Here is a 121,896-nt window from a genome sequence, read left to right on the forward strand (position 1 = left end):
TGGAAAATTAGGGAATTAAATCAGGGATAGTCATGCAATGGGAAAGAGTACAATAGTTTTAAATGATAGCATAGAGAGTACATTTTTTGATAGGAATGGATGATTTATCTGAATTATTAAATGAAAAGGACAGCTTTTTGAAAACAGGCACTAGGATCCAGTTTATGTTAAATATGTGAAGAGAAGTAAAAGCTTACACATCTTTTTTAACTACTTGCCATCCTCTAGGTGGTGAGCGTATGATTAATCTTTGTGTTTCTCTTTTGACTTATTTGTATCTTTTTTCTTTCAACAGAGTATATGTTACCGTTATATTCTTATGTGCAGAAATATATTTAAAACTCTATTCCTTCTGTATTACGCCTCATAGACTTTGTCTTTTAAGAGAAGAAAGGCACTAGAATATTTATGTATCAGCTTGATATATATACTCTGTGATAATTTTTTTGCAAGAAAAAGAATAAATACTCAACCATTTCATTAAAACCATTAGAAGAATTCAGGAACAGATATGATTCTAGGGTCCATAAATATGTCATCCCATCTCCTGCCTCACAGTAGCCACTGCTAATACATAAGGAAACTCGTCTCTCAATGTCCTGTACTCAGCCTCAGAATCTTTCTCATTTTCCATATGGATGGCTGGGTCACTTTGCAGTATAGCAAAAGTCGAAGTAACATTTTAAATCCACCATACTGTAATAAAAATCAATAAAATAAAATATTTGGGAATAAAAAACACATTCCTATAATAAAAATTTTAAAAATAAGGTTATTATAAAAAATCCTTCTCAGCATCATTCACAAAAGGTTAGCTTCGATTTGTCACAGCAGACAGCAACTATGTAAAATCAGTTACAAAACTGTTGTGTCATATTTTTGCATTTTCCACTGAATTCTGTTATAATGAAGCTATTAAACTAAGAAGCATAGCATTTCATCAGGGAAAGCACATTAATGAAAATATGGGGAGTTCCCATAGTGGCTCAGCAGAAATGAATCTGACTAGTATCCATGAGGCTGCAGGTTTGGTTCCTGGCCTTGCTCAGTGGGTTAAGGATCCAGAGTTGCTGTGAGCTATGGTGTAGGTCACAGACACGGCTCGGGTTGTGGCTGTGGTGTAGGCCGGTGGCTACAGCTCTGATTCGACCCCTAGTCTGGGAACTTCCATATGCTGTGGGTGTGGCCTTAAAAAGCAAAAATAAAAGTCAAAACCCCCAAAATAACAAAAATATGATCAATGCTTCATAATGATTAGAGAAAGGAGTAAAGTCTAATTTTAGCATGATGAAGTTTAAATTAAAATAAATGTTGCAAACACCAAAAATCAAGACTATCTTTGGAGAATACGTCAATTAGGGTACATGGTTTAACAGCGTATACCTAGAAAATTTAGGTATCCTCTCATTTTTATATATACACATACACATCCAGCATGAGGACTGAATATTTTGGCATCTTGAATGATATTTGTACAGTTTCTTAGGAAATTTTAATCCCATGAGTTTTTTTTTTTGTCTTTTTTTGCCATTTCTAGGGCTGCTCCCGCGGCATGTGGAAGTTCCCAGGCTGGGGGTCTAATCAGAGCTGTAGCTGCCAGCCTACACCAGAGCCACAGCAACAGGGGATCTGAGTTGCATCCGCAACCCACACCACAGCTCACAGCAACGCCGGATCCGACCGAGGTCAGGGATCAAACCTGCAACCTCATGGTTCCTAGTTGGATTCGTTAACCACTGAGCCACGATGGGAACTCCAATCCCATGAGGTTTTGTACAGCCTTTTAACTTTCATCAGCCTGGAGTTCAAATACCCATTGTGGCTCAGTGGTAACAAACCCAACCAGCATCCATGAGGATGCAGGTTTGATCCCTGGCCTCACTCAGTGGGCTAAGGATCCGGCAATGCCGTGAGCTGTGGTGTAGTTTCCTGACAAAGCTTGTATATGGCATTGCTGTGGCTGTGGCATAGGCTGGCAGCTGTAACTCTGATTTGACCCCTAGCCTGGGAATTTTTATATACCACAGGGTACCCCACCTCCACCCCACCCCCGCCCCGTGCCCACCCCCCAGGGATTTCAAGGCACAGATCTTTGTGCAGCTAGCCAGGCTTGGGGATCCTTTAGTGATCCAGTGAAGAAAGGCAGAGGCGTTTTGAGAATATCAAAATCTGAACAGGTCGTATTTCCTGAAAGATTTGAAGATTAAAAAAATAAAGTCATGTTGAAGTGATGGAGTTATCTCTATGGATCAGATTCTTCACTTAAAAGGAACATTTAGTCATGAGCAGATGACTGGCTTGTTGATAACAAATTACTTTGAAGTGGCAATGGAGAGTCATTGGCATCAAAATTAATAGTGGGAAATTCCTGCTGAAATCTTTGGAGCCTCCATGCAGTTTGAGAATTAGAACTGTCACCATTATAATGAAAAGTTCCTTGAAAGGTAGCTAGATCCCTCCCTTCCTCATGGAGAAGAAGCAAAATACAGACTATCCGAAAAATCAAAAGAATTTAAAAGTGATAAGTCAAGAATAATCTGTGTTATTGTACACAATCTAGTAATAAACTCTTTAAAAAATTAAACTACCATGGATTTACAATATTGCGTTAGTTTTAGATATACAGCAAAGTAATATATAGGCATATTCTTTTTAAAATTTTTCTTCCATTATAGGTTATTATATAATACTGAATATAGCTCCCTGTGCCATACAGTGAGTCCTTGTCATTTATCTGTTATGTTCACTAGCGTGCATCCATTAATCCCACATTCCTAGTTTACCCCTCCCCTTCTTTCTACTAACAACAAACTTGGTGATCCCAAGAACCCTGAAACTGAAAAGTAAAATGAAAGAAAGAGAAGTTGCATTTAAAAGTGTGTTTACATAATGTGAGTTACTTTTACATGTATAGAAGAGGTTTTGGATATGTCATTGGGAGTACTTTTCCCCCAGAGAACAGCATGACTTCTGTATGTGTTTTTGCTGTTTCCGTTTCTTGTGGATATGTCATAGGGGCATGGGAAGGGAATTAAGAAATGGTTCACATTTTGGCAAACCCAGAATTTCAAAAAATAGTTTTGAATTACATAAAACATCTTCCCCTTGAGCTTTCATCACTGCTTTAACATTTTTTTCTTATATATGTGACAAATGACGTAGTGCTAACAGAGAACAGTCTGTGACACATGCTCATGGAAAACTACAGTGAGACAAAACCAATCCCCTCACCCAGAGTGAAAGTCAAGTTTTTTTGTTTGAAATTTAGCTGAATTACATATAACATAATGTTCAAAAATGACTCCTTGGTCTCTAACTTGATTTTCTAGTGGGCTCCAACCAATGATTGATTTTCTGTTGGTTCCAACCAATTCCTGGGTCCTCAAGACTGGGTCTGGTTTCAGCTGTGCCTGAGTTACAGTGAACAGTCTCAAGGTTAGATGGTCAGATGTGGGGGAAAGTAACTTCTCTCTTTGGATGCCCATTAGGCATTTCCAACAGGATAGAACACTTGCTGCTATTCCTGCTCCCAAGAACCTCCTTCTCCCTCACTCATCCCCATCTGATTAAATTGCACCACCATTCCCTTAGTTATTCAAGACAAAATATTTGGAGTCATTCCTACATATTCTTTTTCTTTCACATTCACTCTCCAATTTATATAAAATAACTTTTTTTTTTAACCTTTAGAATATATTCCCAATGCAGCTACTTCTGACCATCTCCACCAGGTCCACCCTGAAATAAACAATTTCCTCATGACTTTCCTCTCTTCTCTTTGGTTCTCCTTAGAGGGTCAGGGATCCCTCTGAAATCTTAAATACGGGCACACTGTTTTCCCACACAAATCTATCCAATGGTATCCCACTGCTTTTAGAATAACAAGCAAATTCCCTACCAAGGCCAATAGGCCCTCCCTAATTTGCCTCCTGGCCACCTCTGTGGCCGTCCTCACTCCATCTGTTCCAGCATTCTGGCCTCGCTGTCCCTCAGGCATCCCAAGCACATTCTGGTGTCAGGGATGGTGCACTTGCTGTTCTCCCTCTACTTTGGATGCTCTTCCCGCAGACATCTGCAAGGCTTGCTCTAGCCTTCTTCAGATCTCTGCTCAGTGTCTCCACCAGAGATGCATTCCTGTTTACCTTATCCAAAACGGCACCTAGAGACAGTCTTGTCCATTATCCCCCTTTATTTTTCTTTACGATACTTCCATTCCCTCATATTAAATTACTTACATGTTCATTCATTTATTTCTTGTCTAGCTCATCTACTACAGCCCAAGCTTCATGAGGATAGAGACTTTGTTTTGTTGACCGCTCTAGTCTCAGGGCTGTTAATAAATAGTCTCTAGCACAAATTAGATGCACAAAAATATTTGTTGAATGATGGAGTTCCCATCATGGCTCAGTAGTTAAGGAACCCGACTAGTATCCTTGAGGACACAGGTTTGATCACTGACCTTGCTCAGTAGTTTAAGGATCTGGCGTTGCCCTGAGCTGTGGCGCAGGTCGCAGAGGTGGATTGGATCTCTCGTTGCTGTGGCTGTGGTGTAGGCCGCATCTACAGCTCTGATTTGACCCCTAGCCTAGGAACCTCCATATGCTGCGGGTGTGGCCCCCCCCCCCAAAAAAAAAAAGACAAAAAAAAAATAAACCTGTGTTGAATGAATGACATTCTCTGCTTTCTCGTCAGTGAAGAGTCGGGTCCATGTAAATGAGATGTCCTCTTTGGATATTTTCTTTGAATAATAGTAATTTACATCTATGGTCCCTTTACCCTTGACTTTTGCCCTTTGCACATACGTGTGTGTTTGTGTGCATGTGTTTGTGTGCCTGTGTTTGTGTGGGTGCACGCATGTAGGCCTGTGTATGTTTCAAAATTCAAGACCAAGCAAAAATGATTTTGTACATCAGGAAAGAAGTGGCCCTTGCAGCAGTTTAATAAATCAGAATTCCATTTAGAATTCAGTGGGAAAAATTCATTCCATCCCAGAGCAAGGCATAGTGAAGAAAAATTGTTTCTATGTCTGCAAAGAATGTTTCTATTTTTCCATGTCAAGAACAAGCTGGGCCCTTTCTAAACTTTGGGGTGTTATCTATTTGACCTGTGTTAAGTTTTTATAATATTTGCTATCAAGTTAAGGGAAAGAGTGACTTCCTAATTGGCCAAAGTAGTTGAGGAGATTCGAAGACTTTCAGTGGGCTGATGAACCTTGGTCTTAATGTGATTTGGGGACCCTTGAGAAGGCAAATCCTCATTGTTACACATATTGGCTGCAAAGGAGGAACTTTTCAACCTGGCAGCTTTAAAAGTACCCCAGGTTATGTAGCCCAAGAGGGCAGCATAATGGGGACTTTGACAGTAAGAAAACACTTAGAAATTTCAGCCACCGTTTGGCAAGTATGAGCAGTCAGGCCAAAAAAAAAAAAAAAAAAAAAAATAAGCATATGAACAAAATCATTCAATACATGGACGCCAGCAAAGTGGTGGGCTCCAAGGTGGGAAACCAGCTAATGTGAGGTGTGTCTGGAGGAGAGAGAAAGACCAGCATCAGCATGGATGTTATTTCAGATCCGACAGTCCCGTGTCTGGATGACTTCACCACGGGCTTGGATGCTGACACATCACCTGCTTAAGATGTCAAGGCCGGGCAGGAGCACCATGACCTTCATTCATCAGCCTTGTGACGTCATCTCCACATAGTTCAATACCCTTACCTTGTCGGCTTCCAGAAAGATGAGGTTTTATGATGGCACACAGGAAACTTTGGCACAGTCTGCGTCTGCTGATTGCTAGTGCTAGCCCTGAAACAGCCCTGCTGATTTCTTCCCGCCTGTCATTAATGGCCACGCCTCTGCTGTGACTCCACAGAAACGGAGGAAGTGGGAGACCAGAAAGGACTGAAGAGCCTCCAGGTCAAGAGAAACAATGCAGAGTGGAGTTAACTGAACTTGATGCTAATTCCTCTGTCTGCAGAGAAATTAAATCTGAACTGGAGGGTCTCTCAGTAGGTCAGAAAAGGAGTACAAGGTTTTCACATATAAAACCTACTCTAGTTTCTTCGGTCATCGACTCAGATCGGCGTCCAAACTCAAAAAGTCACTTGGCAAGCCTCAAGCTCCATCCCTCAGAAAATAGTGCCTGTTTTCATAAGACTGGTTATAGGAGCTCTTTATTTTTGTTTAAACAATAACCTTGCAGGAATTCAGAACAGAGGTGGCTTCCAATTTTATGTGACCTGCAACCAATACTTTAAAAATCTTTCAGTGATATTTCTTTTGGTTCTTGAAAAGGAGCAATTTATGCTTGAGGCCATCAGTGGCTATTATAGAGAAGCATCATTTTTTTTTTTTTTTGAAAACTGACATCTGACCTGGTCCCTGTAAGAATTTTATGAAGCATCACATGGGTAGTTATCTCATATTTAATGTTAAGACTGAATACTTCTTTATCATGGTGCTTCCCCCTGCCCCACCCCAATGATGGCACTGACTCCCAGTGCCTTGGGTCAGAGAAATATCCTTTGGTTACTCTCTCCTGTCTCTTTAATGGAAATGATGATATCTTCAGGCCTCTTTGTGAACCTTAGAAACATTAGTCCTTGGCTTTCCTAGATCCAATATCTAAATATTCCTCAATATGACTACATGGCCTTGCAATGTAATGAATTTATGGGTCAAAGCTTTTATCTCAGGATCAAGGGGACATCAAGAAACAAGACTTATGGTGTTTATTATGTTCTGGAAAATTCTTTTTACAAAGCCAAACTGCCCTCCTCGCCTCTGTGGAGGGATCATCTGGCCTTCACATACGAGATCATTATTTTCTTTACAACTGCTTGCCCCAAATTGCGGTTCCTTGAAAAGCTTTCTTAAGCCATTGTAGTAGGTGGCTCTGAAACCCGTTTCACATTCTTTCAGCTCACCTCTGATTTCAGCCTCAGCAGTCCTGGAGTGAGTTCAGATCATGTCACACTGACAACAACTTGCCTGGAAGATGCTCTGCTTGTCTTTCTGCACCAAGACCTTCTCAGAGCTGAGGGAGAAGCCTGGACCAGTCTCTTCACCCCCAAGCACAGTTTAAAACTGCAGGGGGTTGAATGCCCCTGGGACACTCCTCAGATTGAGGGATGTGAGCTGGTTGACACAGGCTCCAGCTGCCTCCTTCAGAGGGGAAAATTCTGTAAGACCTCTCCTAGTTTCCCTGGAGGTTCCAGCGACATTGATTCCCCTGTGCCTGCAGAATGATCTCGAAAGTTTTCGTCCCTCCGCCTCCCTGCCCCTCTCTCCTTTCTTGGGATTATCTCACAAATAAATTGTCCAACCTGAGGCTTTGCTCTCAGGGGAATCCAAAGGCAGACGCCAGGAAAGAGATGCTTGATTTGTTTTAAGCAGTCATTGCGGGGATTAAAATTGTTGCTACCTGCCTTTGAAGTTAGGGCTTGTTATTTTTATTTTAAAGCAATCTCTCTAATACCTCAGTATTTGGAGTGTGGGATTAAGCCTATATAGAAACTAAAACTTGTGCTACTATCTAAAGAAAACAAACGTGTAGGCTGATGATCTATTTTACCACCCATTTGATAATCAGATAATAAAACCTTGAGGAAATGCAGAATGCTCTCTGACCTGAGGAACATCTGACTTCTAGATCTGGTCCTCAGGGTTCAACACGGATGAAGTCAAACATCTTTGTGGCTTTAGTGCCCTTACCTTTAAAAGTAACGTATTGAACTAGATGGTCTCTGTGCTTCTCTATCTTAGAGATTTAATAACTCATACTATTAAAAAACCATGGTAAGAACCATGCTTTTTCCTTGAAGCCCAGCTGCCATTAAGACCCACTGCTGTGGAAGGTGGAAAGTTCAGGGCTGTCTGGTTCTTTGTCCCCCACATCCCATCTACCGCCCTCCCACAAAGAGAACCAAATATCACATTCTCCATTAAAATATCTGGGACCTAGGAGGTGCTCAATAAATGCTGTTTCGAAAGGTACTTCTACCATCCTCCAAAAACTTTTCATGGAGTTTCCATCAGAAAGAGAACAGGTTTTGTTTTTTTTGTTTGTGTGTGTGTGTGTGTGTGTGTGTGTGTGTGTGTGTGTGTGTGTGTGTGTGTGTTACTGAAAAACAGGAATCTGGGTCTTTTTTTCAGATGATTTTTATTTTTTCCATTATAGTTGGTTTACAGTGTTTTGTCAGTTTTCCACTGACACTCTGTTGGGTCAGCAAGGTGCATGTTCTGTTGAACTGTGGTAGAAATTGAAAAGGAGTTCAGAAACTTTTATTTTATTTTTATTTTTTTTAATTTTATTTTTGTCATTTTGCTTTTTTTTTGGGCCGCTTCCGCGGCATATGGAGGTTCCCAGGCTAGGGGTCGAATCGGAGCTGTAGCCTCCGGCCTACGCCAGAGCCACGGGGATCCGAGCCTCATCTGCAACCTACACCACAGCTCACGGCAACGCCGGATCGTTAACCCACTGAGCAAGGGCAGGGACCGAACCCACAACCTCATGGTTCCTAGTCGGATTCGTTAACCACTGCGCTACGACGGGAACTCCAAGTTCAGAAACTTTTAAAGGATCATGTTTTGTTACTTTCTTTAACAATGTTTCATATAATATAAATATGGCACTTACTGTATTGCTTCATTTCATAGTTATTTGTTTGTTTTAATTTCCTTATTGTAAGTGCCCTTGAATGCAGACATTATGTTCTATGGTATCTGTACCTTCCACATAAAACACCTGTCATTTTTTTTTTCCGGAAAAAAATAGCAAGACGGAGAGCCTATGCTACATGCAGCAATTAGGACTCCCTAGAATTGTGAGAGTATGAAAAGAATGGCTAGAAAACTAAATTCCAGAGTGATAGTAGTCTCCTGATCAATTGGATTTGAAATACTTTTCTTACCTTAACCTTCTCATTAGCTTGTTCACTGATTGAACACAAAATCAATTGAAGGTGATATTTTTTAAAGTTTTTCAGTGACACATATGAAATGATACATCCATATAAAAAAAGGGCTCTGTGGGCCTGGGTGAGTGTTAGATAAAACTGGGTGGAGAATTTTTGTTATGGTTATAAGCTTTATTGAGATATAATTCACGTCCCATAAAAGTCACCCTTTTAAAGCGTGCAATTCAATGTGTTTTAGTATATTCACAGGGTTATTTCACTACCTATTTTTAGATCTACAAAAAATAAGGAAGAAACCTGATACCTATTAACAGTCACCTTCCCTGCCCCTCCCTTTTCCTAACACCCCAACCGAGTCTTTGACCGTCACTATTCTACTTCCAGTACCTACAGGATTGCTGGTATGGAACATTTCATATAAATGGAACTATGTAATTTGTGACCTTTTGTGCTTATTTGGTGTGAGGTTTTCAAGGTTTCTCCCTGCTGTCGCCTCCATCAGCACTCCTTTCTTTTTTGTTGCCATAGAATCTTCTGTGGTCTACATTCACCACATTCCATGTATCTGTTCATCACTTGGTGACATTTGGATTATTTTCACTTTTTGGCTATTATGGATAATGCTGCCATGACCATTCGCACAAGTTTCTGTCTGAAGATATGTTCTTTCTCTTGAGTGTATACATAGGAGTGGAATTTCCTGCTTGTATGGCAATTCTATGATTAACCTTCTGAGGAACTGTCAAATCGTTTTTCAAAGTGGCCGCATCATTTTTCACTCCCATCAGTAATGCATGAGGACTCACAGTTTCTCTACATCACTGCCAACACTTACCTGCCTTTTTGACTACAGCCATCCTTGTGGACATGAATTGGTATGCCATTGTGGTTTTGATTTACATTTATCTAACGAGCAACAATGTGAAGCATCTTTTCATGAGCTTGTTGACCCATTATCTCTCCCTGGAGAAATGTCTATTCAGGTGTTTTGTCCATTTTTTTTTATATTGGATTATTTATCTTTATATTACTGAATTGCAGGAATTCTTCATATATTCTAGATATAAGCATATGTTTGTTATCAGATACATGATTTGAAAATATTTCCTACTTTTCTGTAGGTTGTTTTTCACATTTTTAAAATGATTTTAATTTTTTCTGTTATAGTTGGTTTACAGTGTTCTGCCAATTTTCTACTATACATCAAAGTTACCCAATCACAGATATATATATATATATATGCATATAAATAAATATATATATATATATTCTTTTTCTCACATCATCCTCTATCATGCTCCATCACAAGTGACTAGATATATTTCCCAGTGCTATACAGCAGGATCTCATTGCTTATCCACTCCAAATGCAATTGTTTGCATTTATTAACCCCAGGATTCCCAGTCCATCCCACTCCTGCCCCCTCCCCCTAGACAACCACAAGTCTGTTCTCCAAGTCTGTAAGTTTCCTTTCTGTGGAAAGTTTCATTTGTGTTTTTTCACATTTTTTGTAGTATCTTTTGAAGCACAAAATTTTATAGTTTTAATATAGTCCAGTATATTTTTTATTGTGTTGCTTGAGCTTTTGGTCTCGTATCTGAAAAATCATTGCCCAAAGTCATGGAGATTTACTGCTACCTTTTCTTCTAAGAGGTTCATAGTTTATATTTAAGTCTGCGATCCATTTTGAGTTAATTTTTGTGTCTGGTGTGGGGTAATATTAGCATGATTGACATCTTCCTTTTGCATGTGGGTATACAGTTGTCCCAGCATCATTTGCTAAAGACTCTTCTCTCCCCCACTGAATGGTCTTGACATCCTCATAAATGATGTGTTGACCATGCAAATGAAGCTATATCTGGGGTCTCAACTCTATTCCATTGATCTATGTCTGCACTTATGAGCATGTCAAATGTCTGATAAATGTAGGTTTCCAGCAAGTTTTGGAATCAGGCAACTATTTAGGATCCTTTCTAATCCCATATGAATTTGAGTATCATCTTTTCCATTTCTGAAAAGATGTCAGCTAGGATTTTGATAGGACTTTGTTGAATCCGTAGACCAGTTTATGGAGTAGTGCCATCTTTTTTTCTTCTTCTTTCATTCTTTCTATGGCCTCACCTGCAGCATATGGAAGTTCCCAGGCCAGGGGTTGAATCAGAGCTTCAGCTGTGGGCCTACATCACCGCCACAGCAATGTTGGATCTGAACCACATCTGCAGCCCACACTGTGGCTTGCAGCAATGCTGGATCCTTAACCCACTGAGCAAGGTGAGGGATCAAACCAACATCCTCATGGATACTATGCTTTTCTTAATCCACTGAGCCACAACAGGAATTCTGAGTAGTGCCCTCTTAACAATAATGTCTTCCAATCCATGACAGGGGATGTCTTTCCATTTATTTAAAAGTTGTCTTTAATTTGTTAAGAATGTTTTGTAGTTTTAAGTTGCTTTTCACTTCTTTTGTTAAATTCATACCTAGATATTTTATTCTTTTGTTCTATTGTAAAAGCAACTGTTTTCTTAATTCCATGTTCAAGTTTTTTATTGACATTGTATAGATATACAATTGATTTTTTGTGTATCGATCTTGAATCTTGCAACCTTGTTGAACTTATTAGGTCTAATAGTTTTTTAAGGAGATTCTTTAGGATTTCCCACTTATAAGATTATCTCATTTTCAAATTAAGATAGCTGCTACTTCCTTTCTGATATGGGTGCCTCCGCCACTCCCTTTTCTTGACTAATTATCTTGGCTAGAACCTTCAGTCAAATGTTGAAGTGGCTAGAATGGACATCCTTGTCCTGGTTTTGATTTCAGGGGGGAAGCATCATTCAGTATTTCAACATAAGCATTCAGTATTTCAACATTAAGTGTGATATTAATTGTGAAATTTTCATAGATGGCCTTTATCAGGTTGAGGAAATTCTCTACCATTCCTAGTTTGTTGAGTTCTTATTACGATAAAGTGTTGGATTTTGCCAAATGCTTTCCACATTTTTTTTTTGTTTTGTTAATATTTCCCGGGTTCTGATGTATGATCCTTTTTATATGTAGTTGGATACAGCTTAATAGTATTTTGCTGAGGATTTTTGTGTCTGTATTCATTGGGTCAGTATTGGTCTGCAGTTTTCTTTTCTTGTGATGTCTCTATCTAATATTGATAATATTAGACAGTAATACTGTCGTCATAGAATGAGTTAGAAATTGATTCTTCCTCTTCTACTTAAAAAAAATTTGTGGAGGAGTTCCCGTCATGGCACAGTGGAAACGAATCCAACTAGGAACCATGAGGTTGCAGGTTTGATCTCTGGCCTCGCTCAGTGGATTAAGGATCTGGTGTTGCCGTGAGCTGTGGTGTAGGTCGCAGACATGGATTGGATCTGGCATTGCTGTGGCTGTGGGGTAGGCTGGTGGCAAAAGCTCCGATTAGACCCCTAGCCTGGGAACCTCCATGTGCTGGGAGTGTGGCCCTAAACGGACAAAAGAAAAAAAAAAATTGTGAAGGATTTGTTTTAATTTTTCTTTGAATATTTGGTAGAATTCACCAGTAAAGCCATCTGGGTCTGGGCTTTTCTTTGTGGAAATATTTTTAGTTACCAGTTTGATATCTTTATTTGTCAGAGAGCTATTCAAACTTTCTATGTCTACTTGAGTCTGGTTCAGTTATTTCTATTTTTCTTGCTAGTTGTCCCTTTCATCTCTTTTATCTAATATATTGCCATACAGATGTTCATAGTATTCCCTTTTAGTCCTTTTTATTTATTTTTTTCTTTTTTTCTTTTTCTTTTTTTTTTTTTTTGGCTTTTTGCCTTTCCTAGGGCCACTCTTGTGGCATGTGGAGGTTCCCAGGCTAGGGGTCGAATCAGAGCTATAGCCGCCAGCCTACACCACAGCCATGGCAACGTGGGATCCGAGCTGCATCTGCAACCTACACCATGTCTCACAGCAACGCCAGATTCTTAACCCGCTGAGCAAGGCCAAGGATCGAACCCACAACCTCATGGTTCCTAGTCGGATTTGTCAACCACTGCGCCACGACGGGAACTCCTCTTTTTTGAGTCTTTACTTTTAACCTATTTGTGTGTAGTGGACAGTTCTTTTTTTAGGATTTCAATATCTGTAAAGTTTATTTTTTAAATGGTCATATACTACAATTCGCCTTTTTCTTTTAGTGTACAGTTCTATGAATTTCAACACAGGTAGTGTAGTTACGTGTAACCATGCCCATAATAGGAGAGAAGAGAATTTCATCACTCACACCCCACCCCCTATTACTTCAGTACCTTTGCACAAACCCAGTCCTTAGCATACAATGATATTCTCCTTAGTGCAGAGTTCTTATTACATTGTCATGGGTTAGGGATTCATACTACCCTATTACCATTATCACTAATTCGACCTTTGTTTTGTTGATTAGCCACTGCTGATAGGCTTTTTTTCCTCTTTTTTTTTTTTTTCCTTCTGAGCTTTGTATTGAGTTATGTAACCACATGAACATGGAGAGTTAAGAGCAGATAGGGGTCATTTTCTGGGCTGCGATATTGATTAGAGTCATGCAAAAATAAAATATTTAGAAGAGGTGACTTGAAACCATGATGAGGCTGAAGCTTGAGTCTTACTTAAGAGCTGATATTTTTTTACTAAAGTTGGGGGAAGTGGGTGACCCTGCTAAGCATTGTTCTATCACCTGCTCTGAACGGTAGCCTAGAAATTCAGGTTTTTGGTGATGGCTGAGCACCAAGGATGAGCCTATAAATAGAAGTCTGCTTGTTATTCTGCCCCTCCTCTTCCTCCACCGTTAGCTCTGGAAAGCAAACAGCGTGTAATAATGACCTTCGTATCATTGTTAATCCTTGTCCTCTCTTTTCAGACAAGAGATTAATTTGAAACTGGACAGAGATCTTTTCCGGGTCTCAGGACTGAGCTGCTTTCCCTTCTTTGCAAAATTCAAAGGACTTTATAGGATTTTTCCCTTCTCAACCCTCCCCCTCTTCCCATCCTGACCTTCACACTTTCCCAACACTAGGGAAAGGCAGGAAGTTTTCCCTGTGGTTTTCCTCTGTGACGACATAATGAGGCAGGTTGATCAATGGGGAAAACCCCACGTGAGAACACGCCCTCTGTGTACATTCCCAATATTTGCTATAAGTAGGGCCATCCCGGGCCCAGGCTGCTATCAAACATCACAGCACTCCCAGGGCACTAGGTACCCAGCACTGAGCACATCTACTCTTGAGCTGAAAATGATGTGCAGTAGCAAGAGTTTGCTCCTGGCTGCTTTGATGTCGGTGCTGCTGCTCTACCTCTGCAGCAAGTCAGAAGGTAAGTGGCCCCTTTCTGCTTGCACAGGAGGAAGGACTATTTTCATTTTCCACTAAGCCTTGAGCCCAGCTGGGGGCCCCGAGGGATGGAAGCCCTTTAGAAAATCTTCAGAGGAAAGGGGTGAAGGTTGTCCTTTCATCTGGTGAGTGAAAGAGGGAAAAGTTACTGCTCCCTGCCAGGCTTTTTTTTCTCTTCTGTCCATCCCAGCAGATTTGGGCAGGGTGATGGGCTCTTGGACCCCCAAGCTCCAGAACAAGGCCAAAGTGCTATTTCTGGGAGGGCTGTGAATTGCGTAACGTCATTATTGAATGGGGTCATCTTGAAATGTAGGAAATGCTCCCGCTGCCCCAACTTTCTCGCTTTCCAACGGAACAGTTTTAGCAGAGTTCAAAACTCATTTTTTAGAGATGGATGATGACAGCTGACTTCTTCAGCCTTGCAAGGCCTTGGGAATGCTTGGAGATGACATTTATCCACTACCTTATAGCAGGTTGTAATTTAAATCAGGGGAGTGTCCAAGAATTGCTTTATTACTGTAAGAGAACATCACTTTAGCAACAGGTGCCTTCCTGAAGACACCTGTCTTGGACTTTTATGAACAAAATAAAAAAAAAAATTCCCATTATCTAAAATTACAGCTTCAAAGTGCTTTAATTGTAATTTTTATTAGCAACTGCTATACATCATTTTCCTTTGTAACTGCTCGTTCTACTCCTCTCAACACCCAGTAGCCAGATAATTGATTAACATCTGACAGTTTATTCAGATCTTAGGAATTTATAAGTTCATGTATAAGGGTTTCTTCAAGGAGAGGTCTCCACATTCTTGAGGAATTATAAACCACTGACAGTTGGTGTTTCTTACTAAAGATATTCTTCTTGTGAGAAGTTGTGTACTTCTAAACTCTATCATGGAACCAAAGTTCCCCAGTACACAAACTTTTTAAAAGAGAACTGGAAACTATGTTAAATCAGGTCTCAAAGACAAGGAGACCATTCCTCTAGATAGTTTCTTTACCATATAAATCCGATTCCAGATGTTCCGCAACTTCAAAGCGTTCCCTAATACCTAGCACAGAATAAGTTCACTCACGTGGGCTTAATATCTTTCATTTCTCTTTAGCAGCAAGCAACTTTGACTGCTGCCTCCGATATACAGACCATATTCTTCACCCCAGATTTATCATGGGCTTCACACAGCAGCTCGCCAATGAAGCTTGTGACATCAATGCAATCATGTAAGTTACTAAGGGATTCTAATTCATTTGTATCAGGAGTGCATGGAAATGGCAGGTAGAGAAAGTTTCGCCTTTTTGGAGTTTCACACAGAAATAACTAATGGGACAAAGACAGTTTTGTTTCAGTTGTATGTATATTCTTTGACGTTCACTTTTGATAGGACTGGAAAAGGGCAAAAGCTTAGTGTGAAAATATGAACAGAGTTGAGGGCAAAATCACTTTTAAAGATAAACTTAGAAGCTACCAAAATACTAGCTCAAGAAAATATGGAAGACAGAAACTTTGAAATGAGTGTCTTCTACCAGAAAGTAGGGGGGCTGTTAAGTAAAAACTCAGAGTGATTATGGGGTCACATATAATATTCTTGATTTATATAGGATGTCATACTTTGGAGTGACATCAGTTATTGATCAGACATACATATTTTATGTGCCACCACCAACGAAATTATATAACAGTTCTGGAACTTTATCTTCCTGTTACTATACAACCATTTGTTAAATTGCAGAGAAAATCAGGGAGAATCACTTTTATTTCTTGCATCAAACTTTATCAGAAGCAATTTTTTTTTTGCATTTTATTTCGCCTCTGAAACAAATGACATGTTTAGAGTGTAGAGCAGCCCATTGGAATAAGAAAATTCCATTGCATTATCTGTGGGGGGAAAAAAGCCATTTAAAGCTCTTGGAATATAAATCAAATTGTCTGATTTTTCAGCTTTTACACAAAGAAAAAGTTAGCCGTGTGTGCAGATCCAAAGAAGATCTGGGTGAAACAAGCCGTGAATATCCTCAGGTAGGAAACTTGCCACTTGCACAACCCATCAGCCTCTCTCCAAATGTCTGGGGCAAAAATGATGTTCAGAGTGCTGGATCGTAGGCTTGCTGGAATGCTTTAGCCTAAGCACTAAGGAGTTGTTTTAAAAGGGAAACTCAAATTGGACCCTGAAAATGATCATTCATTTTTTCCTCTTATAGACCATTTTAATTTTAAAAAAATTTAGTGATTTTTCATATGAGGTATGAGATTCCTCTGTGCATTTGATTCTTGTTGAGGAGATGCCTCCTTTTCATATAATTTACAGGCTACGTGACCTTCATTTTTAAAAGCTAAAACATAAGCAGTTAAAGGGAGATCCAAGGCTCTGATTTACATGGGTGATAATTGGGTGACACTCCATCAAGGGACAGAATCATGTCACACCAGGGTGTCAGACACTGAATGTGAAGACACAGCATAAGTTTCCATATCCTGTTTCTGTCATTAGCTGGATGGGTTATGTTGGGCAAGGCCCAACCTCTCTGAACCCTGATTTCCTCATATGGCCTCATGGCCTCTGAGTGGCTTGGCATCCTGAGATGAGACGGGGAAGTGTGAGGCAATATGTAGGTACCAAAGATATTCTACTTACCAGTTACCATCTCCTTGCTTAATTTTTTTCCTTCCTTTTCTCGTTATAGTCAAAGAGTCAAGAAGATGTAAAAACAGATGCTCCCTGCTATGGAATTGGACACAGCCCAAGAACAAAAAGAACCTCGCTGTGCTGGTGGTTTCACTTACACATTACTGAGACTTCTGAGCTCATCTGATCTGTGCCTCTTTGGACTTGTCCAATTAATGAAGTTGATTCATATTGCATCATAGTTTGCTTTGTTAAGCATCATGTTATACTCTATTTTATGTTATGTTATTTATATGTGTAGTTTTTTTGTGTGTTTTGCTATTTAATACTAGTTTTCTATAAGCTATTTGGTTTAGTATGAGGTATAAAGTTATGTTTGGAGGAATGAGATTATATGGACTCTCTTGCAGGCAGGCTATTAAAACCCCCCAACATTTAACATTCTTTTGTTTATGTAGTTTTGTTTCCTACATCATTGTAATTACTTTGTAAAAGAGAAAAATGATAAGAAGAATAAATACTGAAAATAAAAGAACCAAAGCTTGTTTGTTGATTGAGTTACATAGCATTTATTAAGAGGCATATTAAAATATTTAAAGGAAGTTATCATTGTGGCTCAGAGGGTTAACAACCCAATATAGTGTCGGTGAGGATGTGGGTTCCATCCCTGGCCTTGCTCAGTGGGTTAAGAATCTGGCCTTGCTGCAAGCTGTGGTGTAGGTTGCAGATGTGGCTTGGATCCTGCACTGCTGTGGCTATGACATGGGCCGGCAGCTGCCACCCCGATTTGACCCCTAGCCTGGGAACTTCTGTATGTCACTGGTGCAGCCATAAAAAAGAAAAAAAGAAGATAAAAAAATATTTAAAGGTTTAGTAAATATGAAAAGTTTCTGAAAATCGTATTCCCATTTACTTCTGTCTGTTTTTTCTCTTTATCCCTTATGGTCTTGCATTTCATTATACATGAATTTTAATGGAAAGGTTTTCAGTTTTTTATTTTTAAATTCAAAGTCATTCAAACCAAAAATTAGAAAGATTTTATATCTGAGACACCATTCAATATTTATTGACGAAACTTTTCAAAATAAAGAAGTCTTCCCATATATTTTGTCACCACAAGGACATGACAAATATCTAGAAAATACCTTGAGAAATCACTGTCCATCATTCTATTACCAGCCATGGTCCACCGAAGGGGTGTCTCAGCACAGGATCATTTCTCTATTTCATGACTCCTCTTGAGTCATCTTTAAGCACGTTTCAAAAAGAAAGTGACTCTGCAGAGGGTTTTTTGAAATGATTGCCTCACTCACCGGGGAGGCACAAGAAATGTGTGACACCTAGCAGGAACCCAGGAATAAGACGAAAAGAACTTGAACTAGGGTACTTACCATAAGACTGTCATGCCCTGAAGTTCACAGAGCACTTCGACCTGGCACTCTAGGCAGTTGTTCAAGATTCCAAAGGCCACGAAGGATTGGTAGAGGCAGGCACGCTGATCAAAGGATTCAACACACATCCATAAAGCAGGCGGTGGTGGGTCATCTGGTGTAGAGCCAAAAGCTGTGACTCAGTAGGCTCCGAAGCCACCTCTGAGCTCACGAATAACAACATCGAGTCATCAGGGAAAGTATGCTTAATATCCTGTTTGTTTTTTCATCAAACATGGGTTTAATACCTATGCTGAGACAGGAACCGAGCCAGGTGAAGCTGGAGATACCGAGAGATTAAGCTAGGACTTGGTCCTCACTCCCTGGTAATTAGGGCTGAGCTCTTGTAGGGAGAGGGAGGGGACAACTAGAAAGGCAGAGATTACAACACAGGGTGGTGAGCCCTGGGAAAAAGGACGTCATGGGAGGCTGCAGGGCATTGGCAGTGAGGGTTACCAGAAAAGACTCTTCGGTTGAATCATATTAAACACTCAATATTCAATGCTCTTGGACTGTGAAGATGGCAACTGTATATGGTGCAACCCTCCTTTGAGCGAAAGTTGGAAGGGCCAGAAGGAGACACCCAATTGGAAACGTGGCAGCAGAAGGGTTTGTGGAAATATATGTGGGCATTTTTAGCTGTCACAATGTCTGAAGTTGGGGTATTACGGACATTCTGTGGGCAGGACACAGGGATGCTAAACCTATTGGAATGCACAGAATCCTCTAGCCCAGTGAAGAACTGTCCCACTCAACTGTCAATCATGCCGCCAATTGAGCACCACAGGATGAAGCGCGATGTACACAAGGAGTGCATGTGGGTGGAGCAGTGGCAGATTAAACGAAACTGTTACCTCAATTAACAGTGGTTTGAATTTGAACATGGAAACACTGAGGAACCCTTGATAGAGTCAAAGTAGGAGGAAAGGCACTTGGGATGGAAGATGGATGCAGAGGTAGCAGAGAGAGGTGCGTCCATCTGGTGATGGATGGATAAGAAACAGAGGCATCTCAGTTCAGGCCATGGCAAACTCAGAGGAAGAAGATGTGGAATTCCTGAGGATCACTCTAGACGACCCTCCTGCCCACCACCAGCAGTCAGCCTCTCTTGGAGCAGCACAGACAGAGAGGGCCATTGCCAGGGATAGCAGGTCATTGGACTAACTACTGTTGTGAGACTTTACCAACAGACCTTGCAGAGCCAGGAAAGTAGCACATTTTGTTAGTGCTCTGAAGGTGTCTGAATCTTTTAAGACCCGGAGTGCTAATAACTGTTAGCTGAGTTTCTGGAGATTGAAATTTCCAGGCCAGAATACCCATTTGTTAATCACAATGCAAACATTCCAGTGTCAAGTGCAAGGGCATAAGCATATGGGCAAATCAGAGCATTACCTCCTGAAGTTCAAGTTGGAATCACAAAACTGGATTGTTAAACCCGGGGTCGGAATGCAGTGCAGAGTGTCAGCCGTACAATTTGAAAGTTTACTTCATTGGTCTCACCTCCCTAATTCCCTAATATCACCAAATAGTCAGCCAGTGTTCTAACTTGCAAAAAATGCTATTTCTATTTATTTATTTGTTGTTGTTGATTTGTTTGAATGAAGTGCCATATACGGTCCACACATTGCATTTGTGTGATTTGTTGTTTTTAAATTTTAATCTATGTTTCTTATCACCACTACCACCCTTCTCTTTTTCCTTTGAGATACACATTTTGGAGAAACCAGGAAATTTTTTCTGAGCTTCCCACCTTTTGTGTTTTGTGGGTCACATTCCTGTGATACGTATGTTCTCTGACTTGACCTTGGATTAGGGAGTTTGCTCCCAATTCACAGCTCTTCTTCTTCTTTTGCCTTGTGGATGTATGACCATGTATGATTCTGTGTCATTCAGGATATTAAATATTTTCGTCACTCAGAAGGCTCCCTCATGTCTCTTTCCATCTGTACAGACCCAGGATCACAGCTGTTCTGATCTCTTTCATAATAGATGAGTGTCCCTCTTCTTGATTTTCTATCAGTAAAAGTATAGAGAAAGTACTATTTTAGTGTCTGGCTTCTTTGACTAGCATCTTCTGTTTCTTTTGTTAAGCTTATTTTTAATTATATATGTAATACATGAGTTAATTGCCATTATCCCATTGAACTGGTAGTGAAGAAGCACAGGCCTCCTTTAAACTTCCACTGAGCTCTTGGTAAATCTGCAGGATGGGCTTTACTCTCCAAGCAGCCCTCTCTGTTCATACAATCTTCCTGAGAACATAGATTTCCACCACTAATTTATACTCAGAGTCCAGTGCTTTCTCCTTGGAATTAATCTCCGATCACCTGAGTATTTTGAGCTTCTCAAGCCATGCATTTTCCAAAAGTCTTCTGTGTCAAACTACTAAAGCCTGACTGTAGCCATTGCCCCTCTATGTGAATTTGACCTTATCCTCAGGGATGTTTCCAAGTTGTTCAGTACTTCGCCAGCACGTCCCACTAGCGTCAATTGTCATTAGGAAGTCAGATAAGGTAGGGATGGGATCATGTCTTTTGATTCTGGAAATTAATTCTGTTATGTCACGGTACATGTTACTGGTGATTTTAGGTGTAGTGGATTGGAGAACAAATGGCAGCAGTTTGGCAGAAAAAAAAAAAAAGAGGAAATGAAAGCTAGAAGGAGTTTTTTTTTTTTTAAGATGAAAAAATATTGAAAGAGTCAAGAGAAAAAGAGACAGATGGAAGGAGACAGAGAGAAAGAGAGAGAGAGGGACTGAGAAGAGACCAAAGATATTACAGAGCTGAAGATTCAGAAATGGGGAATCCATGGTGGTTTGATTTCCCTCAAGAGGTGGGAGAAATAGGTTCAAGAACACAAGTCAATTGAGTTAACTCTTCCTTTGGAACAGAAGGCACAGAGGAAAGGGTGAGAGCCAATGGAGACCATGTCACCATGTGGGGTTGTGGAAGTCGATGGAGCTTGCTCTTGGTGATCTTGCTTTTCTCGGTGAAAAACTTGTCTTTTGAGAGTGATGAGAGAATAGGCAGGGTTGGGAATTTGAGAGGAAAGGGAAAGCTCGCAATAGTCAGTGCAGGACCCTGGGATACACTGAAGGATTTTTCCACAGCGTGGGGGCTTCACCGAGGTTGGAGACCATCAATATGCTGTGCTGCCAATTGGCATGTGCCAGGCAGCCCACTGCAGCTTGGCTATAAAAAGAGAGCACCAGTTAGACTAGTTCAAGCCTCAACTCTGCCTCTAGATGCAGTGTAAGAATAAGAGGGCAAGAGGGTCAGTGATGAGGGTAGAGAGAATTTGAAGGGCTAAATCATGGGATGTCAACCAGAGACAAGGAAATGAAGCCTGAAGCTATCTGAGAGATGGGGAGGAAGTGGAGTGGCTTTCAGATAAAAGTACTCAAGGTGGCAAAGAGTAGGAGAGTGGGTGCACTGGAGGGGCTGGGGCAGCCCTAGGAGCACTGTGCAGGTGTGTGACTGTGGCTTAAGAGGAATGGGGACAGCCATGCACATAGGGCTTTTCTGCCCACTTTATATTAGGGAAAGTACAAAAGCAGAGAGAGTTAGACAGGAGCCCCCATCACAGCTTCAACCAACTAATGGCAGACTGGTTACAACTATACCTTCCCCCCACCCCTGACTCACTTCTCCCCACTTACACCCCCTGAATTACTTTGAAGCAATTCCCAGGTATCAAATTATAGTACACAAACACAAATGTACTATAAAAATGTTCATATATATTTTTAACTAGGACTTTTAAAAACACAAGGACAGTTTCACTATCACAAAGATCAACACTAATTCCCTAATATCACCAAATAGTATGCTAATGTTCTAATTTTCCTGTCTCTTTCCAAAAAAAAGTTATTTTTATTTACTGATTTTTTTTTTTGCAGTTGATTTGCTTGAATGAAGCACCACAAAAGGACCACACATTGCATTTGTAGGATTTGTGTCTTTTTAATTTTAATTTATGTTTCTTATCACCACTACCACCCTTCTCTTTTTCCTTTGTGATTTATGTTTTCGGGAAACCAGGAAATTTTTTCTGTTTCCTACCTTCTCGACTTTGTTGGCTGTGTTCTTGTGGTGTCACTTAGCGTGGTCCCTGGACTCCCAGTTAGTAATAGAGGCTGGGCTGGGGCGAGAGACAAGAGCACTTGATAAGTGGCATTGTGTCACATGGTTATAAAGTTGCCTAAAGTGATGTCAGAAACAGGAGTGAAAGAGGAGACAGTGAGCCTCTGGCAAATTCTTCAAGCAAAGTAAAGGTCTAATCAAGACCACCTTCACTGACAGCCAGAAGGAGGGGCGTGGATGATCTAATGACACACATGTACTTCAAAGGATGTGATGGGGGGGTGTGTAGGAATGAAGAATTGCCATCATGAAAGCACAAGAACGCTGGTCTCCACCTGCTTCTGGCCCTGTGGGCATCTTGAGAAGACCATGGAAGAAATGATGTTCTTGCCATAGATTCAAGTTTCAACTGAGGCAAGGAGATAGGGGAGAGAAAGATGGACGGACAGGAAAGAACTGTCAGTGCGGGCCAGAGCGGGACGGCATGGAGATGGGTTGGAGGCACACAACAATATCTGGACGAATGTGCGAGAAACACCAGGAGGGGGTTCGGGGAGTAATCCTGTCATGAATAACATCTAGATTAGAAAGCAGCAAGTGATGGGTTAATATCACTCGTTAAGATCACTAAGTATTATCTCCTTTGAACATGAGGTAGGTATGATTTCTATGCCCATTTTGCAGATGGAGGAACTGAGGGTTAAGAGAGTCAAGGAATTTACCCAAGCTCACACAGTCTTTAGAGATAGGATGGAATTATTTGCAATCAAGTTTATCCCAGGCATCTTGTATAAAGGTGTTTTTGTGTCAATAGAAACATCAGTGCTGTCGTGTCGGATGCCCTTTGATGTTGGTTCTTTGTCATCTTTATAGTCATCCATGTGCTCTGTTGTTTTAGAAGGCTTCAAAGTGTTAGAGCAATGACCGTTTTAGAGGTTCTTTTTTGGTATCAACAGGACAAAATTTGTTTCTTCGAGTAAGCTTCAGTCATGATGTGGTTACCTTCCTCCCCAGCAGTGCCAGACACACATCACAGTTATTTTTTTTTTCCTTGTTAAATCACAGTTTAGTAAATAAAAGCTATATTTTCCACTCACTTATCTGGTCAACTGATATTTATTGAGCACCTGCTGCGTATCAGGCATTGTTCTGGTCACTGAGGATGAGCAGAACAAAGTCCTTGCTTTCATGTGGCTTATAGAAGGAGAGACAGAAAAGAAGCATATAACCAAATAAATGCGTAATGTGAAACAAGCATAATGTCGGGTAAAGCGTAAAGATTAGTGATGGGAGTGGTGGTGGGTGACTTCATATCTGTGGAGAGCCTGTCACAATTTACTTTATTCTCTCAGAAATAACGCTCATGTCTTCCCCTTGGCTGAGGAAGGAATCCAGATAAGGTAAGAAAGACTAATGGGGAGTTCCCATTGTGGCTCAGCGGTAATGAATCTGACTAGTATCCATGAGGATGAGGGTTGGATCCCTGGCCCCACTCAGTGGGTTAAGGATCTGGCATTGCCATGAGCTGTGGTGTAGGTCACAGACATGGCTCAGATCCCGAGTTGCTGTGGCTGTGGTGTAGGCTGGCAGCTGTGGCTCCACTTAGACTGCTAGCCTGAGAACTTCCATATGCTGCAGGTGTGGCCCTAAACAAACAAAAAAAGAAAGAAAAAGAAAGAAAGACTAAGAGATTAAATCTACACAAGAGTGTATTTTCTGAGATGAAATCAGGTCTGTGGAGAACTACTGTATAAGGCCTTAGCTTCCTCTGACTTTCTTGTATGGAAAGGATGGGTCATGAATTAGAATTACAAGAATGTGAGTTATTCTTCATTGAATTGAATTTGTCACTGAGTATCAAGAATCCAGTTGGGGACTAACTTAAGAAACTCAACTATGTTCCCAATTGGCTGATTTATTTAGCACAAAGCAATATTTATACCCATAGACCTTGGTGATTTTTCAAATTTATTTTCTTTCTGTGGTTCTGAATCAACTGAAACAGATAAACAGGACTTATGAATAAGTCGGATACAATGATGTGGCTATAGAAAGTGCTGTCCATGCTCTAGCATGGTGTTACACATTTGCCACTCCTCTGATTATTAGAATTGAGGCTCTTTTCCCCCCTTTTTTATGGCTGCACCTGAAGCATATGGAAGTTCTCAGGCTAGGGGTCGAATTGGAACTGCAGCTGTAGGCTTCTGCCACAGCCAGGGCAACACCCAGATCTGAGCTGCATCTGCGACCTACACCAAAGCTCACGGCAATGATGGATCCTTAACCCACTGAGCGAAGCCAGGGATTGAACCTGCATCCTCATGGATATTATGTCAGGTTCTTAACCCCCGAGCCACAAGGGGAACTCCTAGAATTGAGGTGTTTTTCACAGTTAATGGTTATATCTTTGAAAAGCTAGTATGGGAGTTCCTGTAATGACTCAGCAGAAACGAATCTTACTACATCCATGAGGAGGCAGGTTTGATCCCTGGCCTTGATCAGTGGGTTAAGAATCCGGTGTTGCTGTGAGCTGTGGTGTAGGTCACATATGTGGCTCAGATCTGGTGTTGCTGTGACTGTGGTATAGGCCAGTGGCTACAGCTCTGATTCAATCTCTAGCCTGGGAACCTCCATATGCCGTGGGTGTGGCCCTAAAAATATGAAAAAAAAAAAAGCTAGTACGGAAAATTTTTCTCACTTTTTCTTGTTCTTCCTTCCGCACTGGAATATCATTTTTTTTTTCTTTTTAGGGCCACATCCACATCATATGGAAGTTTCCAGGCTAGGCGTCAAATTGGAGCTGCAGCTGCTGGCCTACACATCCACAGTGACACAGGATCTGGGCTGTGTCTATGACCTACACAACAGCTCACGGCCACACCGGATCCTTAACCCACTGAGTGAGGCCAGGGATTGAACACATGTCCTTATGGATACCAGCTGAGTTGGTAACTGTTGAACCACAATGGGAACTCTGAGTGTCAATGATCTTAACAGGAATATATTCAGTTTAAATTCACCTAAATTCCAGGGGATGAGGAAAGGATTGGATTTAGATTCATTCAGACTCAGGCCAAAATGAGCTCAGTGCTTTAGAGGCTCAAGTCTGAGGAACAAAAGACATTCTGGATTCCTGAGGGATGGACTCTGGAGTGGACCCAGGTAGCCACAGGATCCAAAGGCCAAAGGGCTACCGTGGGCTGAAGTGTGTCACCTGCCCCCCAGATTCCTATGCTGTCCTGATCTCCATCACCTCCAATGTGATTGCATTTGGAGACAGGGTTTTTAAGGAGGTAATGAAGATTAAATGAGGTCATGGGGTGGAGCCTTATCCCATGTGACCGGTGTCCTTATAGAAAGAGGGAATTTGGACACAGACGTGCCCAGAGGAAAAACCATGAGAAGACACCAGAGAATACGGCCACCTATGAATCAGGCCTCAGAAGAAAACCAGCCCTGCTGGCACCTTGGTCTTTGATGCCTGACTCCAGAACTCTGAGAAAATTAGTTTATGCTATTTAAGCCCTTTTTTTTTTTTTCCCAGCACCCCAAGAGAGCAAAGGGAAGTTGATCCTGAGTCATTTGGGATTTATTGCAGGTTCACTTTTATGGAGTTTCCACTGTGGCTCAGTGGGTTAAGAACCCAACATAGCGTCTGTGAGGATGAGACTTCCATCTCTGGCCTCGCTCAGTGGGCTAAGGATCCAGTGTGGCCACAATCTGTGGCTCAGGTTGCAGATGTGGCTCGGATCTGGTGCTGTGGCTGTGGCCTGTGGCATAGACCTGCAGCTGCAGCTTCAATTGGACTCCTAGTCTGGGAACTTCCACATGCCACCGGCACAGCCATTAAAAGAAAATGTAAATTCACTCTTAACCTGGTCCCATAAAATCCACATTTTGGCACAAGATCTCCAGTTCCTTGTGTGAGGTCTTCTGCAGGAGAAGCTTTCTCACATCTGTCTCAACCATGTTACTGGGACAGGACAATATTAATTGAGGGGATAGTGTTGGCAAAACTTAGTGAATGAAGCTCCCAAGTGATCTGTTACCTGGCAGTGACTGATGCACACTTCAAGGATGAAGGTGACACGTGGTTCTTCCCTGAAAGAAGGAAGGTTATCATTGAGTTCCCCCACCTTGCCCCCCAAAAAGGAGAGGCAGGAAGCTCTTTTTTCTATGTTATAGACCGCAGCAGCTTACCCTTGGTTCAAGACAAGCAGGGTAGAAGCTCCAAATAGAAAGGCCAGGTGGCATCTGCCTCCCTTGATAGAGTCTTAGGCTATCACAGTGAATGCCTTGATCTTCTTTCCTCGCCTTGTCCATGGCTCCCTGAATTTGGCACATCCGCTGCAGTTTCATCTGGCGTGGATGCCACTTTCTTAGTTTCCACCCTCAGGGCTCCCGCCCGCCTCTTCCAGCAGCCACCACCCCACACACTCTGCTCTGACCTTGTCTGTGCATGACCAGGCCTGCCTCTCTTCTCTGCATTGCTGCAAAAATTGGCTCATCATCTCTAAATGTGAAACCAACCTGCAAATGAGTCAGCCAAGGTGGCAATGTTAGCTAGGGTAAATGGATGTTTTCTCTTTTGCAAATACAGGGGTAAAATATTGCCTGCCCTCAAGTAAGAGAAACCCTGACAACAAAAACCTGAATTGCTGGTCATCAAGCTCAGGTCAGCTTGGCTCCAAAGCCTTAAAGCCCTCACCCCTGGAGCTGCTGAAGGGAAAGAGACCATCAGATTTTTGGTGGCTTTCCAGGCACCTGTAACCGATCAAAAGAAGGAGCTCCATGAAAACAGAACCCTGTTCACCTGTTGATCCCAGCACTCGACAAAGTGCCTGTCACACTCTAGGTACCCAGGAAATACCTGCTGTTAATGAATGGAGCGTTTGCCTGCTCAACGACATGATAAATGTGTGATTTTCTTTATGGGTTTTGGACAACTGAATTAAGCCATAAGCTTACTTGTCCTTATTGGCAATCACTAATCTAGGAAGCATGGGCCAGTTTCTATGTCAAAAGAGATCCTGATACCCTATTTATCAGATGCAGAATCTATACGAAGTTGTTAACCATGCGCTTACTTCTGAACAGACCCAGATGAGTCTCATGTTTATTGATTTACTCACATAAATTCTCTGCCCTAAAAGTCAGATCAGACTATCTCGGTAATCTTTAACTCGCATTTTTCCATTCAGGTTTCCATTTTTTTGGATAACCTAATGTAGCTGGTACCCCAAAGAGGGATGAGAAATTAAAAGAAATTTAGGTAACAGCTGTGGTCTGCCTGTGTCATCAACAGGAGGCAACACTCAATGTCATGGTCAGAGTCAGAATCTTGGGGCGACTGGGCTTCTGTCTTCAGTTATTTCTCAGGTTCCCAAAGGTGATGTTGGAAGAAACTCTGCCCTTCCACCTTTGCCTTCCAATTTATGTTCATCATCCACATATCCATAATCAATGGCCTCTTTCAAAATCACAGACTTTTGTCATTTTTGTTTTGCGTTGGGTTTGGTTTTGTTTTGTTTGTCGATCTTTAGTCAAGTCTCCTACTGTTTATGTTAGATCTGGATTCACAGAAGGGGTGAGGTTAACAAGCATCTCAAGGTAAGGTCTTAGTGAAGATTAAGGAACGATTAAGTGGGGGCAGTGAACATAAATTGGCATTTATTTGAAAAGAATCCTGAGTGCTGTGTTAAGCACGTTGCTCTTTGCTTAGCCACTGACTGAGTGAAAGACCAAGGTAAGGGCCTCTGGAGTCACTTTTCCTTAATGTCATTACTTGAAAGTTGTACCTCCCACTCAAAGTCCCTGTGTCAAAAAATACCTTTTTTTTTTTTTTTAAACTGAGTTTGGTCTTTATTCAAATTGCACCATTTTCCCACTAATGCTTGTTTCCAATTCCAAGATCAATCCAGGGTATCACATTGCATTTAGCTTTTTGATTTTTTCGACAGAAGTATTTTAATTTTATAGTTTCATGGATTCCTGCTAATCGATATAGCATACTATTTTCATGGATTATAGCATATTAGTTTCATGGACTCCTGCTAATTGATATAGCATATTATTCATTGCAACAATCTAATTCAACTTTTAAACTAAGCTCTTTTCTTTGTCTTTCTTCCTGAGTTTAAAGTAAGGACAGCATTAGAATCTGTTTAGCATTATTAATAAGTAAGCCTTCAAAGCTATCATATTTCCATAGTTACCTATTTTAAAAAATTTTTTTATTGGAGTAGAGTCGACTTACAGTGTTGTGTTAGTTTCAGGTGTACAGTAAAGTAAATCAGTTGTGGTATACATATATCCATTCCTTTTTGGATTCTTTTCCCATAAAGGTTATAATGCAGCATTGAGTAGATTTCCCTGTGCTATATATCACATCTTTGCTACTTATCTATTCTGTATATACAATGTCAATCCCAGCCTCCTAATTCATCCTTCTCCCTCATGTTTCCTCTTTGGAAACCATAAATTTTGGTTTCAAAATCTTTTTTTTTAGGTGTTGGTTTTTTAAAAAATTACTCAGCAAATTTTATCACACTTATAGTTGTACAACAATCATCACATCCCAATTTTATGGCATTACCATCCCAAACCCCAGGAACATCCCCCCACCCCCCGACCTGTCTTATTTGGAAACCATAAGTTTTTCAAAGTCTGTGAGTCAGTATCTGTTCTGCAAAGAAGTTCATTTTATTCTTTTTTAAGATTCCACATGTAAATGATAGCATATGATGTTAGTGTCTGGCTAACTTCACTTAGCATGATAATTTCTAGGTCCATCCATGTTGCTGCAGATGAGATTATTTCTTTTCCTTTAATGGCTGGGTGATATTCCGTTGTGTCTATGTATCACATCTTCTTTATCCACTCCTCTGTTGGTGGACATTTAAGTTGTTTCCATGTCTTGGCTATTGTATATGCTGCATGATTTCAAAATCTCTGAGTCTGTTTCTGTTATGTGAATACGTTCTTCCGAATCATAAAATATCTTTAAGATCGCTCTGTTCTTTCATTTTGCAATTCCATGATTCTGTGAGGTACTGCTTTGAGATTCTGCTTTGTATATCTGGCATGTGCTTTAAACTGAAAAAGATTGTCTTAATGAGCTTAGAGGTATGTTGCATACTATTAAAGCTTAATATACATTCTGTAAGGTAGAATGTGGATTTTTAAGTCTCAGTTTAACTTGGTTGTTGACTTGATTGCATAGTTTTGGAAGAAGTTATTTCATTCTTTCTGTGAAGGTGGCTTGTCTTAATAGAGAATTTCTGCTGGGTTGATAAACTACTGAAGACAATGATGTAATCTGTAGGAGAGGAAGGTTGGGAAATAGCAAAATGTCAGCATTGAGATGCTTGCATCAGATGACAGATTGGGTTTCATGACGATTGGTTTGATTGGGTTTCTACGAGCCTTTATGCCTCAGCAATCCTACGTACCTGTCCATGGACTTCCATACTAGGCAGGTTGCCTCATAATCACTTGGAGAAAAGATATAGCCTAGGCTCCACTGAAAGAGATTCTTATCCTGGAGGTCTGGGGTGGGGTCAAGTAACCTGTTGTGTCCAAAGTGTTTTGATGGTCTAGATTTTGGAATCTAAACTGGAAAAGGGAAGCCCAGAGCTACAGTCTGGGATTAGAAAGACTCATCAAGGAGTTCCCGTCATGCCTCAGTGGTTAACGAATCTGACTAGGAACTATGAGGTTGCAGGTTCGATCCCTGGCCTTGCTCAGGGGGTTAAGGATCCATTGTTGCTGTGGCTGTGGTGTAGGCTGGTGGCAACAGCTCCAATTAGGCCCCTAGTCTGGGAACTTCCACATACCGCAGGAGCGGGCTCTAGGAAAAGCAAAAAGAGAAAGACTCATCAAGAGACCTCAATGACACTGGAGAAGGATGCTGGCAGAGAAATTTTGTGATTTCAGGGCTTTTCCAGATGAAAAAACAAGAAAAAAGTCCTGTAAGGATGACCCTGCTTCATTTCTACCTTCCAAATATTGAATGAGTATGAACCACATTACATCCAGCACCCACGCTGAAAGGAATTTTGCAAAATGTTGCTTTAGCTTCCCAACCTCTCCAATTAGAAGAAGGAAGGCAGAGTGGGGGTTGAGTCAGCCATCTCCGATATCCATCATTCCAGGAGAACACAGGAGCCTTTGGTACAAAGGGCGTTTCTGTAAAGTAGAACCAAGTTTTTTGTCTGACTGTTATGAGGAATACAAATAGGAGTCTGTCAGAAGGCATGCGAACTTAGGATCTGACGGTAAACCCCTGAAGGATGAATCACATGACCTGATCTGTTTGGAAATCTCACTTTGGCTGCAGGGCATAGGCTGGATTAGAGTAGACCCGGACTAGAGGCCAAATACACTTGTGTTACTGTGAATGAAACCAAGTCTTTGTTTGCATATTTAAATAATAAGATTTTACATATATTTTGGTCAATGCTATTTTATTTTTATTTTGTTTTATTAATGTAAAAAATTTTATTTCCAGGAGTTCCCATCGTGGCGCAGCAGAAACAAATCTGACTAGGAACCATGAGGTTGCGGGTTCAATCCCTGGTCTCGCTCAGTGAGTTAAGGATCCAGCATTGCTGTGACTGTGGTGTAGGCTGGCAGTTGTAGCTCCATTTCAACCTCTAACCTGGAAACCTCCATATGCCATGGGGGCCACCCTAAAAAAAAAAAAATTTCCATACCCACATCATGAGGAAGTTCCCAGGCCAGGGATTGAACCATAGCCAAAGCTGCAATCTATGCCTCAGCAGGCAATCTTTGACCTGCTGCTCCCAGCTGGGGATTGAACCCTCACCTTCACAGTGACCTGAGCTGCTGCAATCAGATTCTTAACCCACTGTGCCATGGAAGGAATTTCCATATTGTCTTATTTTGAAATTATACTCTATTATGAATTTTAAAATATTATTGTATTACCATTCATTCTTTATGTTAAAATTTTTACTATTTTTTACTACTTCTGGCTCAGTGGTAATGAACCCTGCCGAGACTAGCTCAGCAGGTGAGGGCTGAAGAATGGGTGCTGTGGAACTTAAGAAAACGTTAACATAAAACAAGACACAGAGACATTTATCTTAATTAAAGGTGGGAGGAGTTTCCGTCGTGGCTCAGCGGTTAAAGAATCTGACTAGGAACCATGAGGTTGTGGGTTCGATCCCTGGCCTCACTCAGCGGGTTAAGGATCTGGTGTTGCCGTGAGCTGTGGTGTAGGTTGCAGACGCGGCTGGGATCCCGCGTTGCTGTGGCTGTGGTGTAGGTCAGTGGTTACAGCTCCGATTGGACCCCTAGCCTGGGAACCTCCATATGCCGCAGGAGTGGCCCCAGAAATGGCAAAAAGACAAAATAAATAAATAAATAAAGGTGGGAACTGGGGGACTCAAGGTCTCTGGAACCAAGAGCACTGCTTCAAGGAACCACACTGCTTTATCTGTGCTCTTTAGGATTACAGTCAAGTGAGGAGGGGGTTGTAGATGCAGGATATAGTTCTTTTTATTACTTTAAAAGGTTCTTTTATTATTTTAAAAGTCGCATAGCTGGGATGGTTAAGCTTTTATTCTGACCTTTAGGCATTTAATAATCATTAGCATTGAGGAAGCCTGGTGTCAGCTATCTATGCATAGCATCTAGAGAATCATCATGGAGCTTCTGCAAACAGCATGCTTATCTGAGGCAGCCAGGCTTTCCTAGGTTTGCACCTTGTTCTCCTTGCTGATGCATATCTTGCTAAGAACCCCTCATAAACCCTTTGGGGCCAAGAAGCTCATCTTCCTCTTACTCTTAAGAAGACCTAAGAGCACTGCCTCAAGGAACCACACTGCGCACTGCACAGGTCTGGCATGCCTAGACCAACGCATTATGTCCTTATTAAGCTGACCCTATGAATAACCTCTGCCTTTAGGTCTTTGTTCTGAAGTTTGAGTCATTTGCCAGCATTGTGACTGTTTTTCAAGCAGGAAGATGGGGTAAAGTAAAGCAGGACAAGATGGAGTTTTTAGCATAGAAAATAGAAACAGAGAGGCTAAGAAGATTATAGAAACGTGTCTCCCGACAGAACCCCCGACTAGTATCCATGAAACCTCAGGTCCATCCCTGGCCTAGCTTGGCGAGTTAGGGATCTGGGGTTGCTGTGAGCTGTGATGTAGGTCACAGATGTGGCTCAGATCCCGAAGGTGCTGTGGCTGAGGAATAAGCCAGCAAGCAGCAGCCCTGATTTGACCCCTAGTCCAGGAACTTCTACATGCAGTGGGAGTGGCCCTAAGAAAAAAAAAAAAAGCTTTCCTTAGCACTTGGCATGATGCACTTCCCCGAAAGTTACTAATCTTCAGGACAAGGACTTAGTGTAACAGACACGGCCGGTGATAGCAAATGTCTCCTTGTCTCTTTCTTTGACTAGTAGTACGAATTTTTACTTATTGAATGTGTCATAATCATTTCCTTTTCGTGGAGCCCATATTATCCTAAAATTTGTGACAAGCCCACTCATCTTTGCGTATTCCTTGCTTTCTGTAACAAGATCTTCCAGGTTTGTCTCGCTCTTTCTCTGCCTCAGACCTGGAATCAGCTATTTCTCCATAGTGATGTTTGGAGGGGCCAGGAGTGTAATAAAAGCCAACATCTGCATTCTAGAAGATACTGATTGTAATTAGGTGTACTGCTTCTAATACCTTCCAGGGAAAAAGAACAAGGAAGTATATTTGTAAACATGTGTGAGTTTCTATTGATTCCAATTAAAATGTAATATTACAGAGTTTTTAACTCAATTCCTTGGGTTTTAGTTTTTCTGTTTGTTTGTTTGTCTTGCTTTTTGGCTTTTTTGTCTTTTCTAGGGCCGCACCCGCAGCATATGGAGGTTCCCAGGCTAGGGGTCTAATCGGAGCGGTAGCTGCTGGCCTACACCACAGCCACAGCAACTCCGGATCTGAGTCACGTCTGCAACCTACACCTATAGCTCACAGCAACACCAGATCCTTAACCCACTGAGCGAGGCCAGGAATCAAACCCACAACCGCACGGTTCTTAGTCGGATTCATTTCTGCTGTGCCACGACGGGAACTCCTGGTTTTAGTTTTGATCCCTCGTCTGTTCACACTCTCCAGAATGTACCATCAGAGCCCCAGTTTAGCACTCTTTCTATTCTCAACGTCCCTGCCCTTTGATCATGTTTTCCCCCTCTTAGTGTTGACATTTTCTTTTTGCAAAAAGCTGTTTATTCCTGACTTTCCAAAAAAATAGCATGGCTGACCAAGTGGGCAAATGTGTCCATTCTGAGCGAAGTTTTAGTCTCTTTTTTTGTCCCATTGACTCATAAATATGATCCACTTGGAAGGATTCATTCATCAACTAGGAAACGATTTGATGAGGTTTGTCGGAACTGATGATTGGAGGGTTGGAAGCCCGGAGAACCTTTCTTCTCTCATATCTCAAACCTGACTTTTTTAGAGTGTTGGGACAACTTATAATCATTTTCTAATTATAGATATTCTCTTTTCCTGTTAACTTTTGAGGAATTTCTTCCTAAAGGGAATAACTTCTCTGATGGGCAGCATGTACTTAATATTCAGTTTGAAAAACCCTTTCAAATACACATTATCTAACAGAGGAAACATTAAAGGTGAAAGAAATTTAAATATGGGAATTAAATCCACTTTGCACAGAGGGCCTAACCAGAAGGCATTGAAAAAAATTACAGCGTGTTTACTCATACACTCAGTTAACATGTGAATTACGGGAAACTTTTGTTTGTAGGTGGGGAAATTTTTATTAGCAATACTTCACTGGCATTAAAAAAAAAATCCTTGAGCATGAGTTTATAAGTGACCGTGCTTTTATGCCTTACAACTTCACTCCATATCACTTTTACTACCACTCGAGTAAATGATCTCCAGAGAAATATAAAGATCCAATGTTAGGTCTGTCCAAAACTTTCCTTTTTTCACATCTTTTAATTGAAAACAATCAATCTGTAAAGACTTGTTAATTTCAAGAAAAATTCACTGGGGGCATCTATTAATATACTGGGTTTAAATTTAAGGTAGGGGGGAGCTCTCTGAGATGGGTAAGGATTCACTATCCTGTTTGCATCCTGCCACCAGAAGTCGTGGGACTCCCCAGACGTCCCTGGTAAGGTCAAGTCCCTTGAATCCAGAACTGCCTTGTGGGGCCGGGCTGGAAAGTCGCCCGCTGAGCTCAGATACGTGGAAACTCAGTGGGCTCTCTCTCCATCCTCATCTTAGGGTTGAAGGCATTGGCAGGTGGTGAAATCCAGCCTCTTTCACTCTGCTCTGTACAAACCTTACCCTATATACCAGCAGTACCAGGGGAGAAAATCTGTTTCAATGTTAGAGGAAAATAAAATTTCAGAGGAGATGTTGTCTACCCACCCTTGAGCACACGTTCTCCTAAGGTAGATATTTGGGAAAATTTCGGACAGAGGAAAAACTTGTAAAAATAAACGTAAGGGAATTTTATGAATTAACAGATGCTTGGGAGCACCTTTTAAGAAACTAGTCACCTGGGTAACTCCAGGCACAAGGTGATAAAAATGCCCATCCCTGCCCATCAGATGGGCCAAGTTTGACAAGACTGTAGAGCAAAAAGAATTCCCGTAGACTGCCAGTGGAAATGTAAATTGCTGCCACTTCTCTGGAAAACAAGCTTGGCATTTTCTACAAAACCTGATCGTAGGCACACACAGTGATTCAACAATTCTTTCCCATTCATACCTTGGAGAAATGCAGGCACACGTGTGCCAAGATTATTGTTCAGGAATATTTTCGGCGGTAGTGTTTAAATAGCTCCAAACTGGATCATCAACTTTAGAAGGGATAATTAAATTGTGGAATATTCCATGCAGTGGAAATCCAGACAGAAGGGAAGAAGAATGAGCAATAATTAAATGCAGGAGTAGCGTGGAATCTTATATAGCCTTGAGTGAAATAAAGAGGACCTGGGGTGATCTGTAGGATCTAGCTACAGATGACCTTGTCTTTATAAAATTCAAAACTAGGAGTTCCCATCGTGGCGCAGTGGTTAACGAATCCGACTAGGAACCATGAGGTTGCGGGTTCGGTCCCTGCCCTTGCTCAGTGGGTTAACGATCCGGCGTTGCCGTGAGCTGTGGTGTAGGTTGCAGACGCGGCTCGGATCCCGCGTTGCTGTGGCTCTGGCGTAGGCGGATGGCTACAGCTCCGATTCGACCCCTAGCCTGGGAACCTCCATATGCCGTGGGAGCAGCCCAAGAAATAGCAACAACAACAACAAAAAAAGACCAAAAAAAAATTCAAAACTAGGAAAAAATTAAATTCTATTGTTTAGGAATGCATACATGGGTGGTAATAACTAAAGAAAAATGAGGACATGATTAGCATAAAGGCAAAGATTATAGTTATTTCCAAGAGAGAGTAAGAAGAATGTGACCCCAAAATAATAGAGTGGAGTTTGGGGGAGCACTAATCTGTGTGGAGGTTCTATGAATTTTTTAAAAATAAGTGCTTAGTACACTACGTATTTGTTTTACACATCCCCCGCCCTTTTTTTTCTGGCCCAGCTCACAGCATGCAGAAGTTCTGGGCCCAGGGATCAAACCTGTGCCCCAGGAGGAACCAGAGCCACAGCAGTGACAACACTGGATCTTTAACCCATGGAGCCACTGGTGAATTCCCTTATGCATTGCCTTCATTTATTATTATAGCTGACTTTTTTCATTTTTAAAAAAAGTTTTATTGGAGTATAGTCGGCTTACAAAGTTGTGACAATTTTTTCTGCACAAGAAAGTAATTCAGTTACACAAGGACACACATACATTCTCTTTCAGCTGACTTTTTTTAAAGGTTAAATTTACAATCCCACATTGCATTTTGATTGATCAGGAGGTTAAATCTCTGGGGTGGTAGAAGCATATACGGCATTTGACCAACCAAGCTGGGAAGGTTGGGCAGGCGGGGGAAGGTGACATCTTGGGTTAGTCTTGGGTGGCACAGTGAGAGTTAAGCAGGGAAAGGGGAAAGCAGACTCTCCCCAGAGTAAGACAGTGGTCTTGGCTGCTGGATGCCTGGTTTGTGTACGAGGGTGTGAGAAACGGACTAGCAAGACCGATCAGAGGACAGAAGATGGCCTGTTCATGTCTAGGAGATTTACTGGAGGTTTTTTTTTTTTTTTTTAAGACAAGGATGTTTTTGTTATGAAGCAAAAACAAGAAGACCTAAAGAAAAGAAGAGGAACCTAAGGAAAACTTAGAAAGAAAAATTGATGTGTAGACACAGGGAGGGAGGCAGGAGGAAGAGAGAAAGGAAAGACATTAATGCTATAAAAACTGAAAATAAAGGAAAGAGCTAGAGTGAGAAAAGGGAAGAATGAATCAAAGGAGATCCTAGAAGCTTGGTTGTTCAGACCTTAGCCCTCTCAGGTGAAAGAAGGGGGAAAATAAAGAGAAGCAAGAAACTAAGTTTTAACAGGAAAAAAAGAAAAGAAAAGGAAAATTGATCAGAAATGTCTAATGGGAATGTGAAAATTAAAAGTGTATAGAGGGAAGAATAAAATGAGGCTTATTTTTATTTTTTTAATTTTTAAATTTGTTTTATTGAAGTGCAGTTGGTTTACAGGGTTGTGATAATTTCTGCTGTACAACAAAGTGATTCAGTCGTACATAAACAGACATCCATTCTCTTTTAAATTCTTTTCCCACGTGGAGTATCATAGAATATTGGGTAGAGTTCTCTGTGCTATACAGCAGTTCCCCGTTAACAAATAATTCCATATACGTCAATGTGCATATGCCAATCCCAAACCCCCAGTCCAAAGAATAAACATGGAAAACCAAGAAGGCCCACATTTCAAAGATCAACCAAACCAAGTACTGGAAAAACTTCTAGAAAAGTAACCAGGATGGTACAAGAGAAAAATCCAGAGTTTCATCATTTAAAGATGGAAAGGGATTGGAGTTCCCGTGGTGGCTCAGTGGTTAATGAGTCAGACTAGGAACCATGAGGTTGCAGGTTCGATCCCCGGCCTCGCTCAGTGGGTTAAGGATCCAGTGTTGCCATGATCTTTGGTGTAGGTTGCAGACACGGCTCGGATCCTGCTTTGCTATGGCTCTGGCGTAGGCTGGTGGCTACACCTTCAATTAGACCCCTAGCCTGGGAACCTCCATATGCCGTGGGAGCGGCCCTAGAAAGAACAAAATAAGTAAATAAATAAATACAAAATAAAGGTGGAAAGGGAAATAATTTGGCAAAAGGAGCAAAAAATATTTGAATGATGATGCTGGTGAAAATATAGAATAAGAAAAAAGGGATGAAAAGTCTTAGATTTTTCTAAATTTCAAGACTCTTTTCATCTTATTTTACCAAAGGCAAAAGAAAAAGGGAACGAGAAGATGAAGAACGCCACAAAGCCATCTATTTTGAGTCACTCCAAGTCATTAAAAGAGGGGAAAACCAGCCATTGCTGGAAGGAATGGGGAACTGGTGAAAGCTGGGAGGAGGATGGGAGAATAAAAGTGGAGGGTGACAAAATCATGAGTTTACTTTTCCTTGGGGGCACGGCACTCCCTCAACTGGAAAGTCAAGTTCCACTCCAGCTAAGGGAGCAGCTTAGGAAGTGACTTCATGAAAATCTTCCTCTGCTCTAGGGTAATTTGAGCCTTTCATGATTTAACTCAGTCTACCACATCTTGACCTAGTTGAAAACTGGGTCAGATCTTTTTTTTTTTTTTTAAACGGAAGCCTAAAAACCATCGTCCCTTAAACAAATTCATATTTTGCACTTATTTCCTATATCCAGTTGCTTTTCTTCCTTTTTGGAGATGCTAACCAAAGCTGCTTTGAGCCCATTCAAGACTCTGGACTCTATCCGAAGAGAACTGGAAAGAAATCGGGAATTTCACAAAATAGTGAGATTTACTCACAGCCCCTCCTCATAGGGCGCTGGGTGTTAAGTGACATCCAGCTCATTTTGGTCTTGACATTCCTCCTTCTCTGAGTGATTACGGAGGTCCAGATGAACTCCCTTTTGCCTCAAAATGGTTTAGAAGGGGTGGCGAAGGAAGACAGGGTGCTGGCAGTTGGGGATGTGAAGAGTGAGTCATAAGAATGCTGCAGAAATAGGTTAGGGGCAGGGATTCCTAGGCAACATTGGGAGGGTTATAAAGACTGGTACTCTGCCTGGTTTAGCGTTTGGAAGCTGATTGGGAAGGGGATAGAGTGATGCTAGAGTGATGCTAGAGTGATGCAAAGGAGATTGTCCTTCATGTAGGGCTTGGGCAGGATGCTGCTTGTTGATGAGCAAACTTTCATCCTGACATGGACCATAAACCCCCCTTGGAGAATGAACACCCATGCTCTTTCCCCGTCTGGTGGGTTGGAATAGGTATGATCCCCAGGAAACACTGTCAGATAAAATGGAGGGGACCCAGGAGTTCTCCTGCGGCACAGCAAGCTAAGGATCCAACATTGTCTCTGTGGCAGCTGGGGTTGCCACTGTGGCTCGGGTTTGATCCCTGGCTCAGGAACTTCCACATGCCATGAGTACAGCCAAAAAGAAAAAAAAAAAAAAATTGGCGCATACCCAGTTAATTTTGAATTTCAGATAAGCAACATAATTTCTAGCATGCAATATTTGGAGAATACTTAGACTAAAGATATTATGTGCCCTTTATCATGTCTGACATTCGGTATTAATGGGATGTCCGTATTTTCATTTGCTAAATCTGGCAGTTGTATCCTCAAGGGAGTCATGGGGGCCACAGGTAGAAAAAGATAGAGTCAAAAGATGGAAAGAGCCTGGGTCTCTGAATCCATTGAATCAAAGCTGGCATGACCACAGCACAAGAAGGCTGTCTAGATTTTAGGACCTCCAACCTCCAAAACTGTAAGAGAAAATATTTGTGTTTTAAGCCAGGAAGGCTGTAATCTGTTATAGGGACTATAGTAAGAGAACAGGTAGTCTAATACTTTGGAATTACTGAACCTCTTTTTATCTCTTTCCCCCCTTTCTCCTCTTTTGTATACCCCATACCCACAAAGAACGCTACAGCTGGAAAAGATATTGGAGGTAATCAAAGTCAAATCGCATGTTTTCAGAGGAGGAAACAGAAGACAGGGTCACCATTTAACTCACTTGTAGAGAACTCTCAGCATTTTCGTATTTTCTCTTACATATCTCTTCCTCATTCTCCTCCTCATCTAATTATGTGCCTCTTTCCATTCTTTCTAATCTTCCTGCTTCCATCCCCCTTCCTTTTCTCCATCAGTTATCTAACCCCATTCATCCATCCATCCATCCATCCATCCATCCATCCTTCTTCTCCCTGCTTTATTCATTATTCCAAAAAACACTTTTCAAATTCACAAACCTTTGCTTCCTCCAAATGTGAAATCATTCTGTCCCTCTTCTAATTATGATGTATCACTAGTTATACATGTATTTGAGTAAAGAAACATCCCTTTAAAGATGTGTTATCTTTTTTAAAGTTTTATTGATGGATAGTTGAGTTAATGCTGTGTCAATTTCTGCTGTACATCAAAGTGATTCAGTTACACATAGACTGAAAAATGCGGTATCTGTAGGTATTGGGTGTTTGTAGGCAAGAAACATCTGCAGCACTTGTTGAGATGCCAGTATTTTGGAGATTCTCATTGTTGTAAATATAAATTTATATATATCTTACATACCTTGTATATTGTTTACACACAGAGAGTCCATGACTTAACAAAGTTTGACTTGATTTTTCAGACTTTACCATGGTGAGAGAATGATATACATTCAGTAGAAGCTGTACTTCAACTTTTGAATTTTGGTCTTTTCCTAGGCTAGCAATATATGGTACAACCCTCTCCTGGGATCTGGGCAGGGGTGGTGAGCCTCAGTCTCCACTCAGCCACGTGACCATGCAGGTAAACAGCCAACACACGTGCAACCTCTCTGGACCCAGACAACCAAGGTGCAGTGTTCACTTTCAGGGCAGTGTTCCATAAACTACATGAGATATTCAACACTTGATTATAAAATAGGCTTTGTGTTAGATGATTTTGATCAACTCTAGGTTAAGATGTTTTGAGCATGTTTAAGGAAGGTGAGGCTAGCTATGACAGGGGTTAGGTGTATTAAATGCATTTTTGGAGTTGCCATCGTGGATCAGTGGTCACAAAACTGACTTGTATCCATGAGGATGCAGGTTTGGTCCCTGGCCTTGCTCTGTGGGTTAAGGATCTGGTGTTGCCCTGAGCTGTGGTGTAGGTCTTAGACATGGCTTGGATCCCATTTGCTGTGGCTGTAATGAGACCCCTAGCCTGGGAATTTCCATATGCCTCATGTGTGGCCATAAAAAGACAAAAAAATAAAATAAAATAAAAGGCATTTTTTTGATTTCTGATGTTTTCAACTCACCATGGGTTTTTTGGGACATAATCCCACCATAACTCAAGAATGACCTATACTTTGAAAAGCACTTTGCGGAGGCTGCCTGTTTCCCACAGGCTCTGTGATTTCACAGATCAGTTTCTTAAAAGGGGTGGGGGATTCACAGTGAAGGGAGGTTGACAAACATAATTACCAATCCTTTATTTTTCAAAGCAAAGCCATTAAAAACAAATGAACAAGCATATACAGCATCATGTCATTAAAGAAAAGATAATATTTTCACACCGTAAATACAAGAAGAACAATTTCAGAATGATGAAATTCATCTTCAGAAGCATAGGAAGTAAAGTTATGTTGATACCCAAATCTTTTTTTTTTTTTTTTAAAGAGAATATATTACAGAATTTAGGTAGCTAAAACTAAATAACAACACAACAGTTTATCTGACTTTATTTGAGTGTAATTTGTTTAATGCAAGCTGTGCCCGTCTATATTTGGTGTGGTGTGAAATGAAGTGGCAACATCCCCCTTCTTCTTGGATTGAATTTTTATCAGTTATTGCTGAAAATCTGTTCTCATGAGCCTATATTGACAGAAATAGGCACAGATTTCTGAAGGCTCTATCACTCAATCTAAAATTCCAGGCTAAATATAAAAAAGGGACCACATGGTTGGTGATTTTCCTGATCGAAAGGAAAGAGCCAGAGGCTCCAGGGCTTCCTCCCTTCCTGGTAGCACTTCCTCCCCCAGGGTCCCCCCCCACCCCCACAGCCAAGTGGGAGCCTCTGGTTCCAGGTGAGAGGAGACTGGACTGGGGAACATGTCACCCCTGACAGATAGCACAACTCAGATTCCTGTTTGGCAGCCAATCTTTCTTCATCACCTTCGGGCAGGTGATGCAAATTTGCCGGCCAGTGGTTTTCCAAAGTACCTGCATAGCTTTAGAAATAGAGATATTTGCTCCCACATCAAATCTATGGGATCAGAGTTTCTGGAAGGGGTGTCTTTGTTAATTTTTTTTTTAATGGCCACACCCATGGCAGAAGGACATTTTTAGGCCAGGGATTGAATGCAAGCTGTGGCATCAGTGGATTCTTTAACCCACTGAGCTGGGCTGGGGATAGAACTCGTGCCTCTGCAGTGACCCTAGATGCTTGGGCGAGATTCTTAACCCACTGCACAACTTTGGGAGGGATGTCTTGATTAAAAAATACATGTATATATATAAAAACACACAAGTGATCTATTCCCTCATTAAGAAACTCGCTACGCATTAGAGGTTCTCACCCATGGATGCCCGTTATACTTGTTTGGAGAGCAACTCCTGGGGTCCACCCCAGACCACTTTTATCAGAATACCTGGCACAGGGGGATAGCCCGGGAACTAGTAGCTTTTAAAATCTTTGCAGATGATTCTAATGTGTAGCCAAGGTTAAGAATTTCAGGGGGAAAAAAATGTTTGTGTCTGTATAATTCTGCATCCATTGCAGGAGGCTGATATTAAGGAATCCTGCTCTTAACACTTTGGAGTCAAAAGTCACTCCTCGGTGAGACTGTATAAATAAATCCTGTGGGCTTTCTTAGGAAGCAGAGCCAGAATAAGTACTGTAACAGTAGCTAAGTCTTCCTGAGCACCGCCTGAGTGCCCAGCCCTACGTATCACTGTATCTTACCAGGACACCAGGCGGTTAGCACTACTTTATCATTTTTTTTTTTCTTTTTTCTTTTTAGGGCTGCACCTGAGGCATACGGAGGCTCCCAGGGTAGGAGTCAAATCAGAGCTGTGCTGCCAGCCTATACCACAGCCACAGCAACTCAGGATCTAAGCCACGTCTACAACCTACCCCACAGCTGAAGGCAACACCAGATCCTTAAACCATTGAGCAAGGCTAGGAATCCAACCCGGATCCTCATGGATGTCAGTTTCTTAACTTGCTGAGCCACAAGGGGAGCTCCTAGAATTGAGGTGTTTTTAACAGTTAATGACTACAAGTTTGAAAGGCTAGCATGGAAAACTTTTTCTTATTCTTGCTTCTTCCTTCCTTTCTCACTTGAGTATCTTTTTTTTTTTTTTTTTTTTTTTTTTTTGCTTTTTAGGGTCGCACCCACGGCATGTGGAAGTTCCCAGGCTAGAGGTCAAACTGGAGCTGCAGCTGCCAGCCTATGCTACAGCCAGAGCGACATGGGATCTGAGCTGTGTCTGTGACCTATGCCACAGCTGATGGCAACACTGAATCCTTAACCCTCTGAGCGAGGCCAGGAATGGAACCCACATCTTCATGGATACTAGCTAGGGTCCACAAGAGGAACTCCTTTTTTAAAAAAAAAAAAATTATTTTTTTTAGTATTTTTATTTTATAGGACAGGGCGTGGAGGTGAGCTCGGTTGCCTGGATTCATGCAGTAGCATCTTGGCACAGCCTGGTTCAGCACTCACCCTCTTTGCTGGAATGCTCTGCACGAGTTTGGCTGGGAGAGGGCTTGGAGGCCGATTGCCAAGGAGGATGGCTAACGCAGAGCCTTGCAACACCTTGGCCGTGGGAGTGAGTCCAGAGAGACCCTTTCAGATGGCAGACGCTGGTGGAAAAGAGGGCTAGGAAACATCCTGGTGGGAAGGAGGACTGGCGAGTGAAGGGAGCCGACGTGGAGCCCAAAGCCAACGTCCTCGTCCCCTTGTACCAACTCCCCAGAGCTTTGTGTCTCAAGAAGGGGAAGAAATGGTTTTGTTTTTTTTTTTAAGTTGTATTGAAGTATAGTTAATTTACAAGGCTGTGATAATATCTGCTGTACAACAAAGTGACCCGGTCATATGTATAAATCTGTTTGTAGTGTGAGGCATGTAACCTGGAAACGGCTCCTCAGCGGTCAGCCCTTCCTGTCCCCATGTGGCCACCTAAAGAAAAGTCCTTTGAGTTGAAGACACAGCCTTAGATTTGTGGTCTGTGGAACAAGGGAGGTAACAGTCCCTTTCCTTTGTACTACCCAGACCACAGCAGGAGGATGAGCCATACTTTGAAAGAAGAAGAGAAAAAGGTTTTCAGAGGGCAGGGTCATCAGGAAGAGGGGACCGGACATGGGTGAGAGGATGCGATGGGATTTCAAGGTGGCCTTTGAAGGACGTGCATGCCAGGGTCTGCGGGGCTGTCCTGTAGCAGATGGAGTCCATCTGCGGTGTCCAGGTTCAAAGACTGAACGGATGGTAGACTCAGGCTGAGAATTTATGCTGTTAGAAGAGAGCTGTCCCTCCCTGCTCCGAGATGTGAATTCGTATCACTGGAAGGAACCACGAGAGATGGAACGAGGCCTGGGGAGGGGAGGAATCGTTTAAAGTCTTTGCAGTTGACATTCTGTGGTTCTCTGACGATTCCCCATCCTCATTCAATTATTGAACGGGGCTTATTGTCTTTGGGCTCGGCACCAGGGATACAGTGGTGAACACACAGACTGGCCCAGCAGAGAGGAAAGAGAAATAAACGGCTTCAATCCTACACTTATGATTGCTTGCTCCCAAAACCTAGAATTGCAACTCTGATTTTTTTTTTTTTGTCTTTTTAGGGCCACACCCGCGGCATATGGGGGTTCCCAGGCTAGGGGTCCAATCGGATCTACAGCTGCTGGCCTGCACCAGAGCCACAGCAACGCTGGATCCAAGCTTCATCTGTGACCTGCACCATAGCTCACAGCAATGCCAGATCCTTAACCCACTGAGCGAGGCCAGGGATCAAACCCACATCCTCAAGGATGCTCGTCATGTTTGTTAACCTCTGAGCTATGACAGCAACTCCCAGATTTTTTTTTTTAATGACTGCACCTGTAGCTTATGGAAGTTCCCAGGCCAGGGATTACATCTCAGCTGCAGCTGCAACACCACCAGATCCTCTAACCCACTGCACTGGGCCAGGATCAAACCTGCACATCTGCATTGACTTGAGCGGCTGCAGTCAGGTTCTTAACCCACTGCCCCACAGCAGGAACTCTGGAATTCAGATTTTTTTTTAAGCACTGTGTTTCCTATTATATTTTAGAGTTACCCTCTCTCTTTCTCTTTCTCTCTCTGCTTTCATTTATATGCCTTATATTTTCCCCTTCCTCTTTATCTACTTTTAATGTCTCCTTTTTCTTCCTCCTTAACTATCTGTCTCAGTTACTTTTTTTCCTCTTTTATCCTCCATTCTTCCCTTTACTTCTTTCCTATCACCCATTAACAAGTGGGTAGAATTAATATCATTTAGGGAACAATAAATACTACACTTATATTGGTATATACCTAAATATCAGTTCATTGTTTTAGTATTCCTGGTCATATTAGGAGAATCAAATGAATGCAATCTGGAAATATTTAAGTATAACACCAAACTTGCATTAGGCTCATGAAATGTTTTAATAAAAGAGAAAAGACACTTCTTCTCTCCTCTAAACCACTTCTCTAAACAACTTCTTCCCTCGCCTAGGGCATGGGAAGCCCTGAGCAGCTTGTAACAGACAATGTATCAGGCATTGTATATTTTGTAACCTGATACTGAATAGCTTTCTTGTTCACTGGATTATCAGATCCCAAACATTTACCAATTAGCCTCAACAAGACAGCCAGTTCCGAAAACTACCTCCACTTTATTGTTTCAAAAGTGGTGGTTTCCACTGTGAAGAAACAGTTTGAATTTTTATTCTTCACCCCTCTATAGGTTCAATTCATGGGTGAATTCTGAGAACAAGCGCTTCAAATAGTTCTGCTTTACCATGAAAGTGAAGGGCAGGTAACAACATATTTTAGGAACTTAAACTCAGAAAATACTAAAAAAAAAAAAAAAGCTGTTCCAGCTCAAAGAAAGAAATCAGGATGATGAGGAATCAGCAGGCTGCACAAAACACAACTCTCCCACCTGTAAACTACTTAACTGACACAGCTGGTTCAAGAGCAAGGTGGTCTAATCTTATCAAGTGATGTTGGCCCTACCTTCTAATGGGGGCTTTTGTCCAGATAACCTTCTATTCCTCATAAAACATCAGATCCTTATTGGAGTGATATTTCCCCTGGCTTCTTGCCCTGTTAGATAATATCATATTTGCTTTTTTTCATCGTTCCTGTAAAGTTGCACATTTCTTAACTCGTTTCTGGGGAAAAGATATGACCAGTCACCAAACCGCTCTGTCAATTGTTAGGGGATGAGGAAGCAACACTTGTGATGTGTGCCAGGTACTCTACTAGGTGCTTTACACTCGTGATCCCTCTTCTTTCTCATGATAGTTTTCCCAGCGAGGGGTTATCACTAGACCCACGGGATGCTGAGAAGGTCAGGAAATTGCCCACAACCTCATTGGATTCCTAGCAGCGTAGGGATTCAAACTCCCATCCTGCTGACTCTGACACCTCTGAATTTCCTATTGTGGCTGAGAATATAGCCCAAACCTGAGTGCGAGCATCTCTTCGCCCATTCCTTTTTTACAGAGAGCTAGGGTGGCAAGGTCATGTGGGAAATCAGAGCTAGAAGGATGCCTGGGAAATGAAAGTCTTGCATTTCTCAGCCTCCAGCTTGCAGAAAGGCCTGATACAACACAAGGGGGTTGGAATGCACTGGCTGGAGCCAACATCCAATTCTTGCCACAGACACCTTTGATTACTGGACATCTGTGGCTTCCCTTTTTCCCTCACAAACTTTGCAACCGCAACAGCAGCAAAAAAGGACACTCATTATTATAATGAAACCATCTCTCATGCAAATGAGAATACATTGAACTTCCCTTCCAAACAAGACACCCCAAGTGTCACCAGTGGCAGCCTTCACCTCTGGGTGTTGGTGTTTACCCCTAGAGTTTAATGAAAGTCTTGTAGAATAGCAGCGAAACATGAGAGAGAAGACAAACATATGACCTAGCATGGACAGAAGAAATGGGTTTGCTACAATAATGATCATTTCTGCAACTGATCATGAGGCTTTGTTTGGTATTTTTTACTTGCATCTGTCTTATTCCATCACCCTTTCTACGTTGCCTTTGCCTTCAGCCAGCTTCTCAGCAGATGAGGGTTCTTCATGCAGGGGGTCACCCAAAGCTTCCCTCCAGAAGAGCATGAATCTTAGCCAGGTCCTTTTTACATTGGTTCTCATGGTTTTCCATTGATTTTCACCACTTGACATGGCATGAAATGGGGCCACCCACAGAGTTTCTTGGTTTGAGGGCTCTTTTCCCATTGTCTGCCTAATTTAACAGGAATTCCATTTTCCCTGAATAACCAAGCTAATCTCCCCAGTAAATGTGGTCACCTTCCTTTTGTACCTGTTTATCCAGGGACCTGAAATGTCCATAGGCCGCCCTTTGCTATGAGAACATGGTTGTGTCTAATGCAATAATTTTGTCCCAGCAACTCAGACTTCTACACCAGCAAAACCTCAGTCGAAAAGATGATAAATAAAACTTGTGTGAGTGAAGTATTAGAAGTGCTGCTCTAATTGGCATTCTTTGGATCCCAGAACAAGGTATTCTAACGATGGCAAAATTAGCACCCAGTATGGTTGCTGGTTCAGGGCAAATAACCACATCAGGAACAAAGACTACAATCTAAGCCAGTATTGCTTTCTACCTGGCCCTGGAATGAACAGCTCTGTAGGCCAGTTGCTTCCAGGTGCTGAGGTTGTGGTAAGAGCTGGGAGCCCCCTGACTCCTTTAATTCTTGAGCATGGACATGGCAGCCCATTTAGTAACAACATGGTTTGGATATGACACATGGTTTGGATATGACACATGGTGTGTGTGTGTGTGTGTGTGTGTGTGTGTGTGTGTGTGTGTGTATTTTTTTTTTTTTTTTGGCCATGCCATGGCATATGGCATTCCCAGGCCAGGAATCAGATCCAAGCTATGGCTGTGACCTATGCTATAGCTGTGGCAACACTGGATTCTTAACCCATTGTGCCAGGCCAGGGATCGAACCTGCTTCCTGGCAATCCAGAGATGCAGGAACTTCAGGAAGATGCATATTTTAGTCTGTTCAGGCTACTATGACAGACTGGGCAGCACAGAAATTTCTTACAGAGCTGGAGGCTGGAAGCCTAAGACTAGGGTGCCAGAATGGCTGACTGAAGGCCCTCTTGCAGCTTTTTGCTGTGTCCTCAGATGAGAGAAGGGGCTGGGGAGCTCTTCTGACTTCTTTTTAAGAGGTATTAATCTCATTCATAAGCGCTCACTCTCGGGACCTTATCACCTCCCTAAGCTCCCACCTCCTGGTACCATCACTCTTGGCATTAGGATTTCAACATAGGAATTTTGAGTGGACACACAGAGTCAACCTATAGAAATGCAGGAGGGGGATTGTGTGGCAGGAGGGAGCTTGGTAGGCAGAGAAGGAAAATTCTTTTCAGCATCAGGGATGTTTCCACTGAGGACAATTTTCTGGCCCCTCCATGATGGAGTGAGTGGCTCCAATATAATCAGCTTTCTGATGAGTGCCAGCTTGGTCCTCAGGGTTTGGTTTAAGAATGGGATACAATGCTGGGTGCCACTGAAGGATAATTAGGACACTCAGCAGTAACAAGAGGCAGGCCGGTCCAGGGGCAACAGAGAGGCCATCCCTTATCTTCATCTCTGCATCTTACAGTCACTTTATTAATGAATCCATGGAGCCAAAAGTGGGGTGTGTGGGGAGCATGTTGACCAGCAGCTCCAGCGCAGGTTGTTTTTCCCTCTTGATCACCGAGAATCTCCACGCTGGTGGGGGTCTTTGGGACCAACTCACATGGTCACTATGGCCCCATTCTAAGATACCTCTCCATCTTCTTCTTCGCTAGACATCCTTGTCACCAAATTACAGAGTTTTTCTTCCAATTCCCTGAATATTTGTCCAAATTATACAGCCACGGCTCATACACTAGGCTGTCTTTCCAACTCTGTGCAAAGTGGACTTTGAGGTGAGCTGTTCTAAGCTCCGTTCCCACGTGCGGCTTTCCATTCTCTGCTGTCCTAAGGGCCATCTGGTTGGGGCTGCAACTTTGCAGAAATCCACTTCCATCTTGGGGGCCATGTTTAAACTGTATTTGATTTTTCCTTCTTCCTCAGCCCACTGCTGGGAGCTGCCTGTCTGACTTTAGGTGTGGGCAGAGGAAGGATGCTGGTGCAGAGTGGCGGACACACAGGGGGTATGAGCTTTGTTCACACAACCAATTTGTGCCTGCAGGATCCGCTGAAGGTGGATCCCAGAAGTGCTACTTCCTCTCGTTGATAGCAGGCTGCTGCTGATGCCTGACTTGATAGCTTGATGAATTAGACAAAACCAGATGGGTACCTCTGTCAATGAGGCCAACTTGTCCTCTGGTGAGGGGTTTATTCTCTACCAGGGTCCTAGAGCAAGGCAAGAAGTATGTTTCAAAAGACTTAACTCATGGAGTTCCCATCATGGTGCAGTGGTTAATGAATCCGACTAGGAACCATGAGGTTGCAGGTTCGATCCCTGGCCTTGCTCAGTGGGTTAAGGATCCAGTGTTGCCGTGAGCTGTAGTGTAGGTTGCAGACGCGGCTCAGATCCTGCGTTGCTGTGGCTCTGGCGTAGGCCGGTGGCTACAGCTCCGATTGGACCCCTAGACTGGGAACCTCCATATGCCGTGGGAGTGGCCCTAGAAAAAGCAAAAAAAGACAAAAAAAAAAAAAAAGACAACTCAAAGAAGAGGGCATGGAGGGGTCTCCTTCAAAACCCAGAGATCTGAGCTCCTCATAGCGCTCTCCACAACATCCTAGCATCATCTGACTGATAAAGCCCATGTGGAAGAACTGAAAACCCTCCTGAAACTGAAAAACTACTCAATCCTGCTGAAGGTTAGCCACCTTAGAGGTCACTCAGTAAATGTGTTGAGGCTTTTAATTCAAACTGTCTTCCTTCCCACCAAGTTCTTTGCTGTTTAGTCGTATGGGGTGCACAATGCAATATTTTATTTTTCTCTGCCTCCTGATATTTCTTCTGCTTTCAGATGGCATGGCCATCACCTATTGGGTGGGAGTCAGGATACATGAAACCTGGGCTCTGAGGATGTCTGCCATCTCCAGAAGGCGCTAGGACACCTACCAGGGGGAAAAGACCTGAATGAGTCAAGTTATCAGCTCTGCGAAAGTGGCCAAGTGAGAGTTTCGGAAACAAAAGGACTTAGCTGATTAAATATGAGAGAAAAGAGAACAGGAAGTCTGGGAAGTCTCCGAGAGGAGCCAGTTAGGGAAAAGGATGCTGTTACGTAGGTGGAGCTGGAGATAGCAACATGGGAATGAAACAGGAGGAAGAGAGAAATAGATCAGAAAGGCAGGAGAAAGCCAAAGAAGCTTCAACAAGGAACGGAGTGTGTGCCAGTGGGGTCACAGAAAGAGCAAGGAGGGAGAAAAGATGTGGAACCCCACCTGTGGCAGATCAGCTAAGACAGGCTCAGCAACATTTTCCTGGAATTACTCACAATTATTGCTACACTGAGATGCTGGGAAGTCCAGGAGATTTAAGTCCTGGGGAAAAGGATAACAACAGCAATGACAGCAATAAAAATAGTAATAGTGCTGTAGATTTCAACAGTTTGTATTTTTCAAAGTTTGTTTGTTTGTTTGTTTTTTCTTTTGATGTGTGTATATTCCCAGGGAAAACAAAGCAAAATAATAGCAGTTTGAGTCTCTTTCTGTTTTAAAATATTACTTTGTAGCCACCATGGTCTTGGAACTTGATAGTCATTCTACAGTGCGTCCTGCAAGGGCCGTGGCTCTTGAGTTGGCACAGACTCATCTCAGGATTGTAGTAAAGCAGTTCCCAATTCATAGTGAAAGTGCTATATTTTTTTTAAGGCAAGAGAAAATAGATTTTAGATTTTTTCCTTAAATAAAATTTTTAGACTAAAAGGCAAGCAAGAAAGAGTTGTTTAAAAAATTTTTTTAAAGACCCTAAGCAGGGAGAAGCCTGCTCAAGCTATCTTATCCTCTCAGAGCCTCAGTTTCTCATCTGTAAAATGGGGATGGTTCTTACTTCATCAAGATTTTGTGAAGATTAAATCAAGTGATAGTTTGGTTGAGGCGCTCAACTCAATGACTGGCACAAAGTAGGCACTTGGTGAATGTTAACTATTATTGTTGCCATTGCTCGCCTATTTGCATATCATTAGCTATGCAAATCACACGTTTTGGTTTTTATAGCTAGGTCATCTATAATTATCAGTATTTTATTATACATTCAAAATTTGATTTTTTCTCTCTCTGATATATTAAACTATGGTTAAGAACATAGCAGTAACTCATAAGCATTAAATGCAATAGAGCAAGTTAAATGCAATAGAAAACAACAACCAAAACTAACCCACCAATTTTGAATATTCTTTTGAAACAAAGAGAACATTTTCAAATTACAAAACCTCAACACGTAAATACAAAATTATAAAAAAAATAAAAGAAATAAGGGTCTGTCTTCTGTATTCTTTTGGTATATCCAGGGAATGTCCCTTGAAGTTTGGTTTCTTGAAACCAGAAAGAAGGCAGGTTCTTGGCACACATCTGAACACTTACTTTTTTATCCGACCCTAGTTCTGGACTTTGAAAGGAAACAAGTGGTGCAGTTCTTCTATGATGTGTGTACACTGCTGCCCCCTACTGCCAATGGCTTACTTAGCAGCTAAATGATCATAACTGGATTGTAGACTCTATCAAAGTGATATTTTATTTTGAATAGATGCTTAGACATTTGCCTGTTATGGTTAGACACACGCATGTATGTGTTCCAGAATTAGGTAATTCAGTTATAGAGGCAGATAAATGAAGCGTGATAATATTTAAAGAATTTAGGTGTCTATACATTTTCAGGGATACACAGTGCACTGCATATATTTACATTGTTAATCGCTACAAGAATCCAAGAGGCAGATATTATTATTACTATTATTATTATCTCCATTGTAAGTAGGAGAAACAGGTTTGAAAAATTACTCTGCTAATAAGTGGCAGAACCTCCATTCAAACTTCAGACTTCTCTGACTCCTATCTGCATCCTTTCCAGGCCAGGAGGTCTCCGTAGTCACCGACAGCATGCAAAATGTGACTCCTGGCAAGTCTATCCCATGTTACTCTATCTCCCAGCTCCCTTTCTTTGCACTGAAAAGGAGCTTGCAAGATAATGCACTACCGTAGAGGATGTTCCAATAGGAAGGTTTTAGAGGGGACAAGGCTTTGTGTGAACACCGTTGTAAAGCTCAGCAGTCTCCTGGGCATGCATGGAGGACTGAGGTGGCTGATGGCAAGCAGTCTGGGCAGCCCACTAAGCCCTGCCAAGGAGGATGGGGGTGGGGAAGAGGGCTCTTGCTCACCTTGGGATCTGCCAGCTATGAGAGTGCCCCCATTAAGCCTGGTCTTGGAGGCCCAGGAGGCGTGAAGAGATGCTTTGTAATCCTCCAGCCCAGAGGGGACACCTTTTCATACTTTGCCCAAAGGCATGGCTTTTGCAGGCAGTGGCACTAACTCACGCCCTGCTGGATGTGTTTTCCTGCCTATAATTCACAAGACTAACAGGGGCCTTTTTACTCAGGCAGGCAGAGGGCCTCAGCAAGCTGATTATACTCAGCACCACTATTACCAGCATATTTAGAAAATGACCCTTTGGAGTTCCCCTTGTGGCTCAGCAGGTTAAGGACCTGGCATAGTCTCTGTGCAGGTGCAGGTTCGATCCTTGGCCTTACTCAGTGGGCTAAGGATCTGGCATTGCCACAAATTGTGGCACAGGCTGCAAATGCGGCTTGGCTCCATGTGGTTGTGGCTGTAGCGTAGGTTGCAGCTGCAGCTGCAATTGAATCCCTAGCCCAAGAACTTCCATATGTACCAGGTGTGACCATAAGAAGAAAAAAAAGAAAAAAGAAAAAAAGAAAATAACCTTTTTTAACCAGGTAAAGAGAAGAAGGATGGAGAGAGTTCATTATGGTGAGATGTGGGTGGGTGAGAGTGGGCTTCTTTGGAGTTTGGGGGGTGGGGTCCAAGAAGAATGAAGAGAGATAGCAAGCTCTCTGAGAGGATACTAGAATCCAACAAGCCTCACAATGGAGCTCGTGTGCATCACAGAAATGGGTGGAAATTGGGTAGAAATGACCTTCCAGTGCAGACTGGAGAGAGCCCTCTAGTTTTTCCTGGTCAGACTGGTGAGTTCAGATATTTGAAAGTTTGCAGGACCCCCTCATCAGGCCTGGAGGTTAACAAAGAGCTAGAGGGCCTCCCGGCCCCCTGGCCTAGAGGAGGCAGCACAGAGGTGATGTGCAGTGGGCAGTCCAGCTGGGATCCCAAGCAGGACAAATGGCTGCATCAGGGTGGCAGGGAGCACCCCGACAAGCAGGGGAGGGGTCATAAATGCAAGTAGGAGCCCAGGACCAAGGATATCCATGACTGACAACTTCAGGCCTTTTCCCCATCAATCCATAAGAAGTGGCTACTGGAGCTCCCCCTGTGGCTTAGTGGTAATGAAACTGACTAGTATCCATGAGGATGCAGGTTCATTTCCTGGCCTCACGCTGTGGGTTAAAGATCTGGCATTGCCATGAGCTGTGGTGTAAGTCACAGATGTGGCTTGGATCCCAGGTTGCTGTGGCTGTGGTGTAGGCCAGCAGCTGAGTTTCGATTCAACCCCTAGTTTGGGGACTTCCATATACCACAAATGTGGTCCTGAAAAGCAAAACAAAACAAAAAAAAGGGGTTCCTGTGTAAGAGCCCATGGGAGCTAAGAATAAACTCTTTTGGAGGAAGAAAAAACAAAGAACAGCTCTGAAGGTAATGCCCTTTTAGATATGAAGTGACTGAAGAATAACTGGGTTCACATGAATTTATGTGGCCAGATGCATTTTCTCCCGAATGGGAGCCTGGGCCAGGAGTTACCTGGTAGGAATAAGTCAGAGTCTGCAATGTGAAACCCACGCCCACCACATACTATTGTATGAAATTGAATTGAGCCTATGGAGAAGGTGATTCTAGCCCAATAAGACTTTAGAACAGATTAAGTAGGAGGCTTATCTGATGGAAAGAATGACAAGAATAAAAGCTCAGGGCATGAATAAGCTAGCTGTGGCATGCTAGAGCTGCACAGAATGAAAGAAAGATTTCCGGATGAGTAACCAAAGGTTAGAAGGACAAATGGCTTGCTTAAAGGTCATTGATGAGAAGGCCGAGGGTGGAAAGTCTGTCTTCCAACTAGCAATCCACGCTTGCTCACTTTTCCACGTTGAATCTCTTGTGCAAACACACGGACAGCGCAAAATCATGAAATCATAGCATCGAGAGGGAAACCAGACCTCACTTATCTTGTTCTGTCCCTCAGCCAGTTCACACTGTGTGCTACCATCATCCTGGAAGCTGGGCAGACTGCCTTGGCGGGAACACTTCCCAGGCTGGGAAATTCTCAGCACTTTTTGAGACATTACTGGACATGCTGGCACACACGTTCTTTATACTGAGATGAAATCTGTCTCAGGTGCATCCAACTCTCTCAGCTCTGCATATGTGCTACTGCCTCTTCCAAATGGAAGGTCCAGATTCCTGAGCATCGTGCATCAATGGAGGCCCTACTGCATCCCAGGCGTGGAGGGTAACATCACACCCATCCCAAATTTCTGTGGTTATGTCCCAGACATTTTCAGGTCCTTTTACATCTTTATGGTTCTTCTCTGGACTGTCTCTAGATCTGCTAAGGTAGAGAACCCTCTCCCCGCTTCTAAATCCTCACCAGCCACTTCTTTGAGAAGACAAATCTATTTGGGTCAACAGAGCATGTAGCTATGTCTTAAGTAATCTAGGGAGTTCCTGCTGTGGGTGAAGAATCTCTCTGCAGAGGCTTGGGTCGACACAGAGTGTAGCTATGTCTTAAGTAATCTAGGGAGTTCCTGCCATGGGTGAAGAATCTCTCTGCAGTGGCTTGGGTCGCTGTGGAGGCACAAGTTTGCTCCCTGGCCTGGGAACTTCCATATGCCAGTAGGTGCAGACATAAAATTAACAAAACAAAACAAAACATAAGCTAGTTTTAATATTTATACTAAGTATACCCATACAAAGGAACATAACTAGTGAGGTACACCTGTTGTTAAGTACCCTACAAAGGATTCCAAATTAAACTAAGTGATTATCAGAGTCATTGTTGATCTAGACTACCAGTTTAAATAGAAACCATATGAAGCCACCCTGTCCCCAGCTTCAAACAAACATAGGATAATCAATGCTTATTGCTATCCCTCTCATCCTTGATACTTGTGGAGTGTTTCTTTTCTTTCTTTTTTTTTATAATTTTTTTATTTTCCCACTGTACAGCAAGGGGGTCAGGTTATCCTTAGATGTATACATTACAATTACATTTTTTCCCCCACCCTTTGTTCTGTTGCAACATGAGTATCTAGACAAAGTTCTCAATGCTATTCAGCAGGATCTCCTTGTAAATCTATTCTAAGTTGTGTCTGATAAGCCCAAGCTCCCGATCCCTCCCACTCCCTCCCCCTCCCATCAGGCAACCACAAGTCTCTTCTCCAAGTCCATGATTTTCTTTTCTGAGATGTTCATTTGTGCTGGATATTAGATTCCAGTTATAAGTGATATCATATGGTATTTGTCTTTGTCTTTCTGGCTCATTTCACTCAGGATGAGATTCTCTAGTTCCATCCATGTTGCTGCAAATGGCATTATGTCATCCTTTTTTATGGCTGAGTAGTATTCCATTGTGTATATATACCACATCTTCCGAATCCAATCATCTGTCGATGGACATTTGGGTTGTTTCCATGTCCTGGCTATTGTGAATAGGGCTGCAATGAACATGCGGGTGCATGTGTCTCTTTTAAGTAGAGTTTTGTCCGGATAGATGCCCAAGAGTGGGATTGCAGGGTCATATGGAAGTTCTATGTATAGATTTCTAAGGTATCTCCAAACTGTTCTCCATAGTGGCTGTACCAGTTTACATTCCCACCAACAGTGCAGGAGGGTTCCCTTTTCTGTGGAGTGTTTCTGACGGAGCCAGACCCAGCGAAAATGACTCTGTGATCATCCGTATCCTTTGGATGAGGAAGCCGAGGCCAGAGGGGTTCTGGATCTTTTCCAAGAGCAGGTAGCTGGTAGACGGTGGGCCGGGCTACCAGGGAGGTAGTCTGCGCTAAGGCATCACAAGTGGCAAAGCTATGTTACTCAGCCTTGCATGTCTTGTCACTAGCCCATTTGTAAATATAATCTATTTTATATTATGTATGTATGGTATGCATTTTATGTGATGTAGTATGAATGTAAATATGATCTCACCTAGAGATGTGCCCCCTCTCCAGCAATGCCATAGTTTCAAACCCATCTGAAGTTTGATTCTTTCCATGAATGAGTGCCCTGAAGAATTTTTTCACAATCAGATCCCTTGGACTTGGAACATGCCTGAAACTCCTAGGTCCTCAATACCTACTGAGAGAATGTTTCAATGAGTGGACCTCGGCCTGGCTAGTGTTCTGGTCCCATTAATGCTTTGAGAGTCCCGTCAATGGGATGCGAAAATAAGCAAGAGGGATGTGCCATCTGTGTGCCTCTGCCCGGAGGGAGCTCCTTGCTGGGGGGCCTGCTGGGGTGGGGCCACTGGTAACTGGGTGGCACACTGACCTTGACGCCCCCTTCTCAACACCCAGTTCTCCTCTATCTTTCTCTCCAGGAGGAAACTACGCTTCTCTCTTTTTTTTAATCTGCTGCTCTCAGCCAGAACCGGAAAGGCTAGTGAATCAGTTTCTCATCGATGTCAAGGCTCCCTCCAAGGGAAGCTGGGTCAGATGGGAATCACCAAGCCTGCAATAACTGGAACCCCTCCTGGTCTTCAGCACTGTTTCCTAATCTTCACCACTCCCTCCATTTCAACGAGTTCCCATCCTCCCTACATGGCTCTTTTTTCCCGTTCCAGGTTTCCCCTACTTCCTTGAACCAAACTTTTACGGGGTTGTCCTTGTGCTTCTTAAAAAAGAACCTCAACCTTGCAGCTTTTGACATCTCTGCCTTGGCTCAAAGAGCCAAGTGCTTCCACCTAAGAGGGGAGAGACTCTGTTGATGTCCAGTCTTCCCACAGCCCGTGCCCACCAAGGGTCAGCATCCCTCCCCTCATTCTTTGCTTGAGAGTCATTTATCTGGATGTCCAAGCACCCTGACTGTCCAATCAGTTTCCAAAGTTCTTATCCCAAGGACCCCTCTGCTCATAAGTGTTCTTTTTTTTTTGACTATGCCCAGGGCATGAACTCTTGCCACGGCAGTGACAATGCCAGATCCTTAACCTGCTGCACCGCCAGGGAACTCCATAAGTGTTCTTACTTGACAGCCCAGAAGCCTTGTCACAAGCGTCCAGTATGTCTCCCCCTCCCACTGTCTAGGAAGGCAGCAGGATTGTATGCAAATCCAGTGGTGATCTGAAGAAAAGACCGCATAGTTCCCGAGCACAGACATATCTCTCTTCTGGCCTTGGCTGGGGTTGGGGTTAAAGCTGTGATTAAACTGACTCACTGTCTGCTCATTTCTGGAAGCTGCTGCATGAATCTCTCAGCCTGAGAAAATGATTGACTTTAAATTGCTCCCCAAATAGAGCCATTCATTGTGAATGATGTGCAGGGGAATTTGCAAAAAATGAAACTCCTCCACTCTCCTGGTGATGGGTGTCCACCCCAGTGTTCAGAGACATGGCAGGACTTTCTTACGCTGCTCCTGTAGAGACCTTCCCAGAAATTGTAGAATACTTTTAATCAGTTCATGGCATTCTGTATTGATTTGATCATGGACTCTCTAGATTGACAATCCCCATTCATATGGATTTGTACTATAAATGTAATATTTGGGAGTTCCTGCTGTGGTGCAGTGGGTTAAGAATCTGCCTGCAGCAGATCTGGTCACTGCAGAGGAGTGGGTTCAATCTGAGACCCAGCCTAGTGGGTTAAGGATCTGGTGTTGCTGCAGCTTCGACTTAGGTCGCACCTTTGACTCAGATTTAATACCAGACCTAGGAACTTCCATATGCCACCAATGGGCCATAAAAAAGAAATAAATAAAAATAAATGTAGGAGTTCCCATCATGGCGCAGCAGAAACAAATCCAACTAGGAACCATGAGGTTGCAGGTTTGATCCCTGGCCTCCCTCAGTGGGTTAGAGATCTTGCGTTGCCGTGAGCTGTGGTATAGTTCACAGACATGGCTCAGACCTGGCATTGCTGTGGCTGTGGTGTAGGCCAGCCACTACAGCTCTGATTAGACCCCTGGCCTGGGAATGTCCATATGCCTTGGATGTGGCCCTAAAAATACAAAAGACAAAATAAATAAATAAATAAATAAATAAATAAATGTAATAGTTGATTCAGATTTTCTTCCTACCTGCCTTCAACAATCAGAAACTAGAAAGTTAGTAGCGTTCATTTTATTCCCTCAAAACAATTCAGTCTTGGGTAGAAGCCATTCTGAACCTCATTTCTCACTGTATGTCCCCGCAGTAACCCAGAAACTGGTTAGAAATGCAAATTCCTACCCTACCCCACAGCACTTACAAAACCAGAAATGCTGATGGTGAAGCCCAACAGTTGGTGTTTGGACCGGCTTTCCTGGTGATGCTGATGAATGATGACGTTTGCAAACCAGTGCACTAGTGTAATAAGTTACATCGGCTTGGCCAAGCCCGAGTGAAATTGGACCCCCTCCACGGCAATCAGGCCTTCTCTGCGTTCCCAACAGTCTCCCCTGATTGCCAGGGGCAGTAAAGTGGTGGCTCAGAAGATTTATTTCTGAATAAGACCCAGAAACAACATGGAACAAAACCTGAATTCTTTGCATACTTGGGCTTCAGAGGCTCACAGTGGACATGAATCTGAGTGGGGAGAAGAGGCCTCCAGGAGGGACAGAGGCATCTCTACAAGTGGGAGAGGGAGAGAATCAGGGGGACAAGGGTGAAGGGAGGAAGGCAGGAGGTAGTCTGGGGGATCCAGATTCATCGTTGATATAATATTAATATAATTTAGTCTAAACCTCAATCCATATTCAAATTTCATCCATTTGTCCCAATCATGTCTTTTATAGCTTTTTATTCTTGGTCTAGGATCCAGGATGGCTCAGTGCGATATATCTATATACATACAGTTTGTTTTTTTTTTAAATGGCTGCGCCCAGGGCATATGGAAGTTCCCAGGCCAGGGGTCGAATCCAGCTGCTGTACCACTGGATCCTTAACCCACAATGCCAGGCCTGGGATCAAACCTGCATCTCTGCAGTGACCCGAGCAGCTACAGTTGGATTCCTAATCCACTGCACCCTGGCAGGAACTCCCACTCAGTGAAGGTAGTTCTATTTCTTTAGTCTAGTCATCTGAAGTAGTTTTTCTGTCTCTCTTTTTAATTTCTTGAACTTGACAGTTATTTTGTATAATTTCTTCAATTTTGGTTTGCTCTGACATTTCCTCATAATTAAGAGGCAGCTAATGCATCATGGGCAGGAATTCCAGAGAACTGCTGTAACCGTTTCAAGTGCATTGTAACAGGAGGTAAGGATGTAAGTTTGTACCCAAATTGGTGATGCTGGCTTGGATCACAGGGTTAAATGATGCCTCCCAGATTGCTCCATAGTCAAGTTATTATTTTTCCTATGGCCTTATTTTTAATCGCATGAGCATAAGCTATAACACAGGTGACCAAAAAAATCTACTAAAGAATCCCTCATTTCTACAGATGCCCTCTTTGCCTCCCTCTACATAAACCCTTTCCAGAATCTTAACCATGAACAGAAAGCTTGAGGTAGAAGGTATCTTAGACTTCATCCTGTTCCCAGCTTCCCAAGAGTCGGATGTTTACTGCTAGTGGACTGAGATTTTTATGTTCTTCCCATTTGTATTAGGTTTCATTGCATCACTTAGCAACAAAGCCTTTCCCATTTCAATAATCTCTGTAGCCTTCTGAGTATATAAAGGTAAAAAGGCTCTAGCTTGGCTAGAAACTGGGTACTAGCCTGGCTTGAAAACTTTAAACAGGAGTTCCCATCGTGGCTCTGTGGTTAATGAATCCGACTAGGAACCATGAGGTTGTGGGTTCGATCCCTGGCCTTGCTCAGTGGGTTAGGGATCCAGTGTTGCTGTGAGCTGTGGTGTAGGTCACAGATGTGGCTTGGATCCCGCATTGCTGTGGCTGTGGCGTAGGCCTGCAGCTATAGCTCCGATTGGACACCTAGCCTGGGAACCTCCATATTCCGCAGGAGTGGCCCTAGAAAAGGCAAAAAGACAAAAAAAAAAAAAAAGAAAAAGAAAAGAAAAAGAAAAAAAATTTAAACGGTTGCCATTTTTCTTTTAAAGAAAGAGAAGGCCTTTGTTTGACAGTATTTGGCAGCAATAGTATAATTCAATAGCATTTTAAAAATTGCATCTATTTTTATACTTACCTGGTGTTCGTCATTGAAAATTATACATTTTAATTTCACAGTATTAACAACAATTTCCTTTTAAATTACATTTAAAAATGTGCAATAGACTACGTGAGTCAATTTAGAGACATGAGAAGAAAATGAAAACTCTTAGGTATGCAGGCCCAAGGCTTGAAAATTACATAGGAATTGCTTAAGTTTGGGAAATTCCAAGGAAGGGCTTTTGGCCAGAATCCTCATAGGAAATTGACAATCTGGCTAGCTGACCTTGATGCAAACTCTTGACCTGGCAGGCAAAGAACTCATGATGACAAGGAATAGATTAGGCCAAAAGAAGGCCTCTCAGAGGTCCTATTGTGGCTCACGTTGTGGCTCACGTTGTGACTCCTTTGTGGCAAGTTACAAAACCAGATAGTATCCATGAGAATGTGGGCTCCATCTCTGGACTCTCTCAGTGGGTTAAGGATCCCTCATTGCCGCAAGATGCAGCATAGGTGGAAGATGCAGCTGGGATGTGGCATTGCCATGGCTGTGTTGTAGACCTGCAGCTGCAGCTCTGATTCCACCTCTAGCCTGGGAACTTGCATATGCAGCAAGGGCGGCCCTAAAAAGAAAAAAAAAAAAAGGGAGAAGGCCTCCAAAGCCCAAACCCAGGGTTGGGAGCACAGGTGAAAACTTCCAGGTATAGGCTTCTGAAACACACTTCCTCTTTATGACTTTGGGTGGTTCTGCACTTTCTTTAATTCTCAGTTGTCTCATCCTTGAGATGGGATGGAAATAAATGGTGCATAACTCATACATTTATTAGGACTGTGAGTGTAGTGTCGAGAGCCCTTAGCGCACTGTAAGGCACAGAGGCAGGAAATATAGGCTATTACATTGAGGTCATTTTTCTTTTGCGGGGACAGGGACAGGGCATGAGGGGCCGGGCATGGTACCCCGGAGGGGGTCTTTTCTCCCATTCCTCTATACTGGAAACCCAGTGGGTGAAAGTGCATGGGGCCCAGGCTGCAGCTGAGACCTGTGGGCGGGGCCGCGCTTCGCCCCTGGTGAGGTCATTTTTACTGAAGGTACGAGGGGACCTCGTCTCACCCACCCCAAACACCAAGGGCTGCAGATTCGGGTGGCAGCGCGCGGGCAGGACTGCTGTACCAGCGCGGCGCCCTGGAGCCCCAGCCCGACCCGGGGAACTCCAAAGCAGAGGCGGGCGGAGGCGAGGGCAGGGCGCGCTCTGCGCCAGCACATCTCCAGGACTCCCTCGCGGGTCCCGGGCAGCCTGAGCTGCAAAGAGAGCCCCAAGCACCAGCGCTCCACGCACCCGTTCCGAAGGAGCTGCGGTGGCTCCCGCGCATGCGCACTGGCGCCTCCTGCTGTTTGGTCGTTTCCAGGGCGACCGAGTCTGCCGGCTGGCGGTCCCCCAGTGAAAAAATGAAACTCAAGAGCCTACTGCTCCGGTATTACCCACCAGGTAAGGGTGGGCCCCCCTCTAACCCCTGGGGCCCTAGGATCCGGCAGCGGGAGGGTCTGGAGATGAGGAGGGGGGGCGGATGCGAGGGAGCGGGGTCCCCAGTAGATGATCCAAGTGGGACGGGAAGCCTGGCGCTTCCCAGCTTGAGCTCCTCACTCCTCCTCACTCGCTGGACTCCGTTTCTCAAAACTTAAAAACATTCTTTGAGGAAGTCTTTAAACTTTTAAATTGCTGGGTTGTAATGCTTTCTGGTTACTTAGGAATTAAGTGGGTGGGGAGGGCGAAATGGTGATTAGTGATGTCTTGGGATATTGGTTTCTGGAAGGGAAGACACTGACAAGGACCATGTTGCTTTTTATTTTAAAAGCACCAGAATGAGCAAGTCAAGCGTGTAGGGTATGGAAAGAAAAATTCATACTCAAAAAAGCTTTGGGGACTATACTCCAGACTGTACATATCAATCAATGGACACATTTATCTTTTACTAATGACCTACTGGGTGTGGAAAGTAACATAATGTCTTTTCTATCAAAGAAATCTTTTTTTTTTTTTTTTTTTTTTTTTTTTTTTGCCTTTTCTAGGGCCACTCCCGTAGCATATGAAGGTTCCCAGGCTAGGGGTCTAATCGGAGCTATATCTGCCGGCCTACACCATGGCCACAGCAATGTGGGATCCGAGTCACATCTGCGACTTACACCACAGCTCACGGCAATGCAGGATCCTTAACCCACTGAGCCAGGCCAGGGATCGAACCCGCAACCTCATTGTTCCTAGTTGGATTCATTAGCCACTGCGCCACGATGGGAACTCCTATCAAAGGAAATCTTGGTTACTCCATTTTGCTTCAGTTTCAGCTGAAATACCTTCCTGTGACCCCCCCCCTTCCCTCTTCTCCCAGTAACAATTTGTTTCAAATTAGCCAACCAAGAAGAATGTGCGCCCTGACCTGACCAATGGGAAAAGGACAGGTACTTCACCTGCGTTAGGGGTAAATAGGGAGGGTCTTCTTTGCGCATCGTTTTTGGAGCACCTGCCCCTTCTGCAGAAGTAAAGAGCCTTGTTGAGATCTCCCCGGGTTCATGGGTCTCATGACACTGATGATTGGAGCCATGACCCAGCATGGGTACACGTTTTGTGCTCCTTAGTATGAGGCTTTTAATAAGTTCCGTTGAGTTAAGGTATTAGGAAGTGAACCCAGAAAATGCTGCAATGCTAGAATGCTATGGTTTTAGAGCAGGACAGCCTTGCCTAATCCTGTTGTTTTATAAGGGAGGACATGGTGACGTTTAGCAAATATGTAAAGTCCGCTGGTCACACAGATTGTCAGGGACAGAAATAGGAGCAGAATTCTTGGCTTTTAATTCAGAATTCACATTAAAAATAGGAATATAAAGTGAAAAGTCTGCAAAACTTGCCACAGGCAGTAGATAACAAAATATATTTGCCCAGTGAAAAGTTTGGACAAGAACATTCATAAAATTTCAAAGGAGGATGAGATCACTTTGGACGAGTTTGATGTGGGATAACTTTGTGAGGCAGGACTTGAAGAGCTACCACTGATTATCTCATTCACAGCCATGCATCCAGCTGCATAGTCAGCATCTTCACGGAGATGTCTAATAAGCACAGATCTCACCATGCCTTTTCTCCAGTCTCATCCAGTGGGGTAGCTTCTTCAGTCTGTGCCCAGTCCACAAATGGTATCCCGACCTGTGTCCACTTTTTCTGGCAGAAACCTGGGTCATTGTTGATTTTTCTCTGTGATCACTCACTCCCTGTTCAGTCTCTCTGGACTCCCATATCCAGTCTATCAATGCATTCCGTCAGCTCTACTTCCAAAGTATCCTGTGAATCCATCACTTTCTCTCCATTTCCTTGGCACAGGTTCGTGATCCAGCACTCCTTCCAGCTATCACCTGTGCCCATGGCTCCATCTCACCCACCACGGCCACAATTTCTACCGTCCCTGGGCTTGTTAACTAGATTCCTGATTTTCCCCTTCACCCTCTACAGTCTGTATGTTGACAACAGCCAGCAGAATCTGGACTACACATCTCCAGTAGTTTCCCACCATGTTCAGAATAAAATCCACCCTCTGCAGGATTTGGCTTAGTCTACTCCACTGACTTCTAGAAACCTACTTATCTACCTTACTACACTTCTTTAAATGTTCTTCTAAGACGTGTTCTTTTTAAGGTCGCACCTGCAGCCAATGTACGTTTCCAGACCTGGGGTCGACTTGGAGCTGAATCTGCAGCCTACACCACAGCTACAGCAATGCTGGATCCTAGCCGAATCTGTGACCTATACCTCAGCTTGCAGCAACGCTGGATCCTTAACCCACTGAGCAAGGCCAGGGAGCAAACCTGCATCCTCCCAGAGTTCTTAACCCACGGAGCCAGGTTAACTGAGGCTCCGACGGAGGGTGTTTCTGGACTTGGCTGTCCTTAGACATGGGCTCCTTTACTTCATTTGGTCTCAGTCAGTGTCATCTCCTCAGAGACTTTGCTTTATCACCATTGAAAGAAGCATTTCCCTTCACTGATTTTACCCTCTGCCATTTCATTTTATTGTCTTTCTTGTATTTAGCATCATCTGAAAGTGTATTTATTGTCTATGTTTTAAATGTTTGCCTCTTTCACATAAAACATAAGATTGCTGAGAAGTGAGCCCTTGTCACTTTGTTGCTGCTATGTCCTCAGCTCCAGAAGACACCCAGGATGTAGGAGGCACTCAGTGTTTACTGAGTGAGTGCATAGGTAAATGCATGCATACGGTGAAAGAGGTCGATCCAGGGGTGGACACTTGTGAATAAATGTTTAAACATCCAATAGATGCTGCTCCTGCTTCCCTGTAAGCGTGCAGCTTTCCCCAAATGGGAAGTGAACATTTGCAATAAGGACACTCACTTTCTCCCTCTTAACATTTCAGTTGAAATAACAGGGACCATTTTGCTGTACAGCAGAGATTATCACAACACTGTAAATCAGCGATACTTCAAAACGACTTTAACAAATGAAAAAAGTAACATGAAAAGGCAGCTTTGGCTGTGCGTGTAGGTAGGCTGGTGCTGGTTCCCATAAGCAGACTGGTACATGAACGCCTTGCTTTCATTCCTTCGCTGTGGAGTGTAGGTTAAGAACACAAGCTCTGGGATAAGAATAATTAGATCTCATCCTATACAAATTTGGGACCTAGGCAGTTTGTTTTGATCTGATAAGCGGTCGGTCAGATGGTTGATAATAGCCCCCAGCTCACAAGACTACTCACTCCATGCCATCGATTCTTCCCTCCTTGAAAGAATGTTGTCCCCTCTGTCTTTTTTTCTCCTTTTTTTTTTTTTGGAAATTCCCAGGTTAGGGGTCGAATCGGAGCTGCAGCTGCCGGTCTACACTGTAGCTCATGGCCATGCCAGATCCTTAACCCCATGAGAGAGACCAGGGATCAAACCTGCATCCTCATGGATACTAGTTGGATTCATTTCCGCTGCCCCACAATGGGAACTCCCTATCTCTTCTACCTTGAACTCACTCCTATCATGTTTTTGCCCTCACTGCTCCACGGAAACTGCTCTTTTCAAGATCCCCAGTGACCACCTCCAGTGTTGCTCAATCCACTGACCATATCATAATTCAGTCCTGGCCCTTTTTTTTCCTTTTCTTTTCTCTCTCTTTTTTTTTAAATAGCTGCACCACAGCATATGGAAGCTCCTGGGCCGGAGACTGAATCAGAGCTGCAGCTGCAACATAAGCCACAGCTGTGGCAATGCTGGATCCTTTAATCCACTGCATTTTCCTGGGATGATTCCTCTCTCTGCAGTGACCTGAGCCGCTGCAGTCAGAGTCTTAACCCACTGTGCCATGGTGGGAATGCCATACTGTCTTATTTTTAAATTATCTTCTACTATTTTAAAATATTATTTTATTCATTACTATTCATTCTTCATGCTAAAATTTTTACTTAAAACATTTCAAACTTCAGTCCATGCCTTTCGTGACCAGGCAGCAGTTTCGACCCATTTAATCACCCTGCCCTCCTGCACCCACTCTGTTTTCCCTTCTTCCTCATTGTCACTCCTTCTCTGTCCATCTTGTCAACTTTCCTCTTCTTTCTGACCTTGGCATTGCAGTGTCCCGAGCTCTGTCCTTGGACTTTTGCTATGCTCATTTGCTAGGCAACCTCATTGATTCTCAAGGCTCAGAAACCATTCTGAGTACCAGCTACCTGCCTGGTTCTTCATTTGCATGTCCAGCCTGCATCTCACATGGGGCCTTTGATGGTCAATGGAAGCTCCATTCTTCCACTTGCTTACGCCAAAACTTTCCTTTTCTCCTCCCTGGCTCATTCCGTATTTGTTCCAGGAACAAACCCGGCCAGCTCACTTTCAGAATATGTACAGAATTAAACTCCCCTCCACAGCCATGGCCACATTTTCTTTATTCCTGGAGCCTCCCTATTTGCCCCACCTCACTGAGGTGACTCTGTTAGAGCATGAATCTGATTATGTCACTCTTCTGCTCCAGCCCTTCAATTGCTTTTCATTTCATTTAAAGTGAAAGGACTGTGATGTCCAAGACCATAGAGCATCTGCCCCCTTTTGCCTCTCTGACTTCCCCCTGCTTCCCCTGCAGCAGCATGTCTCTTCCTGGTGTTCCTTACATGGGCCAGGGGGGCCCTCACTCAGGGTCTCTGCAGTTGCTGGTATTTTGCTGGAACAATTTTCTCCTGGGTATCAGCACTTTTGCATTTTTAGCTCTTTCCTTAAAAGTAAGCTAAGTGAGTAAAGTGAAGCCCCTTTTTTCTAGAATTGCAATGTCTCCTCAAGGTACAACATAGATCCTGCTGTATAGCACTGGTAACTTTGTCTTTTCTTAGCATTATCTCAATTTACCCTACCATAACTTCGGTAGGTTTGTCTTACTTTGTCTTTTCTTAGCATCATCTCAGTTTAACCTACCATAACATTACTTGTTCATCTTGCTTAGTCTCTCCCACTAGAATAAAAGCTTCACAAGGGCAAAGGTCTTGTCAGTTTCATTTACTACAGTATCTCTACCACCTAGAGTAGGGCATCTAGGTGAGTGGAACCCCTAGCCAAGTTGGGTGCATGAGTGAGCACTCAACTCACATATTTGTTAAAGCAATGGATGGGTTTGATGAAATGGTGTGCGTTAAATAGATTGCCTAGGGTTTGTGTTGAACAGTGAATGGGTCAGATAGGCGACCTTCGAGATGCCCTCTGGCTCTAAAGTCCAGGGTGCTAATAGCAAACTTAAGTAAAGATTCAGACTCATGGTGGTGACTGTTGCCTTAATGATTATCTTATAATAAGATCATCTCACGTGGCATGTTAGATACTTAATTTCTGAACTCTAGTTTTTGGTAAGCTGTATGATATGCAAGTTTCCAAGGTACTACTGAATAGCATGTGGGTGTTATAACAACGCTATCGAATAAAAAGTCCCTCACCACCGAATCATTCTTTTGCTACCTTTATCCCTTCTGCCTGCAAAGCAATTACATTTCACCTCCTAATCCTTTCATTTCCACCCTCCTATTTTCTTTTTAAATAACATATGGATCAGGAGCATTCTTTTGTTGGCATCCTATGCATAATTCCTCTCCCAGCCTAAATTCCTGAAGACTAAGGGAATGTAGCAGCAATATGGCCAGTCAAACTTGAGACATTCCCTTTTTTTGGTCTCTGTCACAGTCACTAATTCATAAGCTTGGCACTTTGTGAAGAGTAAGTGTTGAGTACATGCTTTGCAACTGACTCATGTACGACAAGCCTTGTCTTTTATTTATTGCATATAAGCTCCTAGTTCTTTGGCCAGAAGAAGCAACTAAATAAGCATTCATTGAACTGGTTGGTATTCTGAATGCATTGAAGGTTTCTGTTGATTGAATGTAGCCTGGGTAAGGAATACTATTATCTTTTGAAGCTTAACCTTTTAGTACATTGGAGAATTTTGGGAATAGCGGCTTCTTACCCATGTATTCTGGAAATAATAACCTATTATTGCATGATAGTTCACAGCCAGAGGAAGATCAAGAATATTAAGACACTCGAGGAAACAATCACTGAAGAACAACATGTATTCCTGGGAGCAACTTTGTCTATTTTTTGCTTGTTCCCTTCACTGCACACGTCACAGCCTTATGCTCATATCGGAGCTCAGTGAGCATATTGTCTTGATGTTTTGTCACAGTGAAGCAGTCAAAACAAATGTACATGTTTCCACTTTTGCTCTTTATTTTCTAAATCCATTTGTACAGCAACCCAATTAGTTCTCAGTAGTTGACACAAGGACTTTTAACATTTTTTCATCTTATTAAAAATAAGGTAGCTTTGAATAAGGAAAGAAGAATTTTATCAATTTTGTTTGCTAGATTTAAAAATGCATCTATTTAGGACATTAGATTATGCCACGTGGGCTGTCAAGTGCTCATTCTTTCCAACCTTTGTCTGAGTTATGGATTTTGATTATATTACTTGATGTTTATATTACTTATTTAACTCAACTATTTATTGAATGTCTACTTTCCTCAATAATATATGGTGCATGAGCACCCTTGTATATAAAGCCAAATACCTAAAATTCCAGAACAGGAAAGAAACAGTGCTTGATAATAACAATACTTTGAACTGATAGAAACTTGGTATGTTTCAAAGCACTGAAAAAGTACTTGAAAGTATTTGAGTTTTCAAATAACCTCATGGGGATCTTGATCTTCAGGAGTTTATATTCTGATTATGTTTATCCACATCATTTTCCTCCCCTTTTCTTCATTTTTTTCTTTTTTTTAATTATAAAAGTAACATTAACTTATAACCAAAATTTGAAAAATACACATCAAAAGGTACCTAAAATCACACTCAACCCACTAAAGGTGTGATTGTGCCTTGAAAGAACATCCCCCCAACAACATATCTATCAACAGAATAGTATTTGAGAATCCCTGTTTGCTCAACCTTGCTCATATTGTGTACTATTCATCTTTGTAATATTTGCTAATATGATGGGTGAAAATTGTCTCTGTATTTTATTTTGTCTTTCTTATTAATGACATTGGAAACATTTTATTTTGGCCGGTTTACTGATCCTTGTCTTTCTTTGCAAATTTACTATTCATGCCTTTTGTTCCCTTAACATTAAAAAAAATCATTTCTATAGTTTTTTTAAATAGTAAGGTTTTTTAAAAAAATTTTATAATGATTTTTATTTTTTCCATTATAGCTGGTTTGCGGTGTTCTGTCAATTTTCTACTGTATAGCAAAGTGACTCCGTCACACATACATGTATACAGTCTTTTCTCCCACATTATCATGCTCCATCATAAGTGATTAGACATAGTTCCCAGTGCTATACAGCAGGATCTCATTGCTTATCCATTCCAAAGGCAATAGTTTGCATCTATTATCCCCAAATTCCCAGTCCCTCCCACTCTCTCCCCTTCCTTCTTGGCAACCACAAGTCTGTTCTCCATGTTCATGATTTTCCTTTCTGTGGAAAGGTTCATTTGTGCCAGATATTAGATTCCTGATATGATATCATATTACAGTATTTGTCTTTCTCTTTCTGGCTAACATCACTTAGTATGAGAGTCTCTAGTTCCATCCATGTTGCTGCAAATGGCATTATTTTGTTCTTTTTAATGGCTGAGTAGTATTCCATTGTGTATATATATCACATCTTCTTAATCCAATCATCTGTTGATGGACATTTAGGTTGTTTCCATGTCTTGGCTATTGTGAATAGTGCTGCAATGAACACATGGGTGCATGTGTCTTTTTCAAGGACAGTTTTGTCCAGATATTGCCCAAGACTGGGATTGCTGGATCATATGGTAGTTCCATGTATAGTTTTCTAAGGTACCTCCATACTGTTTTCCATAGTGGTGGTACGAGCTTACATTCCCACCAACAGTGCAGGAGGGTTCCCTTTTCTCCACACCCTCTCCACCATTTGTTATTTGTGGACTTGTTAAAGATGGCCATTCTGACTGTTATGAGGTGGTACCTCATAGTAGGTTTTTTACATTTCTTTAATAATCAGGGATGTTGAGCATTTTTTCATGTGCTTGTTGGCCATCTGTATATCTTCTTTGAAGAAATGTCTATTCAGGCCTTTTGCCCATTTTTCAGTTGGGTTGTTGGCTTTTTTGCTGTTGAGTTGTATAAGTTGTTTATATATTTTAGAGATGAAGCCCTTGTCATTTGCATCATTTGAAATTATTTTCTCCCATTCTGTAAGTTGTCTTTTTGTGTTTTTTTTTTTTTATGGTTTCGTTTGTTGTGCAAAAGTAAATAGTAAGTTTTTTAAGCTTTATATTTATAGTTGAATTTTTTTGCTGACTAGCATTTGTCTTTAAATTTGTGGTGTCTTTCACTGTATAGAAGCTTAATATTTATTTCAGACAAATTCATCAATTTTTTTTCTTTTTTAGCCATTGAGTTTCATATCATGCTTAAAGACATAAACATTTCCTATTAAATCATTTTATATTTTATTTTATTTTTAATTCATTAATTAATTTTTTACTCAATGAATTTTATTAATTTATAGTTGTACAGTGATCGTCACAACCCAACTTTATAGAATTTCCATCCCAAAGCCCTAGTCCTTACCCCCTACCCTCATCCTGTCTCTTTTGGAAACCATAAGTTTTTCAAAGTCTGTGAGTCAGTATCTGTTCTGTAAAGAAGTTCATTGTGTCCTTTTTTTAGATTCCACATATAAGTGGTAGTATATGATGTTGGTGTCTCACTGTCTGAATAACTTCACTTAGCATGATAATTTCTAGGTCCATCTGTATTGCTGCAAATGCCATTATTTCTTTCCTTTTAATGCCTGAGTAATACACCATCGTGTATACATAGCACGTCTTCTTTGCGATCATTGTATCTTCCCTGCCAGGTAAGTGTGTGCTGCATCTTTTTATCCACTCCTCTGTCGATGGACATTTAGGTTGTTTCCATGTCTTGGCTATTGTATATAGTGCTGCAATAAACATTGGAGTACATGTATCTTTTCACATCATGATTTTCTCTTAATAGATGCCCAGGAGTGGGATGGCTGGATCAAATGGTAATTCCATTTTTAGTTTTTTGAGGAATCTCCATACTGTTTTCCATAGTGGTTGTACCAATTTACATTCCCGCCAACAGTGTAATAGAGTTCCCTTTTCTCCACACTCTCTCCAGCATTTATTGTTTGTAGACTTTTTGATGATAGTCATTCTGGCTGGTGTAAGGTGGTAATTCATAGTAGTTTTGATTTGCATTTCTCTAATAGGGATGTTGAACATCTTTTTGTGTGTTTTTTGGCCACCTATATGTCTTCTTTGGAGAACTGTCTATTTAGATCTTGTGCCCATTGCTTGTTTTTTTTGGTATTGAGCTGCAGGAAGTGTTCATAAATTTTGGAGACTAATCAATCCCTTGTCAGTTGCTTCATTTGCAAATATTTTCTTCCATTCTGTGGGTTATCTTTTCATTTTGTTTAAGGTTTCCTTGCTGTGCAGAAACTTTTAAGTTTAATTAGGTGTCATTTGTTTATTTTTCTTTTATTGTCTTTATTCTAGAAGGTGGATCTGAGGTGGTTTATGGCAGAGAGTGTCCAGCCTATGTTTTCCTCTAAGAACTTTATAGTATCCTGTCTTCTATTTAGGTCTTTAATCCATTTTGGATTTATTTTTGTGTGTGGTGTTAGGAAGTGTTCTGATTTCATAATATTTTATTTTAAATATTAAAATGCCTAATCAATCTAGAATATATTTTTGTACATTGAGTGGTATAATTCCAATTTTATTAATATTTCCAAAATCCAATTTATCATATCATTATTTATTGAATAATAATCTATTCTTTCCCCCCAATTTGAAATATTACTTCCACTTTATTTTAAAATTTCTGTAGATAGGTGATTCTATTATATTGATGTAATTTTTGTATATCAGAGCCATACTTTATTGTTTTTAGTTTGTTATAATAATTGGTAAATTTTCAAATTCCAAAAATGAAAGTGATTGTAATTACTTTAACTCCATAGAATGATTTGACACTTTCACAATATTGAGTTTTCTCACCCAGAAACGTGTCTCTTCCTTTATCACAATTTTCTTTTATATCCTAGAGTACATGTAGGTCTTAAACATTTTTTGTTAATTTTATTTTAGGTGCTCAATGCAAGTGTAAATGTGATCTTTCCTTAACTTGCATCTTCCCTTGTTTATGTATCTATTTCTTATCTACTTCCAGTCTTAGCTTTTTGTATTCTATTCATCTTTTAAACTCCCTTAAATCCTTTCTAGAATGTGGGGCTTGTAAAATAAAAATATTTTGGAGTTCCCTTGTGGCTCAGTGAGTTAAGGATCTGGCAATTGTCACTACAGTGGCTCTGGTTATTAAAGTGGTGTGGGTTTGATCACTGGCCCAGGAAGTTTCTCATGCCACGGGTGCAGCCAAAAAAATATTTTAACAATGTTACAATATCCATATTTTGCTAAAAAGCCTAGTGTGAAACGAGAAGCCTATTTTCACTCTAAGGAAATAAGAGCAGTATTTGCAGTGGTTGGCTCTCTATCCAGCCTTTCCCCTGTTCTTTGTAAGTTTGCTTCTTAGACTAGAATTTGGTTTCAAGTCTTGGATGTAAAAGAATTACTTCTTGGGAAAGGAAATAAAATAAGACTGTGCCAAACTAGCCTCTTTGTTACAGTTGTTTGCCTGCTGTGCCAGGGTGTTCAGCCAATTTTCCGAGTCATTAAAAGCATTTAGGATGCTTTTTCTGCTCTGAAATGTTACACTTGACTACACGACCACTGCTTGGGTTACCAGCTTGGGTTGTGCCAAATCAATGCAGCAGGACTGTGTTATTTCTGAGTTTGCAGCTTTGTAGCTGGGTGAGTGATGGCGTCAGACACTGAGGAAGAAATTGGAGGAGAAGCAGGGTTGAAGGGAAAGATCTCAAACTTATTTGAGGTGCAGGAGAGCCATCTACCTGCCTGGAACTCAGAGGCAGTCCAGCCTGAAGATGAAACAGCTGGTAATTGTTGACATATTGGTGGCAATTGAAGTCAGGGGTGTAGGTGAACCTACGTGGGGAAAAATGTAAAGTGAGAATTGCGCGACCTGCATCCTAAAGACCATCAGTATTTAAAGATGAGGCAGAAGAGGAGGAACAGGTAAGAGCGAATGAAACGTGACCAAGCAAAAAAAAAAAAAAAGACAGAAATTTCACAGACGCCTGTGGAGGGCAGTGTTTGAGGAAGGAGGAGTTGTTGTTCATGGAGCGGATTATTTCTGAAAGGCCACATGTGGTCAAGGCAGGGAATGCCAACTGCGCTAAGCAGTCTGAGGGCACTTCAGTCATTTACCAGTTAGTTCATGAAGTCAATGAACACTGAACTTTTCCTGTGTATCAAATTTTGGGGTAGACACTAGGGATAAGGCGAAGACATACCCAGGAGCACATGCAGGCTAATGAATCAGATGTCGCTAGGAGAGAAGACAGAAAGATTGTGAAACCAGTGGCAAAGGGGCAGACACCATTGAGGGAGACATGGAAGCCAGAGCGGGGAAGGTATAAGTCTCATCCACTTCTTTTTGTTTGTTTTTGCTGTAGAATTGTATGAATGTTTATTCTCATTCACTCTTTTTTAAAAAAATTATTGCGGGATAGTTGACTTACAATGTTCTCTTTGTTTCAAGTGCACAGCAAAGCCAATCTGTTATACATATAACACATCCATTCTTTCCCCCCATATAGTTTGTTACACACTATTGAATAGATGTCTCTGTGCTATGCAGTAGGTTCTTATTAATTATCTCTCGCTCTCTCTCTCTCTTTTTTTTTTTTTGTTTTTTTGTCTTTTTAGGGCCACACTCACAGCATATGGAAGTTCCCAGGCTAGGGGTCGAATTGGAGCTACAGCTGTTGGCCTGTGCCACAGCCACAGCCATGCAGGATCCGAACCGTGTCTGCGACCTACACAACTCATAACGATGCGGGATCCTTAACCCGCTGAAAGAGAAGCCAGGGATCAGACCTGAGTCCTCACAGGTACCACTCAGGCTCATTACTGCTGAGCTACGATGGGAACTTCCTCAATTATCTATTTTATACAGTAGTATGTGTATGTTAGTCCAGCCTCCTAATTTACCCCCCCCCATGGCTTCCCCTATGTTAACTGTAAGTTTGAGTTCAAAATCTGTGCTTTTTTTCTGTTTTATAAATAAATTCTTTAGTATCAGTTTTATTAGATTTCCCCATATAAGTGATAACGTGTGATTTTTGTCTTTGTCTGACTTCACTTAGTATGGTAATCTCTAGGTCCATCCATGTTGCTGCAAATGGCATTATTTTATTTTTTAAGGATGAGTAGTATTCCACTGTATACATGTATCACATCTTTATTCATTCTTCTGTTGTTGGATGATTAGATTGCTTCCATGTCTTGGTCATTGTAAATAGTGCTGCAGTAAACACTGGGGTGCATGTATCTTTTTGAATTGTGACTTTCTCTGGATAGATGCCCAGGCATAGGATTGCTGGATCATATGATAATTCTATTTTAATTTTTTGAGCAACCTGCATATTGTTCTCCACTGATGATAGATATTGGTAGTGGTATTAACAAATGTGATTTTTTGGCGATATTGTATGATGAAATATGTCTACATTTAGAACTCAGTAAACTAATATTTTTTAAACATTTGATGCATGATTTGTAAATCACATGTGGTAAAAATCCATTGAGAGTGTGAGAGAGACAAATGGATTTTAATGTACCAGGCTATGAAGTGTTCACCAACGTGGTATCAGATTCTGAATTGCAACCAATCTTTATAAAACTACCCTTTGTTGAGGTTTCTGTTTTCTTTTCTTTTTCTTTTTTTTTCTTTTTACGGCCATACCTGCAGCATATGGAACTTCCGGGGCTAAGGGTCAAATCGGAGCTGCAGTTGGGGTCTACACCACAACCACAGAAACACCAAATCTGAGCAACGACTGTGACCTGCACCACAGCTCAAGGCAATGCCAGATCCTTAACCTACTAAGTGAGGCCAGGGCTCAAACCTGCATCCTCACGGATGCTATCTAGGATTCTTAACCCTCTGAGCCATGATGGGAACTCCCCATTTGTTGAGTTTTAATGTAGTATCAAAGAAGAATATAAAAATTACACAAAAATCCAATTAAAATATTCCTCCATTTTTCCAACTGCATATCTGTGTATAGGACCCAGATTTTTTTCTTATATTTGGTCTAAGATAACCTGTGGCAACAGCTTAAATGCAGAAGCAGGAATGAGACTCTAGCTCTTTAGTTAAGCCAGATAGTCTAGAGATTTGCTAAAGTGTAAAACAATGCTACTCTTCTTACATTTTTTGGATGTGGGGATAAATACAGTTATTTCTATAAAATATGCTATTTATGTTCATACCCTATGAATTTATTACTATGTGAAAACAATTTAATAAATATTTTAATAATTTCTCAATTTTAATGTGGAAAATATCAGAAATGCCAAAATTCTCAATAATTTAAAAAGTATAGAGTGGTCTTCAAGCCAAACCTTTTTACTTCTGCTGGTTCATATCCAAGGCGGTGTTACAAAAAGCTCAGTTCATTTTTATTTCAGTCTATCAGGATGCTGTTGTTCAGATGGAATGCAGTCTATTGATTTCTCTGAAGTTCACTGGCTCTGTCCTTTGTCATCTTTGCTGTACTCTTGGGCAAGTTTTTCATTTTGGTTATTGTATTTTTCCATAATTCTCATTTGGTTTGGCTGAACAACATCTCTTTATTTTCTGAGATTTTTCATTTTTTTCCATTGTTTCAAGTGAATTTGTTACTGACTGCTGAAGCATTTTTATGAAACTTTTAAAATCCTCAACAGATTATTCCAGCATCTGATTCATGTCAGTATTGGCATTTTTTGGTTGTCTTTCTCTGGTTCTTGGTGTGATAGGTGATTTTTTATTGTACCCTGAGTATTGGGTTTTATTAAGTGTTTTTTGCACAATTGTTGGTATGACGAGAGAATTTTTGTGTCCTGGAGACTCTCGACCCCATCTATATCTATGCTGTCATGCTGTCACCATGTTTCGGTTCAGCCCACAGGTTCTGCTCTGCTTTTGTGGACTTTGCCTTTAATTTTGTGAGCTTTTGCTGTGTTGCTCTGGTCTGATTTGTTTTTCTGGTGTAAGACTCCTGCTTTGCTTTGCCTTTTAATTTAATGCAATTTTTAAACATTTTATTGAAGTAGAGTTGATTTACAAGGTCATGTTAGTTTCTGCTGTACAGCAAAGTGATTCAGTTGTCTATAAACACACACCCCTTCTTTTTCAGATTCCTTTCCCGTATAGGTTATCACAGACTATTGGGTAGAGTTCCCTGTGCTGTACAGCAGGTTCCTGGTGATCATTCATTTCATATGCCAGGTGTGCATATGCCAATCCCAAGCTCCAGTCCATCTCCCACTTTCCCCTTTGTTAACCATAGTTTTGTTTTCCAAGTCTATGAGTCTGTTTCTGTTTCGTAAATAGTTTCATTTGTATCATTTTTTTTTAGATCCCACATATAAGTGATACCATATGACATTTCTCTTTCTGACTTAGTTAGTGTGATAATATTTAGATCCATCCATGTTGCTGCAAAAGTTATTATTTCATGCTTTTTATGGCTGAGTACTATTCCACTGTATATGTGTACCGCATTCTTTGTCCATTCCTCTTGTGATGGCTATATACCTTGCTTCCGTGTCTTGGATATTGTAAATAGCGCTGCTCTGATTTGCCTTAGCAAGACTTCTGTTCCATCTCTGCTTGTTCACCTGCAGGGTCAGAGGTATGTTCTCAGTGTGCCTGCTCTCACTGTGTGACCTTTGAGGGATGGAAGATGAGACCTGGCTGTGCCACTGGTTGAAAGGCAGGGAGACACTGGTTTGGTACCTCACTGTGGAATGGGGTCTGGGAGGCCCTGGGACTTTGACGCTGCTGTTGCAAGCAGATCAGATGGCCTCCTGGGCCACCTGCTGAGGAGCAGGAGTTGAGGAGGTCTGGGGCTTTGCTGTTTGCAGCTGCTGCAGGCAGATGAGACTGCACGGGCGCCCAGCTTTGCAGTGTGGATGGGGCTTCCACTGATAGGGGGCCTGCCTGCAGGGGTCGCAGTGACCGAGCAGACTTGAGGACTCCCTCCTGGTGCTTGGTTTGACTTGCCCATTCCTGGTCCTTTGGCCACAGAGAACAAGCTTTTCTGTTGCTTTCGCATTTTTGTTATCTATGCTTTTTGGTGGTTCCAGGCTGCAGGTCCTTCTGGTTCCCACTGCTGGGGGGGTAAATGTGAAATAAAGAAAACCCAGGGAACTCCCCATGTTGTCATCGCCCAAATCCTGAGGCCTCTAGCCATCCACCTTCTTCTACCCGACCTTCAATGATTTCAGCAATGTCCACTGAGTGATTTCAGATGTATTTATTTATTTATTTTTTGGCCTGGGCCAAGGGATCAAACCCATGCCCCCGCAGTGACGACACTAGATTCTTAACCTGTTGAGCCACTGGGGAGCTCCACTCTCAAGTATATTTAGTTGTACCGATCAAGGGAAAGTGGGTCTCTACAATCTTCTTTGGGGATGACATCACTGCCTATGTTTGATGCTGAAAAATTAAGAAAATTGAAAAACGACGACGAAAGAAATTATGTCAAAGTAGGTTAACGCTTGGCATAGGCTATCATTGTTTCATAACGTATTTGTTTCCTAGGAATTATGTTGGAATATGAAAAAAGTGGAGAATTAAGGACCAAATCCATAGACTTGCTTGACCTTGATCCCAGGTAAGCTAGCTTCGTGACGCAACATGTGTTTCACATCCCGGGGGGTTACTGGGAAACCCTGACGCAGGATGAGCGTGGATGAGCTCCGTCAACTGCAGACAGCGCTTCGCTGACAAACTGTTCCGTGCGTATCTGTTCCCGTTCATTTCTGAACTTTATTTGAATGTCTTGCTGAAGGAGGAGGAGGTGGAAAAAGGCTCATCGCTCTTTCCTTTTCTTCTTCCCAAACCAACCTTATGTTTAAGAAAGAAACCTTTTGGTTTAGAATAATTGTAGGAAAGTTGGGAAGACAGAGCTCCCATATACCCCATAGACCATTCCCCATTACTGACGTCTTAATTAGGGTGATGCATTTGTCCCATTAGCAAACCAGTATTGATACATTATTAGGAACCAAAGACACTATGTGACTCAATTTTTCTTCATTTTTTCCCCCCAGTTCTCTTTTTCTCTTCCAGTATGCCATCCAGTACCTCATGTAATGTTTAGTCATGTCTCCCTAGGCTCCTCGTGCTGTGACAGAAGTTCCCAGGCCAGGGATCAACTTGAGCCATAGTAGTGACAACAGCAGGTCCTTAACAGCCAGGCTACCAGGGAACTCCTGCCAACTTTCTTTATTTTTGATGACCTTGACATTTTTTGAGGAGTACCAGCTGTTGAATTTTAAGAATATCACTGAGCCTGTTATTTTCTTAGTAGAGAGATGTCTCATAAAGCTGACTGCATCTGCTTGTCCATAGTAGTTGTCATGGAGCAGAGGTGGGGGGGTCAGATATTTGCCTCTGAAGCTTCATGTGTACACAGAAGAAATCCCCTTGTGAATTCATGTGGCGCTAAATTTATTCCCTTTAGGAAATCTTACACAAAACTTTACATAAGAGACAGAGTCAGGAGTTCCCACTGTGGAGCAGTGGGTTAAGAGTCTGACTGCCGTGGCTTGGGTTGCTGGGGATGTGTGGGTTTGATCCCCAGCCTGGGATAGCGGTTTAAAGGATCTGGTGTTGTTGCAGCTGTGGTGTAGGTTGAAGCTGTGGCTTGGATTCAGTCCCCGGCCCAGGAATTTCCACATGCTGTGGGTGCAGCCATTTAAAAAAAGAAAAGAAAAGAAAAGAAAAAACAGGAGTTCCATTTTGGCTCAGCCGGTTAAGAACCTGACTAGTATCCATGAGGTGGCGAGTTCGATGTCTGGCCTCGCTCAGTGGGTTAAGGATCAGGTGTTGCTGCAAGTGCAGCGCAGGTCACAGATGTGGCTGCAGCTCTGATTCAACCCCTAACCTGGGAACTTCCTTATGCTCCCTAAAAGGACAAGAAAAAAAAAAGAGACAGGTTAGACTGATTATGCTTGTTCTAGATCATATCAGAGCCCAAATTCAGCTAAGGTGAAGATATTCTCAATGGGTGAAAAAAAGAATAAAGATACTGCAATAGGCATTTTATTTAGCGTTGCGGCCCAGAGAAATAGGTGATTTTTCGGTGTGACCGTCCTTTGCACGTGCCATGATTTCTGGGAAGGGGGTACAGAAACTCTCAGCAAAAGGACATCTCACAGAACCCAGATGAAAGAGATGAGCTGCTTTCCAGTTTTAAAATGAGCCCGCACAGCCCGATGACTTGTGAGAACTGTGGCCACTCGAGAGGTTTGGAGTTTCAGGGGTAACTGGTCTGAGGGTGAGGACAGGGTTTGACTCAGAGGACAATGGCTTAGGTAGAGTTCAAGTCTTATTTTAGGTGCCTGGCACAGAAAAGGTACCCAATAGGCATTTTTTCAAATCAATTTTTTATACGTTTATATTATGTATGGTTCTGAAGTTATTAAACCTTCAAATTGCATGAAGACTTTGGGGACATCATGTTTTAGGAAAAAAGTCCTAGATTATAGCCCATTATATGTACCTTCATTTATTTATTTATTCATTATTGGAGCATCATTGACAACAAAGTGAGTCAGTTATGCATCTACAGGTATCTGTTCTTTTTTTCCCATATAGGTTATTATAAACTATCAACTAGATTTCCCTGGGGTATGTACTAGGTCCTTGCTGATGATCTGTTTTATGCAGCAGTGTGTACCTTTCAAACTAGTTCTCTTCCAGAACGATAATGTTACAGCCCATAAAAAATTAATGATGATGATGATAATAATAATTCTCTGAATGTTTATTTTTTAGAGGTATTTTCCCCTAAAAATATTAACATATCGAACTTTTCTGAACCTCAGTTTCTTCTTCCTTCCAATAGCTACCATAAAACATTAAATTAGAGGGTTGTTAGAAGATTAAATGAGAGACTATATATAAGGTGGAATAGAGAGTAGGATCAGGACCATTTAATGTATGTTTACTAAAAGAAAGAAGAGACAGGGAAAAATAAATAGAAGAGCTCCCGTTCAGACACAGCATGCACTTGGCCTTCTTGGGTGAGTAACCCAGAATCGTGGCCAACCTTCCTGGCGCGAAGTTTCAGATGTGCAACAAACGGCATTGGAAGGGACCCAAGCAGCTTCCACTCGTGCCACGGTGCTCCCTCGGTATTGATTTCTGGGCTTTTCTCCCTCCAGAAATCTCTTGGTAAAGATGAGGGCGTTCTTGACATTTTATAAATGTTGTGCTTCCCAACGCCCTGCAATTCTTCATGGAGTGAGTGTATGTGCAATTTTCGACGTAGAAAAAAGCAACTTTTGTTTTTGCTTGGTGAATTTCAGCACAGATGTCAACGCCTTAGTAGAAGAGATACAGAAAGCAGAACCTCTAATCACAGCTTCACGGTCAGACCAAGTCAAACTTCTAATACAGAGATTACAGACGAAACTCGGACAGCACAGCAACCACAACTTCTATCTTTTTAAGGTAAGGCATGTGTTAAAAATACGAAGGAATGCTTTCATGAATTCATTGATGTTCTCCTAATCAGAGGTAAAAATACAAAGGCTGTTTTCTCTTTCTCTCAGTGCCTCAGATATTTTCTGAGACTACGTCTTAATAAATATTTGTCAAATGAATGAAATTCAAAAATTTATTTTTTGAGAGGTTCAATAAAGATTTGTAGTAGTATCGTTATAATGATAAATCTAAAGGATAATCATTAAGGTAGTTCTAAGTCATTGAATAATTAATTTTTTTGAGTTAGATAATATTAAAGCCTATTTCACTGTGTATCAATATTTCACATTTTCTGCTTCCATGTGAACTAAATTATACTTCACTAAATTATGTATTGATTTGAGTGCATACTAATTCAGTGTAAATATGCTTATTTTCCTCTCCCTATATATATTTTTTTTGCTTTTTTAGGGCCACACTTGCAGTGGATGGAAGTTCCCAGGTTAGGGGTCAAATGGGAGCTGCAGCTGCCCGCCTACGCCACGGCCATAGCAATGTGGGATCAGAGCTGCATCTGCAACCTACACTGCAGCTCATAGCAGCGCCAGATCCTTAACCCACTGAACAAGGACAGGGCTCAAACCCACATCCTCATGGAAAAAAGTTACTTTTTTCTTTTTTCCAGGTTTGTTGCTACTGAGCCTGAATAGGAACTCCTTCCTTTATGATTTTTTTTGTCTTTTTGCTATTTCTTGGGCCGCTCCCGCGGCATATGGAGGTTCCCAGGCTAGGGGTCGAATCGGAGCTGTAACCACCAGCCTACGCCAGAGCCACAGCAACGCAGGATCGGAGCCGCGTCTGCAACCTACACCACAGCTCACGGCAACGTCGGATCGTTAACCCACTAAGCAAGGGCAGGGATCAAACCCGCAACCTCATGGTTCCTAGTCGGATTCGTTAACCACTGCACCACGACGGGAACTCCCTTTTATGATTTTGATGATTAAATTAAAATACAACAAATTAGTCATTTATTACTTTGAGAACAGCGATTTCCTTTTTTATCTAACATTTAATGCTTTATCCTAGGATTGCTTCATATATTGATTTTCTTTTTTATGACTTAAATATACTTATTTTTTATATACTCAGCGTATTCTGTCTGATACAACATATGCAGGTAATCTTCAGCATTTACCTATTTAGTTTGCGGAAAGAGGATGATTATTCTTGTAATATTTCTTTTTCCAGCAGGTGGCACTATTTCACTTCAAATAGGAGCTCTATAATTCACTTGACCTTGTAATTTATCCTCCTAAGGGAACATTTTTTTTTTTTTTTTTTGTCTTCTCTAGGGCCCCTCCTGCGGCATATGGGGGTTCCCAGGCTAGGGGTCTAATTGGAGCTGTAGCTGCCGGCCTAGACCAGAGCCACGGCAACACGGATCCGAGCCACATCTGCAAACTACACCACAGCTCACGGCAACGCCGGATCGTTAACCCACTGAGCAAGGGCAGGGATCGAACCCGCAACCTCATGGTTCCTAGTCGGATTCGTTAACCACTGCGCCACGACGGGAACTCCCCTAAGGGAACATTTTTGATAGTGAAAAGGGATGCTATTAATAGCTACACTCTGGCAGTAGACATAAGTGGGACTGTCCCAATCTAGCCAACCACTTTATCTATAAACAGATTATCCAATTTAAGTCTATTCATTCAATAAATATTAAACATCTGCTATACTAGACAATGCAGGGGTGGAAAAATAAATAACGTCAAATTCTGACTCTAAAGGAGCTTTAGGAGTTAAAAAGTAATAATATATTGTACATCTGTATTTGAAACATATTTAGTTTGTTTCCTATGTACACTGTTTGTGCATACGTGCAAAACCATGTGCAATAAGTAAAAGAAAATATAAATTTGTGCTATTTGGTATCATGTAGCTGTAATCTGTCTTGGGGTAGATTAGTGGAAAACACTGATCCAGTTACATTTCTGTAATTATTTGTAGCCACCAAATGTGTTACTGGTCTTAATAATAGAAGGTACAATGTGTTTTTATCACTTGTTCAGCTAGTGGATATTGTCCATTTATTATGTATAATTAAGACATGTTTGAATGTCTTCATTGATTTGAAGTTAAGATGAATGAATTAAACAATTTTGTTTGAGTGTAAAATAAATGGTGTTGTCTCTCATCGAAGGTTCTCAGAGCACATATACTGCCACTGACCAACGTTGCACTTAATAAATCGGGCTCCTGGTAAGGTTCTCTATTTATTAAAAGTTTCTTTCTTTCTTCCTTCCTTCCTTCCTTCCTTCCTTCCTTCCTTCCTTCCTTCCTTCCTTCCTTCCTTCCTTTCTCTCTCTCTCTCTCTTTCTTTCTTTCTTTCTTTCTTCCTTCCTTCCTTTCTCTCTCTCTCTTTCTCTCTCTCTCTCTTTCTCTCTCTCTCTCTTTCTCTCTCTCTCTCTTTCTCTCTCTCTCTCTTTCTCTCTCTCTCTCTTTCTCTCTCTCTCTCTTTCTCTCTCTCTCTCTTTCTCTCTCTCTCTATTTCTTTCTTTCTTTCTTTCTTTCTCTCTCTCTCTTTCTCTCTTTCTCTCTTCCTCCCTTCCTTCCTTCCCTCCCTCCCTTCCCTTCTTTCAGAGCTTCACCCAGGGCATATGGCGTATGGAGGTTCCCAGGCTAGAGGCTGAGTAGGAGCTACAGCTGTTGGCCTATGCAGCTGCCACAGCAACGCCATATCCGAGCCGCATCTGCAACCTACACCGCAGCTCATGGCAACCGGATCCTTAACCCACTGAGTAAGGCCAGGGATTGAAGCCTAATCCTTGTGGATCCTGGTCGGATTCATTACCGCTGAGCCACAATGGGAACTCCTAAAATTTTTTATTTTTTTAGAGCTGTTTTAGGTTCACAGCAAAAGTGAGCAGAAGATAGAGAGACTTTCTGTACCCTCTGCCTTGCACCCCACACAGCTTCCCTCCTATGGACACATCCCCCACCGAGACCTACATCTGTTGCAGTTGTTGACTCCATATTGATACATCATATTCACCACAAGTTCATAGTTTACATGAGGGTTCACCCTTGGTTTTGTACATTCTATGGGTTGGCAAACGTATAACAGCATATATCCACTGTTATGGTAAAACCCAGGGCGGTTTTACTGCCCTAAAATCCTCTGTGCTTTGCTTATGTATTTCTGTCTATTTCTACTCTTTATTTTTGATTTTTCATAATCAAGGGATAAATTTTTTAAAAAATAAAAGTTATGTGCATGTAAGTCATGCAGCATGATGATTCCATATACATGTACACAGTGAAATGATCACTGCCGTCAAGCTAGTTGACATACTGTCTCCATACAGTTGCCATTGTGTGTGAGCACCTGGGATCTATTCTCTCAGCATATTTCAAGGATACAATCCAGTGCTGTCAATTACAGTCATTATGCCTGTGGAGTCAATCTCTAGACCTCGTCATCCTACGTAACCATGATGTTTGTACCCTTTGGCCAATGTCTCTCCATTCCTCCCACCTCCCCAGTAGGTCACTACTGTTCTATGCTCTGCTTCTGTGAATTCAACTTTTTCTTTTGCTTTTTTTGGTTTTCTTAGGTTCCACATATAAGTGAGATCATCTGGTATTTGTCCTTCTTTGTCTGGCTTGTTTCTCTTAGCAGAATGTCCTAAAGGTTCAACCACGTGGTAGCAAGTGGTGGTATTTCTTTCTCACGGCCAAATAGCATTTCGTTGTGTGCATATCTATGCACCTTGTTTTCTTCATCCGTCCATCCCTGGACAGTACTCAGGTTGTTTCCATATCTCGACTATAGCCAACAAAGCCAGAATGGACATGGGAGTGCAGGTATCCCTACGAGATCCCGATTTCATTTCCTTTGAATATATACCCGAAATAAGATTGCTGGATCATATGGTAATTCTGTTTTTACTTTCTTTGGCAACCACCATACTGTGTTCTATCACGACTTTACCAACTTACGTTACCAAGAAGCCAGGAGGAAAATGCCTAGAAGAGAACCAAAGATGTGTTGCCCTGTCAACCTTCCTGTTTAGTTGGGTTTAGATATCAGAATTTGTTTCACCTTTTATCATCACTACTTGACGTTAAGACTGGGTTTTTGGGAGTTCCCATTGTGGCTCAGTGGGTTAAGAACCCAACTAGTATCCATGAGGATGCAGGTTTGATCCCTGGCCTCGATCAGTGGGTTAATAATCCAGTGTTGCCATGAGCTGTGGCATAGGTCGCAGATGCGGCTCAGATCTGGTGTTGCTGTGGCTGTGGTGTAGGCCGGCAGCCGCAGCTCTGATTCCACCCCTAGCCTGGGAACCTCCATATGCTGAGGGTGCAGACCAAAAAAAAAAAAAAAAAAAAAAAAGGAAAAAGAAAAAAGACTGTCTTTTCAATGTTGTACCTTTTTTCCTGCGTTTGGGAAATACTTTTCCTAATGGAATATGTAAGGAGTAACCAAGATACTGTTGTTTTTCTTTAAACTATTAGAGGTCAATATACTGATGATTCCTGTAGAGGAAAAGTCATGTAAAGGAGAGTAAATAGTAAGCGCATATTTATTTATTTATTTATTTATTTTTTGTCTTTTTGCCATTTCTTGGGCCGCTCCCACGGCGTATGGAGATTCCCAGGCTAGGGGTCGAATCGGAGCTGTAGCCACTGGCCCACGCCAGAGCCACAACAACGCGGGATCCGAGCCGAGTCTGCAACCTACACCACAGCTCACGGCAACACCGGATCCTTAACCCACTGAGCAAGGGCAGGGATTGAACCCGCAACCTCATGGTTCCTAGTCGGATTCGTTAACTGCTGCTCCACAACGGGAACCCCCATAAACGCATATTTATTGAACCTCTTAGTCATGATCCAGGTCGTGGGCATGGTGGTTGTACTCCAGATGGGAGAAGGACTAGCATGCATGAAAGGAAGGATCCAGATCTTCAGAGACTGGTGGGAAGCGGGGTGTGGCTGGTCGGGGTGTGTTTGGGAGAAGTTGAGGTCCGAGGGGCAGCCAGGGCCGCTGGCCATGTGGACCATGAGCAGAGTCTGAACTTTTGCCTGGATTGCTAGGAAGCCATTTGACGAAGGTTTAAAAAAATTAACTGCAATTTGATTGAGGAAAATAGACAGGTAAGGCTCACACGTGAGCCCAGACCTGTTAGAAGGTGGCTTCACTGGTTTATGCAAGAGATGCAGGCGATAAACTGGTGAGAAGCGGCCATACTAGGGATGTATTCTGAGACTGGGCTGACGGAATTAATAGATGGTATATGGGATGTGAGGGAAAGAGAGGGGTCAAAGATGATGCTAAGATTTTTACGGTTCAACCATGTGGAAGAACGATGCTATTGCTGAGATATATTAGTTTCAGAAAATGTTACTGATTATTAATATTGTTTAATTATATAATTATTTATACTATAAGAATGATTATTGAAAGGATTACTTTTTTTTTTTTTTTGGTCTTTTTAGGGCCACACCTGCAGCATATAGAAGTTCCCAGGCTAAGGGTCGAATTGGAGCCGCAGCTGCCGTCCTACACCACAGCCACAGCAGCATGGGACCCGAGCCAAGTCTGTGACCTACACCACAGCTTGCAGCAATGCCGGATCCTTAACCCACTGAGCAAGGCCAGGGGTCCAACCTGCATCCTCATGGATCCTAGTAGGGTTCGTTCCCACTGAGCCATGATGGGAACTCCAGGATTACTCTTTATTTATTACCTCCTTTTTGGGTGTAGGAAAAAACTGGAAAATTTCTAAGTCAAATTATTTAGATATTGTTCCCAACTCAACTCCTTGTTCTGCAAATGCGATTCCATTGTAAAGAGCAAGATAAATGGAGTTCTGATTTGGCAGGCAAAACCACGAGGTCTTTACTGACCCACTGCTGTTCTCACCTTGTGTTGCATTTCTGTGGCCTGCGTTAGCTTTATCACAGGGAGCTATGATCGGACATGCAAACTCTGGGACATGGCCTCTGGAGAGGAACTTCACACCCTGGAAGGTCACAGGAATGTGGTTTATGCCATAGCATTCAACAATCCTTATGGGTAAGGAGACGTCTGCTCCCTCACTTACTCTTTATGAACCCATTAGTTCAGGTATTCATCGCTCCCTCCATCTACTGGGGAAGCAAAGGGGAGACAGAGAGCTCGCATTTACTCAGCGCTTGACCTCTGCTTTGAAAACTTTACAGATCCCTTCTTCAGTGCTTGAAGGGGCTTTTGGATAGGTATTCCTGTCCTTGCATAAGGTCTGTAAAGTTCACGTATACATCCTAGGATCGCACTGTACGAAAGGGGTGACCAAGCGTTCAAGGTTCCGCAGGGCTCACTCTCTGCCCTTGGGGGTTCTCTGACCGGAAGTTCCTGCCGGTGTTTATAGCGCTGCACGGATGCCGCTGGAGACTGGACATGCATGCATAACAGGGTTTGCTTTGTTGAGAAGTTCCCTGACAGTCTTCTCAGGGAGAAAAAAAGGTGCTGAGTAACATGCTAAGTAACCCTACAAAATATAGTGGAACCATTTTTCAACTAACTTCTAGTTAACCTGTTCCATAGATTAACCAAGGTTCTCTACCCTTCTGAATGACATAGTACTGGGACCCTTGCTGCCTGCATGCCTGGGGCAACTAGGCTTACACACTAGCGTGCTTAACGTCTCTCCCCCCTGGTTAGATTCTTAGCTTACCAAAGTCGTACTTGTCCACAAACCTGCTTATGTGGGCTGTGCTTTCAACTTGTAATTAATTTAATTACAATTGCTTAAACTAATGAGATATGAGTGTGCAAATAAAGCTGCTGTCTCCTATGAAAACATAGATAAGATAAATATCTGAAAAAATGTTACTAAATGGAATTGTAGATGAGGTCATTATAAAAATGAGAGAGAATGCTGTAGAATGTCCCTGCTTTCCTCTGGTAGCAGAGACCACAGCAAACTCTGGGGTGGTCCTGAGAACAGACGCGAGGTCTTCGGGTCCCTCTGGATGACTGCACATTCCACAGCGGGGCTGAGCCCTTGTCCTTGGCTTTGGGATGGCTATTTGGGGCCATAAAACTCCTGACCCTTTTGAACGGTGAGCTTGTACTGTCAATCATGGCCCAACTGCGTGAAATTTTAACGACCTGGTGCAGAAGACAGACAAGGGTCAGGGGTGGAGGAAAAGGGTTTTGTCCCCTGATGAGGGTTGGACAGGCTCCTCTACCCTTGCCCTTGTGTGTTGACAGCAGCCTTGCTCAACAGTAAACATGGGGAACCCCCTTTTTGAAAGGGATTGAAGTCTTTACCATCGCTCCTCTCTAAAGCCCCTAAACCCCCCCTTTTTTAATTTTTAAAGTTTTATTGAGGTATAGTTGATTTACAATGTTGTGATAATTTCTGCTGTGCAACCAAGTGATTCAGTCATACGTGGGCACACATCCATTCTCCTTCTGATTGTTTTCCCACATAGATGAGCGCAGAATGTTGGGTAGAGTTCTCTGTGCTATACAGCAGGGCCCCTTTGGCCACGTATTCCATATACCTCAGTGCGCATATGCCAGTCCCAAACCCTCAATCCATTCCCTGCCCCCACCTGTCCCCTTTGGTAACTGCAGGTTCTTCAAAGTCTGTGAGTCTGTTTCTGTTCTGCCAATAAGTTCATGTGTATCCTTTTTTGGAATAATATAAATATGATTTTCTCAAGGAGACACTCTGGCTAATGTCTCAAAACCTTATCTAGCCATATATTTAACTGGAGTTATATCTTCCATTTGCCTTCTTTCAAATTCAATGTTATCCTTTTCAGTAGATCTACTAACAGAAATTTTCTGCATTTGTACAACTCATATTGCACATTGTTAATTTCCATTTGTTTGTAATTTTCTAAACGATTTTGCCATATTTGTTATGCTCATTAAAAAAGAATTACAATCTTAAACACAATTTACACCTTTAATGTAAAATATTTTAAACATATAAACTGACACTATTCAAAAATTAGAAATTTGTTATCCACAGAGATGTAGGTTTGCTTACTCTTAAAAGTGAGATAAATTTCTGAGTAGATAGAGAGCTTTGTATTACTACAGCTTGTCTTAATTCATTGTATCAAATACTGTGGTTGAATTCATTTTCAAATTCCGTGTATATTTTTTTAAATCTTAGGGACAAAATTGCCACTGGGTCCTTTGATAAGACTTGTAAACTATGGAGTGTAGAAACAGGAAAATGTTACCATACCTTTAGGGGTCATGCAGCAGAAATAGTGAGTATATTTATTTTGTTATGTATATTTTTAATGTTGCCATCTCTTTTGTTTTTGTTTTGTTTTACTTTTTCTTTCTTTTATTTTTTTTTCAATAGACTGTATTTTTTTTAGAGCAGTTTTAGGTAGATAGAAAAACTGGGTGAAAAGAACAAAGATTTCTTACCTACTCCTCCCCTCTTCCCTCTGCAGCATCCCTGGTATCAGCATCCCCACTAGGGTGGTACCTACATTACAAGTGATGAACCTACACTAGCACATCATTCTTTCTTTTTAGGATTCCGTTGTAAAGGTAGTGGTTATAGCTTTATAATTAATTTTAACATCTCTCTGATAATTTTAGTATCTATGTATTATATATGGCAGTATTGACATAATTTACAAACTACTCTAGTTTGATATCTTGCAGATACTGTCAAAGACCCATATCCTGCATTGACTAAGTAGACAAATAACATAAATATATGACTACAATAACCAACCTGACTTTTTCTTTCTCATTGACTTATCTTTTTTTTTTTTTTTTTTCTTTTTACAGCTGCGCCTGTGGCATATAGAAATTCCTGGGCCAGGGTCGAATTGGAGCTGCAGCTGTGGCCTGTTCCATAACCACACTAGATCTGAGCTGCATCTGTGACCTATGCCACAGCTTATGGCAATGCTGAATCCTTAACCCACTGATTGAGGCCAGCAATTGAACTCCCATCCTCACAGAGATAATGTCAGGTCCTTAACCCACTGAACCACAGTAGGAACTCCTTCCTTGACTTGTCTTTAGAGAACTGACTCCGTGAGTGTTGACGGAGTCCTTCAAATAGCTCTTAAAATGACTTTTTTATATCACATAAAATATTTACGCTGATTGATTGTTTTCTGGATATGATTAGTACTCAGATTTGCATGGTTTGATACTCAAAATAGCTTTCACTATTGGGAAGCCCTTGGCCTTGGCCAATTCTGTGTTATATCTTATAACAATTAGTGAGATAATTGGCACCCTATGGAACAGGCAATAGCTTTAAAAATAAACACTCTGCTTATTTTAGGAGTAAAAATGAATTTGTATTCATCCTTCCATTTGATTGTATGTTCACCCAATAGGAGCTCATGCTAAGCTCAAGGTTCTTCGTTAGACACTAGGGATACTGCAGTGAGAAACCGTAACTGACCCTTCAGTGACACACTCTCATAAGCCCTTGTACAGATTAGTTTGGCTGTTCCTCATAACAACCCTAAGGGGTAGGTATTTCCCCATTTTACAGTTGAGGATGCTGAGGCATAAGAGCTTACGTAACTTGCACAAGATCATAAGAAAGACATAATCCTCATTCTCAGAGTGTGCCCATGTTTCTACATTCCCTGTGGCATTTTGAAAAGATTTTCTTTATTTATGGTTCCTAGGAAGACCTTTGTAATATATTTTTTTTTGTAGTCAATAACGTCAATCCAATGAATATTTATTAAGTATTGGACCATGTGAAGCCCTGGCCCATGTGTGTGGGGTGCCAAATAGAATCAGATGTAGTCCATGGCTCCCAGAGATTTTGCTGTAGAGAGAAGAGAGGCATCCATGGATAAGTTTGAAGATGTGCTGTAGGTGGGCTAGAAGTGGGCAGGGGGTTCAGTGAGGGCGGGAGGGAGCTGCCACACCTCCGTGGCCAGGAGAGGCATTCAGGAGACTCTGCAGACAGGTGGCACGTGTGTTCCAGGCAGAGGGAGCTGCCCTGGCAAATGCCCAGAGAAGGTGTGGAACTGTAGTACATGCTCGAGAGCTCAAGTGGCTCTGGGCATCCAGAGCTGCACTTCCCAGCCTTCCCTGCAGGGACAAACATAGAAGGTGCTTGTCTGGATATGCTGAGGGGACAGGGGGGACCCCTGGTGCTGCCCAGCCATCTGCACTAACAGGGTCCATGTCCTGGGACACCTGTAACCCTGCAAAGTCAGATCACAGCCTTTGTGTGACTGAAGTGGGGGAGGCAGGAGAGACCATCCTGTAGGCTGATAGAGGGTCCTGTGTGTTGTGCTAAGGACTTGGGACTCTATCCTGGAGACATTGCCATGCTGCTGAGCCTTGTCAGCTGGGAGGCGGCATGGTCAGCTTTGCTCTGTGAGGACACCACTGTGGCAGTGGGGAAAAGACATGGAACTGGGTAAATTAGAAATATGGGCCAGTGGAGGTGTTCCCGTCATGCCTCAGCAGTAACAAACCTGACTAGTATCTATGAGGATGAGGGTTCAATCCCTGGCCCTACTCAGTGGGTTAGGGATCTGGCATTGCTGTGAGCTCTGATGTAGGTCACAGATGTGGCTCAGATCCCACGTTGCTGTGGCTGTGGCATAGGCCAGCAGCTGAGCTCCCATTCGACCCCTAGCCTGAGACTTCCATATGCTACAGGTGTGGCTCTAAAAAGAAGTTAAAAGTATGGGCCAGTGGGGATCTTGGAGTGCCCCAGCTGAGATGATGAAGGCCAGACGTGAGGCTGGTGGGGAGAATGTGAGAGAGGTTGGGGTTGGTGTTGGGTTAAGACTGGGTTACCAAGTAGATAGATACGTGACATGAAAAAAAGGAAAAAAAAAAAGGTATTTAAGATGATGCCCTGATTTCAGACTTGGGCACCTGGCGGTGCTGTTCACCAAGTCTGTACATAAAAGAGAAGCTGGCTTCTTCATGTGACTCGCATGAATTAGACAGAGTGACACAGTCTCCCTGTGTGATGTCCAAACCAGGGTTTCCCTTCGGCCACGAGGTCTGGGTGAAAGTCACGGATGTGTGATTCACTGGCATCTCCATGGCAACAGAAACCACTGAGCCACTGAAAGTTTCCAAAGGAAAAGATAGAGCATGAGGAAGAGAGTGATGGGATCTTGGGAAGAGGGAAAGGAGAAACTTTTAAAAGATAACAAAAAGAGAGATAAGAAGTAAGAGAAGAAAAGCAGAGCACTGCCACAGCTTTCGAGAGGGAGAAAAATATGGAGAACTCCAGGGAGGTCTCTCTATTGGACGTTTATCCAGAGTGGTTCCAGGAGAGCTGAAGAGTGGGGGATAGGCCAGTGAGGGACAGTAGGCTATTTTCCCAGGGAATTTGGTTGGAAAGGGAAATAGAGAGAGATACAAGAGGGGAACGTGGAGTCAAGGGAGGATTTATTTTATGAGGGAAAGGCTCAAGCGTTGGTGGGTACACTGCCCTGAGGGCTGCAGGGAAGGCATCTTACAAAGGCAAAAGGGTTCCTCTGGAAGGAAAGGAAAGTGAGAGCCAGCAGAGGAAGTTCCCACCTGATGGGTGAGTTTTTTCAGGGACGTGTTAGGAGGCCAAGTTACCTGCTACGGCAGGATGAGGATGGGAGTGGGGGCAAGGATGGAGTGGGGGCAAGGATGGAGCATGGGAGAAGGTCTGAGCCAGAGGCACGTTAACCAAAGTAGGGAGTGATGCTGAGGCCACAGCTGAGGACAGAAGGCACAGATGAGCAGTACCAGTAACCTGCCATGCCATTTTCTTAATCTGCCTTGGCTGACTGGTGAAGTCGAGCAGGCTGACGAACGGCTAAAGTCCCAGATTGATACAAGCTGTTAGGAGTTTTATGAAGGGTGCCATTGAAAGACAGGGTCTAAGGGTGTTGAGGATGCTGGTAGGAGAGATGCTTCCAGATGTCAGTTGAATGGGGATGTTAAACCAAGAGCCAAGAGAGGGTTTACATGCCATGGAAGATATCCTGGGGGTGGGACTTGGTAAGGAAGAGAGAAGGCAGAGTATTAGGAAATGATACCTGGAGATTACTGTGTTGGTAGTGAATCTTCTAGAGAAGGTGGCATCACGGTCAGGGTGTGGCCATGGGAGTCATTATGAAAAGGAGTCCAAGATCGTGGGTCTGGGGGTATTGGATGGATGGCCCCCAAGACGGTCACCTGGGATCAGAACTGAGACGGTGAGCCAATAGGCAGAGCCCTCGGTGATTGACGGGAGTGTGAAGACAGCAACAGAGACAATGCGAGCCAGATGGGAAGAGTCACAAAGGAGCAGGGCTTGGCTTTTGTCTCTGTTCTTCTGTGGTCTGGAAGTGACCAAGGGGAAGCCAGTGCCCCTGCAAGCCTGAGACTGCTGATGTGGGATAACAGCAGCCTCATCTCGGGAAGAGAACACCATAGGACCAGCCTGCAGAGAGACGACTCCTCTCAGCTGGTTATTTTGCTGCATATGTGTACAGAGAACTAGGCTGAATCTGCCAAGGGCGTTGCCCCTTCGAGCTTTTCTATATGAGAATTAACCATTTCTAAAACCTCTCCCATGTCATGTCATTCAGGTGTGTTTATCATTTAATCCTCAAAGCACATTGGTGGCTACCGGAAGCATGGACACAACGGCCAAACTGTGGGATATTCAGAATGGAGAGCAAGTGTGCACTTTAATGGTATGTGCATAAGGTCACCTTCTAGTTTCAGGTTCTCATTAGCTGCTCCTCTGAATAAGCCTCTTTTCTTGTGTTTGTTTTTGTTTGTGTGTTTATTACAAAATGAGCGCTAAGTTAGAAGATGTTTTTGAGCCGTTGGTGTTCAGAGTGCAATGAGAGCGTTCCACTTGGTTTGCTGGCTGTTCCAAAAGACTGAAAGGGACATGCTGGGGAAGCCAGGTGGGCTTTTGATTTTGACCAGCTTCACTCTGTAAGCTGTACCAACTATTGCTTAAAACCTATATGGTCATTGGTCTGGCTAAATGCAAAGTAGGTGGAAGCCAGTACCTTTTGGAAGAGGCAAAACTGGAAACACTTGCCCAAAGATCGATCGATCGATCTTTCTTTCTTTCTTTCTCTCTCTCTCTCTTTTTCTTTTCTTTCTTTCTTTCTTTCTTTCTTTCTTTCTTTCTTTCTTTCTTTCTTTCTTTCTTTCTTTCTTTCTTTCTTTCTTTCTCTCTCTCTCTCTTTTCTTCCTTCCTTTCTTCCTTCCTTCCTTCCTTCTTTCTTTTTTTCTTTCTTTCCTTCGGAGTTGTGGGCTGCAGTTGCAGCATATGGAAGTTCCCAGGCTAGGGGTCAAATCAGAGCTTCAGGTGCCGGCCTATGCCACAGCCACAACAATGCAGGATCAGAGCTGCATCTGCAACTGATGCCAGAGCTTGGGGCAACGACGGATCATTAACCCCAAGGATTTCTTAAAGGGATGACTGTTAACTCTCTTCTCTTCTAACCTCCAGTCTTAGAAGCCTCCTGTGCTACAGAGTCTGAAATACGGGGGGCAAATGGCAGGAGGTGGCAAGGTGGAAGGACACTGCCTGCAGAGTGGGCGCAGGAGCCCCTGTCTGTCACCACCACACATCCGTCCAGCACCTTCCTATGACTGCTGCCCTCCACTTCTTCCCACCCCAGCCCCAACTACCAGATGTAAAGGGCAATGCCCTGTGGCAGTCAGTGGGAACAGCTGGATGGGAAATCATGTTATCCTTTCAAATTATAAATGGATTTAAGAAATAGAGCCCATTTCCTAGGAGAGATTTTCCTAAGAAAGTTAAAAAAAAAATGGAGTGAAAAAAAAAAAGGAAAAGCAGTGCCTTTAACTAAGAGTTTTCTTTCTGAAATGAGAGCATCCAGCTTTATCAGTAGAAATGCGTCTCCTGATTTTCCTCTTCCTCATTTCTGTGAGTCTCTGCCTCTTCACTGGCTCTTCTTTCAGACAAATGCCTGAGAGCCCTGGAAGGCCTATGTCCTGCTTGGCACACCTCTCTGACACCAGGGAATACGCTTTGTGCCCAGGATTTTCATATTCAGCTCCATTTAATTTTTGTCATTTGGAATCAACCAGGAGTTTAACTTAGTTTATTTATTTTTTTGCCTTTTTGTACTTGTTTCTAGGGCCACACCCATGGCATATGGAGGTTCCCAGGCTAGGGGTCGAGTCGGAGCTACAGCTGCCGGCCTATGCCACAGCCACAACAACACAGGATTGGAGCTGCATCTGCAACCCACACCACAGCTCGCAGCACTGCCGGCTCCTTAACCCACCGAATGAGGCCAGGGATCGAACCCGAAACCTTATGGTTCCTAGTCAGATTTTTTTCTGCTGCACCATAATGGGAACCCCAGGAGTTTAATTTTATTTAATTAATTAATTAATTTATTTTTGTCTTTTTGTCTTTTCTAGGGCTGCTCCTGCGGCATATGGAGGTTCCCAAGCTAGGGGTCGAATCCGAGCTGTAGCCACCTCCCTCCCTATGCCAGAGCCACAGCAACTTGGGGTCGGAGCCTCATCTGCAACCTACACCACAGCTCACGGCCATGCTGGATCCTTAACCCACTGAGCAAGGCCAGGGATCAAACCCGCAACCTCAGGGTTCCTAGTCGGATTCGTTAACCACTGAGCTACGACAGGACCTTCGGCCAGGAGTTTAATTTTAAATGCACTTTTGAATTATGAAAAGAAAGTAATCATGTGAATTTGCTAAAATAGTTGGAAAAACGAGGGCTATGTCCAAGCGTGGTCTACTGCCGAGAGGGGCTCCTTCTTCCCATTGTCCCACACATTTTGATTCATCAGCTGCAGACGGTATCCAGGTGGAAGTCAGGCCAAAGGCCAGGCGTTTATTTATCTATTTCATGTTAAAGCATCATAAGAATTTTCCTTATTAAAACATTATCAGTGTTATTCCACAAGTATCCTGTCTTTGCCCATCACCTATTATTAGCCCATAACGCATACGCTCTTCTTAGCATTTCCAAGACTGAAAGAAGCCCTTTGGTTTCCAACTCACGTCCCTTTTCCTTTTTTTTTTAAAATCAATTATCTTGAGTTGAAATGGACTTACTCCAAGTGTATAAGTCTGTCTTTAAGAGTAAAATTACAGGACTGCGCAGCCACCACCAAAACCTGGCTTGAGAACATTCCCACCATCCCCACAGGAAACGTCGTGCCCCTCGTTTGCAGCATCTCCTTTTTCCCTACAGAGATTTGCCCTTTTCAGCATTTTCTTTTTTTCTTTTCTAAAAAAACTTAATTTAATTTTTAAAAATTTTATTGGAATATCGTTGACTCACAAAGTTGACTCTCAGGCATTTGGCAAAGTAAATGAGTTATGTATCTATCCATTCCTTTTCAGGTTCTTTCCCCAAACAGGCTACCATACAGTCCTGGGTAAATTTCCCTGTGTTGTACAGTGGGTCGCCATCACCTGTCTGTTCCACATGTAACGCCGTGTATGCATCAATCCCGACCCCATAATTTATCCCTGCCGTCTAGTTTCCCTTTGGAAAATACAAGTTTGGTTTCGAAATTTTTGCATCTGTATCTGTTTTGTAAGTTCTATCGCATCATTTCTTTTAGACTCCACACATTAGTGATCTCATTTGACATTTGTCTTTCTCTGACTTACTTCACTTAGGATGATAATTTCTAGGTCCATCCATGTTGCTGTGCATGACATTTTTATGGCTGAATAATATTCCATTTTCTTTATCCATTCCTCTGTCAGTGGACATTTTGGGGGCTTCCATGTCTTGGCTATTGTAAAGAGTGCTGCAGTGAACACTGGGGCGCATGTATCTTTTTGAATTATGTCTTTTCTCCAGATATATGTAGCATTTTCTTTTAGATTATTGGGTTATACACTTGTAGAAATTGTTTTATTTACAGGTATGCATGATGGCATCTGCTCTTTTCTAGGGACATTCAGCCGAAATCATCTCCTTGTCCTTCAACACCTCAGGCGACAGAATCATCACAGGGTCTTTTGACCATACGGTTATAGTGTGGGATGCTGGTACTGGAAGGTAGTCTTGATTTTTAAGAATTTTTTTTAAACCTGGATCAGTAAGAAGACAATCTTTGTTATTTATTAGTTTAATGTTAAATCTGTCAGCTGTGCCTTGGCTTCCATTAGGAATAGGACACGTTAGGAGCAAATGAATTCATTCTTTAATGATAGTTCTGATCCACCAGCAATAGAAGTTTCCTTTGAATTCTAAGCAAATAATGCCAAACAGCTATATAAGAGAAGATTGTTAGCACTAGCCTGGTTATATAGCTATTATTTATTCCATGTACTATGTAATCAAATTTCAATGGCTTGTCATTATGGTAGGCATGGATGTCATGAATAAATGAAATCACAGCTAATGGTCCAAATTTAATTTAGTCCAAGAACTTCAATTTCCTTCCTAATTATTTTTGGTTCTAGTTGCTAAGAAGTTAACTAAATTAGCCTATTTATATTGTAAAACTCCACTCTTGGACTTGTCTGCATTTTGATTGAGAGGTTAATTATCAGGGAAACCAATCAAGATGAACGCAATAAGAAATGAGAACCATGCAAGTTCCTTAGAAGATTGAGGGATGGTTTCAGAACGACCAAGGGGTCCGCCCATCTGGTGTAAAAATATTTCCAGAATTTCACATTACCTTTGTTATTCTTTATCGATGCTTTTCTGTGGTATTATTTTAGGTAATGTTGTTATCTGGGATTGTCTAAAATTTAAGTTTATTTTTGTCAAAATGATATTAGACTCTTGGAGCTATGATCAGGCCATCTTTGTTTGGTCATCGGAGACATTTTGCAAAAACTAAAATTCTGACTCTTATATCAATGGGCTTGACATCATTCTTTGTGCATATATCCTGAATGAAGGCATCTTTCACCAGTCTGAACCATTTCCATCCTGTAGGAAGTTGTATACCTTGATTGGGCATTGTGCAGAGATCAGCAGTGCTTTATTCAACTGGGATTGCTCTCTGATATTAACTGGCTCTATGGACAAAACTTGCATGGTGAGCTTAAGAAATATCTTTGCTTTATAATTCTGTGTCTTTATACTGTGTTAGGTATTAATTGCAACATCAACAGATTTTAAAGTTGCTGTAAAATGAAGGTATTAATTTATCAGTAATAATTGGTAACTTAAAGTTCAAGTTTTTGATCCTCACAGTTTGAAGGAATTATTATGTAAAACAGCTTTAATGGATTCAAATGTATTAGAAAGGTATTATTATTATATTTTTTCTTTTTTTTTTGTCTTTTTAGGGCCGCACCTGCGGCATATGGAGGTTCCCAGGCTAGGGGTCCAATTGGAGCTGTAGCCGCTGGCCTACACCTACACCACAGCTCATGGCAACGCCAGATCCTTAACCTACTGAGCGAGGCCAGGGATCGAACCTGCAACGTCATGTTTCCTAGTTGAATTCATTTCCACCGCTCCATGATGGAAACTCCCTATCATTATTTGTTAATCTTTTTAAGGCTGCATCTGCAGCATATGGAAGTTCCCTGACTAGGGGTCAAATCAGAGCTGTAGCTGGAGTCTATGCCACAGCAATGGCAACACTAGATCTGAGCCACAGCTTGCAGCGAAGCCAGATCTTTAACCCACTGATCGAGGCCAGGGATCAAACCCTCATCCTCATGGATACTAGTTGGGTTTGTTACTGCTGAGCCACAACGGGAACTCCCAAAAGATATTTTTAAAGGCACATTATTATTATTATTATTATCATCATCATTTTGCCTTTTTTTTAGGGCCACACCTGCTGCATATGGAGGTTCCCAGGCTAGGGGGTCAAATTGGAGCCGTAGCTGCCATCCTACACCACAGCCACAGCAATGCCGAATCTGAGCTGCGTCTGTGACCCACACCACAGCTCATGGCAACGCTGGATCCTTAACCCACTGGATGAGGCCAGGGATCAAACCCGCCCCCTCATGGATCCTAGTCGGGTTCATTTCCACTGAGTCACAATGGGAACTCCTAAAGGCACATTATTTTTAATGTCCTCTATTCTTTTATCAAACTTTGATTAGCGTGAACCTCAAGAAGTTTCAACACAATGCCTCCCTGCCTTTAAGTTTCAGTTCTTAAGAGCTTATGCTCTGGAATTATTATTAGATATATAGAATGTATACCAAATGTATTATAATCTTAATATACTTTCCATTTTCTAGCAGTATAGTTTTAGATCAAGCTCTTTATCATTTAATGGCCTTCCTATGAAAAGAGGGCACTTCACTTTAAACAGTGAAACATGTGCTTTGAGATTTTTTCCTACTATGATGATAGATTTGTACCACCCATTCTAAATGTCTGCCTTTGATCTTCTCTGTGTCCAAAGTATGCCTTGTTAGATGGTTGGCTGTTGTCTCTGGTCATGAATCAAGGTAAAATGAACTAATGTGAACCTTTGACGCATGATTTTGGCACAGTTATTTGACCAGCCATAAACATGTCATACTTCTGGCCATCTTCGCACTGTAGACAGGAAATCATGCTCTTCATACTTTTCCTTGGTTTTAAATTGCAGCTGTGGGATGCTACAAATGAAAAATGTGTGGCAACATTGACGTGCCATGATGATGAAATACTGGACAGCTGTTTTGATTACACCGGAAAGCTTATTGCAACGGCTTCAGCCGATGGTCGGTAATCTGTACATTTAATTTGTGGAGACATTTATGTTTTGTTTGATAAACACATGTGCTTCTGCATCATGGGTCATCTCCCTGATGACCAGCTGTGCCGGAAAATGCATGTGCCTCATCCCTACGATGTCCATGTATGTCACTACACTCTGTCTGTATCAGATTCCTGATACTGTAGAGTGTCTGCATCACCTCCTTGACAGCCACATATGATGCTAAACTAGAGCTTCCCCATGTCCTTCATAACCCTGTCTATTGGTGCATCTTGGGCCATCTTCCTGATGATCACTTATTACACCGCATGTTGTTCTCATCAGCTAAACTGCCATCAGTGGTGTAAAAACAAATCTTTTTTTTTGTCTTTTGTCTTTTGAGGGCCACACTTGCAGCACATGGAGGTTCCCAGGCTAGGGGTCGAATCAGAACTGCTGCTGCTAGCCTATGCCAGAGCCACAGCAACACCAGATCAAAGATGTGACTGCGACCTACACCACAGCTCACGGCAACGCCGGATCCTTAACCCACCAAGCGAGGCCGGGGATCACACCCGCAACCTCATGGTTCCTAGTCGGATTCGTTTCTGCTGCGCCATGACAGGAACTCCCTGTATTGTCTCCTTTTAACCACCTGTGCTGCTCTAGAAAGTCTGGCAAATCTTCCTGATGAATATATCTAATGCTGTGCCTTCCATCATCTTCTTGATAACCACTTATGAGTCTACACTATGTCTCATCTTACTGATAACCATGGGCTGGTGCTACTCTGTGTGCCTCCATTCTATGAAGTCCAAAAACGATGCTGCAAAGACCTGTGTCATTTCTCTGTTGACCACATATGCCATTATATCACATCTATCTCACCCCCCAGGATCCATGCTACATTATATCTCTTTGAAAGTGATGTGTTGTTCTATGCTGTGTTCTCATCCACTCCTTTAAAGCCATGTTTGATGCTATGCCATTTCTGCATCCTTGACAACTACTTAGACATGGTAACGTCTATGTTATTTCTTTGGTGACAACACATCACACTACACTATGTCCGCTTCATCGCCTGGTCACTGAGTGACTGCATTGTGCACACATCATCTTCCTGATGACCAGGGGGACACCATGCCATTTATATCATCTTCTAGATGACCATACATGATAATAATCACATCATATTTTCTTAAAAACCACGTATGATATTACGGTATACAGATCTTGTGGTCTAGCTGCATCATCTCCTTGATTGCCACCGGTGATATATACTTTGTCTGCATCATCTCCTTAGTAACCACATATGATGCAATAATAGGACTCACCTTGGTGACAGAGATGTATGATGCTGTCCTGTGAATGCATCATCTCATTAAAAACCACATGTAATGCTGTATGATGTCTGTATCATCTCACTGACTACTGTCTGTATTGGAACACTGTATATACATCATGTCCTGGTTGATAATTGAGGATACCAAACCATGGGTCATCCTCATGACAACCACATACTCTTGACAAGCATGTAAGACACTACACAATTTATGCATCATTCCATGACGACATTTTAATACACTATAATAAGCCCATGTCATACCCTTGATAGCCATGTGTGATACTATGCTATATCTGCACCGTCTCCTTGACAACCACATATCATGCTGCACTCCAGCTGCATCATCCCCTTGGCAAGCATATGTGATATTATACTAAGCATATGTCATCTCATGATATCATAGAATCATATGTGATGCTATTTTATGAGTCATCACCTTGACAATAAAATATGATGCTGTACTATGTATCATCTTCCTGAAGACTACAGGTCAATGCTACCACATACCTATATCATTCACTCTGGCAGGACAAAGTGGCATGGTGCAAGATTTCATCATGCTACTCAGAATGGCCTGCAATTTAAAATTTATGAATTATTTATTTCTGAAAATTTCCATTTAATATTTTTGGACTGCAGTTGACTATTGAGTGCAAGTAACTGAAACTGCAGAAAAAAACCACAGATAAAGGGGGACTACTGTAGAGTGCTGGGGTATGTCTCCTTCTTGGTCTTGATAACCATAAGTATGCTGTATTATATAGGTCGATTTCCAGTCACCGTGTTTGATGTCCACATCGTTTCTTTGAACATATCATGTGAGATGCACTGATTATGTCTTTTTCTTATAACCATGCATAATGTTATGTTATTTCAAGATTAATTGCTAGACAATAACCTCTGAATACCTATAGTGTCTGATCTCCTTGGTAACCATGTATAATGCTATCTCTTTTATAACAACATATGATGCTATATATCTATATATCTGCATATTGAATTATCATCTTGATGACAGTTTACAGCCCTACTCATTGCCTATGTCGTGACCCTGTTATTGGGCATGATGCTACAATATAGCTGCCTCATTTCCTCAATAAGTATATGATGCTATACTATGTGTACTTTATCTCCTTCATAACCACCTGTGATGTTATTATAAGTTTGCTCATTTTTGCTGAAACCTCATATGATGCAATTCTCTGCTTCATCTCCTTGATAACCACATAATTCTAAATTATTCACAAATCCTCTCCTTCATAACTATTTATGATAGTATATTGTGGATCCAAGAGGAACATATCTGATGCTCTATTTTATGTGTATTATGTCATTTTCTTGAAATCCATGTATAACGCTATAGTATACACCATCTCTTTACTACCACTTATGATGTTACACTATGTCTGTATCAAGTGTTTGATAACCATCTCTCATACTCAATTGTGTCATGTCCTTTATAACCACACAGTGTTGCACTGTGTTTGCATCACCTCTGCCGAGATCACTTACGTCCCTATACCACGTCAGTATTTTCTTCCTGATGACCACGTGTGGCACTGGATTATGTCTGCCTCATCTCCCTGACGACTATGCATGATGATATGTTGTGTATCCTCCTCCTGGTCTTCCTGACCAGGCATCATACTACCTTAGAGCAGACTCATCACCTAGGGAAAGACCTGTAATGCTGCAGTATGTTTCATCACCTCCTTGAAAGCCACCTTTGATGCACAACCATATCTGTCTATTCTGCCCTATGACCACTTGATGCCAGTGTGTGTTTTGTGGTGCCTTTGGTGACAGTGTCTACCATGTCTCCACCATCTCCTGACCACTGGTAATATTCCACACAACGTATGTATCGTCTCTTTGACTGGGTAGGGTGCTTCACTGTGTATGTATCATCATCTTGCTGACCATGTATGACAGTACTCCATGCCTGCCTAATCTTGTTCTAGACTAAGTATGATGCTACACTCTATGTGTGTCATCCTTTTATGACCGTGTGTGATACTGTCTCTTATCTGTACATATTTAATCAGCATGCATGGTAACGTACATCATACCTCTGATGACCCCATATATTACACTACCTCCTATAGCCCCTTTATGATGCGACACTCTATTTACACGTGTCACTGATGATCACATGTGTTGCTACACCACATCTGTACCATCTCTGGTGATTCCGAATGACACAACAGTGTCTGAGTCATCATGCGGAGCTGTATGCCACTAAACTGTGTCTGTGTACTCTCAAGACATGTTGGATTCTTGACTGTGTTGTGTCATCTCTTCTAAGTGTACACGATGCCACAGATGTACACCTCTGCGTGATCCTACAGTGTCTTTCTCTCTCTGACTTACTTCACTTAGTTTGAGAGTCTATGTTATTGTGAATGGCATCATTTTGTTCTTTTTATGGCTGAGTAGTAATCTTTTTTTTTTTTGCTGTAATTTTCATAATTCTTCATTGACTGGTTGCTGAGTAGTATTCTATTGGGTATATGTACCACATCTTCTTAATCCAATCGTCTGTTGATGGACATTTAGGTTGCTTCCATCTCTTAGTTATTGTGAATAGTGCTGCTCTGAACGCAGGGGTAAATGCATCTTTTTGCATTACAGTTTTGTCCAGGACATATACCCAGGAATGAGATTGCTGGATCATATTGGGTCAACTTTTTGATAACTGAGTATGGAGCTATAAGACATTTCATCTCACTACTTCTCTTTATCACGACGTAGTACACTCAGTTCTGTCAACTATCTGTGATACTACACAGTCTGTCATATACTTGATAATCACATACAGTGCTACACTGTATCTATTTTCTCTTCCTGATAACCACATATAATGCTATACAGCCATCTGCACCGTGTCTTTGAAAACTCTTTATGATGTTATGCTAGAGATCACTTCACCGAGGATGATTTATGATGCTATACTATGTGTCATCTTCTTGACAATTGCCTATGATGATATATTATTTCTGCATTATTTCCCAACTATTTTTGATGTTCCATAATGTCGGTCACATATTTTCTTATCGATATGTGTGATACTAAAATGTTTTTGCCACCTCCTTGACAACCATGTATGATACAACAGTATGTTTTAATTATCCCACTGATAACCATGTATGGCACTGTATTGTATCTGTGTCATCATCATGAAAGCTGAATCTGATACTATACCATGTCCAATCTTCTTCCTGACAACAATGTATGGTTGTATACTCTGCATCATTTTCTTGACAATTAATAAATGAAGTTATACCATATCTACATCATTTTAAAAATAATTATGAGTGCTGCTATGCTATGAATTATCTCGCCTATGGCATTATATGAGGCAAAGCTACATATGCAAAATCCGCTTGACAGGCACATGGGATGCTATATTATCCCTGCATTAACTTTTTCATAACTATGTATGATATTTAAACTATGATTTTTCTCCTTGATAATCCCACATCATGAATGTGTAAGTTCATGCCATCTCCTTGAAAACTGAGTGTCATGCTAAACCATGTCTGTATCCTTTCCTTGACAACCATGTGTAGTGCTACCCTATTTTGCAACATTTCCTAGACAACCGTGCGTGATAATATAGTTTATTTCATGTCCATGATGGCAAGGTATGGTGCTGCAATATATCTGTATCATCTGCTGATGACCACATATGTTGCTACACCGTGTATGTGCCACCTCCTTATAGTTCCCAGACAACTCTACACTATGTCTCCATTGTCTGCTTGATGGCATGTTTGATGCTACCCTACGTCTTTTCATCTCCTTGAGGACCACACATCATGCTATATTACAGCTGCATTATCTCTTTGATATCCTCACACAGTGCACACTCTGTCTATACTAACATTCTGACTGCTGTCTGTGATCCTGCATTACATCTGGATCATCTTATTAATAGTCATGTATCATGCTACGTTATATCTGTCTCATCTCCTTGATTCTAAACTATGTCCATGTCATCTTTTTTTGGGGGGGGGGCGCCGTGCCTGCGGCATATGGAAGTACCCTGGCTAGGGGTTGAATTGGAGCTACAGCTGCCAGTCTACACCACAGCCACAGCAGCTCAGGATCTGAGCCATGTCTGCAGTGTTCACCACAACTTACGGCAACACTGGATCCTTAACCCACTGAGCAAGGCCAGGGATGGAACCCACCTCCTCATGGATACTAATTGGGCTCATTACTGCCAAGCTACAATGGGAACTTCCCACGTCATCTTCTTATCAATAATGTATGACACTACATCATAACGCATGTGTCTAAGTCATCTCTGTGTTGAACGTGTGTGATGCTCTATCTGCATCATCTGATGAGCACATCTGGCCCTAAACCATGTCTGTGCCATCTCCCTCATGGCCACGCATGACGCTATCCTATGTCTTCATTAGCTCTGTGATAACCACATGTGACATATTATATCTGTATCACCCCTTGTGCATGCCTATCATGTTACTCTCTCTGTCACTGACCTGACAACAGCAGTAAGCCTCCGCTCTGTCTATGTCACCTCTCTCTTAATCACATATAATGCTACATAAATGTTTAATTCTCTTAACCACCATATGAGACCTTATCATGCTTGTGTAAATTCCTTAATAGCTATTTAAGAAATTCTGGCAAAGATAGAATGCTTTTTCCAGGAATGACTTGTTCACTTGTTCTTTGACTGTATTTGTTCCTGTGACTAACATATAAATAATTACTTTGTGTTATAATCAGTTGTAGAATTTTGCTAGGGATTCATTTTAATTACACATTCTTTATTGTTTCTTCCCTTTAAAAATTGTATTTGCACGCATATCTTACTCATAAGGACTTTTCAAAGATGATCCTTTGATTTTATATACATGCTCTTTTTATATCCTGGAATATAAACACCCTAAATCTGGAGAATTTTATTCTTTGAAGTAGCTACTTATTTTTTCATCTTCTTACAGATCTCGGCTTTTACAATCATTCCCTAACTATACTTAATCTGCCCTTTTCCTTTTAAATATCACACTCATTTATACAAAAAAATCTATTCATTAAATATATATGGAGGACCGAATTTGTGCCAGGAATTGTTTTAAGAATATAGGATATAACAAAGGACAAAAGACAGGAATCTCTTCCCCTGGGAGCTTACAAAGGGGGGGAGAATGAACTATTATACCATAGGTATGTTTTAGAATATTAGGTTATACAGAATGTTTGACCCTATTCTTTTCCTTGTTTGATAACAGATTACTGCCCCCCAAACCCTTTTTTTCTTTTGTTTTATAAACCTCTTCTCATTCTATGCCCCCCTTAGAAGTCTTGGTGTTTAGAGCAATCTTTTTTATTTATTGTTGTTCTTTGCTCTTCATTCTCTTCTTCAAATCGGGTCTCATGCTATAGAGTTAGCTACCTGTGCAGCTACACATCTCTTTCTCTGTATGTACCACCTTTTTCATCATCGGTGGAGTTACTCTCAAGGCTGAATTTTGGGGGGTGTCTTATTCATATTTCTCTCTTTAGAAAGTTGTAATGTCAAGCTTTATCATTTTTGTGTTGTCAGAAGTTTAAAAACACTTTTGTAAAATTTAAAGTATTAATATATGCTGGATATTTCTATCATATTGAAAAACTCTTAAAAACAAGTAGGTCACTTTTCTTTAAGGCTTTTGAAATGTCCAACTAAAAAGCAGGTTTTATATTTTAATCATAGTAATTCTAAAATAGCATTCTTTGTCTACTTCCTCCCAAAGTTGACATTGTCAGAAAGGTAAGTAAAAAATTTATTAAGATTTTTTCTCCAAAAGAAAAGTAAAATCAAAACCCCTATCCTTGCGAATTTTACCTTGATGTAATGCTATAACTGTGATAAGAAAGCATCCTTCACTTGGCCAGATAAACTAATTTTTTTTTCTGGCAACAATTTCACTCTTTCCGTTTTTCTCCTTCTATGCTTGTTTAACTCCTCTATTCCTTAATTTCAAGGAAATGTATATACTACTTCATCCATCTATCCATCCATCCACCCATCATCCATCCATCTCTCCATCTGTCCATTCATTTATCTATCGTTCTATCCATCCATCCACCCATCATCCATCCTTCTCTTCATCCATCCATTTATCTATCATTTCATCCATCCATCCATCCATCCATCCATCCATCTATCCTCTATCTACTTATTGAGTGTTTATTACAATCTTGGCACTTCTAGGAACTGAAGATACAATGGGAACAAACCATCCTATCAGCCCTTACTGCTGAAAAGGTTTCCTAGTGCTCGAACTTTGTTCATGGAGTACTGTCTCCTGTTCCTTCTCAGGAAGGCCTCTTGGATCTTTTGTAACCTTAGACTCATATTTTCTGAATGATGTTAAGTCTTTCTGTTTATTTCATCATCAACCTCTCAAAACTTTAATTCTCCTTTTTCCCCTTAAATTCTCTTTTTGATTCCTTTCTTCCTCCTCCCCTCTGTCTTGGAACCCCGAATTCCTTCTAATAAGCTCAGGACTAGAGAGAGGCTCCTTTTCACCCTCTTCCTGCAGTGGGACCAGTTTGCATTTATGGTATTCAGTGGCTGGTTCTCACCGCAGGCAAGAAGAAGCCCACACAGATATTCAGATAAGTCAAGGCATGTGGTTCAAAGTTCTGCATTTTAGATATATATATATATATATATATAATCTCCACTCTTCTCACAAAGGAACAGCAAGAGTATTCAGTGCAGCCACAAGAAAATGCATTACCAAGTTGGAAGGCCATGAAGGTGAAATCTCAAAGGTGAGCAGCAATTTATTATTGTTGGTGCAATTTTTTTATTTTCAAAAAAATAGGCAGCAAGCTTGGTGTAAATAGGTCTGTTGGTACCAAGGGTACTAAGGTTTGATTTCTTTCTAGAAATCAGCTACCTAGAGACTTTATTTTTAAATGGGTCTTCAAACTCAGCATAATAAATGAATTCCAAAACCTTTTACAAAGTATAAAGTAGCATTCTCCTCAGCATTCAGCAAAAGATTCAGTCAGCTAAAAATACTTATTAAAGCTATTCAGAAGCTTATGAAGTACTCTTCCTGTTTTAGTAAACACACAATTTTATGCAAAAAACATGCTGTGCAGCAAATACCAAGTGTCCTGGAGATGCGATGCAATTGAGGATATAGTTCCTGGGAATACTAAATGCTTAACACAGATAAAAATGGCATGTTTTGAGACCTGAAACCTGTCTTTTAGGGTTTTATATAAACTCTGCCCCAAATCACAGAGCAGGGGCCACCCAGTTGGTGATCTGAGGTTTGGCTGTGTCCTCAGAAAACTGTCGTGAAGGCTGGACCAGTGCATCTCGCCCAACAGCTCAGCCCACTTCCTCGGGCTCCTAGTCTCATACCTGAGACCCATTTGCTTGTTCCTTGTAAAATATCAGCTTGGTGGTTTCAGGTTTCTGCATGCACCCCTGGGACCCCAGGACCACCCCCTGCTGTGCCCGCTCCCTCCACCCCACCCCCGCTGCCTGCCTCTGCACCTGCTCCTGGTGGCCATTGCCCTCCTGCCCATCAGGGTTGGTCTCTGGGACAATGCAGGGGACATAGTCTCCAAAGGCTGGGAGGCCTTGGGAACTGGCAGGAAGGGGGATGGGTGTGTGGAGGTGGGAGACAGGCTGAGAGAGCCCAAACCATGTTTCTGAGTGTCTGGTGTATCACATTCCACAAGCACACGTTTGTGTGTGTATATGAATGGCAAGAGTTCTCAATCTCTCTATTATCGCATTCTATGCTTATTAATGATTGATATATTCCTTACTAAATTGCCATCCAGGAATGGTATTTCTGTGGGTGCCTAGCTAAGGTACTCATTTATTCCTTCATTTAGTAAATGCTTTTGGAGATCAGCCAAAGGCATTGTGCTGCGCCCTGGTGACACCTTGATAGAAAAAAGCCACGGCCTTGGGACTTGCCCTCATGGAACGTCCAATCACAGGGGAAGGTGCTCAAATCATCAACTTCTGATGACTTAGAAAAGGTTAAAAGCATGATGTTCAGAGGAACTGACGGCTAACAGTTGTCTTTGCTCTTCAGATATCAGGTGGCAAGGCTTGGCACCTGGGGGCTGTCAGAACGTGTTTGTGAAAAGTGCTGTAATTTAAGTAGCAATAGACAAAGTCCTCCCTCATAGGCCCTGACATTCTGTGATGCAGATTGAAGGAGGCCCCCTATGCTTTTGATGACAGAAAGTTGGTTTGCAGAGGCGACGTTGAGCTTTGGGTGTGAGGACACCTGACTTGTGTCTCGCCCACACCAGGGCCCTGGCTCTTTGTTTGCAGGGAGAGCTTGGCGTCAGGAAACTTTGGAAAGAAGCTGCACGGGGACACACATTAGAAGATAAGAGAGCTTTGGGCTTTACCCTTAGAGTTGTGTGTGAGGGGTAGGCCATCAAACTTTACCGTCTACATTTTAATTTTCATGTATTGGTCCCTGTAAGATTTTTCCCACCATGAAGGAGCGGTTCTTCATAAGAGTAAATACCAGAATGGGGAGGTGACAGGTACTTAGGAATGTCCCCTTTTTGCTAATTAAAAATATATTGGGAAGTTATTAAAAATATATTGGGGAGTTCCTGTTGTGGTGCAGTGGAAACGAATCCAACTAGCATCCATGAGGATGGGGTTTGATCCCTAGTCTGGCTCAGTGGCTTAAGGATCCGGTGTTGCTCTGAGCTGTGGTGTAGGTCACAGATGTGGCTCAGGTCTGGTGTTGCTGTGCTGTGATGTAGGCCAGCAGCTACAGCTCCAATTCCACCCCTAGCCTGGGAACTTCCATATGCTGTGCGTGTGGTCCTAAAAAGCAAAAAAAAAAGAAAAAGAAAAAATTGGGAATCAAGTTACACAAACCTATGATCATTTTTTCTTTGTGGTTTGTAGATTTCCTTCAATCCCCAAGGGAACCGTCTCCTCACCGGCAGCGCTGACAAAACGGCCAGAATCTGGGATGCCCAGACGGGTCAGTGCCTCCAGGTTCTCGAAGGACACACAGATGAGATCTTTTCCTGTGCTTTCAACTATAAAGGCGACATAATCATCACAGGTAGGGGAGCAGTCAACGCCATCGACTCAGTTTCCCTTTTAAGGTTGGAAACTATCAGGGAGTTCCCGTCGTGGCACAGCGGAAACGAAGCTGACTAGGAACCATGAGGTTGCGGGTTCAATCCCTGGCCTCGCTCAGTGGGTTAAGGATCTGGTGTTGCCGTGAGCTGTGGTAGGTCGCAGATGCAGCTTGGATCTGTCATTCCTACGGCTGTGGTGTAGGCTGGCGACCACAGCTCCGATTCAACCCCTAGCCTGGGAACCTCCATATGCCACAGGTGCGGCCCTAAAAAGACAAAAAAATAAAAAAATAAATTGGAAACTATCAAACCATTAGAGTCCCAGCTGAATACCAGACGGAGTCCACCCCCATTCCACTCCTTTCCCCCAGGTCCCTGGCTCGTCTTGGTATTTTCTCTGTCCATTATCCAATGCAGTTTTAGTTGCATTGCACAACCACAGGCGTGAGCTCTGTCACTGGCTGTAAGGCTCTGTGAATTCTGAATTGCAGTTGCTCCAGACAAAGTAAGAATTCGGTAGTCTGTTTAGTATATTTCTGCAGGCAGCGTCCATCTGATGGTTACTATTCAGTGGATGGACTAAGCATTCGTCACTAAGGTAAGTCAGGACCTGATTCTCCACAGTGGGATTGAGAGCCCTTTCGAGATTTATCTTTTGGGCAAAATTGTTTTATCCTTGGAAGTCCCCTCATAATGCATTAATATTTGGGGAAAAGAACACATATGGAGTATTTATCAACCCTTAACGATTTACTGTGAATTAACACTATTAGCAATATTGTATAAGGACCGGACTGAGATCAGGTTAATTTAGATTGTGGGAAAGAGAGCAAATGACAAGCATATGGCAGAATGTCACCACGGTGCCTCTGGAGCCACCCTGGCAGAGAGTGGAACGTGACAACAGTGTGGGGTAGGGAAGCCCTCAAGGGCACAGAAGAATGAATCTGACTAACCTCAGGGATTCCCATCATGCTGAGAAAAGCTTTTTTTTTTTTTTTTTTTTTTTTTTTGTCTTTTTAGGGCCACACCCGAGGCATATGGAGGTTCCCAGGCCAGGGGTCGAATCAGAGCTGTAGCCACCAGCCTACACCAGAGCCACAGCAACGCCAGATCCGAGCAGAGTCTGCGACCTACACCACGGCTCATGGCAACACTGGATCCTTAATCCCCTGAGTGAGGCCAGGGATCAAACCCACAACCTCATGCTTCCTAGTTGGATTCATTAACCACTGAGCCACGACGGGAACTCCGAGAAAAGCTTTAAACTGCTTAACTGGTCCAGTAAGTTAAGTGTCACATACACAAAGGTGGCTTTATATATTGACTGGTTAGGTAGCTTCCTAATCCTATAACTTCAGAGATGCTGAGAATAGTCTCCCCTTTTGCCCTAAAAACCCCTCCCCCTTCTACCTCATTATGGATAGTTTCAAAAAGGATAGATTACTTTCTTTGGGCTGATGATTGGCAAGTGTTACTAAAATGTACATACCCCTAATACCATAATAAATAATGTTAAATCCTTTCTCACCATGAGGAAAGAGGTGGGAGGCTGTGAAGGGAAGCACAGAAGCTGGAGCTGGTTTGTCGCAAGACTAGCCTTTCCTAGTCCAGCCAGTTCAAGTTCAGCCAGTGCAGCTCTGTATTACCTGTCCCTTAACCACAGAAGACCCTGGAGAACTTAGGGAAGGCACATTAGTTGTTTGTGCCTTGTTTTAGTGCTGGCCCCTGAAAATGTCTTTGCTCTTTTAAGATATTGATTTATTTAGTGTTTTCCAAGGCTCCAAAGTGCTAAATACTGTCTTGCTCCAAGAAGGTGCCTCTGAGAATGGGGGCCGGAGGTTGGGGGTGGTGGCGACACGTCTGCTTGCCATCAGCAGAGCACTTTGTTCCAATCGATCTGCCCTATTTTCTCGGCAGAGCCCGGTGTGATTAACTGCATGCATTTTTTAATGGACTGCCTGAGGGTTTAGAATCACAAAACGGAAGGAAACTGTCCAGTCTGGTCACGACACTTTTAAAAATATGAGGTGCCTGTGGGTAGAATGTGCAATGTTCACGGCCCTTCCCAATCTGTGCCGCCCCCACACGTCTTATACCGACGCTGGGTGCCTGGCCCCCGAGGGTGAGAGAACCAGAGGCCCAGCCCGGCTCTGTACCAGGTGGTCATTTCTGCAGAGAGAATGCGAAGGGCGCCCCCTTGCGGGGAAGAGTGTCTGTCACAGTCGTGGGGAGGGCGGGCCATCAGATTTCACACTTTGACGATGAGAAAGATCTACTGACATCCTGAAACGTTCCAAAGTGGAAAGTGCGGGAGTTCCCACTGTGGCTCAGTGGTTAACAAACCCGACCAGGATGAGGACTCGGGCTGGATCCCCGGCCTTGCTCAGTGGGTTAAGGATCCGGCGCTGCCGTGAGCTGTGGTGTAGGTCACAGATGTGGCTTGGATCCTGTGTTGCTGTGGCTGTGGTGTAGGTCATCAGCTACGGCTCCGATTTAACCCCTAGCCTGGGAACCTCCATAGGCTGCATGTGCGGCCCTAAAAAGACAAAAAAGACCAAAAAAAAAAAAAAAAAAAAAAAAAAAGAAAAAGAAAAAGAAAAACACCGCAAAGTGGAAGGTGCTTCCTCCTCATCAGCCAATCACTCAAACCTAGACATGTTCAAAGTCACCGTCTTTCCTCTTGGTAACCACGTGTGGGGAGGGGGAGGGGTAATAAGCAGAGGGATGGCTGCAGTGGTTGTATTCTCCGGACGTCTCCACTTCTAAGATGCCATGGATCTTGCGGGTGCGAGTAGAATGTGAAGTTGCCCAATTTGTGACCGACGTTCAAAAAAATAAAAATAAAAGATTGCAACTCCCCAAACGCCTGAGCTGCTGGGGGGCTCTGCAGCTGGACACTCAGACGCCAGCACGTTGTGTGCACTGATGATTGGCAAGGACCTAGAAGACGTCAACCTGTAAACAGAGAGAGCGCTAAGTGAATAAGGAAAAACTAACTGTGCATTTGCTTTATTAGGCAGCAAGGATAATACCTGTAGGATATGGCGTTGACTGAAGAAAGCCAGTCGAGGGGGAACCTTACCAGCCGCGGTGATGAACGCCTGGAGCGTCCCAGACAGCCAGCTCTCTTGCTATTTCCTGTTTTCTCTTTTCCCCCCAAATCGACCATCTGTACACGGTCCTTAGCTTCACAGACAGAACATTAAAGCTGGTAAAGTTACATCATTCCTTGATATTATTGGACGGAGAGGACAGGAACAAGCATACTGTTTGGCACATGTCACTGGTTCTTTCAGTTGTTTTCTTTTCTCGATGGCAGGATGACGCCGCGAAACGAAACCAGAGGAATTTAACGATGTGTCTTCTCGAGTCTACTCTGAAGGCAAATTATCATAATTTCTGCTCAATAAAGTTTGGAGAGAAAACTGCTGGTGACTTTGCATGTCTATACTTACCATGTATGTTTTCTTTCTTGTGATGAGAACTTTAATGAGCTCCCCTTCCAGCAGCTTTCCAATACGCAGTACAGTTTTATTAACGAGAGCCCCCATGCCCTACGTTACATCTCCACTGCCGATTTATTTATTTATTTATTTATTCATTTATTGTCTTTTCTCAGCATATGGAGGGTCCCAGGCTAGGGGTCGAATCGGAGCTGTAGCCACCAGTCTACGCCAGAGCCGCAGCAACGTGGGATCTGAGCTGCGTCTGCGACCTACACCACAACTCATGGCAAGATCGGATCCTTAACCCACGAAGCGAGGTCAGGGCCCGAACCTGCAACCTCATGGTTCCTAGTCAGATTTGTTAACCACTGGACCATGAGGGGGAACTCCCTGATTTATTTTATAATTAGAATTTTGTACCTTTTGACCCCCTGCACCATTTTGCCTCTGTTCTCTGTATGAGTTCAGTGTTTTTTTTTTTTCTAGATTCCACATATTAGTAAGATCACATGGCATTTATCATTCTCTGTCCGATTATTCTTTCTCCACTTGATTTATTTCATTTAGTCTAATGCCCTCAAAGTTCACCTAAGTTGTAGCAAATGGCAAGAGTTATTTTCCTTTTCATGGCTGAGTAGTATTTCTCTCTCTCTCTCTCACTCTGTGTACACCACATCTTTTCTTCTTTAACCTTTTTTCCATTTTGCTATTGTAAATAATATTGTAATGAGCATAGGGGTGGCTATATCTTCTCCAGCTGGTGTTGCTGTTTTCTTCAGATAAATACCCAGAAGTGGAATTGCTGAATTATACAGTAGTTCTGGTTTTAATTTTTTTTGAGAAACTTCCATATTATTTTTCATACCAGTTGCAGCAATTCACATTTCAGCATTTTCTTTTTTTGGGGGGGGCGCACAGATGTAGGTTTGGAATTTGATTGGAAGTTTTATTATTTATTGTTATTTTACTTTTTGCAGCTCAGAATGAGAGAGGCAAACTAGGATAGAAGTTTAAGCTTCCTTCCCTCATATTCAAGAGTATAACTACCCCCTTTTCCTCCAGAGAACAAGTTGAGAACATGCACTGAATAAAATTATGGCAGCATGTAGGGAAAGTAAAATGGCTTTCATTTAATAGCACATATATTCTGGATTCAGTAGGCTTAAAAAAAATGTAGACAGGCTTTTCTCTGAGGGGAAGGTAAGCAGAATTCAGACTGTTGAATTTAAAAATATGGATGGGAGTTCCCATTGTGGCTCAGCAGGATAAGAACCTGACATAGTATCTGTGAAGACGAGGGTTCGATCGATCGCCTTGCTCACTGGGTTAAGGATCCGGTGTTGCGGTGAGCTGTGGTGTGGGTCACAGATGCAGCTTGAATCTGGTTTTGCTGTGGCTCTGGTGTACCGCTCTGATTCGACCCCTAGCCTGAGAACGTCTATCTGCTGCAGATGCAGCCCTAAAAAGACAATAAATAAATAAATAAATAAATAAATAAATAAATAAATAATAAAGGGGAGTGTCATGGGTGAGGTAGCCTGGTTCCTTATCTGATTGTTTAGCTGGTATCCGTGTCATACAGCTGGCATTGCATTTATTCAGGATGGATGTCTTTGAAATGCATGCCTATGCAAGCAAACGCTTGCTATCAGGCTCTTTCCCTATGAACACCCACTTAATTGTCATCTGGAGTACCGTGGGGTACACTGAAGTGTGTGTGTTGGGGGTCTGGAGTCAGAGCGCCTGTATATATGTTCTCATTCCAAAGCTTAATTCTTGGGCAAGTTAACTCACTACTTTGTCTCAGGTTTTTGACCTGGAAAGTGGTGATAATAGTAGTTTTTCTTTTGAAGATTAGGAATTCCTGGCACATAAGAAGCATGAGGATCTATATTTGCTATTGTGATGATCTATAATTTAGCAGTCATCTTTTATAAAACCTGGTTCATAAATGAACACTTTTTTTTTTCAGGATCAAGAACAGTGTGGTTTATTCAGAAATCATAGTCAAAATATAACTCGGTGTATTAAAGTTATCCTAAAAGTGTAAACCACATTTTAATCAATTCAATTACAATTTAAGAGTCTTGGAATAATTGTCCCTTAAAGGTTTTCTGTTGAATGGAGGAGCTGAGATGTGAGGTGTGAGGAGATCAATGATATAGACTTTTTTTTTTTTTTTTTTTTTTGCTTTTTAGGGCTGCACCCGAGGGCTATGGAGGTGCCCAGGCTAGGGGTCAAATCAGAGCTACAGCTGCCGGCCTTATGCCACAGTCACAGCACCATGGGATCCAAGCCACATCTGTGACCTCCACCACAGCTCACGGCAACCCCGGATCCTTAACCCACTGAGTGAGGCCAGGGATCGAACCTGCATCCTCATGGGCACTAGTCGGATTTGTTTTCACTGTGCCACAGCTGGAACTCCAAAATAGGTGATTGTGGTCTAATCTATCCTCAGATATTTAGATTTCATATAGGGTTTTATGAAAGGGAATTGCTGTCCCAGAAATGGAATGTCTTTTCTAACAACTCATGTCTGAAACTGCAGAAGCTCAGCCTTCAGCATGACGCCTGATTTAAAGACAAAATAAATGTTTTGCACTAACCACTGTTTTCATACATGGAAATCTTACCTTGCAATAATATTTTAGTTTAAATTGTAAGTCAATTTATTATGTTTTCCTATTGTTTCTATTACTCTTGAGACGATTTACCTTTTTGGGTCTCTAAAGGAATGAAAGTTGAAGTTAAAAAAAAGGCTATTAAAGAGACATATTCCACTAAAAGATATATTCATTAAAAAAAAAGACTTGTAAACTGACTCTACCTGCAATCATTTTAGTTATTTTACCAAGATTATTTCATATTTTGTTTAATTCAGCTTCACTATTATCTTGGTTTGGGCTGTAAGTAATAAAATATATGGTTAAAACAAGTTTAGTCCCATAGTTGACTATTCAGTGGCAATGACCCAAAGATCAGGGTTGGGGGCTCCCCCCACTTCCCCTCCACACCCCACCCCCACCATCCTTGTTAGCTCTGTCCCAAGCATCCTTCCTAGTTGCCAATCTTGCCATCTCTTTTAATTTCATCAAATCCAGAAGAGAATTTATTTCTCTCCCTGTCATTTTCACTTGCCATATCATCTTAGCAGCTCTCTACCTGCTAACAATGGAATCATCTCTCACTTTTTCCCCTTTGTTTTCTCTTTCTACCCATCCTATCATAGGCCCTTCTCTCAATTAAAAAATCCCAGGGAGTTCCCACCCCAGCACAATGGGTTAAGGATCTAATGTTGCTGCAACTGTGGCTAGGATTTGATCCCCAGCCCTGGAACTTCCATATGCTGAGGGTGTGGCCAAAATAAATAAATAAATAAAAAATAACAAAATGACAAATCCCCTCTCTTTAGTCTAATTGCTATTTTAATCTGTAATCTATAATCTCACTACCCCTGCCCTGGAAACTAAAACAATCTTCTACTTTAGAACCTTGGCTTCCTTTTGCTCGAATAGATTATTTCTTTCTAAAATAAACAGAAAAAAATCTCCATATGTTTACATATTTTACAGTTCACAAGATTTTTGCATAAATCAGTTCATTTAATGAAGTGGAACAAAGCAGGAATGATTAGAACTCAAATCTGAGCTTATGCAACGTGTTTAGGAGAGGGAAGAGTGACTTGCCCTAAGATCATTTGGCCAATAGTTGGTCGGACATGGACCCAAACCTTGAAAGGCTGTGTCTTACAAATAGCCAGAAGAGCTATTCAATGGTATCATGAGGCCTTTCTTTTCTTTATTTTTGCCACTTTAAAAAATTTTTTTTAAATTAATTTAATTTTATTTTTTTAAGTTTGTGGGTTTTTTTTTTTTTCCCCCTGCTTTTTAGGGCTAAACCTGCGGCATATGGAAGTTCCCAGGCTAGGGGTTGAATTGGAGCTGCAGCTGCTGGCACATACCACAGCCATAGCAACACCAGATTTGAGCTGCGTCTGTGACTTACACTGGAGCTCATGGCAATGCTGGATCCTTTAACCCACTGAGTGGGGCCAGGGATCAAACCTGTGTCCTCATGAATACTAGTCTGGTTTGTTACCACTGAGCCACAATGGGAATGCCCTAAAATTAATTTTATTTTTATTAGTGTTGTGTCAATTTCTGCTTTATAGCAAAATGACTTAGTCATATATGTATATATACATATATATACACACATATATATACATTCATATATACATTCATATATATACACACACACACACACATATATATACACATTCTTTTTCTTATACTATTTTCCATCATGTTCTACCCCCATAAATTGGATAGAGTTCCCGGTGCTATGGAGCAGGACCTCATTGCTTATCCATTCTAAATGTAATAGGTTGCATCTACCAACCCCAAATCCCTGTCCATCCCACTCCCTCCCCCTCCTTTGGCAACAACAAGTCTGTTCCCTATGTCCCTGTTTTATGTTCTGTCATGTAAGGCTTTTTTTGGGTCTGGATTTCTTTTAAATTCTCTGAATAACTTTTACAAAATGAACATTGTTAAGCATGGTGTTCTGTTTTGTTTTGTTTCTTTTTCCCAAGTAATAAGAGTTTGAGTTTGGACCTTTATTATGCATGTGGTTTACTTATAACAAAGTCTCAATTCCTTGGGATCTGGTAGTTCTAAATTCTTGCTTCTCCTAGCAATGATACAGTAACAGATTAGAAGTGGTTTTTTTTCCAAACATTAATGATATAAATGAAAAAAGAAAAACAACAGCTTTTGGAAACACACAGAGCAAGGGCTCAGATTCTTATTATTCACACAGTAGAGACTGAAAAGGTACATGCAGTACTGATCTAGGAGGCCTGTTCAGTAACAGAAGGGCCTGTGCAAAGCCGTGAAAGCAAATTGTTTATTCTCAATTAGAAGTTTCTGGACTCTGTAAACAATAGCCACAGAAGAGTAATCGCCACTCATTATTGCTGTGGATTTCATTTAAGAACTGTAGGTTGTTGAAATCACTCTTTCCAAGACAATGGAAAAAAAGATAACGCCTTGGGTGAATTACATAGGGCTCCTCCTCTATTTAAATGTGTATTTGTTTAAATGCTTAATAGAATTGGTTGATTTTAGTATGATAGTATAAAACAAAGTATCTGAAAAAAAGGATTTAGGAAACTTAGAGGTAAAGAGACTACAAAAGTCTATTTAAAAATACCATTAGATTGCATAAATTGAGTTAATTTCAATGGAATTTATGTTGTATTAAATGAATATAATTAATAAATAATATCATATGGGTTTTTTTCCTCCTGATTCATATGATTGCATTTCTGACACTGGATATTTCTCTAATAGTTTTACTTATTGCAATGGACTATGTTTTTAAATGTGATTTGTTGTATCAAAGGTAGTAATTTTTGACTTATTGTTGCAATAACTTGATGGCAGATTATGATTCATGTATTTTTTTTTTCTTTCCCTCATATTAGAATGAATTTCAGGAGTTCCCATTGTGGCTCAGCAGGAACTAGTATCCATGAGGATGCATTAAATCCCTGGCCTCGCTCAGTGGGTTAAGGCTCCTGCATTGGCTGAGCTGTGGTGTAGGTCACAGAAGCAGCTCAGATCCCATGTTGCTGTGGCTGTGGCTATGGCCAGCACTGAAGTTCTGATTTGACCCCTAGCCTGGGAATTTCCATATGCTGTGGGTGTGGTCCTAAAAGAAAAAAAAGAGAGAATATAAATTCTACACAGAAAAGTCCGTCTCCACCGCTGAACTCATTCTGGGAATATCCTGGCTCCCACCTAAATTAGAATATGGTTTGCATTACTGGCTTCATGGGTATTGAGGCCTTCTCTCTGCTACTTGGCCAGCGCCATCTTTTATGCTGTCATCTTGATTTAAAAGTAAATATTGAAGAGTTCTTACTGTGGTGCAGTGGGTTAAGAATCCGACTGTGGAGATGTGGGTTCAGTCCCTTGGCTTGGAATTTACATATGTCATGGGTACAGCCATAAAAAAGGAGTAAAGATTGAGTTCCTTAAAATGTTAAACATGAAAAACCATGTGACCCTGCACTTTCACCCCTAGATATATACTCAGAGAACTAAAAACTGGCACTTAAGCACATGTACACACATATTCATAACAGGACTATTCACAATAGCTCAAAGGGCCACCAATAGTGCATAGATAAACAAATCTATCTGATGGAGTATTACTCAGCCATAAAAATGCAAGGAATACTGACAAGGAGAAATTTGAAAACAATATGCTAAGTGAAAGTAGCCGGACATAAAAGGTCACATATTGTGTGATTTCACCTATAGGAAATAGCCAGGACAGGTAAGTCCACAGGTACAGAATGTAGATGGGGGGAGGGGGAATGGGGAGTCACTGTATTTCCTTTTGGGGTAACAAAAACATTTTGGAATTAGAGATGCTGATTGCCCAACACTGTGAATATACTAAGTGCTAACAAATTGTTCACTTTAAAATGTTTAATTTTAGGAGTTCCCGTCGTGGCTCAGTGGTTAACGAATCCGACCAGGAACCATGAGGTTGCGGGTTCAATCCCTGGTGTAGTTTGCAGACACGGCTCGGATCCCGAGTTGCTGTGGCTCTGGTTTAGGCTGGTGGCTACAGCTCTGATTAGACCCCTAGCCTGGGAACCTCCATATGCCGTGGAAGTGGCCCTAGAAAAGGCAAAAAGACCAAAAAAAAAAAAGTTTTATTTTATGCTATATGAATTTTCTCTCAATAAAAAATATGGAATGCTCAATTCATTTAAAAAATCTTCTGCAGGTCATAAGTGATCAATTTTCTTGTTTTTCACAGCACAATACACTTGGCATTTGCCTTTTTAGCAGCATATCATTTAAGGAGAAATCCAACATTGACCTCATGGGGGAAAATCACAAAGCTGAAAAGACATTGGTGGAAACATTTTGGATCTATTCACAGTTGGATTGTATCTTTTAACAATTACTTATTGTCTCTGACATGTGCTGGGAGACACGTTTGCAAACAACTTGATTAGTTTTGGCTGGAAAGCAGACTATAAAAGTTTGGGTATTTCTTTTTTTTTTTTTAAGAACAAAGTATACTTTTGAGGGCATGGGTTAGTTTCTGATTTTTTGGTAATTAATACAATTGACATCTTTGAAATAAAAAAAAACCCTTCATATTTGAGGGATGAAATAATAGAATGTTGATAGGAAAACACTCTCTTATTACAGCATACAACCTGAACTAGAAAGGGAGTTGTATCTGATGCCCTTGAATTTACAAAAACTCTCAAAAATTTTCTCTGGAAGTTCCTGTTGTGGCTCAGTGGTAATGAGTCTGACTAGTATCTGTGAGGATGCGAGTTCGATCCCTGGTCTCACTCAGTGGGTTAAAGGATCTATTGATCTGTGAGCTGTGGTGTAGGTCACAGATGCTGCTGGAATCTGGCATTGCTGTGGCTGTGGTGTAGGCTGGCAGCTGTAGCTCCAATTCGACCCCTAACCTGGGAGTTTCCATATGCTTCGAGTGTGGCCCTAAAAAGACCAAAAAATTTTTTCTCATAAAAATTCATGGTTTGATCCTTTGGGATTTTTGTTTAGTTATACAGGGATAGTGAGGGTAGCCTATACTTGGGAATGGCACTTCTAGGATTTCTCTGCTCCTTCAGGGTCAATCCAGTGGAATTTCACTGCTCTCTGAGGTCATAACATCATATCATCTAGAAGACTCCACCAGGGAGTTGGTATAACTTTGAGTCTTTTGCCCCTTTTTACTCCCCTCCCTCACCTTCCTCTCCTCCCCCTCTTAAATACCTTGGTTTTTATTTAAAAAAAAATTTGTTTTTTCTCTATACAGCTGTGTCTGCCGCATATGGAAGTTCCCAGGCGGTGTCTAATCAGAACTGCAGCTGCTGGCCTGTGCCACAGCCTCAGCAGTGTAGGATCTGAGCTGTATCTGTGACCTACATGGCAGCTTGTGGCAATGCTGGATCCTTAGCCCACTGAGTTGGGACAGGGATCAAACATGCATCTTCATGGACCTTATGTCAGGTTCTTAATCCCCTGAGATGTAACAGGAACACCACCCTCATTTTTATAAGAAATCCTTAGGATATATTGGCTTAGAACAGGGAGAGGAATTGTAAAGGGGTGTGTGTGTGTGTGTGTGTGTGAAGGGGCTTCTAGAACTCTGAAAGTCAAGTCCAAATCATCAGTTTTTCTCTATTTCTCTATTTCCTCTTGAGTTTCGCACGTCAGGTTGTATTACCTAGAACAGAAAAAAATATATTTATGACCATCTATGTGCACAAGAAAGATGGGAATCTGAAAAAAGACATATTGAAGCTGTAAGTGCAATGAAGACAAAGAGTGCTGTTTATTCTACCTTGGGGGAAACGTTGGATGAATCTCTTTGAACAAAGGTTGACTTTGCTACTATTTCCTTGGGGCTGTGAGATCTTAATCAAGTAATTACCACAAGTCAGATGTCCTTGCATTTTACTGAGAAATGAAGAGCATACTTTTTACTGCTCTCACTAAATGAAACATGGAAAAAGCTGTTTTAAAAGTGCCTAAGCTTGCACAGCAGGTGGCAGTGTTTGTCTTTTGACAAATAAGTTCTTATAGCTGCAAACGAAGAGTATAAAGAGTCAACTTTTTCTTCTGTGTCCTTTAAAGATCAGGTTATGTGGGGCTATATAACAATGCTCAGATTGTGGTATGGCTTAAAGCCTGGACCATCTTGGCATATCTGGGGCAAATGACATACCTCATTAATCCTGATGCAGTGTAGAGACATTTTTCCATCTGTTTATGAGAACATCAACCAATAAGGTGAATAAAAAATTGTTCTGTTTTTCTCTGTAGATCCCTTTATTGGAAACTATGCTATGATTATTTATTTTATAATGACACAATCTGTCGAGGACTCCAACATTCAATTATGTCTCTCTCTCTCTCTCTCTTTTTTTTTTTTTTTTTTTTTTTTGGCTTTTTAAGGTGGCACCTGTGGCATATGGACTTCCTAGGTCAGTGGTCGAATCAGAGCTGTAGCTTCTGGCCTAC

At 41.9% G+C, this 121,896-nt stretch overlaps 2 protein-coding genes across 4 annotated transcripts; both read left to right on the forward strand.

Annotated features, from left to right (window-relative positions):
* Nucleotides 14,095-17,421, forward strand: CCL20 (C-C motif chemokine ligand 20). 2 transcript variants are annotated; one of them, XM_005672261.3, is made up of 4 exons: nucleotides 14,095-14,245; nucleotides 15,371-15,482; nucleotides 16,201-16,278; nucleotides 16,944-17,421. In XM_005672261.3, exons 1-4 carry the CDS (start codon nucleotides 14,167-14,169, stop codon nucleotides 16,963-16,965), a joined length of 291 nt encoding a protein of 96 aa, XP_005672318.1. In that variant the 5' UTR covers nucleotides 14,095-14,166; the 3' UTR covers nucleotides 16,966-17,421.
* Nucleotides 61,412-112,801, forward strand: DAW1 (dynein assembly factor with WD repeats 1). 2 transcript variants are annotated; one of them, XR_308269.3, is made up of 14 exons: nucleotides 61,412-61,610; nucleotides 77,380-77,452; nucleotides 80,154-80,298; nucleotides 82,481-82,539; nucleotides 86,240-86,362; nucleotides 88,461-88,560; nucleotides 92,860-92,967; nucleotides 96,203-96,309; nucleotides 97,201-97,303; nucleotides 98,828-98,942; nucleotides 106,981-107,057; nucleotides 109,192-109,354; nucleotides 112,393-112,587; nucleotides 112,696-112,801. XR_308269.3 is itself a non-coding variant. In XM_005672265.3 (13 exons), the coding sequence occupies exons 1-13, from the start codon at nucleotides 61,493-61,495 to the stop codon at nucleotides 112,425-112,427; spliced, it is 1,326 nt and encodes a 441-aa protein (XP_005672322.1). In that variant the 5' UTR covers nucleotides 61,412-61,492; the 3' UTR covers nucleotides 112,428-112,801. The 2 variants fall into 2 exon arrangements, 1 of the variants encoding a protein (XP_005672322.1); XM_005672265.3 differs by having other exon boundaries at nucleotides 112,393-112,801.

The sequence above is a fragment of the Sus scrofa genome, chromosome 15 (assembly GCF_000003025.6).
Source record: "Sus scrofa isolate TJ Tabasco breed Duroc chromosome 15, Sscrofa11.1, whole genome shotgun sequence".
In the NCBI taxonomy this organism is placed as follows: Eukaryota; Metazoa; Chordata; class Mammalia; order Artiodactyla; family Suidae; genus Sus; species Sus scrofa.

What these genes read in the sequence shown, in the direction of transcription:
- DAW1 (XM_005672265.3), top strand. Translation starts at nt 61,493, where the DNA reads ATGCGCACTGGCGCCTCCTGCTGTTTGGTCGTTTCCAGGGCGACCGAG. An exon ending in TTGCTTGACCTTGATCCCAG is followed by an intron (nt 77,453 to 80,153) that starts GTAAGCTAGCTT and finishes GGTGAATTTCAG; the next exon opens with CACAGATGTCAACGCCTTAG. An exon ending in TGCAACGGCTTCAGCCGATG is followed by an intron (nt 98,943 to 106,980) that starts GTCGGTAATCTG and finishes CTTCTCACAAAG; the next exon opens with GAACAGCAAGAGTATTCAGT.
- CCL20 (XM_005672261.3), top strand. Translation starts at nt 14,167, where the DNA reads ATGATGTGCAGTAGCAAGAGTTTGCTCCTGGCTGCTTTGATGTCGGTG. An exon ending in CCTCTGCAGCAAGTCAGAAG is followed by an intron (nt 14,246 to 15,370) that starts GTAAGTGGCCCC and finishes TCTCTTTAGCAG; the next exon opens with CAAGCAACTTTGACTGCTGC. An exon ending in TGTGACATCAATGCAATCAT is followed by an intron (nt 15,483 to 16,200) that starts GTAAGTTACTAA and finishes CTGATTTTTCAG; the next exon opens with CTTTTACACAAAGAAAAAGT.